At 37.4% G+C, this 115364-nt stretch overlaps 1 protein-coding gene across 3 annotated transcripts; it reads left to right on the top strand.

The window, feature by feature from the left end:
* The first annotated feature begins 4637 nt into the window (after positions 1-4637).
* LOC131428394 (organic cation transporter protein) lies at positions 4638-65200 on the top strand. 3 transcript variants are annotated; one of them, XM_058592320.1, is made up of 4 exons: positions 4638-4968; positions 63284-63662; positions 63732-63875; positions 63934-65200. In XM_058592320.1, the coding sequence occupies exons 1-4, from the start codon at positions 4923-4925 to the stop codon at positions 64919-64921; spliced, it is 1557 nt and encodes a 518-aa protein (XP_058448303.1). In that variant the 5' UTR covers positions 4638-4922; the 3' UTR covers positions 64922-65200. The 3 variants fall into 3 exon arrangements, with proteins under 3 accessions (XP_058448303.1, XP_058448305.1, XP_058448304.1); XM_058592322.1 differs by lacking the exon at positions 4638-4968 and adding an exon at positions 44004-44421; XM_058592321.1 differs by lacking the exon at positions 4638-4968 and adding an exon at positions 52440-52719.
* The last annotated feature ends 50164 nt before the right edge of the window (positions 65201-115364 follow it).

Raw genomic sequence — 115364 nt, 5'->3', positions numbered from 1 at the left:
TCTTCGAATCACACCTTCCAGGGCAATATTGAACAAGATACAAGAAAGTCCATCACCTTGACGTAGCCCTCTCCGAGATTCGAAGGGACTCGAGAGCGTCCCAGATACTCGGACGTAGCACATCACTCTATCCATCGTTGCTTTGACCAATCGCGTCAGTTTATCCGGGAAACCGTATTCGTGCATTATCTGGCAAGGATTTGGGAGAGTACCTTGTAGGCGGCGTTCAGCAATGTGATTGCGCGGTAATTGCAATAGTCTAGCTTATCGCCCTTTTTGTAGACGGGACATACCACTCCATCCATCCATTCCTGCGGTAGAATCCTCCCAAATCCTAGAAATCATCCAGTGCAGCGCTCTAGTCAGTGCCTCTCCTCCATGTTTGAGCAGCTCGCATGGTAACTGGTCATTGCCCGCGGCTTTGTTGTTCCTCAGCTTGCAGATCTCCTCACTTATCTCCGACAGATCAGGGTCTGGGAATCTGTCGTCGGCTGAGCGTGTACCCAGATTTATTTCTGTACCGTTCTCTGTGTCTTGTGCTTCGCCATTCAGATGCTCGTCATAGTACTGCTTCCACCTGTCGATGCCCTCACGTTCGTTCGTGAGAAGGTTATCACTTTTATCTCTGCACATTTCGACCTGTGGCGTGTAGCCTCTACGTGAGCGGTTCACCTTCTCATAGAATCTCCGTGTGTCATTTGCGCGGTACAGCTGTTCATTCGCTTCTCGATCTTGGTCTTCCTGGTGACGCTTTTTCTTCCGGAAAACCGTGTTCTGTCTGTTCCGCGCCTGTCTGTATCGTTCCACGTTCGCTCTAGTGCGGTGTTGTAGCATCCTTGCCCTTGCTTCTTCTCTTCGACCAACTGCTGACATTCGCCGTCAAACCAGTCATTTCCTCGATTCGATAACCTCGTACCTAGAACGGTTGCAGCAGTGCTACTCACGGCGGACCTTATGTTCCTCCAGCCGTCTTCAAGAGTCGCCGCGCCAAGCTGATCTTCCGTTGGTAGCAGAGAACGTGGTCGATTTGATTTTTCGTATGTTGATCAAGTGATCTCCAGGTGACTTTGTGGATATCTTTGCGGGGGAAGATTGGTGTCTAATAGTGCCAAAATGTTTAAGATGCCGTAACGGGCGTAGCCGACGTCCACGAAGTACCGCACGTTGTCTGTTTTCGACGCGGTGGGTTGCCGTTCTTTGAACGCGAACACTTTTGAACGGAGTTGCTTCACTGTTTTTGCCATCATGTATAGAGTTCGACTGATAGTGCTGTCAAATTTTGTCTACTGACTCATGGGTAGCTCTGATTGATGCTGCAAGGGTGGTTTCATCAGGGCGGAAGAGAGATTCCTTGGAAAATCGGTAATTTTTCTCCATATTTTTAAATGCAAACACTAGCACTTCACTAGTTATGAAGATGTGGAAGAATGGCTTTATGATTGTATCGCTGAAATGGTATTCGTGAGTTGGTGGAAACGTGTAATAATGCATAGCTTTCGATGACAACTACTTTAATTGATGTAGGAAAGCTAAGCGAGGACTGGAGCAAAGCGGGATATGCTTCATATCTTTTCTGGATTATCTGGCCATCCACCGAAAAAAAAATTAAATTTCGTTTCGTTGCATGCACTCTCGAACTTTACAATGCGTTTTCGTCAGTTTTTTTGCAGACATATTTTTTTCATGATACTGGTCTTTTGGTTCGGTGGTTTTATTGATTCCATTACAATTCGAAAGTTGCAAAAAATGTTTCATAAATAAAGATCTTGGAATGCATAATCGGGAGCTTTGAACGACAGAATTAGCAACGGTGCTGAAATTTGCTGTTTCAGACAAAAAATGTAGGAAGTCCTCAACACCTTGATTCAGTAAAAAACCTGTTTTAATCCACCTAGTGGTGTAATGATGCCTTTCTCATATCAATCATACTACCATATATAATACTGCGATTCTTGAAAGAATAACCGAAATCGGTTTGTTTGACAGTCTACTGATAAAAACTTGGAAAATATTTGTGGTCGATTTAGAAATTTTTTCAAGGTTTTTCCCCATTTTCAGTGATGGTATACAATTTTTAACCCACTTTACCCTATATTTCCGGATCCGGAAGTCTGGGACCACAGGACCTTTCATTTGAATCTAAGTTTGTGAAAATCGGTCGCGCCATCTACGAGAAAAGTTAGAACACATATTTTCTTTTTTTTTGCACATTTTACCCCATAACTCCCGAACCGGAAGTCGGATCCAAATAATATTCAGGAATTTTTTATGGGAACACAAGTCCTTTCATCTGAATCTAAGTTTGTAACGATTTATTAATTTTAGTTTGACGTAAAGCTGCCATAACTAAGTTCAGTTTTTGCAATGACTGAGCGGAAACATATATTGGAGAAGCCAAGTAAAAGAAAAACTAACAGAAATGATGAATTTTTGGAATCTAAGTTTGTGAAAATCGGTTCAGCCATCTCCGAGAAAAGTTAGTGCAAAAAAAAACGTTACATACACACATACACACACATACGCACAGACATTTTGCGTAGCTTTTAGGGTTCAAACACCTCAAACTGACCCTCCCCCCGGAAATTCGAGAAATTATTAGGGGCGACAGTGGCTAGACCAGACACGCAGTTAACCCGGACAGCTGAAATATCTTATAACCCTGCAATCAATTCGATGCATGGATTGACTTAGTAAATGCGCTTAGAGATGACTTGAGTAGAAACCCAGTTTTAATGGACGTTTTACTCAATTTTTAAAAAGAGTCCGATTTAGCCCCGGGTTGGTGGTTCAATGCATAGTGCGCTGGTCTTACAATCCAGCTGTCGTATGTTCGAACCCCGAGTTGGAAGGATTCTTAGTGTCAGTAGGATTCATAGTACTAGCCATGCAATGATTCTGTACACTAAGAATCGGCTGCGAAGTCTGTTGAAACAGAAAGGCCAAATTCCACAAAAGGAATGTAATGCCAGGACTTTGATTTGCTTGCCGATTTAGTCCCGATCTCCCCTATATTATGAAAACCACTTCCGAAAAATATTCAAAATGAAAATAGTTTTTGGTCGAGTTATAAGTCATTAAAGTCAGCGCAAATTTTTATCACCAATAAATATGTCTTTTTAAATGTAAAAGCAGTCGTTAAGCCAATATCTCCCGCTTAGACGCCATTCCCGTTTCTTGAAACTTTAAGTTAGGGAAAACCCGAGCTAGTCCGGATACGGGGTTAAACTGGACAGTTTAAATGTCTTCTAAACCAGTAATTATTTCTATTTCCATGAATTGACTTTGCTAATACGCTTTCATGTGACAGACATACGTAAGTTATCTGGATGACGATACAGTTTGGCATCAATCGAGTTCGTGTCAAAAGGTGTACAGTTTTACTGAATTTCTTTTGGAAATTTCCATATTTTTTTGGGTATATTTGATTTCTGTACATTGTAATTTAATTATTATTCCGTCTCGCAAAACGAATTGTCTGTGCTGGGCTTAACCGGACAGAAAAAGTGGGGCTCAATCGGACACATAATTCTCGACTTGAAATTCAACATCATTTATATGGTACACAAAAGATTGAAACCAACAGACAATCCATTCGGGCACGATTTTTCTCTAAATTTTCAAGAAATGTCCAGTTGCACCCCGTAGATTGTGCGATTTAGCTCCGCAGTTTCTGACTTTTTACGGAAACTAATGCATATTTTTTCAAACCACATGTTGGGAATTATAGCTGACGGTTGAAGCTATACAACGGTATAGATAACTTAGACAAAAATCTGCTTTTTCAATTTCTCGAAAGTGTCCGGTTTAGCCTCGTTCTCCCCTACAATTAACATGTATTTCTATTTAAGAATCCAGTATTATTAACTGGCGCACCTGATATGTAACCCAGTATTTTGCACAGTAGTAGCTAAAGTACATAAAAGTTAAAAATGAATGATCACTAGGTAGGGTGCGATTGCCTTAGTGATCATTGTGATCATCGATGGAAATGATTTGAATAGGGAGAGTAGAAATGCTATTTCCCAGTTGTCAAGTATTCGTGAAGTTACGTGGATTTTTGCTTACCGTGGCAAACTTTTACTATAATGAATGGCACTACATTTAACTTATGTACTCAATCTTGTCCCCGAAAGAAGATTATAGATCGTCTCGTGCCATCAACATTTGATTCACCATACAGTCTTACATACGTTTATTACACACTACACTATAAAAGAGGACTTATATTTAAACAGAGTAAAATTTTTTAGTTATATTTCTCAACTTCCTACACGGTACAAATATTTCCGTGCAATTTTGAGTACTTTCTAACGTTTGCAAAAAAAACGGGACTGCAAGGTTCATTGCCAACGGCGAACAATTGGCGAAGAATTTCATTTCCTTAAACAGAGTAAGTGAACTGTCAGGCACGACCTCTCAACTCTGGTGCGGGTGGCGTTTTTGTGACAGAATTGAATAAAATTTTTCGCATGACAGCAATCTTTCCGGAGTGATTCCAAAAATAAATCCAAAGAAACAAACTAGTAATATACTTGCGCTTGAAGTGCGATACCGTACCTACCGAGTGTTTGCAACGCCTGTCGAGAGAGACGTTCACTTTTGAAAATTGCTGCCTACATGAAGCGGTCGGTGTTTTACTGGCGTTATTCGTTCACCGTGCGTCGAGTGCAAAAGAAGTATCCCGTTTCTGACTGTTGGCGGGTTTCGGGTAGAGGGCTAACGATCTTCGAAGGATTTCTGAGTCCACCGGCGTGCGGGAGATTCCTGTTAAAGTGCGTGTCCGTGCCGGAGTGCATCGCATGGAGGCTGCCACGAGCTATTAGTGTTTGGGGTGTTCTTTTTAGTTGCCAACGACGTGGTCTGTTCGTTAGTCTATACTATCTTTCATCGGATCGGTGTGTCTCGAAACGGTCAGTGACGAAATGGGGGAATCCAATATCGAAATGCGTACGCAACAGGAACCCAGTGGTAAGTGCAATGTAATTTGATATTCTATCGGGCAGTAATGTAAATATTTGTATGAACAAGAAATGTATTTTTATTGCCATCAAAAACAAAAGGTAGTAAACGTAGTTTACTCTTCAAGACGTTGGCAGGGCGATATGTTTTTATCGATTTCACTATCTGTTTGTTTAGATGTTTCCCTATCGTCAAAATAGTTTTGTCGTTTGAAAAACTGCTAATTTTCTAAATTGCCACATAGTTTCTAATTGCGGCTTTCCGCAGGAGTGATTAACTGAGTGAGTAAATATTATGATCGGCAGATGATAAGGACACTATAAAATTAGACGTGATCTGCGAATATTGTAATGTATCTAATTTTAAGGCATATGCTTTGATATAATAATTATACCGAACATGTCAAAACAATCACCTTAGTGCAAAAGATAATTTCATTACCGATCTTTGCATGACTTTAGAGCATGATCTGATTTTACCAGAGAAATCGATTTTATGCTGTGAAGCTGCTTAGAAGGATTACTAGGGGGCCGTCAGTTACAACGGTTGTCATTTGATATAACTACACTTAGTTTTCTATCAGTAGTCATTACCTCTGCCTAAAATTGTCGGTCGTTCTAGCAACAATGGTTTATATTTTGTACAGAAATAGAAAAAAAGGAACGGGAAATTCTAGTCCAAATATCTGCAGAAGAAAGCTAGAGGACAAGAAAAAATGGAATAAAATAAGTGTATTGCAGACGAATTGTAAAAAATCGTCTTACCATTTCTAACGATCTCGTCCGAAACTGAAATCTGATGTATACGAATACCTTACTAAATAGGTACAGATTCGTATCAATTGGTTGATAGATTCTTTTTATCGTCTAAACGAACTCTCAAAACGTACGTGGTTTTGAGGAAATACTCTGTGAAGTCTAGGAACTTCAAAGACAGGGAAGAGCATGACTAAATTTAAACAGCTATATCTCCGACAGTATCCGAGTTTCGGTTACTTTGAGCTTCCGCCAGATCTGGACGCTTCAGATGACGCTCCGAAGTGAAAGAGATGACAGGATTTGAACCCAAATGACAATAAAAGTCTCAATTCATCTGACAATAAAATTCTCAATGAATCTAAGGTCAGGTTATAAAACCGAGGATTGATACACTTTTTGAACAAACTTATGCGATGCGATTCCCCAAAATAAAATAAATTTTCTATTTAGGAGAAAGTTCGAAAACACGCTGCAATAGGTTCGTTGACTCCAAACGATGTCCGATATAATTTTCGTTGAAGCAAGTTGAGGGAGTTGATGATCTTCGCCAGCAATGGCCGCACTAAAGAACAGTATAACGCCTTCAAACAATGTGGATCCTTGAAATCTCTGCCAGTTGTCATATGTTCGAGTCCCGACCTGGAAGGATTCATAGTGTCAGTAGGATCGTAGTACTAGCCATGCAATGATTCTGTACGCTAAGAATCGGCTGCAAAGTCTGTTGAAACAGAAAGGCCAAATTCCACAAAAGGAATGTGATGCCAAGACTGCTTTGAAATCTCTGCCGATTTTAACTATGAATCCGAGTTGTTTCGTTGCCTTAGGTATTAAAGCAGAACGATTCTGATTAAAGGCAAGTTTTTCATCCAATATAACACCAAGGTCGTTAACATGATCAGCTCTAGTAAGTTTTTGTCCATAAATTTTGTAGTCGAAGATTAATGGATGAAGTGTTCGGTGAAATGTAATTACTTGACATTTGGCAATTGCTGATCCCAAGATGGTTTCATCAACAACATGCGACAAATTTATCTCGCAGTTTTTGAAGATGGAAGCAGTCCTCATAATTACGAATTACTAAGCACAGTTTCAAATCGTCGGCGTAGATTATATTAGCTTGCATCTATAACCAAGCAGCAAAGCGGCTTTCAATATCTTGGCTGCCAGATAGCGTCCGACGGTGGGACTAATAGCGACATAGGCGCGCGGATTAAGAAGGTAAGGTCTGCCTTTGCGAGTCTATGGAATATCTGGAGATCAAATCAGATTCGTCTACGCACTAAGATCCGAATTTTTAACACAAACGTGAAATCTGTACTGTTGTACGCCAGCTGAAAGCATGCAAAAGCTACAGGTGTTTATAAACCGATGTCTGCGGTATATAATTCGTGCCTGGTGGCCTGACAATTCAATTTAGAATGCCGAGCTCCATTGTCGTTGTCATCAGAAGCCGATATTGACTGAAATTCGGGAACGTAAGTTGAGGTGGGTCGGACACTCACTTCGAAAGAACGGAAACGAAATCTGTAAGCAAGCGCTGGACTTAACATCGCAGAAGAGGGGCGGCGGAGCCTGAACAAGGAATTTAAGTGAGTCGATCAGAATTTGACCTGGGCCCAGGTCAAGTCGAAGGCAAACAATGGCTCTTTGCACCACTGCCGGTGCACAAGACACATAAGTAAGTAAGTAAGTAAGTAAGTAAGTAAAAAGCGGCATTATTGAAAAACAGTGCGAACAGAAGGGGACCCATATTATTGCCTTGTGGAACTCCTGATTCATTAGCAAACGGGGATGAAACTGAGGTTCCCAACTGGACACGTAGAACTCTACCACACAAATAGGAAGTCAACCATTCAACGAACTTGTGTGACACACCAAGTCGCATCAGTTTACGTAATAGAATTCTGAGGTCTTTACGATCAAATGCTGCTATTAGATCGATGTACACTGCATCAATTTGTACTCCTTCCTCCATCCGCGAAAAGCAGGTCGAGTTAAAATCGAGCAAATTTGAACTAACGGATCATCCTGGCATAAATTCATGCTGATCGGTTGATATATAACCTTTAGTCCGAGAGAGAACAACAGAACTGATAACTATTTCGAATAGCCTGGAGGCAGTAGATAGGCTCGTAATGCCACGATAATTTCTCACGTCCTTTCGATTACCATTTTGGTAGATTGGAAACACGAACGACTGCTTCTATATCGTTGAAAATATACCATGCTCGAATGATTTGTTGAGAACACAACATAATGGTTCGATCAGAGCAGTTGCACAGCGAGTATAGACGACAGATGGAATTCTATCAGGCCCAGCCGAGTACGAGCTCTTCAGTTTCTTTGCTGCAGCAATGATCATTTCGGGATGTGTGTATTGAGTGTCAAAGGCTGTTTCTTCAATTACAGCACCATCAACGTGCAATGTTCACAGCGCTACCAACGAGAAGAGTAGCTTGGTCCGCAATCAGCAGCACTGTATTCTTCGTACTAGTTTCGATGATATCGAATCGATGAAATTACTGGTTTGACCACAAATGCCAGTAGTTGCTTGAGGAGAAAAATGTAGCAAGGACGAAAGTGCTGTGAGAGCGAACGTGGAGTGATACAGACAAGCGCGGAACAACCAGAACTCGTTTTTTTAAGGAAAAAAGTGTATTTTGAAGTGTCACCAGGAAGTTCGACGAAAAGACGAATCGTCCGCGTTAGGGCACAACGTTACAAGTATAAATGTGCGGAAATGTCAGTTGTATCGAACGAGTGTGAGGTTGACAGGTGGAAGCAGTGCGAATGAAACACAAGATACTGCGAAGGACACAGAAATGAATCTGGGTGCACGTTCAGCTCAGCTTCTCACGGTTACGATTGGCTGGATTACGTAGTGAAAGGGGATCTTGAATCTGATCCGGTTAGTAATTATATTTGAACTAGGGTAACGGTAACCCCATTCATCTCAGCTACATAATTCATTTCCTGTACTAAAACCATAAGTTAGAGTGAGTTTTTTGTTGCTATAACAACAATTTTGCTTAATTGTCGAACTATTTTCCTTCGGTATTGCTTCTTACAGCCGAGAATAATGTATTCGATTTTAGCACAGTTTTATTGAAAGACGAATAATCCGCAAAATGATACGGTCACTATACTAATGAGATGACTATTGGTATGATGGCTCTATCTACGAAAACTATATAATTTGATATAATTAAGGAACATTTTTTGTTCCTCTTTTCTTGATTTTTCCTTTAAACAATACATTAATTGTTTATCAGTGAAATTGTCACCATTGTTTACATTTTTTGAACTCGAATGGTTTCTCCATTTTTCACAAGAGTTGAAGTGTAAAGATAGCAAATCTACAAAAAGCTAATACATTGTTTTTAATCAATGGAGTGGTAATAGGGAAGAGGGGGCGATTTGTGCACACCTAAGCTTTTTGACGTATTACAAATAAAATATTACTTTTTTCATGATCGTAAACACGTCTACGGAAACTTAAAACCCTGCTTTACAGTATGCTCAAAATGGTCGTGTTTTGTTCCTAATAGTGCGCAAGGGTAAGATAATAGTGCACAATGTTTCACAATTATGCGCACAATTAATTTTTCGTAATACTCGGAATGCTCGATTATAACTTTGTTTGGGTTGAAAAACAGTCAATAAACCAAGAAAAACGTGATTCTATTACAAATAAATATAACTCTCATTTTCTTATGGCAGATTTCATATTCACGTCTGTCGTATTTATATAAAATAAACAGGGAAGGTGAAATGTAGCCGAATGAAGTTGATAGGGCCAAATCTCAATATTTATTGCAAGTAAATAGAGGTAAACATTAACAGGAGCTCACAATAAGATGCACACTAATATGTACCGCGCACTATAACTTAGCTTTCCCCTACATGCAGTAGGTTACTCGTGTTTATATTTATCAAGAAAGTAAGCACGTAAATCCGTCAGTTCATTATGACTGATTATTTGAAGTGGTAGGGGAGAAACAGGGTAAATTGTCCATCTTCAGTATTGCAAAATCATAATAATATAGGAACTAAGTAAATATTTTAAACAATTGCATAAGCCTCAATAAGGTTTAAATCCTATGGTCGTTAGTCTCTTGGATCGGAAACACTTCCTGATCCTATGTGCGGTGTTGGGAATAGAAACTACACGCATGTAAAAATAACCAACGTTGGGTTTCACGCAACGAATTTTTTAATTGAAATAGTGACAAAAGAAAGTTTGATCAGTTATAACGAATATGGCTGCTTGAAACTACTAAACAAGATAATACATTTTTTCAATAATCCAGTTTCTTTCTTTTTATCAATGTTTTTATAAAAATAACAAATATTTTACTTGTGCGTTCCTGTCAATTTAAATGAACGAACTTTAGACAAAAGTTAATAATTGTAGAGCTTTGCATTTACAAACTTTTTAGTTGAAATAGATTAATTTATAACGTTTAATATTATGCATTTTTGTTTATTTTAATGAATAAAATGATTTCTTTCAAATTAACTTGCAACGTTATTTTTTATACCACTTTTATTTCGACTTATTTTCGTTTTCAAATTCTTGAAAACTATGCTTTTGTGATGGGAAACTTGTAAGACGTTTAGCATTTTTGTTTCGAGAAGATCGAATTATGCACATATCTCAATCAAGCCAATATTATGATTCGGTGATCCGTCAGTCCGGTCAAGGTGAAGATTTTTAATCGATTTTTTTTTGTAAAAAAAATGTTATACAATTTTCATAAATATTATTAATTATTATTCATACGCTTGATTTTTTAAGTGTCCCTAAGAAATGAAAGATGCAGATAAAATTTTAAATTTAAAACGCGTTTTCAACTTTATCCGGAGGAGAAAAATTGCACTAGTTTATCCATGGTCTTAAAATTGCTATGATTTATAAGAAATAAAAATAATAAATCTGTTTAAACTTAATAAGATCGTAGACGAAATGAACGATTTTTTTTCTTGATATAAATGTATAGCAGGATTGAATCAACATGGACATTGCCGATAACATCAACTCAACTTCTCTTGACATGTAAAAAATAGTTAGTTTATTTCAACAGATATCATTGTAAATGTTGAAGGGAGAAATTAGTTCGAAACAATCATATTCCAGCTAGAAATTCAAAAAAAAAAATGAAGTACGGTGCTCTTACCTATCATGCTATGCTCGTCGTAATATACTATTGCGGGTGGTTAACATCGATTTTAACAAACTTAAGTTAAACATAAAAATTATTCTTCCCCATAGGTCGGTTTTCTTTTTCCACCTGATTCGAAGTTTCGGTTTCCGAGTTACGGGATGGAAGAATAAGCGTTAAACACCAAATATCTTTATTTCAAATATATTTTAGATCTAAATTTTTGGGGATATTCAAGGACCAAATGATTCTAAATATTAAATATGTGTCAAATTTCGAGCAGACTAATAATTACGAATGTTTATAGGAATACAAATGCTTATAGGAAAATTCATAAATCATAAATAATCACAGATAGCCTTAGATTAAGGATCATGTTCGAGGAAAAAAGAAGTGGCAAGAATTTTTTATAATTCTAACGCAATTTTTTTTCTTGCTCAAACGATGCTTGTCACGTTTAACCTTTCTGTCCGATGTACTCGTGAATGTTGTGACACTATAATTCCATGGCTCTTTCTCTACTAAATATATATATTTAGGTAAAATTTAGCATAAGCATAGAATATTGCTTATCTTGTTCTGAATGCTTTACTTCTGAGAACGGCCTGTTTCTCATGGAAGTTCAGTGTGTGGTGCTCACAAATAGAAAATTGAAGGTGTGCTAAAAAACTTATCCATTATTTCAAACGCTTGTCAAGAGGCACGAAATGGCAACTATTTGGTAATTGTTAATTTTTCAATCTTCCGAAGTTGGATAGATTGCATGGATTGGTGTATCTCTAGGCTGTTTTGAGTTATATTGCAATTGTGAAGAAAATGCGTTGTCCTTTCCCAGAGTTTAATATACAAATTATACAACTAATGTGTTCTCCAATGGTGCATCAAATGCTTCGAATGTAGCCTAGTCCTCATACTCATGTAAATCATTAACTCCAACAACATCTAGAGTCCGATGAGTAGTTGTCCTTCTAACAAGTAGGAGAAGCATGAACATGCCTTCTCTTCCTTATATTGTAACCTTTTCTTTAAACATTGAAGATGTGGAAAATCGGCAATGGTGACTATCATACTGTAAAGATGTTCAATCGAAATTGGAACGGTATCAATTCCAATATACTATTTCCTAGCAACTATCATTAGAAAATATAATGATATCAGAATGGTACAATACAACGTTCTTTAATTTCATCGGAATCATGAAAACATGCAAAACATACAAAATTAAAATATGCTTTCGATATTCTCATATATCTATCTGATTCTCACAAACGAAAATTGAAATTTCGAATAGTTTTAAATATAAATATTTTTTTTATTAGCGACTGCGTAAAAGCATTCCATAAAGTTGGTTGGCAAATTATTCTCGTTAGTTGATATTTCCATCATTCTTCTGGTTATACCGAAAGTATCTGAAATGGTGGTCAAAAATTCCAAAGCGGTACTCACTTAGATTTATCAGAGGTGGTTGGATTGATTTTCACAAACATAATTTCAAGTGAAAGATTCCGTAGGTTGCCATTAAATACCAAACTCTCATGTAAAGGGACTATGCAGAGAATATAAAAAAAATTTTTAAACCTTTTAAGTTCGTAGATCTTGTTAGCTGATGGCTTAACAAACTTATTGCCGCTCTACTCGACGGATTTCGGAAGTACTGGATTTAGTGGTAAAAAATTTCAATATGTATCTTGCTCGGAATTCATATAAACTTACTACAAAACAGCTTTTTTTATACCAATGAATGGATTAAAACAATATTTTATGAACTGGACTCGAAAAAATGCAGCAGACAAAAATTATATTCGAAATATTTTTAATTCGGATATTTTTCAAATTCTCAGAGAACATGCATTGCTTAGGTTTTTGTCCTCTCCTAAGGCAAATTTCCGCGCATTGGGCTTAACACTACCAATTACACACTTTCATTCACTATTTCTTCAGATCCTAGTCATCTTTGAAGATACCATCACCGGTTGCACATAACGAGCCGATCAAAAGAATGTGTAACCTTCAAGGGACCGACCGTGGGGAGGGCAACATGCATTTTTGGAGGCATTCTTATTAGTGCTGAATTAACCGCATTCACAAATTACCTGTCACACCAAGAGTTTTTTTTGTAAACTATTCGACCTTCTTCTTCCGAAGCTTCCGGGTTGGTCTGGCTGACGATAAACTCTAGGTCTGCTTGAAATTCGCTTTAATGTATCGTCCATTACGACGTATTTCGGCTGCACCAACCACTCGTGGTACAGTTGTCTGGTATGGGATTGCCCAACGTATTCTGTTAATTGGTGCAGTTAGATCCCTTTGTTACCTTGAACTTTTGAAGCCCGGCCCACGTTATTGCCAGTCGGATGAACTAGACGGACAAATTGATTCAAATCGTGCTCGAATTATTCCCTCGGTTCACTAGCTTGCCGCGAGGTCGTCTGGGTCTCTGTGTACGATATTATCTTAGGGGACGCTGTCTAATTGTTTCACGATCCACCGGCCTGGATTTTCAACTACCACGCACAAGCCATCTCGATAATCACTTGACAGATTGTAACGAAATTACACTCTTAACTAGTTTTGTTCAGACTTTCATCCATTTTTAACTATCCAATATAAGTTAAACTCAAAAGAAAGTGTTGCATTTTTTCGGGTTCAATTCTCAATCAAGTATAAAAACTTATGGATAAGTTCTTGAGCACCGATGAAGTAAAATAACGAACAATGAAAATTAAGATTCTCAGAGACCGTTCTTAACTCGCAATATTCTTCAATCGTTCTGTTTAACTACCTTGGATGTCATGAAAAACAACTCAGAAGGCAACCCGATTTAACTGAATTATTTGGATTCGATTTGTTGCTGCGAAATGGATGGTCTCATAAAACTGTTCTTATTAGTCGATGGCTTTGCCTCAGAGATGCAGTTTTACTTTTATCTTACTCTAAAAAAATGAGAAAAGTATTATTAACACTACTATCAGTTGTTAGTAAGCCACCTTCGTTTTACCGTAATATTGAGGTCATTATATTGAAGCTCCAGTGTTTTATTTTACGTGTAATTTGTCCTAATATTTTAACAAATTTAGTTACCGATTCTTAATGTACAGGACAACTGTATGGTTGGTATGACTTTAAGAACTTCTCTAGGTCTGTGTTCGACTAATGGCAGTACCAAATCTGATTCTTATATCGGGTTTACTCACACCCCTGTTGCTTGATGCGAACTCTGGTGACTTTGGTGAATACTGTTTGTTTGATGACACTATCTCGGGTCTGTTCCAGGTTTATCAAGCGAAAACGACATTAGTTTCACACTAATAACACTCAATTAATATTATTACTCTCACTTCCTTTATCGCCGTCTTTAAACGCCTTAGAAGATAAATGAAGCAATGCAGTATCGAAGCATGTATCATTTTTGCACTTTCAGTTTGGCTTAGTAAATTTGGATAACTTTTGCATCAGCCATTTGAAAATTGAATCTTTTCTGTTCATAGGTGTTGTATTCGATATTTCATTATATACAGCTTACTGTTTATAGGGATTATTTCAATGTTCATTTCGTCAATGGAACAGCGATTTCGCCTTCTCTGTTGATTATGTTATACTGATTAATTGGTTTTTATTACCGCTTCCATTTCTGTTAGTCCTTTATATTCAGTAACTTTTATCTAACTACAAGAATAGCCACATTCAACGTCGCATTTAACTTATTAATCTAGTGAGTGTTACTTTCGCGTGGGAAAGTTTGATAATAATCTCATATAGTTGAATGAACGAGTTTGTATGCGCCTGGAGGCTTCATACTTACAATAAAGTTTGTCACTTGTTCCTGAAATCAGAGAGATGATAATATGATATTGATATCATTGGTGTTAGTTAAAGTTAGTCCCAGAAAAAAAATCGGGAAAAATGTTACTTATAGCACTCTGAGGTATGCGCACAGCAAAAGCTAGTCAACGAAGAGACCATACCCAGAAATAATCTTCCAAACAATGTACCTTTTAGAAAACTCTGAAAGCGAAATGATCGTCGAACTTGTCACGTTGTAATGTCATATAAAACTCAAGGCTAACAGCCAAATTCTGGTACCAGAACAAATTTATCACAAATTTCTTGAAGAGCTTGAGCGACAACCCCTGGTTGCTACTCCGTTACTGATCGGGATTAGCTGAAATTTTACAGAAAATTGCTAGATGATCGTACCCGGGACTGCAAATTTACCTTGAATGTACATCTCCTGGTAATCCCATAATTCTTTGATCAGTACCGGTACCGGCCAGACCCGAACGTACACGGAAAAGCCACCGATCGCAAAACAACTAAAATATTAGTTGTTTTTCTGATTATGATTGGTTAAAATTTGGTACAACTAATCGACTGTTGTTTTAAATAATCTGTCATTTTTGATTTATCGTGCTGTCAGCTTAGCAACAAAGACACGCACCTCAAACAAGTAATGAAACGTTTCAGTTGAGCAATGCCAAACACCCTGAGCGAACAATGAAACGTTTCAATGAGGTGTCACTCGTGCAATTGAGCAAAGACACAATCCCAGCAAAGTTACCTTTATGCATGAAAGCAAAAAAATGTCTCAGTTGTTTCAACCAATTGTTCAATTATTTGAACTTAAGACGCCAATTGCAATAAATATTTTTTACTGTTAGCATCTTCGGGAGGCAGCTAATCGTTCACTGCTTGAACAACGAAATTTTACTCAATTAACTGCTTATATATTTATCACTAAACTCACAAAGGATATAGAAATGAACCAAAAGATTACTATTTCCAAAAGGGGACTCACCAGAAAAATTGTCACAGGGAATTAGGAAATTTTTCCTTCACTTGCAGAATGGCTCGCTGGTAAACCTAATGCTACAGATACACTTTCAAGAAAATACAAATAGTACCACTTCACTTTTGCAGCAAATTTTTAAGCGTTAAGCTGTTTAAATAACATTGACATGAACTGTCCTAGAATACATTACTCTCAGATGAAATTAAAACATTTATACTGTAAGAATATCTATTTAACACATGGAAAACTTGTTTTACAATTAACTGTTATATTCGTCTGCATAGTTTCACTTAAATAAAACGACCACTACGTAACTAACATAAATGGCGTTCATTTACCATTGAAAATTTTCAATATGAAACGCTTCTGGTGAAATGAAGAGGTTTTTTTGTTCTGCGTTTTGCTGTCTTCGTTCTCCGCCAAGTGACAGCATTTGAATACAACAATTTCGGTTACCTGAATGGTTATGACAAAATCAACAGATATGTTAGTTGAATCAACAACATTTTAGTTGAAACAACCATGGAGTGAAACAACAATTGCAATATTGTAATTTTGTGATCTGCGGGTTCTCCGTGATAGATCGACCGAAGAATGGGAAGGGATGTTAGTCCAACACTTGTTGTTACAACAGGCCGTATACATTACTGCTCACTTCATAAGTGTCACGGGAGAAGGATATTTGTTAGTGTAAATTTCAGTAAAGTAATAGTATTCTTGCACGAATTAGTATGTTCCGGTTTCAAGATGTTCGGATGCACCACAAAACTCACAGACTTCCCGAGTGAACGTTTCAAAAATATCCGATACTGAATTCCCGGGAAGTTTTGATTCGCAGTTCTTATTTGTGAAAACTGATGGAAAATTTTGAAATACTATCGCGTAACGAATAAAAGCTTCCCTATTTTTTTCTAAACGAAATGGCCTGCTGCAAAATAAACGAGTGAAAAGGATTTACACAAAATAGTAAATCGATTATAGCGACATATTATATCAAATATTCTTTCAAATGCCACGCTCGTTTTGATTGTTTATTATTTCCACTTTATTATTTACCGCCAAAGTGGTTATTGGTTATATTGATTGATCTTGGCAGCCGGCTGCCGAGAAAAAATATTAATTTATCAAACAAACAATCAGTTTCCTACTATTTATTCAATATACCGATCTATGTTATATCTGTTAACATTGTAATATTAACGTATTTTCGCAATAGTTAATTTGTATTATTCAATTTATTATCTTGAAGGACAAGTAATAACATGAATGAGAGAAATACCGAATATAAATTTTCTCAGAAATTAGCCGGAAAATGATAAGAGATCATATTGTCAAAAAATAATGTGAATAGTTTTGAAAAGAAAACTGTGGGTTGAATGAAGAGAAAATTTAGTAAAATAGAGTAATCAGATGTGAGACGTTGAAAAAATTTGGTAACTGAAGGAAAAAAGAAACACCTGCAATCGTCGCCTTTTACGGCATGGAAGTAGGAACCCAGTGCACAGTGGTTCAAAAGCGCAATTTCACGCTCTTAATTGATAACTCATAGGATCGTGGTTTTTGAGGTACAGTATCTTCAGCAAAGTTACTCAGAATGATAGACGCCATCTTTTGGGAAATTTTATTTATGTGATTAATTCCCCTAAAAGTGAGATAAACATTTTATTTTAGCTCAGGGCCAACATAGGGGCGAAGTTACTTCGACAAAGTTGTGCAGAAAGTTATTTCAAACAAGTTTGCTGAAGGTACTATTCCCGTAACTTGAGTGTAATTCAAGATATAATGTATTTTCTGAAAAGGGTGTCCAAAAACCAGTTTTTGTAAGAAAACATATATATTTTCAATTTATATGAGTTTTTCATGTTATACAAAGTTTTTCATCTTTAAAAACTACACAACACTCTCCAACATACTATGCTGCTATCATTTCAGTTTAATGAAATATAGCAATTTTTCATGTTTTTTTTAAATAAAATTCTAACTTGTCTATTATCAAAGGGCGCAGGAAGGTGCAGATGAGACTACTTACATATTAAACTACTTCAAAAGAGCTTTCATACCGTGGTTGAATTACTCGTCTGCGATCGTCTGCAGGCGAGATATGTTCTTTTCAAATATCCTTGTCCTTGACATTTTCAATGATAAGGTTCATTGTATTTCAGATCAGATTTCAGTATATATTCATTACTATGGTACTTGCCACAAAATATTATTTTTTTGTGCACATTGAAGTCTATAAAATGAATAGTTTAATAAATATTTTGTTACAACTTTTAAAAAAGTCATCATCAAATCGAATTAAGTTATGTCATCTTCTGGTAGAGAAAAGTATGATCAAAACTCATTTTTTAGTTATTTGTATTTATTTTATGATAGCTGGCAATGTTCTTAACCAGCTAAAAGACTCTTAGCATCGTTCGACAGATTCTTCTTGGACTGTTTTGGCCATTCACAAATATTTGTAACCAAAGGATCCAATGAAACTAATTACCAATTCATGGGATCCCGATTCGTAAGTGATATGTATTGCTCGCGTGTATAATCCTCCCGACATCTGTATAAGAGAAACTTCTTAATCATTATGAACAGTACAATATAGCAAGCGTTTATCGATCTCCACTTTAAATTATGAGTAGAAGATATTTATCCACAGAGCTTTTCTATAGAAAAAACTTACCAAAAAATGACATAACGTTTCGACATGATGATTGCCTTTTTTCAAAGTCGTGGCTTCTTATCTCACTTTTGAAAAACGTCGGACAGTTACTTTCAAAAAACCGTCTGTAATTATTACTAAACTTTTCAATTTGAAGACTTCGATGTCCGTAAAAACCTTTTATTGTAAGAGTTTCCATGGTAACGAATATATACTGAAATCTGATCTGAAATACAATGAACCTTATCGTTGAAAATGTCAAGGACAAGGATATTTAAAAAGAACATATCTCGCCTGCAGACGATCGCAGACGAGTAATTCAACCACGGTATGAAAGCCCTTTTGAAGTAGTTTAATATGTAAGTAGTTTCATCTGCACCTTCCTGCGCCTTTTGATAATAGGCAAATTAGAATTTTATTAAAAAAAACATGAAAAATTGCTATATTTCATTGAACTGAAATGATAGCAGCATAGTATGTTGGAGAGTGTTGTGTAGTTTTTAAAGATGAAAAACTGTGTAAAGGGTGATTTTTTAAGAGCTTGAGAACTTTTTTAAACAATAAAACGCATAAAATTTGCAAAATCTCATCGGTTCTTTATTTTAAACGTTAGATTGGTACATGACATTTACTTTTTGAAGATAATTTCATTTAAATGTTGACCGCGGCTGCGTCTTAGGTGGTCCATTCGGAAAGTCCAATTTTGGGCAACTTTTTCGAGCATTTCGGCCGGAATAGCCCGAATTTCTTCGGAAATGTTGTCTTCCAAAGCTGGAATAGTTACTGGCTTATTTCTGTAGACTTTAGACTTGACGTAGCCCCACAAAAAATAGTCTAAAGGCGTCAAATCGCATGATCTTGGTGGCCAACTTACCGGTCCATTTCTTGAGATGAATTGTTCTCCGAAGTTTTCCCTCAAAATGGCCATAGAATCGCGAGCTGTGTGGCATGTAGCGCCATCTTGTTGAAACCACATGTCAACCAAGTTCAGTTCTTCCATTTTTGGCAACAAAAAGTTTGTTAGCATCGAACGATAGCGATCGCCATTCACTGTAACGTTGCGTCCAACAGCATCTTTGAAAAAATACGGTCCAATGATTCCACCAGCGTACAAACCACACCAAACAGTGCATTTTTCGGGATGCATGGGCAGTTCTTGAACGGCTTCTGGTTGCTCTTCACTCCAAATGCGGCAATTTTGCTTATTTACGTAGCCATTCAACCAGAAATGAGCCTCATCGCTGAACAAAATTTGTCGATAAAAAAGCGGATTTCCCGAATGGACCACCTAAGACGCAGCCGCGGTCAACATTTAAATGAAATTATCTTCAAAAAGTAAATGTCATGTACCAATCTAACGTTTAAAATAAAGAACCGATGAGATTTTGCAAATTTTATGCGTTTTATTGTTTAAAAAAGTTCTCAAGCTCTTAAAAAATCACCCTTTATAACATGAAAAACTCATATAAATTGAAAATATATATGTTTTCTTACAAAAACTGGTTTTTGGACACCCTTTTCAGAAAATACATTATATCTTGAATTACACTCAAGTTACGGGAATAGTACCTTCAGCAAACTTGTTTAAAATAACTTTGTGCACAACTTTGTCGAAGTAACTTAGCCCCTATGTTGGCCCTGAGCTAAAATGAAATGTTTATCTCACTTTTAGGGGGATTAATCACATAAATAAAATTTCGCAAAAGATGACGTCTATCATTCTGAGCAAGTTTGCTGAAGATACTGTACCTCAAAAACCACGATCCTATGAGTTATCAATTAAGAGCGTGAAATTGCGCTTTTGAACCACTGTGCAGTGGATCTATTCTTGGTTAAGAATTTCCGCCGGATTCAACACGGCATCTAGGCTGATCCTGTCCGGAGAAAGATAAAAGGTACTATCAATCTCCTAGGGGACCCCAGTCTTTGAATTCATCATAAAATTCTTGAAGAGAAGAAAATCATAAAATGTCTGTCTCTTCAGAAAATTGTGTTTTATTCTCAACGAAATCAGCTGCTGAGCTTTGATCAGAATATTTCTGGAAGAAAAGAAAATGGCAAAGAGATTTCGCCTGTTCTTTTAATTTGGAATTCCTGGCAAAGAGATTTTTCTCATTTGAAAAAGAAAAACGTGCTTAATCCACCAAGCAGTGAGGTGATATCTTTTTTTTATCAATCCGCATGTGTTTTTTGCATGAATATTGTTCGGTGTTTTGGTTCTCATGACATTATTTAAATGACCGTCGTTTCTAAGCGGCAATTTGAGATTTTAATCACTCAATACTTTGTAATGTCTAAACTGCAAATCAGATCGAATTTGAATCTAAACGTGTAATAATCGTTTGAACATTCCATGATATGTCGAAGTAAGTTCCACTTTAGAGTTTACAGTTATTTAACGTACTTCCAGAGCCGGTATTCAGGAACCAGCATAACCCAAACCGATTCATATGGCCATAGGATGAATAAATTGCAATAGTTTTGAGTCCAATTTTAAAGTTTTTCGGGATTGTCATCTTCTATGTCGGTTTGAATTTTAAAAATTCATCATCCAATAATTCGAGAATCGGAAGTCAGAATTGGATGAAATTAATTAATTTTGTCCTTGTCGATTTGGCTTTTTTTATGAAAACGATTAAGCTTTGAGAAACGATTCGATACTGGAATCGGAGTTCGAAAATCGCTCTAGCCGAAGTCAGATAAATTAACCTTAGTATCTGTATAGTTTGCATTTGTTTCAAAATATTTTAAAATCAGTGTAGATCTTCGAGAAATCGTAGTGCGAATTAAATTTATGGGTACCTTCCGAATCGAAAACTGAATACCACTAAAACTTTATTTGGTTATCGACTATCCAAATCTGCAAACCCGATAAATCTGATTAATTTATGTGAAATATACATTTTTATACTAATCACCCTGTATCCCCTAAACCGGAAGTTGGATCTGACTGAAAAGCAAGAAGTTTTATTGAATCTTAAAACTTTTCATTTAAATCTTAGATCGGTTCAGCCATCCACAAGAAAACTGAGTTACACCATTTTTATTTCGTTTCACATATCATCCTATAGATCCGGAACCAGAAGTCGGATCTAAACATAATTCAGGAACCTTGTTTGGGAGTATACTACTTTTCATATGAATCTGAGTTTGTAGAAAACGGTTTAGCCATCTCCGAGAAAATTGAGTGAAATTTTTTGTCACACACGCATTTGCTGATCTCGACGAACTGAGTCGAATGGTATAGGATTTATGCTCTTTCAGCATTTATTACTGCAAGTAGTTTAAATCGAAATAATTATGGAATTACTTTCAACTTGAAAATGCTGCCATCATCTTGTTTACATGTCATACTCGAGCGACTATGTTGCCGAAAACGAACCGTGCTAAAATCGGTCCGAGGCAAAATGCCATGAAAAAAAGATGCTGTACACAGTCTTTTTGGTACTTAGAAACAATTGTATGTAACAGTATAAAAATCATGTTTCATTTGGCTCCGAAACAGCGCTTTATCATCAAACGCGTAAAACTCCTACTATTGGAATAAGGCGAAAAGTCGTTTTCACAAAAATATCGATATCTCCGTTAAAAATGAACGGATTTTAACAATCTATAGCTTGTTGGATAGCTATTACCGTGCGGAATCTAAGTCTGAAAACATATAAAAAGTAATTATCCGATCTCAACACCATTCAATAGCGTTCAGGGTGACGGGAAGACCTTTCATTTGCGACTAGTTTCATCAAAATCGGTCCAGGAATCTCTGAGATCGCTACCTTTTAGTTGACAACACATACGCAGACACACACACATACACACACGGACATTTGCTCAGTTGGTGAGCTGAATCGTATGTATATAACACTCGGTCCTCCGGGCTTCGGAAAATTTTTCTAAAGTTTGAGCGAATTCTATACCTATTTTTTATATATATATAAAAAAGGTAAAAGAAACAAATATTCTTTCCTACATTTTTTCGAAAGAAATTCTGAAAGACAATTCTTTTAGTGATAAGTAGTGTTTCAGCAGAATTATTAGAACAAATTTACGTAGGAGCAATGAAGGAATTATTTGTGCAATCTAATCTGCAAAAAAGTGTGGTAGCACCGCCAAGAGAAAATTGAGCTCCTTGGCCGCCGTCGATTTTTGAGGGATGTTAGCAATTCATTCAGCTTATCCAGTCGTGGGAAACTTCCATACTGGTGTTCATCGGGCAAAACGTGGAAATCAACACCGCGTACTTCTTCAAAGCCAAGGTCCTGGAGAAGATTGTGGCCCCTGCATTTCGAAACTTCTACGGGAATGATCATATGGTCTTTCAACAGGCCACACGGCGAATATCGTTCAAGTGTGGTGTCGGAAGAATTTGACTGAGCTTTTCGATAAGACTTTGTAGGCGCCCAGCTTCCCGGATTTCAATCCACTGGACTTTTTAGTCTTGTCGTACATGCTGGCCAAGCACAACGAACATCAAGTGAGCACTATGGACAGATTTAAGAAGCTGATTCCCATGCTTCTGAGAAATGCCGAATATGTCTTGAAATTGTTAGGATGAGAGTAATTAGAGAGCAAACATTTTAACTCACAGTCAAATATGCAACTACCACTTCAACCACGGGCGGTCAGCTTAGCTAAGATAAGCTGTGTCTTACGATCACAAGATTAGGTCGTGTTATCATCAAACTATATAGTGTGAAAAAAATATGTCCAGAAGCTGCTGAAAAAGTGTTAATCCGAAAGTAATTCAACCAGCAACGTGTTCCACGTTTGTTTACAGCCTTTTAGAATCAATTGACGAAATGGTTCAGAGTAGGTCGTTAATTTGCTTGACTATCCTATTAAAAGACAGTTTATAAATACAATCGGTTAGTTCATGAATGACTTCTATTGGACGGAACCTGAATAACTTATTTTTCGGTTCCAATAAATTGTCAATCAAGTATACCCGAAACAAGACTACAGTGCTTATATTACTGATTGCAGTTATGTGTAAAAGATGCTCTCGGGCAAATTGATAACAAACCCAGTTTTGACTGACTGTTTGCGTAATATTCATGCTTATTGTTTGCTATTTAACTGACATATTGGCACATTTTTCTTAATGAAGCGATAGCGCAGTTTCAGGGTCATGCACATATTTCTAAATTTCAACTGAATATGATAACGCTGGACATCTCATGCACAACATCCCTTTTTTTTCGAATGTGCGTAAATGAAGCAACATTGCTGATAGGGCTGGCATTGGTTGTGTTTAATGAAATTTGTTTGGTAGGCAATTTAACAATATATTAAGCTGACGGAGTAATGAACAACTGTAATAAAGATAAACGCTATCATCCGATTCCTAGAGAGAACTAGCAGAGAGGTACTTCAACAGTCAGGTAATCATCGTTGAATGCATCAATCGTAATTTCGACATGCCTGCCTCTATAATCAGTAGCCGGTACGGTTAGTCGGAAGCTAGATAAACAAAATCCAGTCATAAACAAATTGTTTGCATGAGAGCTGGATGGAGCAATCGTTTTTCAGGTACATATTCATTACACTTGTTGTGCATGGTTAGTGTAAGGGAAAGATAGCATATACGACTGTCGATAGACAGTTGCAGCACTGCTACTACGTAGATGCTGGTCTTGAACTTGACTGTAGAAGATGAACGAGTGAAAGTATTTACCATTGCATGTCATGTCTTGGTTATTTAATCTAATCTTGATTGCGTTGTAAAACAACTTGACCCCTACGATGGGAGCTATGCTGGTGGTTGTCAGTTACGGTAATATTGAATGAAGACAATCGCTGTAATTGATACGGGGAAATAGTGATTGTATTCATCTTAGTTCTGCAGACTAGCCGAAGATGTGCTGTTTCTGCTCAATACCTTGACTTAGACGGTTGGATCCAATTTGAAGTATCGAATTTGTTGCTCTCTCAAAATCATTAGGTGAGTGCTGTTCAAGATGGTACTGCTTCTGGGTAGTCAACCAAACTCAGTTAACCAAACTTAGTCTAGTATCTCATATATGGGAATTCAATCTATGTTGGTGATGATTTAGCACAGTGCAGTATGCGTCAGAAAATAATGAAAATAATTATTATCAACATTAAACATAACCTATATTAACCTAAAATGTTCGTAGAAGATTAAGCTTCCTGGAGCTTTTGCAGACCTTGGCAATATTATCTGATGACATTTCTTTCCAATGTTTTATTATGGAGATCCGAAGAGAGATCAAATTTGAGTGAGGATGTTCACATACACGTGCTTCAATATTCGTCCTTACAACTGAAATCCAGAGGATTTAAGTCAGGTGAGCTAGGTGACCATTGACTTGAGCGGTAAGGTAGTATTAGTGACGCAATTTTACTGTACACTAAGTTTTAGCCGAAAACTTCTAAATGATCAGTTTTGCAATGACTGAGCGGAAACATATATTGGAGAAGCCAAATGAATGAAAAACTAACAGAAAAGATGAATTTTTGGAAAAAGATACGCTCAGAGACAGGACTCGAACCTGCGTTCTTATGCATTCCGTGCAAACGCGTTACCATTTCGCCACTCTGAATCTTGTTTTAGTCACTCTAAAACGCCAGTCATGTCCAGCCAGCGACTGGTACCATTAAAGAAGGTGACAAGCGATTATAAATACACTCTACTACTCAATGCTTGATCGGAGAAATAGGTATAAAGCGAGAAGACTAGTGTTTGATGGACAGAGAAGATGTTTGGATATAAGGTGTCGGTCGGGTGACGGCCAGGATGTAGACCATGTTCGATGTACGCGCTATTGTGTCTGACTGGCGTTTTAGAGTGACTAACACAAGATTCAGAGTGGCGAAATGGTAGCGCGTACAGGTTCGAGTCCTGTCTCTGAGCGTATCTTTTTCCAAAAATTCATCTTTTCTGATAGTTTTTCATTCATTTGGCTTCTCCAATATATGTTTCCGCTCAGTCATTGCAAAACTGAACTTAGTTATGGCGGCTTTACGTCAAACAACTAAAATTAATAAATCGTTCTAAATGATGCTTTAAATTGTTTACATAGGTAATTAGTTAATTGAGTTATTCAAAATAGAAAATGGAGAAACTTGTTGTAATCCACCGAGTGGTGTAATGATGCCTTTTATCATATTATTCATTGGGTCGTATGAATAAAACGTAGCATGCTAGAATTTCGGTAGTAAATGCTACGTGTGGATCACGTTCCTGTCAAAACATACTACAAACTGTAGTATTTACTACAAGTTTTCGGTAGGTAGCTCTAGATGTTGCTACTGGTGTGTTTGCTGATAAAGTGAAGTACAGAAATTAAAAAAGTGGCACTTTTACAGATGGTAAGTACGTTTCTTGCTTTGTGCATGCTTATGCCAGCTTTTCCGGCTCTGTGTCGATACGGTATGCTGTAAATGCTTAAATTCGGAAGTAGCATTAACTACATGTTCGAACTTGTTTTTTATTCATACCAAACCGCGTTATACTCTGTGGACTTTGTTTTTGAGAAGATACTACAAACAACAGACTTTACTACATTTTATTCATACGGCCCATTATTTCATATACCACATTTTTTATGTAGGGGATACAAATTGCATGTGAAAATCGCTTAATTTCGAAAGTTTTACTTTTAAAAGTTGCTTGAAAACCGCATAAAAAATTGAAAAATTCGCATAAAATAAGAGCTCCTAACTTTGAAAATTCTCATATTAAAATTGCATATAAAACCGTACAAAAACTCGCATAAAAAAAACAAGCGCACTGCGTACCGGTTTTGAATCATTTTGTATGACAGTTTGAAAATTTTGACACGCATCGCCAGCTAATTTCGGAACCGGAAGTCGGATGTGGATGAAATTGCACAGTATCTTTTCAGACAACGGAAGCTTTAATTTGATCAAGATTTGTGAAAATCGTTTTAACCGTTGCTGAGAAATCGAAGTAAGTTTCGTTTTGTAGCTTTTCTTCACTTTTACCGAAGCTTTCGGAAACGGGGACTAATAGTTCCAAAGTTGATTTATATATCGACTAACTAAGAAGGAAGGAAGGATTCATAGTGTCAGCAGAATCGTAGTACTAGCCATGCAATGTTTCTGTACGTTAAAAATCGGCTGCGAAGTCTGAAACACAGTTCGGGACAGAAGAAACCAAGTACAGTATTGTGTAGTGAACAATAGAACGACCTCGAAATGAGTGAAAAAACCTATTTTAATCCACCTAGTGGTGTAATGATGCCTTTCTCATATTACTCATTACATCATAAATATAACCGTGAAATTCGCAAAAACAACTGTTTATTGAATAGGAATAGGATAATTTGTTCGGATCTAATCTCACAAACTCTATAAATCCTGTTTAACCTGTAGTTCCGGAACCGAAAGGAGTATCCACAACAAATTAAGGAATTCCGTATGAAACTGTAAGACTTTTCTTTTGAACCTATAAGTTTGTGAAAATCTATTCGGCCATCTCCAAGAAAAGTGAGTGAGATCCTTTTTGCAGTTTCTAATCACTATTTCCAATTCTCTCGAAACCGGATTCAGATGAACGGAATAGCCGAAGTTGGTTCGTTTGCTACCAACAAATATGACCTACAAATTGGAACAGTTTTGAACGTAGTTAAACTTATACTTACTATCTCATGCTCTATTTCGTTTAAACCAATTAAACTAAATCTAACGAAACGAACCTGCGTTTCTGTTACTACTGCGTGCTAAACAGCATGAATCAGCAGCATGAAACATGTAGTAGGATTGTTATTATTATTATTGACATCACTAAACAACGTGTACGAAATAGAACAAGCACGCCTTGTTCGTTTTGTGTTTTCTTCTTCTTTCGGTGTTGTACATATTGTCACTCTATATGGCGATTTGAAAACTTTGACACTCATCGCCCTGTAACTGCGGAACCGGAAGTCGGATCCAGATGAAATTTCACAGTAGGTTTAAAGACAGTATGAACTTTAATTCAAATCAAGATTTGTGAAAATCGGTTCAAGCATCGCAGAGAAATCGAAGTGAATTTAGTTTTAGGAGTTTTTCTTCTCCACTGTCGGTGCTCTCGGAACAGGAAAAGAGGAGACCAGTAGTGCCGAATTAAGTTTTTATGCCCACAAACTAACAAGCTCTGCAAACTAGAAGAATTTATCAGACAGTTTTATGGGATTTGTACCTGTTTTTAACCATCGTTCGTGGAAAAATACTAATAAAATTGGTAATTTTCCACTTATCACGCTTTAGTTCCGGAACCGGAAGTCGGATCCAGATAAAATGTTCCACAATTTTTTAGGATATTATAAGACCTTTCATTTGAATCTAAGTTTGCGAAAATCGGTTGAGTTGTTCCAGAGATAATTGAGTGTAAACTTTTTCTCAAATTTTCACATATTACCATATAACTCCGGAACCGGAAGTCACATTTAAACGAAATTCAATAGCAATCTATGGGACCATAATACCTTTTATTTGAATCTTAGTTTGTGAAAATCGGTTCAGCCATCTCTGACAAAAGTGAGTGCATATTTTTTTCACTTTTTTGGTACATATCATCCTATATCTCCGGAACCGGAAGTCGGATCGGAATGAAATTCAATAGCAGGCTATGGGACTATGAGACCTTTCATTTGAATCTTTGTTTGTGAAAATCGGTTTGGCCATCTCTGAGAAAAGTGAGTGCATATTTTTGTTACACACACACACACACACACCCACACACACACACAGACATTTGCTCAGTTCGTCGAGCTGAGTCGAATGGTATATGACATTCGGCCCTCCGGGCCTCGGTTAAAAAGTCGATTTTCACAGTGATTGCATAGCCTTTCTATATGAGAAAGGCAAAAACGAACAAAAGCTACCGCTGACACGGAAGAATACAATTGTTGTTGACTTCAGGCAGTGCAAAGTTCGACCTTCGATACGAGAACTTGATGGTTTGCTTAAGGATCAAATGCATCTTGACATTAAACGTGTGCATTTACTTCAATGCAATAAGACGAATAATGTTGTTTACATCCAGTTTTATAAAGAGTTGGATGCAATTCAATTCGCAAAAGACAATAACAATGCACTATGTGGAGCACGAAAACATTAAGTACAACATTCCAGTATATATGGATGATAGTGCTATAGAAGTGCGTGTGCATGATCTTCCCTCAAGCGTCATCGATCCTTATATTCGCAAAACTATGTCCCAATACGGAGAGATTCTCTCTATCGAGAAAGAAAAGTGGAAGAACTTTTTCCCCGGTATTCTAAATGGCGTAGGTTTGTTACGCAAGCGCTTGAAGAGGCCTATACCTTCTTATGTGACTTTCGGTCAGGATACAAGAATTCTGTGCAAATCACTTGTTACCTATGACAATCAGATGGCCACATGTCAATATTGCCAAAAATCTGTTCACTACGGTAAGCCATGTGATAAACTGGACAAGGGGACAACCACACCAAAGGACTAACTAAGAAGATCTGCCAACTAGATGAAATTACCAGTTAGTTTTATAAAAACTCGCTTCTCGATACGCCATTACTTGTGAAGAAATACTCATGAAAATGAACATTTGTCGCTTATCACGCTGTAATACCGGAACCGGAAGTCGGAGCTGGATCAACATTTCGAGGATTTTTAAAAAAAATTCAAGACCTTTCATTTGCATTTGCAGTTTGTAAAAATCGCTTAAGAAATTTGCTTGAAAATTGAGTGCGCATTTTCTCATAGATTTTCATATATCACCCTGTAGTTCCGGAACCCGAAGTCGGATCGGGATAAAATTCAATAGCAGTCTATGGAACTATAACACCTTTCATTCGAATCTAAGTTTGTGAAAATCGGTCACGCCATCTCTGAGAAATGAGAAAAGTGATTGGCAATTATTTTCATTTTTGGTGCATATTACTCTGTAATTCCGGAACCGGAATTCGGATCGGGATAAAATTCAATAGCTGTCTATGGAACCAAAAACGTTACATTTGAATCTGAGTTTGTAAAAATCGGTTCAACCATTTCTGAGAATCGAGTGACATTATTTGTCACATAGGTACACAAATACATACATACATACACACACACACCTATAGAAAGTGGTATAAAAATACGACAGTTTTGCGATTACACGATTGTGAGCGGGTGCAACTCGAGCATGTAAATAATATTTCATGGAACAACAATTTTTCAGTAAACCTGCTTCTATATTCGCATTTGATTCGTGCGTGAAAAAGTCGTGATTTGCAAAAAACTGTGAATTCAAGCTAATGCGTAATTTTACCTAGTACGTTGCAGAATTTGTTTACAACTTGTTCGATTTTATCACATTTAATTTAGTGAGAAGTGTGCTAATTTCCCTAATCCCGTAATAGGTTTGGAACTAATTAGCGCTTTTCAGTATTCCGAGTTTCAATTCAACATACATAAAATCAACGCCATAGTCAACTTATGGCGAGTTCTGTCGACTCCCATTATTGAATAATAAATTAAGACGAATGTTGCAGTGCAGAATAATCCGTAAATACATTGAAACTAGCGTTACTTTCCTTTGATGAAACTCCCCCTCTTTTCAAAACCTTAAAAAAATATTAAGTGAGACCGGATCTAGACCGGACACGGGGTTAAACCGGACAGCTCAATCATCTTATAAACCTTCCATTATTTCGATCCATGGATTGACTTCATAAAAGTGTTTTTATGTGACAGACAGACGTCAGTTAGCTGGAGGTTTAGACGTCAGTTTTACGAAAGGTTGAAATTAAGGTATCTCGAAACTCTTTGAAACTCCATCAAATTCGTTCTTAATTTTTGTGTGAAGCTTTCTAGCCTGTTTTGCCCCATAACGAGTCCGATTCAGCTCCACGGATCCAGAAATATTGGATTTTGGGTTGGTCACGTCTGCTAGACTTGGTGCGAAAGCTAATGCATGTTTTTCGAAATCACAAATTGGGAAATGTAGCTGAAGGTTGAATCTACACAATGGTAGAGATAATTTGGGTAAAAACCTAGTTGTAATGGATGATTTTTCAATTTCCAAAAAGTGTCTGGTTAGGGTCCCGGACTCTAAATTATGTATACTCGTTTCTTTAGATATTGAAGTCAATTATAAAATGGACAATTTCCAACAAACAACTTTATAACAAAAATTGTTTGAAATAATTATATACATATACCCTTCCCCTAACAAAATTTCTGGGTTCGCACCTGCCGGTCTGGAACCAAACAAAGTGGTGGGAAACTGAACACGGCATCGGAAAGTACACTCAAATGAAAATTCACGTTCGATTTACTAGAAAAATCACGTAAGATGATTTCAAATGTCAAATTGAATATATTACGTGATGGAAATGAATGTTATTCGAACATTCCCTAAAATAAATAGGATCATCATATAAGGTTTATGTGAATCGACCAAACGTCAAACAATTTGCGTGAATTTTCGGTGCGAAAAAATCGAAAATGGCGAACAGTGAGTCCTTCAAGTGCAATTAGTTTGAAAATTCGCCAGAATGTTTTTTAGGTACAATTTTTCACTACAAAGCAAACAGAATTTTGATTTTGATTTAAATTAACATGTCAACTATGGCGGTTTTGTCAGCCTTACTCGGCTGCTCGTTTTTTTCAGCCATTGAACTTCTTTGAAATTTTTCAAAAATAAGTTTCCATTTTTTCATTCCATTCATGATTTATATGAGAATCTGAGAAAATCTCCATGTACCTTCAACCAATATTTAAAATAACAGCTTTCTGGTATGCAAAGTCCATTAAAAAGAATTACGTGAAAAGTAGTGTGGAAAATATTCACATAACTTTTCATGTAACTATGATGTGATTATTTTTTTTTAGTGTAGAAGAATGAAGAGAATGATGGTTTTTTTCGTTTAGTAGTTTTCCATCATGGAAAACTACTAAACGAAAAAAACCATCATTCTCTTCGTTCTTCTACACTAAAAAAAAATAATCACATCATAGTTACATGAAAAGTTATGTGAATATTTTCCACACTACTTTTCACGTAATTCTTTTTAATGGACTTTGCATACCAGAAAGCTGTTATTTTAAATATTGGTTGAAGGTACATGGAGATTTTCTCAGATTCTCATATAAATCATGAATGGAATGAAAAAATAGAAACTTATTTTTGAAAAATTTCAAAGAAGTTCAATGGCTGAAAAAAACGAGCAGCCGAGTAAGGCTGACAAAACCGCCATAGTTGACATGTTAATTTAAATCAAAATCAAAATTCTGTTTGCTGTCGCTCACCGTGGTTTTATTTATAACTCGTTTTTGAAGAATTAGTCATGGAGTGGTACGTAGGAGACAATTCCGACAAGCTCACTAGAACTTCGCAAATTGAATAATTCAGGGAAGGACAAGCTCCGGAAAACAGGAAAGATGTTCAAAAACGACATAAATTTGAAAAAGTGTGTAAGAAATTTGGCCTAGAAAAATTGGTTATTTATTCCCTTAGACCAGAGGTTCCCAAACTATTTTGGGTCATGGACCCCTTTACTAAAATTAACTTAGGCATCAGACACCCATTAACAAATTCCTTAGAAAATTCAATTTGTTGCTTTTTTAATATTGATGTAAAATACTTACCAATTTCTGCGGATGGTCAAATAAACACAATTTAGCATGAATATTTCAAATAACAACTTATATCAAACAATGGGGGGTCGATTTCTAGACTTCGTCGACCCCAATAGTCAGTTTTCATTTACGTCGACCACCGTAAAAAGGATACCGACCCCAAGGGGTCTATATCGACCACTTTGGGAACCCCTGCCTTAGACTGTCGAAAATATTCGGCATAAAATTAATTTTTGGTGATGAATTTCTGCATTTTTTTTTGGGACAGTCCCTAGTAAAATAACATATGAAGTATTTCAGGTTACTACGATACGTCTAAATCTTTTTAGTCTGGGCCGTATTCTAATTCAAAAGTTTACATAATTATTCGTTCGGTAAACTTCATATACAGAAGTGTTTAGGAACATTCAATAAAAAGTTTGCAAAAATATTTACACCCACATTCGCAACGAACGCTCTCTATTTTAGTCTTCCAGTGTTGAATCATTGAGATCATCGCACTTCCACCAAGCGTTTTAAGTTCCGCACGCGATGCGAAGTGTTCCTAATGTCATGACGATATCAGACAAAACTTACCAGCAATGCGACGGTGTAGGATGCGGTCTGAAAGTGGAGAGTGTTTAAATAATAATTGACCTCATAATGTCGGCGATAAGCAAACTTCCCGTCGCTGTCGTTGGGAACACGCATGGTGGAATTGACTATTTAAGCAGTAATATGGATTAATTGAGTCGTTACGATCAGGGCGGAATTTTTCTTTTCGCCGCACGTTGTGCTTGGTGAATTTCATGGGAAGCAGTTTGATAGTGTCGGATTCGTTGTTTCCATTTACAACAACATGCTCGTAAAATCCCTACTGAAATAAAACTGACACGAAGTGTCGCTGGAGCCGGCTTTCGTATTCAGTGGGTCATTGGAACTACCATCCATGAAGTATTTTAGTGTGCACAACAGCAGTGGTGACAGCTTTTGCAAATTATTTCATTAAAAACCAACCGATCTGGGATTCCCAGTATAGAAAAAAAGTATGTAACTATGGTCGACAGTAGCGATTAATTTACACCGAAAGTGGGGAAATTTGGTGTTTCCAACCACCCTTCTCTCGTCGATGAAGCTTTGTAACCATTTGATTATCAACCGGTTTCAGTGAGCTTCACATTGACTGGTTTCAATTTATTGATACGCATGATTTCCCAATGGGCACTAGGCGCCCTGACGTTGCCGACTTTACAGTACTCAACAGGTTTCATTTGGTTGTAACCACGGATCTAGATTTATTCCAATCTCAGAGAACAGATATCCAAGCCAGCAAAAACTTTTTGAAAAGGCTGTGTAAAGCGTACAAGTAAAAATTCGTTAAAAATCACTGTTGCGTACGATTTTGCACACATGAATTGCCGTTGTATGCAAGTTTGAACTCAAGAGCCCCATTGTTCTCTGTGTTCCAACCTTGCTGGGTTAAATAAGTTGCACATAGTTTAATCATTATTCGGTTATAGATTGTGTTAAAAAAATTCAGTTCTCCCTTACGATCATGGTTATATCAACCGGCCTATTCTAGTTTTACCGATCAAAGCTAATAACTGATTCTATTTAGGATATCTGTCCACCTTTCAATTTCATATCTTTAGCTGCTAGCTTTTTTGTTACTTGTCGAACAACCGATGAAATCAACCGAATCTGTAGAAATCATGCAACAATTGAAAGAATAGTAATATAAGAATCGTTGTATTGTGTTCTACGTTTCAATCAATGCATTCCCATTCTGCTTATGATACTTCGGAAAATGGAACTATGGAAAATGTTGTGTGTGATTATGATTTCTATGCTATGCTTTTACTAATTCCTTCCATCTTTTGTAGAGCAGCTGGTGGAGTAGCACAGGGTAATGATTAGTCGAAAATTAGTTTCTTGAATGGAGAAACATTTTGGGCGGCGAAAAAAAATGTGCCTGGTAGGGAAACAGTATAAATTCTAATCAGCGCATCCGGTAAAAGCGAAGAAGGAGCTTCTCAGTGAAAGAATGTTGTTCATATTTGGCTATTTGATGGCTCCGAAAACGATCGTGTTTGGACTTGATAACAGAAATTGGGGGTCCATTGTAGACAATGATCAGGAACATCGAAGTATGAGTGTCGTGTCTTAAGGGAGGAAAACTGCCTTGTCGTGAAAAATTGCAGTTTTGACCTAATAAAATATCGAATACAAATTATGTTGCATTGATTTTTCGAATTCCGATTATTCTACGCTAAGTGGTCTCCGCAAATTCTAGAACGCGTCCTCGAAAATACCTCTTCTCCGACTTATTTCTCAATATTTTACCACGAAACAAATACAAAATGTTGTTCCAATGATGCTTTGTATTAAGCAAAACATTTGAGTTTTTTTGAACGATAGTTCGAAAAAACGCGCAAAAATGGTGTGTTTTGGACAGATTTTAGTGCAATGTTCAGTCTCATTCCTGTAGGGGAATGTGGTATTTTGTTGTTAATTGTTTTTATTTGACGTGAATACGTCATACTTTACCATGGGGTACCCTTTCAAAATTCATCTTGTGGAAGAAGAGCAATTCCAGAAATGCTTAGCAGATCATCAGACTCGACCTTCTCCGATTTGGATGAAACTTTGCACATGGCTTCAGTATGGCAAACCATAAGTTTTGAACCGACGGAGAGGTCAATCTGACTCGCGACTGATTTTTAAAAAGGGCATATGTATTTTTGCATTTCACCAAAATTGCCTTTTTCAAATCGTTGTAACACGGAAACCGTTAATTGTACAAAAATGGCGTTCAGGAAGAAGTAGTAGGGAATCGATTGGGCACTCTAAAAAAATATACACTGAAAAAAAAATTTGATTTTTGTTCTCAATAATTACAAAAAAAAATCAGGGTTTTAATTTTTTTTGACAATTTTTATTTTAAAGCTGTTATTAAAACCTACAGATTGATGGCTATCCCATCTGTGCCTTATGTGCATCGTAGAACAGATATCAGTTTATCACAAATCTCTTTCGAAACAGTTACAATACTACAATATTGTTTTCCCAAAGTGTTGTAAACCTTTTCCTGGTTTCGTATGTTCCGGAAAAAATTTCCAATTAACAGAAACCATAATTAGAAAATTAGAAGCTCAAAATTGCAAGGTTAAATTGAATACCACGTTAAGCATTTGTGATCGCTGTCGTAGGCGGGCTTATAAGGAAAGTCATACGTTGGAAACAGAAGGGCAGTCAACAACGGAACCACAACCATCCACATCGCAATACGATTTAGAGGAAGTACCTTCAGCAGCTTAAATCAACTCAGCATCTTCTGAAGCATCAGTCGCGGCGGAGTATTCAAGAGCACACAACATTTAACTCTTCAACAAGGGCATCGCAGGAATCAACGTGTCTCCGATATCAACGAAGAAAACCCGGAATGTAAATTATCCTCGAGAAAAAATATTTGTATATTTCAAGAGGTATAAAAAAGCAAATATTCGGGTTCCCGGCGGATGAAGAAGATCCAGAATTACTCAAAACGAAAGCAGCATAGTTGGATGAAGTGATTACTAAAATGATAGAGCAGCTTGCTAAGCCTGATTGCACTAGGAATGAGAATAGTGCGTTTGTTGTCAGTTTTGCCAAACTCGTGGTCAAAGGAGAAAATAGCCACCCAATTCAAGGCGAACAAATACATTGTGTCGGAGGCAAGAGAATCAGCGGACGAAAAAAAAGCCAAGAAACAAACGGGACGCAGCAGGAACGAAACGATAGAAAACGAGGTGCTTCAATATTTCAACAGCGATGACATCAGCAGAGTAATGCCGGGATAGAGAGATCAAATTTTGTTTTCAGTGGATATTTTTTTTAGAGTGCCCTATTGATTCCCTACAACTTCTTCCTGCATGGAACGACCGAAATTCGCTCTGCGCCTAATTCGTATTACTGTTTTTGAATTAGTTGATTTTAACAACAAAATTTCCAAAATAACTATAAAATTAGTTAAAATTGAGAATTTTTTACGAGGAACAGTGAAGTGAGTTTCGAAAATTGCACTCTAATTGAATATGTCAAATGATGTTTTTTGTATCTTCCAACCATCTCGGCTACGCTGTCCGGTGTACTACTTGTATTCGGTTTTTGTTTCCGAGTGCTCAAAGTTTTCAGTGAGATAGGCAAACTAAACTGTTTTAGCTGTAACTTCTTCATTTTTCAAAAGGCACGGATGGGATAGCCATCAATCTGTAGGTTTTAATAAGAGCTTTAAAATAAAAATTATCAAAAAACAATCGAAACCCTGATTTTTCAAATATAATTTTTTTGGTTCATTTTGAAATTATTGAGAAAAAACAATCAAATTTTTTTTCAGTGTATATTTTTTTAGAGTGCCCAATCGATTCCCTACCCTGAACGCCATTTTTGTACAATTAACGGTTTCCGAGTTACAACGATTTGATAAAGGCAATTTTTGTGAAATGCAAAAATACATACGCCCTTTGTAAAAATCAGTCATGAGTCGGATTGCCCTCTCCATCGGTTCAAAACTTGGTTTGACACACCTAAGCCATGTGCAAGGTTTCATCCAAATCGGAGAAGGTTGAGTCTGATTTTGTCACTTTTTCGTCTACTCATTCCTGGAATTGCTCAGAATAGGTAAAGTTTAATTGTGAATAGCTCGATTTGTTTTAAACGCACTAACATAATTCCTTCTCAATACCATCAGCAATATGCTCAGCAATTTATAATTAAATTTTCAACTGCGTGAGATAACCATAAATAACTCAAACATTAAATTGACTTAATATGTTGGAAACATTTAGGAGACTCATCACGTTTTCTAGTCATTTCACCACTCAAGCGACGGTTTTGAGGTAGTTATCCCGATGTTCAATTAAACGAGCATAAAATAAATGTTCCAGAACCAAACATGTGCGTTAGTTGGAACTGGAGTTCTAAAATTAAATTCGGAACCTAGAACCTAAAAATGAGTAGAGTTCTAGAACTCTAGAACTAAATTTATTAACTGAATTCTTGATCTGTATTCCGAACCAGAATTTTGCAACTGAAATCAGAGTCACTCTCAGGCTCCGAATTCAGTTCTTGCATCAAATTTCAATTCCTGAATCCTGTTCCAGAATTTAAGTTCTAATGCAGATCAATAAATGATGGCAAAAATACTAAAAAGTTGTAAACATCGAATAAATTTCACAAAGCGATTCGTTTTAGAACCATTCGAATATTCCCAAAGAACTATGCGAAGATTTCCTTCACTGAGTATGTGAATCTATACAACAAAGTAACCAAAACATTGTTTGGGCTTGTTGTTGATTTGAAATTAAAATAAAACACATACCACATTATAAAACGACTTAATTTTTTTTTATTTGGTAGATAATTTCTTATAAATCATACTTAAATTTCTTAATGTAAAATTTAAATATGATTTCGGGAATATGGCCGCCACGACTATTTTTCACAAAGGTCATTGTGGAGGTCAAATTTTCGATAACTTTCTCAAGCATTTGAGGGCATATTCCAGCAATGACACGTTGAATATTGGTTTCCAAAGCATCAATCGTTGTTAATTTATCTACATAAACCAAATACAAAAAAAAACGTGCTTAATCCACCTATCAGTGAGATGATACCTTTTTTATCAATCCGCATGTGTTTTTTTCTTGAATATTCTTCGGTTTTCATGACATTATTTTAATGACCGTCGTTTTAAGCTACAATTTGACATTTTAATCACTCATTACTCTATCTAAAAAGGTTACAATCGATTAAACTTTTCATGATATGTCGAAGTGAGTTCCACTTTAGAATTTACGGTAATTTAAGGTACTTCCAGAGCCGGTAATCAGGAACCAGCATAAACCAAACCGATTCGTATGGCCATATGACGAATAAATTGCAATAGTTTAGAGTCCAACTTTCAAGCTTTTCGGGATTATCATCTTCTATATCGGTTTGAATTTTAAAAATTCATCCTCCTGTAATTCCAGAATCGGAAGTCAGCATTGAATAAAATTAATTAATTTTGTGTGGGACTATTAGTTTATTTTAATTTGAATTTTTTTCTGAAATTCGATTTGGCTTTATTTGAGAAAACGATTGAGCTTTGTGAAACGATTCGATACTGGAGCCGGAATTCGAAAATCGGTGTAGCCGAAGTCAGACAAATTCACCTGATTAGTTTACATTTGTTTCAATATGTTTAAAAATCAGTATAGACACCTTTGAGAAATCGTAGTACGAGTTAAATTGTTGGGTGCCTTCCGAATCGAAAACTGAATACCACTAAAACTGAAATAAGTTTATTTGGTTGTCGACTATTCAAATCAGCAAATCTTTGATGATTCTTAGATATCATTTGAATCTTAGCTCGGTTCAGCCATCTACGAGGAAAATAAGTTACACAATTTTAATTTCGTTTCACATATCATCCTGTAGTTCCGGAACCAGAAGTCGGATCCAAGCATAATTCAGGAACCTTGTTTAGGAGCATACGAATTTTCATATGAATCTGAGTTTGTAGAAAACGGTTGAGTCTTCTTCGAAAATAAGGTAAAAAATTGAGTGAAATTATTTGTCACATACGCATTTGCTGATCTCGACGAACTGATTCAAATGGTATATGGGTGTTTTGTTCTTCCAGCATTTATTGCTGTAAGCAGTTTAAATCAATATAATTATGAAATTGTTCAGAATTCGGAAGTACTGCCATCTTCCCAATATGTCATATTCGAACGATTATGTTGCCAAAAACGAACCGTGCTAAAATTGGTCCGAGGCAAAATGTCATGAAAAATAATGCTGTTCACAGTCTTTTTGGTACTTAGAAACTATTGTATGTATCAGTATAAAAATCGTGTTTTACGTTGCTCCCAAGCCTTTCTTTGCCATACAGCGCTCAGAACTTCTACTGCTGGAATATGGGGGAAAAGTCGCTTACACAAAAAATTCGATATCTCCGTTAAAAATGGACGGATTTTAACAATCTGTGGCTTGTTGGATAGCTATTACCGTGCGGAATCTAAGTCTGAAAACATATTCTGTTTTCAAGGTCAATTGTGACAGATACTGTCAAAAAAAGAAAATTTTGACATAAAACTTCGTATAACTCAAAAAGTAAACATTCGATCTCAAAACCATTCAATAGCGTTCTGGGTGACGGGAAGACCTTTCATTTGCGACTAGTTTGATCAAAATCGGTCCAGCCATTTCTGAGATCTCGACCTCTTAGTTGACAACACACATACAGACACACACACATACACACACACACACACACACACACACACACAGACATTTGCTCAGTTCGTCGAGCTGAATCGATTGGTATATGACATTCGGCCCTCCGGGCCTCGGAAAATTTTTCGAAAGTTTGAGCGAATTCTATACCTATTTTTTATATATATAAAAAAAGGTAAAAACATTCGAGTGACGTCAAATCACATGATCGCGGAGGTCAGTTCACTGGTCCATTTCTTGAATTAATGTTGTCGTTGAAATGTTCTTTCAATAAGTCGATTGTTTCGGTCGCAGTATGACAAGTGGCTCATCCTGTTGAAACCACATTTTGCCACATCCATATCTTGAAGATTTGGCAACAAAAACTCATTGATCATGGTTCTGTATCGATTTCCAATCATCGTAACAAGTCATCCTTCTTCAGTCCAAAGACCGCACCAAACAGTACATTTATCGGGTAATTCTTGAACGGCGTGTGGTCGATAGGAAATTTGCTCTAAATACGGCTCTTGAGGTCTCAGACGGACAACTATGTGCACCATAAAATTCACGAAATAAAAGTTTCTAAATAATCATAATACAAAAGATATTCCGAAGTGTGAAAAAACTTGCAGTTTTATTCGTATCCACGTCCTCCAGTTATGTCTGTGACATTAGCCATCCGTCTTTTTCCCAATGATTTCAGTGGACTAAATATTACAGGGTCCGGCACTCGAAGTGTAACCAATTAAAAAGGCCATAAATTCACTTTGGAAAATTACTTTTACTTAATTCAAAGTACAAAATGTGTAAAAATAATACAAAATTCTGAATCAATTCACTTTTGCTCGATATGACCACCTTTTGCCTTGACTATGGCCTTGAGACGGTCAAAAAACGAATCGCAAGTTGCCGAATGTGACTTGCAGGTATTTAGGCCCACTCGCGGACAATAACATTTTTCAGCGCCTCGAGACTGGTGTATCTTTTAGTTCGGACTTCGCTCTCCAAAATGGCCCAAAGAGAATAATCCATTGGATTCGCATCTGGTGAATTCGAGAGCCATTGTGTGCACGTGATGAAGTTCGGAACGTTGTTTTTCAGCCATTCTTGGTTCACTCGAGCTTTGTGAGACGGTGCCGAGTCCTGCTGAAACGTCCATGGTCTGCCACCGAAATGTTTGTCTGCCCACGGCTTCAAAGCAACCTCCAGAATACTTTCCCGATAATATGTCGCATTTACCTTGACGCCAGGCTCGATTAAAAACGATTGGAGAGCGCCCAACTGCGGTTACAGCGGCCCAAACCATTATCTGTTGCGGGTGCTGCCTCCTGGTGGCCAATCGATGACTCAAATTCTCGTATGAACGGTCGGTCAAGTAAACCCTATCGTTTTGAGAGTTTACGAATTGCTCAATTGGAAAAATTTTCTCGTCAGAAAATACAATGTTCGGAAATTGACCGCTTTCGGCCAAACGAAGGAACTCCTTCGCTCTCTCAAGTCAAGATTTTTTTTTCGCGTTCACTTTTGGCAAAATGCTTTCTTGCGCTTGTAAACAATACAACTCCGAACTGTCATTTAGCAAATTTCTAGAGAGCTGATGCCCGTGCGTCAGCTGCGCGAGCGGTCTGAAGTTGGTTACACTTCGAGTGCCGGACCCTGTAGTAACATTCAAGTTCGGTGCAGTTCGTGCTCGCATCTCAGCCAACACAGTCCAAAATCGTTTGCGGTCGAAGCAAAAGAAACAAAGACAATACAGTGCAGTGAACAATAGAGTGTACGAAATGGGCAAATACGATTTAACAAAGCCTGAAACTTGGCCAACAAGGCCAAATTCAATTTGTATAGATTTCAAGCGTTGCAAAGTTAGACCAGCAGCAAATGAAATTGAAATCTTACTTAAAGAACGAATGCATCTAGATGCTAATAATGTAACTGAGATTCAATTCAACAAGGCGTCGAACTGTGTGTACATTATGTTTAAACGTGAAAGCGATGCAATTGCATTCGCTTCGGTTAACAACGAGGTGCACAGCGTTGAGTGTGACAATATTAAATACAAAATTCCTGTGCACATGGTGGACAATGCCATACAAGTACGCGTGCATGACCTTCCCCCGCAGTCCAGCGATCAGTGCGTTCGGGAAATTATGTCGCAATACGGTGAAGTTCTTTCCATCGAAAGAGAAGTATGGCGGAATTTTTTCCCCGGCATCCGGAATGGCGTGCGAGTGGTGCGTATGCAACTACGTAAGGCAATTCCATCATACATCATTTGTGGTCAAGGGGGGACACATCCGTGTAAAACGCTGATTACCTATGAAAATCAGCTGGTTACATGTCAGTTTTGTGAACAACCTGCACACTACGGTAAACCTTGCACTGAAACTGCGAAAAGAACATCTTCAACAAAAGACAAGGTCAACCGTTCAACAACGAAAACTAGTGAGCGTAGTACTCCTGTTTCACCATCAAACCAACTAACAACTGCAACCAATGTACAACAAGGCGCTCCTACAGCAACTAGCAACGAGCTCAAGACTGCGAACAACAAGGAAAACGAAAAGAAGACGGAAATCAACAACAAAACCACCGATGCGGCAATGGAGGACGAGACGAGCCACGAACAAAGTGCCCCTCAACCCTCGCAGGAGGGAAATGGAAGCTCTCCTCCTAGAAAAAGAGTGACAACGAGATCCACTTCGAAAAATTGTTTATTTAAAAAATCGGCTAATTCGGCCACGTAAAGCTTGTACGCAAATAGGCCTGAATAAAAACATCTTTTAATTAAAAAAAAAAAAAAAGTTCGGTGCAACCAATTTAGCCATCTTAGAGAAAAATTTAGCAGAGAAAAATATCTTTGAAAGAAGCACACACATTCATGTCGTTTTTCATTGATTCCCCTCGCTCGATGGCAGTGTTTTGCTCTGAAAGTCGTTCAATGAAACGGTTTTATAAAGTTTGGTTTGCACGCTTGCTGCTCGGGGGTGCAAAATTGTTTCCCCTTGAATTGCCCCGAAAGTGCATTTTTTCGTGCGGTGCAAATCAATGAAACGCATTGCACCTGTTTTGATTGCTCGTCTGCACGAAAAGTGCATGAATCGAACAAAACACTTCACGAGTGTTTCTAATAAAAATGACATCACTCACTGAAGCTTTCCGATGTGGTCGAACTGTGTATAAAACTAGGGATCTCCCATTAAAAGTCGGTTTTGAAGCATTTTTGTATTGTTTCTAAAAATAAAGGTAAAAATCGGAAAAAAAATCATACAGTGTTCTCTTAATTCAAATTTCAATTTTTGAAAACTTTTGCGAGCTGACAAATGAAAATTTACGCGTCACAATAAAATACTGGGTATGTATTTCACATATTAAAGTCACCTTTGAAAAATTCAGTCATATACCTATTGTACCAACAGTCAACTCTTTAGTAGAGTCGCTATGTTATTTTACGGATTACTCGACTTTCAATCAACGAATTGTGATAAAATCGGATACAATATCTTTGCTTCGACTTTATGAAGCAACATCTCAATAGAATAGTTCGACAATTGTTCAATACTGCTGGTTCATTGGCTCGAAAATTCGAAGTGAATGCACTTATTTTCATCTTACCCTTAGAGTCAATCTATCGAACAGAGACAGCAGATCTTACTCTAACTAATGGTTTGCTCATATGAGATGACTATTGGAGCCAGTGCAATAAAACTTCATTTAATTCAATTGAAACCGAATGTGAAACACACTGACGATCTCTCTACTGCAGTAAACTTCACACTCTGACACACACAACGTTCGCTGACGTACCGAACGGGCAGCATTCAGTTCTTCAATCGATTCTATTTAAAACAAAGCTCAGTTTAACCACCGTCAGTTGATCTCTTGAAGAAACAAAATATCTCTTTCAATAGTGTGAGATCAGCCTTTAAATGAATTTATGTAAACATTCGAATTGGTTCAAGATAATAGATGAAAGACAAACCATATAGCTTAAATATCAATTAAAGAATACACATAAATTAATAGGTTCCTCCTTCAGTTTTCATTTTTTATACTTCACTCCATTTGTAATTCTATTCATTCGAAATTACTCACTACCAACAGCGAAGACAATGAAGCAGCTAGACTATTTAGCACTTGAAACTGAGCAAGCAAAACTTCAATTGACTAGGTACGATTATTCAACTGACGATGAATTCTGAGTGCTTCACTTGCAAATGGAATCAAAAGTCAAATGAATTTGTATCGATATGCTGACGGTCGGTTGCCAATAAATTTCATTTTCATCTGATATTATTCGATTGAAACTGAAATTTTACCGCACTGACTGGAGCTGAGATGAATGAAGGTACCGTTGACCCTGTGTCGAATTACACTTTATGAAGTGCGTCCTATGTGGAATTCCGTCAGCGTGAAAATTCATATTTATTTTGCTGTATGCATCATATTTTTTTTTACCTGGAGAACGATATACTTAAACTCAAGTATAATTATGACAATTACATTAGCTACTGATTCCACATGGTTTGTATTACAAACAACATAGGTGAACAGTTATATGTTAGTACCGGCTTTTGTTTAGTAAACAAAAAACGCGAATGCTTAGTTTTTAAGGAATTTCCAAATGTACAAGAATTTCTTCGACGAATCTAGCATCTCTCACATGTGTCGGCCCCGCCAAGCTCTGGAGAGCAGTTGACGACGGAGAGCACAAGAACTGCGCGACAGAATGGTTTGTCTATTATCAGGTGTTAACAAGAAGCTCATGATCGCATCTCGGTAAGACCCCACTGAAAACATTCCGCGAGAGTAGTAATACCTGACTTGTTTTTTTTTGGAGAAGCATCCTATAAAAGTATAGATAAACAACCCGATCGAGTGTAGTATTGGACTGAACTCGAACACAACTGGACCGTCAACTAGCTAGCTGCATCGTGCTGTCGCCAATCTGCATCGGTGCAGTCGGCTTGGTGAAGCTAGCAGAAGACCAGTGTACCACCGTCGTAAGCGGTCAACCCGAAATAAAGCTGGAGTGAGTGTCGCGCCACTGGCAGTGAAGTTTTCGATCTATCTTGTTCTTATGCATTTACCCAGTAGTGAAGGTCGGCTCACTCCACTGATCTGGGCGGAGAGAGATTTCTGTGTTATTCATTAGCTTGAAACGAAAGTGAGAGTACATGAACGGCATTATTACCGGGTCAGTGAATAGAGTTGGGTTATAAAACTAAGCAGTTTTCGATCTTTGTGAAGCTATTAGGCTTCTCCCTGGAGTGATTATTCGGAAGTTGATCGAGTGGAAATAGATAAAAGTAAGTATGAAAATGCAGTGGAGTGTGGCAAACCAGTATCAAGTATTTTTGATAAGAAATGAAGATTGTTCAATGGTAATCTTGATGTTATCTTTTTGATATGCGAATCATAAAATGCTCTTGTCTATGAAATTAATGATCGGATAGATGTTAAATACATATATAAGTCTTAAGTTTAACGTGGAAGTTCATGGTACTCAAAACGAACATACCGAGAATAAGCATTTCTCTTGGGAATTTACTTATCTTTTACTTACTTGGCCAGGAACATTGATTTGTAGATTTTGTGTTAGTTTTAAATTCGTTGCACTTTTTAAGAACTACTGCTTTACATAACACCGTTTTTTTTAGACGGGAATTTCTGGATTAAATTGACACGTGCAATCAGTCGAACGTGATCATCACATGCGGCTTAAAACTCCCCATAAACTAACCAAACGATTATTCAATTCATACCTGATGCGTCACGGTTTAGATAATATTGTAGATGATGTTAAAACCTGTTTTAATCCAACTAGTGGTGTAATAATATCTTTCTCACGTTACTCATATTTTCATACATACTACTAAGGGTTTCTTCAAGAAACTTTTCATTGCTCTTGAATAATAACCAAGTTAGAAGATTTTTTCCGTTTTTCGCATAGTCGCTCTAAACGATGGTTTGTTTTGTTTTATTTTTAAAGTGTGTATCAATTTTAAGGAATCAATAATGCATTACGTTGATCCCTTAAAAGCATCACTTTTTTCCACTGGAATTCCACTTGAAGAAAGTAATTAGTAGTAATTGTTCTAAAATTGAATCTACACTAAAAAATGGATTCTACAGGTGACCTAACTCCTCATACAATGCAATTCATAAAGACTTAATTCCTCATACGATGCAATTCATAAAGGGCTGATGCCAGCAGGTCGCGTATAACCACGTGCCCCGCTCTGCGTATTACATTTCTCTCCATGCTCTTTCGCAAATGTGCAAAATGACTCTCGATGGGCCGGGTGGCCAAGAAAATTTTGATATTTTCGGTTACAAGTTTGACTACATCATATAAAATCCGATAAAGCTTGTTTGGCAGCCTTTCTGAGCCGATTTGATTTCTCTCTTATTATTCGTTACGTTACCAGGAAACTGGAGCAGAAAAAATGGTGCGTTCATAGAAATCGACTTACCTTCACAAAAATAACATTCATTTAATTTTTATCGTGACAACACCTATGTTTTTATGCACTAATTGTATCTAAATTAAATTATCCAGACATTATCAGGATAGATTTTTGGTGCATGCCTTTGAAGACGAGATATTCAATGAACAAGTTGAAAGTTGCCGTTTTCTGCTATACAATTCTTCCTTCAGAAAAAAAGACTTTCCTGCCCGCTAAAGTTAATGAATCATTCTGAAATTTTCACAGAATAATCTAAACTAATTTTCTAAGAGATTGTCAGTTGGTTTTTTTGATATTCGTCAGCGTTTCTGAGAAAATCGGATTTGAAGCGAGAAAATAGCCATCTTAATCACCCTGAAATACCCTGGCCTCAGAACTTAATATATTTATTTGAATCTAAATTTATGAAAATCGGCTCAGCCATCTCTGAGAAATCAGAGTTTTCGTTTGGGAATATGGGACCACTATTCACGGTTCTTCCGGAACCAGAAACTAAGGATCGGTATCACTGAGGTAATGATTATATGAACGTTTGACAGCAATAATTATTAACTATAAAAATTTCTGAACAATTTTGAAGGAAATTGCAGTTCGTTACATGGGAATTTTTAAAACAAACCCCCTTAAAATCAAAATTTTGGCCCCAATCATTTCGGAATCAGTAGTCGTATCAAGACAAAATTCAGGAATTTAGTATGGCATTTTTATATCTTTCATTTGAATCGAAGTTTGTGAAAATCAGTTTACATTTTTTGCACCTGTCGTCACCCTGCAATTTCGAAACTGGAAGATTCCAAGAAAAAAATCAGAAATTTTATATGAGACCGCATAATTTTTCATTTTAATCTAAGTTTGTGAAAATCAGTTCAGTCATCTTTGAGAAAAGTTAGTGCACAAATTTTAATTTTTTTACCCATAACACCCTGTAATTCCGGAACTGGAAGTCGGATTGGAATGAATTTCTGGAAACCTTTCATTTGAATTTAAGTCAGTGAAGTGAGCTCGATTTTAAAGATTTTGACAACAATTCCCGATACTTCCGGAAACGAAGACTGGGGATCATTATAATGTGGGTTCATTTAACCATCAACCAATATTAATTTACAAATTGAACCAATTCTGTAATTTTAAAACCGGAGGTCGAATCAAAAAAATTTAGGAGTTTTGTATAAGACTGTGAGACTATTCAATTGAATCTAAGTATTTAAAAACAAAACTTCACAAATAAAAGATTTCAAAGTGAGTTCCGTTTTGAATTTTTAATCATAATTTTTGGAAAGGGAAAACAGGGACCAGAATAACCAAAAACGGTTCGCCACCAACCAGCATGACCTACAAATTGAAACAGTTTTAAATCCAACTTAGAAGTTTTGTTAAACGCTATTCGCACTATTCCGGGACGACCGGGACGGGACCATCCGAGACTATCCGGGACGTTTTTTCTCTCATCGGCGATGACTAAACTGCCGGTGTGTGCATGTATTGGAATCCCGAATCCGGGATGGTTTGCCGTCGATATTCCTCGCCGAGTTTTTCGCACAGTCGGCGCCTATAAAAACTCGGCGAGGAATATCGACGGCAACCAAATGGATTTTATCCCGGATTCGGGATTCCAATACATGCACACACCGGCAGCTTAGTCATCGCCGATGAGGAAAAAAAGGTCCTGGATAGTCCCGTCCCGGTTGTCCCGGAATAGTGGGAATAGGCTTTAAAATGGTTTCTGGTTTTAGGTATCGTTATGTTCTACGACGATTTGAAATTAAAAAACCTGTTTCAATCCACCTAGTGGTGTAATGATGCCTTTCTCATATCAATCAAACTATCATATAAAGGGTGATTTTTTAAGAGCTTGAGAACTTTTTTAAACAATAAAACGCATAAGATTTGCAAAATCTCATCGGTTCTTTATTTTAAACGTTAGATTGGTACATGACATTTACTTTTTGAAGATAATTTCATTTAAATGTTGACCGCGGCTGCGTCTTAGGTGGTCCATTCGGAAAGTCCAATTTTGGGCAACTTTTTCGAGCATTTCGGCCGGAATAGCCCGAATTTCTTCGGAAATGTTGTCTTCCAAAGCTGGAATAGTTACTGGCTTATTTCTGTAGACTTTAGACTTGACGTAGCCCCACAAAAAATAGTCTCAAGGCGTCAAATCGCATGATCTTGGTGGCCAACTTACCGGTCCATTTCTTGAGATGAATTGTTCTCCGAAGTTTTCCCTCAAAATGGCCATAGAATCGCGAGCTGTGTGGCATGTAGCGCCATCTTGTTGAAACCACATGTCAACCAAGTTCAGTTCTTCCATTTTTGGCAACAAAAAGTTTGTTAGCATCGAACGATAGCGATCGCCATTCACTGTAACGTTGCGTCCAACAGCATCTTTGAAAAAATACGGTCCAATGATTCCACCAGCGTACAAACCACACCAAACAGTGCATTTTTCGGGATGCATGGGCAGTTCTTGAACGGCTTCTGGTTGCTCTTCACTCCAAATGCGGCAATTTTGCTTATTTACGTAGCCATTCAACCAGAAATGAGCCTCATCGCTGAACAAAATTTGTCGATAAAAAAGCGGATTTTCCGAATGGACCACCTAAGACGCAGCCGCGGTCAACATTTAAATGAAATTATCTTCAAAAAGTAAATGTCATGTACCAATCTAACGTTTAAAATAAAGAACCGATGAGATTTTGCAAATTTTATGCGTTTTATTGTTTAAAAAAGTTCTCAAGCTCTTAAAAAATCACCCTTTATAATACTGTGGTATTCTTCAAAATTATTTTTCTTCGATTCTTAAAAGAATAATCGAAATAGATTTGTTTGACCGTCTCCTGATAAAAACTATCAATTGGAAAAGATTTGAGGTCGATTTAGAAAACTTTTTACGGTTTTTCGCTCTTTGCAGTGATGGTATAAAATCTTTAACACACTTTACCCTATATTTCCGGATCCGGAAGTCGGATCCGGATGAAATTTAGGAATTACGTATGGGACCACAGGACCTTTCATTTGAACCTAAGTTTGTGAAAATCGGTCGCGCCATCTATGAGAAAAGTTAGAACACATATTTTCATTTTTTTTGCACATTTTACCCCATAACTCTCGAACCGGAAGTCGGATCCAAATAATATTCAGGAATTTTGTATGGGACCTCAAGACCTTTCATTTGAATCTAAGTTTGTGAAAATCGGTTCAGCCATCTCTGAGAAAAGTTAGTGCACTTATTTTCACAATTTTTTGCACATTTTACCCCATAATTCCGGAACCGGAAGTCGGATCCAAATAATATTCAGGAATTTTGTATGGGACCACAAGACCTTTCATTTGAATCTAAGTTTGTGGAAATCGGTTCAGCCATCTCCGAGAAAAGTTAGTGCAAAAAAACGTTACATACACACATACGCACATACACACACACACACATACACACACACATATACACACACAGACATTTTGCGTACTCGACGAACTGAGTCGAATGGTATATGAGACTCGGCCCTCCGGGCCTCGGTTCAAAAGTCGGTTTTTACAGTGATTGCATAACCTTTCTATATGAGAAAGGCAAAAACTCATCACCATGTAAATTCAGAACCGGAACTTAGACTCGGTATAAAATTTAACAATTTTGTAAATCATCTTATAAGGATTTTTAGTTTATTTTGAATTTTAGAGAATGAAGTAATCTCCATTTTGCACCACAATTTTCGGAAACGGGTGTAGCTGAAGTGGGTTGAAATTTAGAAATAACCTAAGATAATGTAAAACATTTCATTTGACTAAAAATTTATAAAAACCGATGTAGCCATTGTTCTGTCTTTCACATACAGAAAGGTTAGGCAAACACTTAAAAAAATGAATAGTAAAAAGCCATTTTTCATTCGATGATTTCGGCTATACCGGTTTCTAGATTCCGGAAATAGAGGTAAATAACTCCAAACGGGAACTCACTAGATTTTCTTAGAGATAATAAAATCGATTTTCTTAAACTTAGACGCAAATGGAAGGTATTTTTGTCTCATATGCTGCTATTGAATTGCATCCGGGATCCGACTTCCGATTACGAAACAAGAGAGTGGAGTGTCGGATTGTGCTTAAAATTTCAAACTGTCACTTAGAGCGACGACAAAGAAAATGAAAAAAATCTCCAAAATCTAGTGCATAACTGTTTACAAATTGGAAAGGTTACTTTGGTTTATTCCAGAACAAGTTTTCTAATTTTAATTCCAGTTTCAAATAATTTATTTTGGAAAAATCCTCTAGTGATATTAGTGAAATGATTAGTATATATTATAAATATTAGTATCAGAAAGGCATTACTAAATCTCTGGGTAGATTAAAACAGGTTTTTGATTACTATTTCTGATACTTTCGAGACTGAAAACTGGGTAATGGTAGAATTGAAATATGTTTGTTTGGTCATCAACTATCAAAATCTGCAAACAAGAGAAACTGATTGGCCAATTTTAAGGAATTTCCATTAACATTTTTACATTAATCACTAATGTATCTCAGTAACCGGCAGGAAATCGGGAATTTTTCATCAAATTCAAACATAGTTTTTTGACTATTTAATAATTTTTAGTTGGTTTGACGTAAAGTCGCCATAACTAAATTCAGTTTTTGCAATGACTGAGTGGAAACATATATAGGAGAGAATGAATGAAAAAATTACAGATAAGATGATTTTTTGGAAAAAGATACGCTCAGAGACTGGCCTCGAACCTGCGTTCTTATGCATTCCGTGCATATGTTTCCACTCATTGCAAAGACTGATCGTTTTTTGAATTTTATATTATTTGTCACACATACACACACACACAGATGTATTTGCTGAAGTCAAAGAACTGATTACAATGGTATATGACACCCAATACATGAGTTGAATTTGCAGTGTTGTTTTTATGGGAAAAGTAAAATAATTCTTGATATCGACATTTTTATATTAATCACTATGCATCTCTGGAACCAGACGTCTAATAAATATCAGGATTTTTTTATGGGATCCTAAGACTTTTCATTTGTATATAAGATGGTGGAAATCGTTTCAACCATTTTGAATACAAGTGAGTGACATTATTTTCATTTTTTATCGCACATCATTCTGTAATTCCAAGACCTAATGTAGGATGAAAGTTAGGAACTTTGTATGAAAACGTAATTTTAATCTAATTTAATGAAAATTGGTTCAGTATTGTTTGGGAAAAGTTTGTGGTAATATATTCGTTTTATTGGTACATTGCATCTTGTAATTTCGGAGCCGGATGTTGGATTCTGAGAAAAATTACGAATTTTGTATGGGACCTTGGGACTCACACACACACACACACACACACACACATACTGATGCATTTGCTGAAGTCAACGAACTGATTACAATAATATATGACACCCAATACAAAAAAAAATTCCTAATATCGACATTTTTATATTAATCACTATGCATCTCTGGAACCAGACGTCTAATAAATATCAGGATTTGTTATGGTATCCTAAGACTTTTGATTTGTATCTAAGATGGTGGAAATCGTTTTAACCATTTTGAATAGAAGTGAGTGACATTATTTTCATTTTTTATCGCACATCATTCTGTAATTCCAGGAGCTAATGTAGGATGAAATTTATGAACTTGTATGAAAACGTAATTTTAATCTAATTTCATGAAAATCGGTTCAGTATTGTTTGGGAAAAGTTTGTGGTAATATATTCGTTTTATTGGTACATTGCATCTTGTAATTTCGGAGCCGGATGTTGGATTCTGAGAAAAATACGAACTTTGTATGGAACCTTTCGTTTTAATCTAAGTTTGTGACAATCGGGTCAGCCATCTCCGAGAAAATTGAGCGGCATTTTTTGTCGCACACACACACACACACACACACACACACCCATACACACATCGACATCCTTCTATCTCGACGAACTGATTCGAATGGTATATAACTCTCGACCAAAGAAACCGGTTCAAAAATCTAGTTCCACAGGGATTGTATAGCCTTTTAATATGAGAAAGGTAAAAATTTAAATTCGAGAATCAGCGCATGGCTTATATAACGGAAAGGTGCTAAAATAATAATCTATTCGACTGAGCCACCGATAATTCTTATAGATATACACCATTGATACCGTTATTTATTCTTTATTTTGCTTTCCAATTATCGAATCAGTATTATCTAGGCGGTTTAGCATAGTTATGTGGTAAAGTGTAATTTTTCTAGTGCGTCATCTACAGAAACCTATACACATGGAACTGTTCCAGGGTCGTTTTTTCAAATTGATCGGAGTTTTTTCTCTCTCGAGAGATGATATCCGGCTTTCCACCTTGGAGAGATAGCGCCGAAATCAAAAATACCACGTGGTGAAAGTTTTCCGCCTCGTTAGTAGTATTGTGGTTTGTTTATATGTTGTTCACGTGGCCCAGCAAACTTGTTCCGATCTGTTTTCAGTGAAAACAAATGCGGACTGAACTGCACAGATGGGAACTGATCAAAACGTGCATAAAACACGTGTAATAAGCGAGCGACATCACCGGCGGCAACCATTGCTTCAAACTAGCGACAGTAGCGGTAGTACACCAGCGCTAATTGATCCACGGTACTGATGGGTAGAGATGGGCAATCCGTTTGCGAACGGTTCAAAATAACTAGTTCTTCTGGAATAATTAGCGAATATATTTGAATTGAATTATATAAGAAATTTAACTATTTACAAACAACTATCGAATTCTGAACGGATTTTTTTAAATAAACTGTTTTGTCCATCTCTAGTACTGACGACGATGCAGTCTGTTATGATTAGTTTGAGAGTGTACACATCGTGTGGATTCAATTCTTTGAATAGTTTGTCAGTAAACATTATCATGCGGTGAACTGTGGATGTTTATGTTTCAATTGTTCCGATGTGTTCGTTTATTAGGAGATATTAAAGAATTGCTGAATTGTGCTGAAACACGTGGTCCAGAAATCAGTTTTGAATTTCACAATAGAATTACTACTGTGTTTTTATTCATATAAATAGTAAAAAATGAATGTTGTAAATTATAAGTACTAATATATTCCAGTTTTGTATTTCGCAATGGATTCGCCGCTGGATTTTGTACGTAGAAGTTGATAACAGCAATGAATATAATAAAATGCAAGTATTCAATTGTTTATCAAATTATTTTATGTAAGAAAAATATAAAATATAAGTTTTGAGCAATTCTGCCATGGTGAATAAATCTTTCTTTATCTTGAGAATCTATATCTACATGCAGTCATTTACACATTTAAACCAAATCATATAAATTAATACTCATTCCGGTGCTGACAAAATAAGCTCAGTGAAATGCTTTTTTAACTACATATTGTAATGATTTGTGCAAAACACGAATTACGTCCTAAGTGGTATTAAATCATTAGTAAAATTCAGAGTTTAGTTTGTGACGTACTTGATTGATATTTGTTGTTTGGCTGAGTCATTTTACTGTCCGATGTTAGACAATGCGTTTGACGTTGGACATTGTACTGTCATGTCTGCCCTAGGAGGGAATCGCGGCGACACCGACTTGATGCTCCATCTGAATTAACGACGATCGTAACGTGAGAGACTTAGCGAGACGCTACTGTTGTTGTTTCCGGTACTGTTTCCCGCAATACCGGCAAACCTAGGAATAACGTCACTACGAAACTTTGATGTAGTTTATTCATTTTCTTGATATTTTCCCCTTTTCTGCAGTACATAGACATTCAAATAGACGGTAACGAGCACAGTAAAAATAAATTGAAGTTTGCAAGTGACACCAATCCTCCTTATTCGATTGTTACAATTCATAGAAAAGAATAAAGCTAAACTCTTTTTTTAAGTCTCATACATAGCCGGAGGACGTAAAATGACATGCTTCTTTCACACTTTCGAATATAGATAATCGTTTGTATTAGTTGTGTGAGTTTCGCAACTTCTACTGTTTCGCTTTTAGAATTGTAACAGTGCGTATATTCTACCACACAATTACCTAAATAACGCGGAAAATTTTTTTCTCATGTTTGCATTTAAAAAATGTATATTTTCGGATGGCGATGAAAAAGCTTACTTCGCCGTATTAAGCACCACATCGATACTTATCTTCTACAACGATCGCTTCGAGTAGTGGATCGACGCCAGATCCTGCCAGAACACCGCGTCTTCGACCTTATGGTATCTAGATGTATGATGAAACTACCGGCAGGCATTTCGTAATATAAATTTCCTGGTTTACGGCCAGTCCGGAGCGAAGGAAGAGTGGCTTTGACATCCCCTTCTCGCTGGTTACCAGCCACAGCAGCTCCCTCTTGGGGAGATTGGTGTGTGAAATTGACGCTGCATGGGTACTATCGTTAGTGCAGGTGAAAAATCGGCAATTTTTGTCAATTTTTTTTAATTGCAATCGTTAAATAAGGCTCAAAGCTGTGTAAAGTGTAGATTATGTTAGTGTCTGACCACTCGAAACGACTTCGACTATGCCGGTTCATAGTTATCGGTTCCGAAAGTATCGGAAATAGTAATCGAAAATTTCCACAAACTTAGACTCAAATGAAAGGTCTTATGGTCAAATAATAGGTTGCTATTGAATTTCAATTCGTATTATTCGTAAAGTTTTTTTTAAATTTTTTATATTTTTAAATATAAATTTATTGGAACGATTGCTTTCAACGAATTCTATAGCGCGTCTCGCCAAAGAACACTTGCCAGCTGGCAAGCTTCTTGGGATAGAGATGATCTGGGTCGGTGGATGCACTCAATTATTCCCAAAATATCGACAAAGGCATGGTTCAGGGGACTAGATGTGAGTAGAGATTTCATTCGTGTGATGTCCAGACTCATGTCCAATTACACATCTCCTTCGAATTGGACTTTTCGAAACTAATCATTGTGCTTGTGGCGAAGGTTACCGCGATATTGACCATGTCGTTTGGACATGCGTGGAGTATCGTGATGTCAGATCTCAGCTAATAAATTCCTTGCGTACCCAAGGTAGACTATCCAATGTCTCAGTTCGCGACATTCTTGCTATTTTATTAAGTCCATTGGAGTTCCAATTTAAATTTCATTTTATGTTAGATTGTTTTCTCTTCCATGAGTTCAACCAATAGCCAGCTATCTTTTATTGAATAAAAGTGATGAACTGATACAAACAAACCTGAAATAGTTAAAAGATCATGTACAAAATATATGTATTTCATTTGATGTAATTTATAATAGCAATTCGCTTGATAAAAACAGTGTTTACATTAACTAATGAATATCAACATACTAATATGATATTTGAAATGTATTAGGTTTAAAGTACTATGTATTGGGGATGCCACGGCGAAGAAAAACTTATGTATATTGCCTATGAAATAAACGTATTTATGAAAAAAAAACTATTTATTGGAATATGAGTTAAAATTAAATTATTAAGATTTAAATTGGGTGTTCAGCCACAAGTGGTGACTTTTCAGCCCTATTATATATATATTTTTATTTATTACCATGAGGACATCATTTGCTTCCGCAATTCAGAGATTTTTGTTAAGGGAAAATTCTTAACCTACTTGTATTGTGTACGTAGTAAAGTTTGTTGAGAATTTCAAACCGCCATTTGGAGTGACGATGCAAAAAGGGGAAAATTCTTCTAACTTTGACTCATAACTGTTCACAAATTAGAAAGGTTATATTAGTTTATTCCCAAATAAACTTTCTAGCTGTTATTCAATTTTTTTATTTGTTTTAAAAAAAACCCCAGGCGACATTTATGTAAATATGAGTAATTTGAAAAAGGCATCATTACACCTCTAAAAAAAATTCTGGTTTCTACATTTACATACTCAGTGAAGGAAACTTTGCATAGTTATTTGGGAATATTTGAATGGTACTGAAAAGAACCGATTTGTGGAGTTTATCCGATGTTTTCAATTGTTGAGTACTCTTTGTAATAATTTCTTAATCTACACCAGAACCTAAATTATAGACTAGAACTAAATTCAGAACCAGGCATTGGTTCAGAATTCAGATCAAGAATACAGTACATGAAAATAGTTTTAGATTTCTGCAACTGAACTAATTTCTAGAGCCCAAGTTCCGAATTCTGACTTCCAGAGCTCAGATCTAAAATTGAGTGTCAGTGAATTCTGACAAATGTATTTCCGGTATTGTAGATGTAGTGAACAGACAAACGGATGTAGACGGCATAAGTGCAACCTACGCTGAAATACTACACACAGTTAAAAACTTCAAACAGTTTTCCGCGGGAACGGAGCAAGTGTCTCTGTGTGTGTGGCTGTTTGTGTGTGTGTACAAAATTTAAAGGTGTGTTTCTCAGAAATGGCTGGACCGATTTTGACTAAACTACACTGAGGTCTCTTTTTACGCTCAAAAAAACTTCGGAAATTCGAGTAAAAAAACTTATAACTAAAGAAAAAAAAATTCGAATGAAAAATATCTTAGAAATGCATGAAACGTCCAGATCTGGTGTAATCTCAAAAGTTTTTTTTGTGAAAATCGACTTTGGGACTTTGGGAGAATTCGAGACCGCGTAACTTCGGAAATTCACGTAGAAAAAACCGCAAAATGCAAAAAAAAATTGTTTGATGTTAAATGTCTTAGAAATGCATGAAACGTGGTAACGTGGTTAGATCTGGTGAAATCTGAACATATTTTTTCAATCGAAAATTTTCTAAGTGTTAAAGAGTTGACTTCAAAAAAAAATTTCGGGAGAACACCAGATCTCTAAATTTCATGCATTTCTAAGACAAAACAAGAAAACCGCGTAACTTGGGAGATCCGCGTGAAAAAAACGCGTAAGATCGGAAATCCGCGTAAAAAAAGCCACGTAAAAGAAAACACATAAAAATCGCGTAAATAAAGACTCCAGAGTAGTTGCAAACTAAAGGTCTTCCAGAAAGTATATACGCTATTGTTTTTGTTTCTGGATCTCTTTTGTTTCAAAATTTGCCGTTTTTGACAATATCTGTTACAATTGAAAACTAAAAATGTTCCAAATTTAGAAGCTTTATCGTAATACCAATCAAACGAGTCGTAGATTATGAGAATCCGTCAACTATTCACGGATTTCAATCCAATCATTTCCGATTGATTGAAAGATTGAACTACTAGTAAATCCGTTTTTTTATAAAGAAACTATTTCTCAGTTGAGTTGTGGTGTCCCAACGGGGATACAAACTGTTTTATGCCAAACGACCTTTACGGCAAAAGGACCGTATGCCAAACGGATAGGTTACATAGGTTGCACACATTTTACGACCTTTTTTTTTAATAACTTTTTATTGGAATATGAGTTAAAATTAAATTATTAAGATTTAAATTGGGTGTTCAGTCACAAGTAATGACTTTTCAGCCTTATTATATAAATGATTTGGTTATTACCATGAAGACATCATTTGCTTCCGCAATTCTGTGATTTTTGTGTAGAGAAAATCCTAAACCTACTTGTATTGTGTAAAGGGGAAAAGGAACTTATATACTAACTTACCAACTAATACAGAGAGTGAATCGATTCAAATGAAGAATCGATTTTTGTCGGATTTTGCTTATAATATTATGTGACATTACATCTAATGGTTCTATATTTTTGAGTCTGTGTAACTCATTTGTACTAAACCAGGGATGACGCTTCAAAATCATTTTCAGAATTTTATTCTGAATCCTTTGAAGCGTTTTCTTCCTGGTGAAACAACAACTTGGCCAAATTGGTACTGCATAAAGCATGGCTGGTCTGAAAATTTGTTTATAAATTAACAATTTGTTTTTTAGACACAGCTTAGAATGTCTGTTTATAACAGGATATAACAGTTCGGCTGAAAAGTTCGTATCGTTTAATAGAAACACACATTTTTTTGCCAAATTCGTTTTTATTATTCAACATAATTGCCATCAGAGGCGATACAGCGATTATAGCGATCTTCCAACTTTTCGATACCATTTTTGTAGTAAGATTCGTCCTTTGCCTCAAAATAGGCCTCAGTTTCAGCGATTACCTCTTCATTGCTTCTAAATTTTTTACCAGCGAGCATTCTCTTGAGGTCTGAGAACAGGAAAAAGTCACTGGGGGCCAAATCTGGAGAATACGGTGGATGAGGGAGCAATTCGAAGCCCAATTCGTTCAATTTCAGCATGGTTTTCATCGACTTGTGACACGTTGCATTGTCTTGATGAAACAAAACTTTTTTCTTCTTCAAATGAGGCCGTTTTTTTGAAATTTCGTCTTTCAAACGCTCTAATAACGCTATATAATAGTCACTGTTGATGGTTTTTCCCTTTTCAAGATAGTCGATGAAAATTATACCATGCGAATCCCAAAATACAGACGCCATAACCTTACCGGCCGATTGTTGAGTCTTTCCACGCTTTGGGTTCGGTTCATCGCGTGCAGTCCACTCAGCTGACTGTCGATTGGACTCCGGAGTGAAGTGATGGAGCCATGTTTCGTCCATTGTTATATATCGACGAAAAAAATCGGTTTTATTTCGATATAACAGCTCCAAACACTGCTCAGAATCATCAATTCGTTGTTGTTTTTGATCGATTGTGAGCTCACGCGGCACCCATTTTGCACAGAGCTTTCTCATTCGTGAATAATATGTCCAACACGTTCCTTTGATATCTTTAGGGTGTCAGCTATCTCGGTCAACTTCACTTTACGGTCATTGAAAATCATTTTGTGGATTTTTTTCACGTTTTCATCGGTAACAGCCTCTTTTGGACGTCCACTGCGTTCATCGTCTTCGGTGCTCATATGACCAGTACGAAATTTTGCAAACCACTTACGAATTGTTGCTTCGCCCGGTGCAGAGTCTGGATAACACTCATCAAGCCATTTTTTGGTATCGGCGGCACTTTTTTTCATCAAAAAGTAGTGTTTCGTCAACACACGAAATTCCTTTTTTCCATTTTTTTTTCACAATAACAAAAGTAGCTTCACTCAAAATGCAATATCTCACAAACTTATAATCAGACAGCTGTCAAATTTATACACGTATCTTTTGAAGGTTGGTACTAACTGAAAATGGTATGGATTTAATTCTAGTGGCGCCCTCTCATAGAAACGATACGAACTTTTCAGCCGATCTGTTAAACATTTAATATATTTATTACACTTCGCCTGGATTCCTTCAATGTGATCCTTGAAAGTGAGTTTTTTATCATACGTTAAAACTAAGTATTTTGCTTGAACAGACCATGTCAATTCCAAGCCATTCAATTTTAGAATGTGATTATTGTTTGGTTTAAGAAAAGAAGCTCTTGGCTTATGAGGAAAGATAAATAATTGCGTTTTTGCTGCATTTGGTTTAATTTTCCATTTTGACAGATAATCACTGAAAATATTTAAGCTTCTTTGTAGGCGACTGCAGATCGTTCTTAGATTTCTACCTGTGGCTAACAGACTTGTGTCGTCACAGAATAGCGATTTCTGACATCTAACGGGTAGATTTGGAAGATCAGAAGTAACAAAAGCAAAGTCTTGGCATTACATTCCTTTCGTGGAATTCGGCCTTTCTGTTTCAACAGACTTCGCAGCCGATTCTTAGCGTACAGAATCATGGAATTGCATGGCTAGTACTATGGATCCTACTGACACTAAGAATCCTTCCAGGTCGGGGCTCGAACATACGATAGCTGGCTTGTAAGACCAGCGTCCTATGCATTGAACCGCCAACCCGGGACAAGAAGTAACACGGGTAACAATTCAGATTTACAATTCTGATAACTAACCTGAAGAGTGCGATCAGTTAAATAATTTCGAATCATTTTGATCAAATAAATAGGAAACTGGAAATCAGATATTTTTGCTATTAAACCTTTGTGCCAAACACTGTCGAATGATTTATTTGCTTTGATCACGTTCGTTGCTCTTAAAAGTTGATGAGTAGTTGAATGTTCATGACGAAATCCAAACTGTTCTGGTAAAAAAATTGAATTCTCATTTATATGAGACATCATTCTCAACAAGATAATTTTTTCAAAAAGTTTACTGATAGAAGAAAGTAAACTAATTGGTCGATAACTTGATGTTTCTGCTGGGTTTTTATCAGGTTTGACATCTTAACATACGACCTTGATGAACTTATTCCAGTAGCATATGACACTCTGTCTTCGACTTAAGATTCGGATTTAGCAGTAATTCTATATAAGAAAGTCAAAAAGTAATGCATACACAACCTCAACAGTATTGTCAAGCACCGGTTGTATACGTTTATTGATTGTTCGATTTCTTTTGTATTGCCACTAGACACTTTATCGAAACGTAAAATAGGATACAAATGGAACAGAACGGAACTGTAATCATAATAAAACTTCGTACGTATTATTGATTGGCTTGTCTTATGATTTCATTCCGAATCGTTTACCAGTGTTAAATATTTGAAGTACATACAATGTTGATACAATTGAAAATTATATCTTCGAACAATGAGCCACTTTCTATCGGAATGATAACTGCAGCAACGATTTAGTCGGTTTTTCTGATTAACCACGATTCTTGGACGATTTAAAATTTCTCAATTGAATTAATGACTAAGGTCAATATAACCAAAAACTTGCATTCGAGTTCGATTAAAAATTTTTTGTCTGCGTTGACGTATGCTCATCTATTTCAGGTTAATAAATAAAGTTTTGGTTTTGCTTATTGTGAAGGCCTATGAATCGGGGACGCATACCGATATTTCGTTTTTTTGCGAGAAAAAGGTGCTAGGCACCTTGAAAATGACTTATTAATTGGACTTGGATACGACGAACAGTTGGTTTGATTCTTTCCATATCTTGACCTATGCCGATGTCGACCTACAGACTCAGGAAGAAATGTAGACATCTCTGTTTTGGTTTACCTTCTCGGTCAAGTACACCCGCTAAATAAATACTCAAGAGGCGCTTCTTCTCGCGCGTCCCGGAATAAACTACGTGATCAGCGAAGGTAGTGGAGACATATAAACATATAAATATATCGAAAAAGTCAAGTTCATCATGTTTTGTGCCGAGAGAAGTTTTTTTTTACAATCACTGCTTTGTACTAGTTTAGCGGTACGTGGTTTGGTTGTATATTCGAATAAATATTTGGACAATCGAGATTTACTACACTGTTAGGTAAGCTCGAATAGTTTAGTTCATTGAGGAGGAAATTAATTTGTATTGCTATCGCATTTACTGACGCTCGTTGCGACAACGGTCGAACAGTTAACAATAAAATATTAATTGGATTCGGAGGTGAATTGAGTGCAACAGCTCGAGCCAGACCCGTAGTGGGCTTTTCTGGCGCCCGAGGCGAACTCAAAAATAGTCACCCCGCCAAATTTTTAACGAACATTAAAAAGATGAACACACATCATCTCATGTTTCTGTAAGGTCTTAGATTTTTTTTTTGTAATTTCGAGGTCTACAACTTCAAAGAAAAAATTTTTTAGATCGACTCTGGAACGAAGAAAAATGTTGAGATCTCCGATATAGGAAAAAATTGTTTATTTCGAATGTAATAGAATTGCACGAAACATCGAGATCTAGTGTTGTACAAAAAAGGTGGGTGGGTAATGTCAAAGACATAACTGGAGGACGCGAATTTGAATAAAATTGACATGATTAATGCACATTTCCGAACAGTACTAATCATACATATTAGATAATTGATTGTATCAATTTTGTAGCTATTACTGCTCCGCTTTCAGGATTGCAACGGTGCATCTATACAAAAGTATGACTATTGGAAACAACCATATAACTCAGAAACCAATAAGTGTAAACCAATACAACAAACAATGATATAGTTGTTATTTTGTTATAGATTTACATCCTCAGTGAAGGAAAACTTCGAATAGTTCCTTGGGAATATTTGACTACTTTTTGCTGTCATTTATTCATCTTCACCAGAACCTGAATTCTGGACATTCCGGAACTGGAATTAAATTTAACTGAATTAGGATTCAATTCCAGAGTCTTAGTTTTGAATTTTTAACTTGTTTTATGAAGGTAGGATGGCAGGTAGATTTCAGTTCCAGAATCAAATCCAAATGAGACATAGTGGCAAGGGCTCAAATAATCCTCCCTAATTTTTGTGTGAAACTTTATTGTTTCCGCGGATCCAGAAATATTGGATTTTGGATTGGTCACTTCTGCGTGAATTGGTACAAAACTAAAGCATAGTTTTCCAAATCCTCCTCCTTCACAATTTTTTTTTCTGATTACGCGCTTGATTCCAACGTTTCTCTAAATGCTCGATGCAGTGCCGGCGAAGGATTTGTCTTTTGCCTCAAAATAGGCTTCATATTCAGTAATTGCTTCTTCATTTGAGTGGAATTTGTGGATCAGGGTCATGTCGCCGAAAGCCGTTTCGCCGAAAGTCATTTCGCCGAAAGGGTCATTTCGCCGAATGGGCCACATCATCAAAGCAATTCCATAGGTATCTACCAAGAAAATGTTTGTGATATTTTCCGTTTACTAAATAAAAAAATATCTAATGCGGCTTCGACACATCGATTTGATTCGTACGCCGTCCGATCTCGCTACCGCTCGTTCGGTCCTAACTAAATCAATGAAACCTAGCTTTGAGTAGACCGGCAAACGAGGCGGTTACAGGTTTGTATGCAAGAGGCCGCCGCTTCCGATGGCGGGTCGGCGGCCAACTCAGCCGGCGTCGCCTCGGCGGCTTTATGCCGCCGAGCCATCAGTTATACAGGAGGCATAATAACACAAAAAAATCATTTCGACGAAATGACCCTTTCGGCGAAATGACCTATTCGGCGAAACGACTTTCGGCGAAATGGCGTTCGGCGAAACGACCTTTGGCGAAAGGCTTTCGGCGCAATGCCCCGCTCCCGGAATTTGTAACCGGCGAGATTTTTTTTAGATCAGTAAATAGCCAGTAGTCACTGGGAGCCAGACTTGGACTATACGGCGGATGATGAAGCAATTCAAAGTGGAATTCGTTCAATTTAACCATCGTTGTCATCGACTTGTGAATCGGTGCACTGCCTTGGTGAAACAGTGATTTTTTCATCGACATATGAGGTCGTTTTTCCTTGATTTTTCGTTGTTCGAATAATAAACTTCTTTAAATCGTCGTTATTGACCCCGGCCTGTCAGGCTCAAGGCGTAACATTTTAAAATCTTTCAAGTGATAATGCCATTCAGTTCATTCGAGTGTTAGTTATTGACACTACTTTTGGAAAATAATAAACTTTGGAGAAAATGAATTTTGTGTGTTGAAGAAACATTGTTTTTTAAATGAAGAAAATACTGGGTAAACAAAGGAATGACTTGATAAACATGATCCGGGTTCTGCTTTAAACAAATCAAACATTATTGACTGGTATGCTGAATATATAAGTGGTCGTGCAAATACCGACGATGCACCACGATCTGGTCATCCAAATGAGACTATTGTTCCGCAAATCATCTCAAAAGTTCATTCCATCGATATTTAAAATCGAGCAGTTCTCACAGTTGATCACAAAATAAAACTTATCGTTACGATGGGTAAATTTCATGAATTTCAATTCGAATTGCTATCGCATCCACCATATTGGTCAGGTTCAGCACACAGCGACTATTTTATGTTCTCAAATTTAAATTTTGTACTCAGTACCTATACAGTGTTTTGATTATTCCAATTTACCATCTGTTATGATTTTCCCAAACACTAATCGTTCTTCAACTGATTTTCATTTTTTCCCTTACAATTCGCAACGAACAGTGACAGCAGTACCGGAAGCGAAAAAGAGCGATTCCAAATGGAACTTGGATCCGGTGCAGAAGGCCATGGGCCAGCTAGGATGGTGGCACATTATGGTCTGTGCGGTGGTTTTTCCGCTGAAATTTCCGGTGGCCTGGCATCAGATGGGAATTATCTTTCTGGGTGCGTCCATGAATTATACCTGCTCCTCCAACGTAACCCTGGAACGATGCTCGGACGAGTGCACCAGTTGGGAGTACGACACAAGCGTGTTCGAGTCGACCATCCAGAGCGAGTGGGATCTGGTGTGCGAGAAGGCTCATCTGACGAACCTATCCCAGACGATATTCATGTTCGGAATTCTGGTTGGCGGTGTGATGTTTGGAACACTAGCTGATAAGTAAGTAGTATAGGAAAATGTGGGGTCTGGTTCGCATGTTTGGTTTAACCGTTACTCTTCCCACAACAGATTCGGACGACGACCTCCTTTGGTTGTTGCAGTTATGATACAGCTTGTTTCAGGCGTTGCCACCGCTTACATTCCATGGTTTTGGGGATTCGTTGTCCTACGATTCATAACCGCTGTGGCCACCGGTGGCACTATGGTTACTAGGTAAGCTTTTCCCATACATTGCTGATTGTTATATTAACATGCTCGCGTTCTCCCTCAGTTTCGTACTCATCATGGAGATCATCGGCCCGAAATGGCGAGAGTTGTTCTCAGTTCTCTACCAGATCCCGTTCAACTTGGGACATCTCACATTGGCATTGTTTGCCTATTTTCTGCGTGATTGGCATCAATTGCAGTTTGGTCTCAGCATCTACTCTATATTGCTTCTCTCGTACTATTGGCTTGTGCCCGAATCACCCCGATATCTTTTCACCTCTGGTGACACAGACGGGGCAGTACGGGTCCTGGAGAAGGCTGCAAAATGTAACAAACTTCCAACGGAGAATATTCAAAGCGATTTGAATCAGTACGCGAAAGTTAAGAACACCGGATCAGTATCCAAAGGAAATGTAATTGACCTGTTCAGGACACCAAACATGCGTGCAAAGTCATTATTCATGTGTTTCAACTGGTTCGTTTGCGGATTGGCCTTCTTTGGGGTTGCACAGTATGTTGGACATGCTGGTGGCAACATCTACGCGAATGTGGCGATAGGAGCGGCATTGGAACTCCCAGGAACCGTCTTCTGCATATACATGATGAAAGCGTATGGTCGTAAGAAGACATTGATAATTTCCAACACTTTGACTGGGCTTACAATGTTGGCGATTGCTTTCGTACCAGAAAGTGTAACTTGGGTAAATGTTGGCCTGGCATCTGTAGGTCTCATTGGTATGAGCATATCATTCCCAACGGTTTACCTGTACGCTGGCGAGCTTTTCCCTACGGTGGTCCGAAACGTCGGCATCGGCACCGCTTCGATGATTGCTAGAATCGGATCGATGCTGGCTCCATTCGTAGCGGGCATGGGTGTTATTGCCCACTGGTTGCCTCCGGTAATATTCGGTCTTACACCACTGGTAGGAGCTTTGTTTGTATTTTTCCTGCCCGAAACGAAGGGTGCACCGTTGCCGGAAACCATCGAGGATGGCGAAAACTTTGGTAAGCGACCGAAGGACCCGGAGACTGTTGAGGAACCAAAGTTCTGAGAAATTTCCGAGTTCGGACACCATTTCGAGTAGCAACACGCGCGCCTTCGAACGACAGCGGCTTCCGTGATCCTGCCTTACGAATCGTTTGTCTTCGTGATGCTTCGTTTCGTTTTTAATACAATTTTCTTGTACTGAAATTTTGACATGTTAAAAGTGTCCTATTTGTATGCGTACAAAACACGATCTGTAGAATGATCTAATGCCAAAAACAAGTTAATATGCGAATGATATTTTTGTGTAAGTTTTTGAAAAATAAATGATAACAATTTTTAGAAACATGGTCTTTTCAGTATTAGTACGAAAAGAATGCTTTTTTTAAATTGATTGAATTAATGTGATTTACTTTTACTGCTGTCCAGAGAAAACAAGAAGTCTAGATTCATCAAGTACAGATTGATTTTGTTTTTAAAAAAAAAGTAGATTTTAGAACGCGTATTTGTTTTATCTTTATTTCTAAAAACTCTCTAGCATCCTTAAGATAAAGATTTTTTGAGGTTAAACTACTGTAAAAACCTGTTTTATTCCCCCTAGTGCACATTGATGCCTCTCCATACAAAAGTTGGCAAAAACCAAAAATACGTCGATAAACGTCAGCTGTATGATTTTTATTAATAATTTGAAGTCTCTGAATAAATTTCCGTCTTGATAATGTATGAAAAAATATTCGATTCACCTAAAAGTGACATGATGTACCGTTCGCTATGGACCGGAAAATGACGACTTTTTTTAATATATTAACTTGTGTATTTTTATTTTTTTCGTGATTGAGTAGGAGCTTTAACTAATGTTTCGAATAATGATTAAACCTGTGTGGAAAAAACTTTTCCTTATATCTTGAAAACATCAATTTTCTCCAGAAATGCTTATCTTAATATGTTTATTTTCTGATATGTTGTAACATACAACTTATGTAGTTTAGTGCATTATGATTGAAGATGGGAGAGTAACAATCAAAAATGTGTTTCTTTTGTTTTTAACAAAAATATTAATGTTTGGAAAATGCTCTGCATTTGACATTTTTTAAGTTTTTCGATTTTATGAAAGAACACAAACACAAGTATCAGGTGTACAACTTTGCTTCCGCCGTTTTCCGATAGGTGGCTGTACCGGCTGAGGCTGGTCAAAATACAAAACGAATTGTCATCGCCGTTTCAGTGACAGTTGTTCTTGTTTTCGTATTATTCACGCTCGAAAATGTCTGTTTATGTGCCCAATTCTCGCCATTTGCGGGAAGTTTTACTTTTTTGTTACAAAAAAAATGCAGCTGAAGCGAATCGAATGCTCTCAGAAATTTACGGTGATGCTGCTCTGAGTAAAAGAACGTGTCGGGAGTGGTTTCAAAGTTTTAAAAATGGTGATTTCGATGTCGAAGACAAACATGGTGGTGGAAGAGAAGAAACCTTCAAAGATTAACAACAACAAGCAGCATGGCTTGATGAAGAGCTCTTAAAACCGGGTGAAACCATCACAGGAGATCGCTACCGAACGCAATCGATGCGCCTTAGTCGCGCGCTAAAAGAAAAGCGGCCACAATATCAAGAGCGATATGACAAAGTCATCCTCCAACACGACAATGCTCGGCCTCACATCTCGGCAATAGTGGTCAAAAAGTACCTTGAAACGCTGAAATGGGAAGTCTTGCCCCACACGCCTTATTCCCCAGATGTCGCCCCTTCTGACTTCCACTTATTTCGTTCGATGGCACACGGCCTGACAGATCAACATTTTCAATCCTTTGAAGAGTTGGAAAAATTGCTTCATGGATAGCGTCAAAAGAGGACTCCTTTTTTCGAGCCGGGATCCGAAAGTTGCCGGCAAGATGGGAAAAAGTTGTCGCTAGCGATAGACAATACTTTGAATAATACATCTGTAAGCACTTTTTCGCAATAAAGCTTTTAATTTTGAAAAAAAAAACGGCGGAATCAAAGTTGTACACCTGATACAAAATAAAATTTGGTTGAATACTACCTAATAATTAGCTTAACTAATAATAGTGGATTTTTATTATGTTAAAGTATCTTATTAAACTATGTAATATGAAAAAATACGCTGAGCAAACATGCATAAAGTGGTTTTTGTGGTTCGAATTTGGGAATTCTTATATGGACTACAAGAAAGTTCCGGAGAACATAAAAAGTGCATGTGGTGGGATCAACTGGGCGCTATTTATTATGAGCTACTGAAATGCGTTTGGACAGAGCATTGCATGAAAAGCGGACGCAATATGAAGATCTTCATGGCATAGTATTTTTGCTTCATGACAATGCAAGACTCCATGCTTCGAAAGTTATAAAAGCTTATTTTTATAATCGCTGCAATGAAATGTTCTGCCCAAGCCGCCATTTTTTACCTGGCATTGTTCCATACGGTTGCTATTTGCTCCAATCCATGGCGCATAACTTGTCAGGTCAGCTTCAAAAACTACGACCCCAACAAATATTGGATCGATTCATTTGTCGAACCTGAGGAATAGGAATTTTTCAAACGTGGTACAGTCTTAGTAATGGTGTATAACGATGGACTATACTTTGAAAAACGGTACTGCAATGATACTCTCACTAAAAACCATGAAACTTTAATAGTTCATTCCAACGCCTGATATATTATAAATTGATTCAGATGTCGACATTTATATAGGTGTTTTATGTTATGTATGTTATAAATATTCTGATTTTATTTATCATTAAACCGTTTATTTAAATTTTACTGACACCGACTTCAGTTACAAAAGTCTGGCCCTTGTTTCTGTGATTTTTATTGTCGACCCCGCAAACTATTGAAAATAACCTTTAAGATGCAGAAATGTGCAGGATCGCATAGTGTTTTCTGGAAAGTAGAGAAAAAATGCTATAAAATCAAATACTATTGAACAGCGGCAGCCCTTTCCTACCTATATAGAACTCTAATCGCAAAACATCGTCATTGCGCCATATATTCTGTATGGAAGGATGAAAAGAAAGTTTACAATACCCTATCTATGAGAGGATATGGAGCGATTATTTCTTATTCAAATATTTTCATACTTTAAACTGTAATCCTTCACTTATCTGAGAATTCAGAAAAATTATTACAGTGCAGGAAAAAAAAAATATTTTTTGGATTTCTGCCACCTTGGCATCACTGTGTAGTGATGCAATGATGCCTCATAACATATATGATTTCAATGTAATTCCCCCGGTTACTTCCGGAACCAGAAACCGAAGACCGACGTAACCAAAGTGAGTTTATTTGGCCTTCAACTAAAAGGATCTACAAGTTATATTAATTTAGAGGCTTGTTTAAAAAATTTCGTACGATTTTTGTATTGTCACTTTTGAGACGTTTTGAAGTATAACCGAAATAATATTGTGCCACCATAACACATAACAGTTTCGTGTTTTTTTTGCTTATTACTTATAAGTCGTTCGAAAAAATTTTCACTTATCTCCTGTTGATAGAACTATTCTTACTCATTTTGATTTCTCCACGTTTGGCCTTCGTCTCATCAGAGCTTGAAGCAGTTCTAATTCCTCATTGTATTTGTTGCTAACGCTATTCCAATTTGTAGGTCTTGGTAATTGACAACAAAACGAACCGAATTCGACTATACCGATTCTCAGTTTTTGTCATGAACATTGTGACGCTTGTACCTGCGTACAAAATTTCAAGCACTTATCAAATCTCAAACTTACTGCGAGTTCATGTTCAAGTTCATCCCGAGCACCGCACACGAACCGCAAGTTTCTGTGCATGTACATCGTGTACGTACACCGGACACATGCTAGGTATGGTTGAACCATCCTCTTAGGAAAAAAATATTCTACGGTGGTCTTTCGTTGGTCCAATACGTTGTATCGTTGGTCTAATCCACGTCTAATTAATCGTTCAACGGGAGGCCAACACGAGACCTTCGTTTGCCGATTTTAAAACCGAACCGAGCGCCGTTTTTTTTCGTTGAACAAATCTGGCAGACAGAGGTCCATTGTTGAGCCATTTTCAATATGAGGAGTTGAGGCCCTGTTGAACTAGTTTTACTGGAGAAGTAGGTTTAATATAATATTGAGGATATCAGTGTTGCCGTTTATTTACATTTATGTAGAAAAAAGAAATACAACAATAGTGTTCCGAATTTGTTTGATATTAGTTCAGAGCCGATACAATTTTAAACGATCCAAAGATAATTGCGGCACACAATCCAAAGATTAGTGCAACTTACTTACTTACTCTTTCAGTCGTAGACCACGCGGATCTCTGCTGTATACAGGAGGCGTATCCATTCAACTCGGTTCATGGCTGTTCGCCGCCAGCCTCGGTAGCTGCGAAGGGTCCGCAGGTCGTCCTCAATTTGATCGATCCATCTTGCCCGCTGCGCGCCTCTTCTTCTTATACCGTTCGGATCATTATCGAGAATCATTTCAACCGGGTTGTTCTCCGATATTCTAACAACATGCCCGGCAGGTGCAGTTCATGGTTCATTCGCCTTCTCCACGTACCGTCTTCCATCCGCACTCCGCCGAAGATGGTTCGCAACACCTTCCGTTCAAAAACACCTAGTGCGCGTTGATCCTCCGCAAGCATTGTTCAGGACTCATGCCCGTACAGGATAACCGGTCTAATCAGCGTTTTGTACATAGTTAACTTCGTACGACGGCGAATTTTGCTCGATCAAAGCGTCCTGCGCAGTCCAAAGTAAGCACGATTTCCTGACAATATGCGTCTCTGAATTTCTCTGCTGGTGTCATTATCGGCAATCACCAGTGAGCCCAAGTACACGAACTCGTCGACCATTTCGATTTCATCACCACCAATCAGAACTCGTAATGGGTGGCTGACGTTATCTTCTCTCGAGCCCCTGCCTTTCCGATTTTAGTCCGATGTACGTATCTTCCATCTTCTCAAAGTTGCGTGCTATAATATCAATATCATCAGCGAAACCAAGTAGCTGGACGGATTTTCTGAAAATCGTGCCACTCGTGTCTATTCTCGCTCTTCTTATCACACCCTCCAAAGCAATGTTGAATAGCAGACACGAAAGGCCATCACCTTGCCGTAGCCCTTTGCGAGTTTCGAAGGGACTCGAATTTATCCCCGATACTCGAACAACGCACATCACTCGATCCATCGTAGCCTTGACCAATCGTATCAGTTTGTCCGGGAATCCGTAGTCGTGCATAATTTTCCATAGCTGATCTCGATCGATTGTGTCGTAGGCTGATTTGAAATCGATGAATAAATGATGTATGGACACATTGTATTCGCAGCACTTTTGCAACACCTGGCGGATGGCGAACACTTGGTCCGTGGTAGCGCGTTCGCCCATAAATCCTGCCTGATACTGTCCTACGAATTCGTTTGCAATCGGTGAAAGTCGACGGCATAAGATTTGGGAGAGTACCTTGTAGGCGGCGTTCAGCAGAGTTATCGCGCGGTAATTGCAGCAATCCAGCTTGTCGCCCTTTTTGTAGATGGGACACACGATTCCTTCCATCCAATTGTCCGGTAAAATCTTGTCCTCCCAGATCTTGGTAACGACCCAGTGCAGTGCTTTCACTAGTGCATTACCACCGTGTTTTAGTAGCTCGCTTGGTAGTTGGTCAACGCCAGCGGCCTTATTATTTTTCAACCGGCTTACCACCTCCTCCACTTCTTGGAGGTCTGGGACCGGCAGTCTATCGTCCTCCGCACGCGTTCCCAAGTTCGTTACCGCGCCGCCACTTTCGTATTCCGCCACATCGCCATTGAGGTGCGCGTCGAAATACTGCCGCCACCTCTCGATCACCTCACAGTCGTTCGTGAGAAGATCCCCGTTGGTGTCCTTGCACATATCGGCCTGTGGCACATGGCCTCTGCGCGTACGGTTCACTTCCTTGTGTCACTAGTACGGAACAGCTGTTCCATCGCTTCGCGATCTCGGTCTTCCTGTTGGCGCTTTTTTTCTACGGGATACCGAGTTTAGTCTGTTCCACGCCTGTCTGTATCGCTCCTCGTTTGCTCTCGTCCGGTGTTGCACTTACTCGCCCAAGCTGCATTCTTCTCGGCCACTAACTGTTCACATTCGTCGTCGAACCAGTCGTTCCTTACGTTCGGTGCCGCCGTACCTAACGTTGCTGATGCAGTGCTACCTATGGCAGAACGGATGTCTCTCCAGCCATCTTCAAGAGTAGCTGCACCAAGCTGCTCTTCCGTTGGCAACTGCTGCGCGTAATCTTGGGCTACTCCAGCATCCCGGAGCCGCGCGATGTTAAACAGCGACGTTCGGTTTCGACGTTGGGTAGCCACCGAAAGTTTTGAGCGCATACATACAGCAACCAAGTAGTGGTCCGAATCTATATTCGCAAGTGCAACACAACATCCAATAAATCGTTTATCATGTAACCATCAGAGAATTCATATTGCGCCATTTAGAAGATACTGAAAGGTGTTACTAGAATCAATTATTTTAGTAATCATTAAAGCCTTCGATCATAAAAAGTGCTTGAGGCTCTTAATTTATTCGATAACTCAACATTCAAAATACATTCAAACGATTGCAAGTAAAATAAGTGTCGATTCTAAAATGACATTTCTCATATTCTCATTAGAAACATCATTTGTAGATATTACTGATATACTTGTTTATCGACGATTTCCGGAATGGACATTGTGATAATCTGGAATCACTGTTTAGTATTAGGCGAATATCGAGTCCATACACGACGTACGTGCATAGCGTTTGATTGTACAACCGAACATGTGCACGTGTTTGGGTTTGAACATGAATTGAGAGTTCGGTATGAGAACAGAATCTCCGCCAGCATGGTGTACGGTTACCCCGGTTTTCGTGCTTCCTTCTTAGTATCGATTTCCGAGCTACTTCTCAGTACCGGAAACAGTGCTTTAAATACTACCTTGATCAAAAAGTTCATGGAATCATCACCGTATGACGCTCTCAGTTCCCCGATCAGATTTTTTATTTTTTTAGACTGCCACATGAATCATTGATATTCTATCAAATTACGTTACGCTATATTGAGTACATTTGCGATTGTTCGTGTCCTTTTTTGTACAATTTTCAAAATGGTATTTCATTTGCAACATCGAGTTTGCATTAAATTTTTGCGTTAAAACGGTTTCAATGGTATGACGACATTGCAAATGTTAGAAGAGTGTTTCGACAACGATACTCTGAAGAAAACAGTCGTTTATCTGTGGCACGAACGTTTCAGAAGTAGTCGTGAGTCTGTGAATGATGATGAGAGAAGCGGTAGGCCATCGACATCGAAAACCGACGAAAACATCAACAAAATCGAATAATGGATCCACAAATTTACTATTAGAGAGATGACAGAGGAGTTATGAGATATTTGCGTGAAGCAATTCGCCTAAAAAGACCAGATTTGTGGGCAAACAACTCGTGGATCTTGCATCACGATAACGCATCGTCACACAATGTCATCGTTATCTGTGAACATTTGGCTAAAAACTAAACGAGTGCCATTCAGTAACCACCGAATTCACCTGATTTGGCTCTCTGCGACTTTTCCCCATTCGGTCGACTCAAGAAGCCTGATTATGAAAAAAATCGCAGATGGCTCTGATGGCCGTAACGAAAACTGAATATAAAAAATGTTTCGAGGATTGGATCAAGCACTCGCATAAGTGTGTTACAGTCAATGGGGAGTACTTCGAAGGGGACAATATCGATTTTGATTAATAATCTTGTATTTTTAATTTTGTGAATCAATTGCGGGGATTTTTTGATCAAGGTAGTATTTCAAAACAGAACTCACCTTGATTTCTAAATAAAAAAAGGCTCAACCGTTTTTCAGAAAAATTATAAAATAAGAAAACAATGGGCAAAGTTTTGAATTAATGATAGTATTAGAAGAAGCGTAGTTTTTTTTTCGAACGTGAAAATGAGATTGTTGGTTGGAGCTTTCAGTCCCGGGTTGGCGGTTCAATGCATAGGGCACTGGTCTTACAAACCAGTTGTCGTAGTTTGACCTCCGACCTGGAAGGATTCGTAGTGTCAGTAGAATCGTAGCACCAGCCATGCCATGATTCTGTACACCCTGAATCGGCTGCAAAGTCTGTTGAAACGGAAGGTCAAATTCCACTACAGGAATGTAATACCAAGGCTTTGCTTTGGTTGGAGCTTTAGTTGTTTCTTCAAAATATTGATTGTTAATAGAACGGAGATTATTCAGTCCACACACCACACACAGTGCAAAAGCGACTATCGAGTGAGCGAATGGATGTAATTTTCAATTTTGTCACCTAATCGCTAGATAAGTTACCTGCTTCGATTGCAGGCAGCCATCGATTGAACAGGAAATTGTGACATAGCGTATATTCATAGATTCCGTTTTGTGCGAAGGTTCATATAGTGTGCAGAACGGAGTTATACTTTTCATTTACGAGGTTAACCCTTCCTACGCCAAATCGGAGCAGAACTGTTACTGAATCAAATGCTAATGAGAGCGAGTTGAGAAGCAACCATCGAAACCGTTGGTCGAGTAAAATAAATCAGGTGGATGACATCAGTATGGTATGTTGTGATTCACAGAAAAAAATTATGAATTTTACAGGTGACAGAATTCTACAAACGATACAATTCACAATTGTGTAATTTGCACTGGGCTACCAAGTGTTGCTGTATGGATTTATATTTATCGATTATTTAATGAACAGATATGAGCTCTGCGTTTCAGTCGAGTAACCGATGTGCTTGTGAGCTAATGTTTTTCAGTTCAAGACACGCTGTTGCTACCGACATTTCGTTTTTTATTTCATTCGAATTCAAGACATTGTAATTTTAAAATCGCACAATTTTACATGTTCTTGAAGATAAATTTGTATGAAATACGACGCTTCATTAATGTGCATCGTATAAGATGTAAAATCACAAGATTTTCCAATTTTCCAATGACATACTTTTAAAATACTGAAACGACGTAGTAATACATGTTTAAAATAAATGTTTTCGAATGGATTGGTTGTTAAATTATATCAATCCATCAACAAATGAGTTATAATCGTTCAAAAATATGACAGAAAATGGTAACGCCGCTAGTTTTACAATTTTTGATACCCAACCCCGTATAGGGAAGAGTTATTGTTTCATATCCATTTCTACTACGTGTTAGCTATGTTTTAACCATTAATCACAGGATTTATGCTTCAATGCTAGTGTTCATTGTTATAAGTTTTGTAACTTTCAGGTATTTTAATTCGTAAAAGAATTTTTTGACTGAACATACTTAGTACTTTGTAACTACAGAACCTGAATGTAGACTCACGAAAGATATTTTATCTCAAACTATCAACGTTGTATCATTGTTTTATATTCAAGTTAGTGCCAATCGGTTATAGTAACTAGCAGAAATTGATTTGGGATTCACTTTGTATCCTTTCATCACTGCCATTTTGGTTTTCAGAAAAACATATCAGACACAAACGTGAACAAACTTTCATATTGTGATAACTTAAGTTCGGCTCACCTGTTACACGTGTTTTATTGAGATAGTGATATTGGAACTGATTACATCGCAATCTGTTGATTTATGGACTTTGAAGTAAAATAACTGTCCTATTTTGGAACTATAGATAACTATTTGAATAGTTCCGCTTGAAAACTTTTCCGAATGTAGACTGTTTTACTCTATTTTGTCTGCATCACGTTACATGATGCGCTCAGGAACGGCCTGAATGTATGCAGCATATATCACAGTGATGCAATACATCATGATGAAATGTGACGAACATTAGCATTCGTCATTTTGTTGCACGACGAGGCAATTAATACAATTCAAAATTGAACTTTGTTGCATCGTAGTTGGTTGATAAAAGGCAAAATCGCGTTTCGAGATATGGGGTATTCAAGAAATTGATGAAATTTGTTTTATGACAGTGAATTATAACAATAGTACTTTCCGTTTTCGAAGAAAGAAGCTGAATCCATTTGGACTATATATGGCAGATAATTTGTACACGCCGCTTCATTACTGATATTATTGTTGACAATTTATTAAACTCGGCCAATCTACCCCAGCCCTGGTGTTCGTTGGTCGATTTTTTCTCCGATCGTTAATATCTTTTCTCTGATATCTTTTTCTGTCTGCGTTTTGGTGACTTCATATTCGTTCGAAGGCTTCGTTTCTCACATAAAATTTATTACTTTTAAAGAGGTGAACACAATTTTTGCTTCTCACTGAGAAAAGCTTAGAGTGCACGTTTATAAAACTCATAGACTAATTGTAAACAAAAGTAGTACAATACTATACCACGATTTCTTTTGGGTCTTACCATTGAGAAGAAGGCCTTGTGAAATTGTATGTTGGCCCTTGGCTACAAAATGCGTATTCATGATTCACATAAATCAAGTGAAGCAAACACCAAATATTTATAAACATTATTTTATTTCAAGTGAACTAACCCAGTCTCGAGTACATGTTATCGTGGAAGCCAGCTATATACACACGTTAAACATAAAGACACTGATCCAGTACTACAGTGATATGTGATCAGTTTAACCCCTACCTAATAAAAAAGCAGAAGTCTTCTTTGGTGCCATTGAAAACTTCTTAAAAAATTTTGCAGTCCGGTAGATCTCGATGTTTTAATTTATTCTGTAAATCAATACTACTTCAAATGTACAAAGAAAAACAACTTATGAATATAATAGCAAAACTGGAAATTGAAAAATGTCATCTATCTCTAGTCCAACATTGTCTAGATTTCTCGCATTTCTACGATAGATTAATGGCAGAGCTGTTCCACTGATTGGAAATGGTATATAAACTCGTGATCTACTTCCGAGCTCAACTTTTTTGTCGATTCCATTCATCTATCTATTTCAATCTCCTTCTTGATGCGTTCTGAGAACAAGATACCTAACAATCTTTTGTTAGGTCGAGATCTTTGTTGAAATGGTCGTATCTGATAGGTCAAACTATACCAGGTGTACTTCTAATCAGTGTTGAGAAAATCAAAAGTTTATTTCATTATCACTCGTGACAAAATCAATTCAAAATATTTTCTAAAAAACTCAGTGACTGAAAAAATCACTTCCGAGATTTTCATTCATGAAACAAGCATCCACAAAACTTTGAACCTCGAAGTTTACAAGTGATTTCTTGTGTCAGCGAAAATTGATGACGAATTTTCACCCACAGAAATATCACTTAAGAGATAATACGAATAGAGAAAAGCCGATGATATTTCGAATTTGAATTTCCACTATGCTCCAGTTCGACAACGAAGTGATTCGTACAGGATCTACTTATTATATTCTCATCAATAAACAAAATCTACTAAATGAAACCGCAACTGAGAAATATTTTCGATACACGTAGGATGGCCAGTTTTAACAATATTTTTTGACTGCTATCGAAATGTGAATGAATAGCAGTTTGAGTTTAATAATTTAAGACTTTCGCGAGGAGCGCAGGGTGATCCAGTATGAAAACCTGTATTTTGTATCTTTAGGGAATCTAACGATGTGTAATAAGAAATATTATAGGACCATTGAATGCATGATGAAAGTATATAAAAATAATCAGTTTGGATCGTAATCACATTCATGATGCACTACGCAACAGCAACTGCAAATTAATGATAAAACATATTTCACACCAAATAATGATTGTAGCGACAGTAATCAATTCAGTTTTTTTTATTTTACCTGGTTGATCCACGCTTGCACACTATTTAGATTAAGTCCAACGAAGCGCTATTTATCAAAAACTTGATTTATTGAAACAACAGGAATGCAGTATTGTGTATACCCCAAACACACAGCAGGCGCAGCGTTTGAATGTGCGTTTGAATTAGGGTAACGATATCCTGCGCTTCTGTTGCTTCTGCGTAGGATATTCAAACTGAATTGGGTAACATTTTAGTATATAGAAAGGCTTATATTCACTGTGAAAACCGACTTTTGAACCGGGACCCGGAGGGCCGAATGATATATACCATTCGACTCAGCTCGAAGAATTGAACAAATGTCTGTGTGTGTATATGTGTGGGACAAATACTGTCACTTACTTTTCTCGGAGATGGCTGAACCGATTTTTACAAACTTAAATTCAAATGAAAAGGATTATGGCCCTATACAAAGTCCCTGAATCTCATTTGGATCCGAATTACAGGGTGATATGCACCAAAAATGTGTAAAAAATATCACTCGCTTATCTCGGAGAGGCCTGAACCGATTTTTACACACCTATATTCAAATAAAAGGTCTGATGGTCCCATACAAAATTCCTGAATTTCATTTGGATCCGATTTCAATTCCGGAATTACATGGTAATGTGCACCAAACATGTACAAATAATGTCACTCACTTTTCTCGAAGAAAACTGAATCGATTTTCACAAACTTAGATTCATCTGAAAGGTATTAAGATGCCATAAGAACATCTTAATTTTTATTCGGATCAAACCTTTGGTTCCGAAGATAGGGTGCTAGTTACAGACCACGAGAGTTTGCAACCAAATAAAACATTTGATCGTCCCATAAAGGATTTGCTGAATTTTATTCAAGTCCGACTTCCGATACTTTGACATTTTTTGAAAATCAAAAAATTTGAGAGAATCAATGAAATCTTTATTGGAATCGATAGAACGATCAATATAATTTAATGTTTGAGTATGATTTCATGCAAATGTTGGCCGCGGCTCCGCTTAAGATGACTCATGCGAAAGGTCCAATTTTGGCACACTCTCTCCAACATATCGGCCGGTTTTCACGCACATTGCCAACGGCCCATAATCCGGTCGTCAAATGGTGAGATAACGAAGTCCTCACAAGTCCCTATCTCATGCCTCCCCGAGCGTCTATGATGACATTTGGTCAATAGAACGGCGTCGACTGGGTGCTATCGCCTTCTGCGTTAGTAGCAGAATGAGAGGGTGCGAAATGGCTTGTAGGTTGAAGCCCATCCTAAAGTGCAATGTTTATCATAGTATATTGTAACATATAATTCTGTCGTTTATTACATCATGTATTATTAGTATTATTTTTATTATGAGAAGAGCGTAACTTACACTGCGACATTACTGTTATATTATATCATAGCATATTGTTTCATATATTATCGTCCTACACTATTTTATGTTATTATGGTATTATACTGCATTGCATCATAGCATATTATATTATATAATTATATTATATTTTATTATATTATATTATATTGTATTCTACTATATTATGTTATATTGTATTGCATTATGTTGTATTATATTATATTATATTATATTATATTATATTATATTATATTATATTATATTATATTATATTATATTATATTATAGGGTTTATTATGAGTAGTATTACGTACCTCTGCGCAAAATATAAATTTGTTTTCCTTATAAGTTATCATTTTTAAAGTAATCTTTTAACTAACTATCAAGGTCGTCACAAGGTGAGCTTGGTCCTCACTGGTTCCTGTTTCATGCCTACACGTGTGTCTGTGGTGACAATTGGTCGATGGAATGCGTTGATGGCAGAATGAGAGGATGAGAAATGACATATAAATTCAAGTAATATAATATCATAGCATATCGCAACATATCATTTTATTTATTCTATTATTTATTATATAATTCATTGTACTATATTAGATTCGTTTTTTATTATTATTTTCATTATTATATTTACTGTTATTATTATTAATTTGTCATCAATAATAATAACATATATTATTTTTATAGATGTGGATATTATTATTGTTATTAGAAGAGAAATATTCTACTTCCTCCAGTATTGCGAAGATAGAAGAGCATAACTGACACTCTACACTAAATGTTATTTTATATATTGTGTTATGATATATTATATTATATTGTATGACAGTGTATTATATTATATTAAATTAAAATATATTATATTATATTATGTTATATTGTATTATTTTGTAATCTATTATATCTTTTCATGTTATATTAATTTCATTACACTATGTTTCATTGTATTTTTCAATATTAAACATTTTGCACGGGGTCGTAAAGGGTAGGGAGCATCAGGGCATCGGACGAATTGACGACTGGACGAGGGATTGTGGATAGCCAGCCCAAGTCACTTGAAGGAAACTTGTTTCCTTCTGAAGGTTTGAAATGAGTCTGACGCGCCCTTCTCAAACAAACCATCAGGCGGGTTCAAGCATGTATAGCGATATGCTTCATCCATGCACTGGATATTATGGTTGGAAGAGCATCTTTTATTCCCGCGGAATACGAGTAAGTAACTCTACTTACATATCCGCCCAACCCTTTTTGTTCGCTTTTCGGTAACAGCTATAGTAAGAAAGTGAATGGATGAGTCATATCGGGGCTACTGTAAGTCTACCCGCATCCACTGGCAAGTCCTTGAACTGATGGTGGCTTCACTTCACATCACATCACACATCACATTGCCAACGGCCCATAATCCACACCAAATAGTGACATTTTTGAGATGCTTTGGTCGCTCTTGCAATGCTTCAGGCTAGTCTTCACTTCAGATGCTGCAATTCGGTTCATGACGTATCTATTCAACCATAAATGGGCTTCGTCACTGGACACACTTTTTCGATAATAAAGTGGATTGCCAGTGCCCATTCATGACTAAATTATACATCAAATGACGATGCATTATTAAATTATATACCAAACTAAACAAGTTAGACAATAACACAATACACGATTCACGCGTGATCTGTCAAAAACAGTGTTGCCAAAAAGATACCAGCAAAAAATCATTCTATATAGTACTCACCATTTACTATTCGAAGATATGCATTTAGTGGTTAATGTATTAGGTTTACAACGTTGCTTCCGCCGTTTTTTCCAAATTTTAAAGCTTTATTGCGAAAAAGTTCTTGCAGATATATTATTCAAAGTATTGTCCGTCGCTAGCGACAACTTTGTCCCATCTTTCCGGAAATTTTCGGATCCCGGCTCGAAAAAAGGAGTCCTTTTTTGACGCTATCATGAAGCAATTCATTTTTCCAACTCTTCGAAGGATTGAAAATGTTGATCTGCCAGGCCGTGTGCCATCGAACGGAATAGGTGGAATTCAGAAGGGGCGACATCTGGGGAATACGGCGTGTGGGGCAAGACTTCCCATTTCAGCGTTTCCAGGTACTTTTTGACCACTTTTGCGACGTGAAGCTATTCGTGTTGGAGGATGACTTTGCCATGTCGCTCTTGATACTGTGGCCGCTTTTCTTTTAGCGCGCGACTAAGGCGCATCAGTTGCGTTCGGTAGCGATCTCCTGTGATGATTTCACCCGGTTTTAAGAGCTCGTAGTAAATTGTTATTCATCTTTGAAGGTTTTTTCTCTTCCACCATCATGTTTGTCTTCGACATCGAAATTATTATTTTTAAAATGTTGAAACCACTCCCGACACGTTCTTTTACTCAGAGCAGCATCACCGTAAGTTTCTGAAAGCATTCGAAGCGCTTCAGTTGCATTTTTTTCGAATTGTAACAGAAAAGTAAAACTTCCCGCAAATGGCGAGAATTGGGCACATAAACAGACATTTTCGAGCGTGAATAATACGAAAACAAGAACAACTGTCACTGAAACGGCGATGACAATTCGTTAGGCACTGTACACACTCACTTTAAAGGCATTATCATCTATGTATTTTAACCAGCTTCAGCCGGTACAGCCACCTATCGGAAAACGGCGGAAGCAAAGTTGTACACCTGATAGACTGTTGCTAAAAAAGATGGTGATATTTTTATGTGAGAAGAAGAGATTAATGCCCCAACGAGCTGGATAATTGAATAATTGTTAAATAAATGAATAAAAAGCAAAAAAAATGCAAAGTATGTAAACAGATAAATAAATAACATATATCAACTAATTCACATCCATACATGAATTCATAAATGGATATATGACTGCTGTCTTGCTAGCTAGTACCTTGTTTTGATATTTTTAATATTAAGAGGCGGGTAGGTTCTAACACTTTTGAAAAAAGAATTATTTCTTTCTTTGTATTTTCTTATAGTAAAACATTTCAAGAATATTCTGTGAAATTTTCATGCCCATCGGAACTAAACTCAGCAAGTTATAGGCCTTTATCTTCGTTTATCTTATACTGCGAAGAAATAAGAACTCGGCGCATAGACCCAAAACTGCTACTTTGACTGACTTAAAAATTTGACAAAACATTCTTGAAATGTTTCATTATAACAAATTATAAAAGAAAAAATATGCTTTTTTGCTATTAGACCCTACGGGTTCCCTTGAGTAGTAAATTGTTTCCATTGATTTTATCGACAAAAAACTTTAAACGCGTTTTTCTCTAAAGCAAGTTTTGAAAGTCCGTGTTCATTGTCATTCAAAAACTACTGCACCAATTTTGTTCAAATTGTGCACACACTTTCTACATATAAAAACCAGACCGCAACGTTTTCTTTTTCGTTGTTTGTTACTTTGGGGAGATTTTAAATTTACAAAATGTCGAATTTTTTCGTGAAAAATCGTATTTTTTTCTTTGAACAACCACCAAAAATTAAAAGAAAAATTAAGAATCAAACAGAAGCGTGGGGTCTAAAAAAACTTCTACTTTAACTATGCTGCTTTGATTTGTTCACTTTTGATTAGTTCTGACACCGCAAATCATGATTTTTAAGAAGTGTTCTCAAAAATACCTCTTCACCTGACTTATTTCTCAATATTTTTCCACGTTGTTCGAATGATGCTTTTTAACATGCAAAACATTTGAATTTATTTTGTTGAACGTCAATTCTGAAGAAAATCGCAAAAATGATGATTTTTTTCATCATTTATACCCTACCTCTTCCTTAAATCAAGTAGAAATGGTTGAAATGACGTATTGCAGAAATAATGAGCAATACAATTTCTTTGCAGCTTGTGTAAATATCAATGCATCGAAAGCAAATGCATCACGAATTGGAAATACACTGCAATGCACGATAATCCGTTTTTCTCCGAATAGCGTTGCAGTGTTTGAACGCTGGGTATTTACGTCACGTTTAATCATATCCAGCTGACCGGAAGAATCATGCATATAACTATATGCGAATCAAATACACGGGACTACAGCACCCTTCCAATGATTATTTTCACAACGGCGAGCAGTTCTCTGATCCGAAGCTGCCTCCCCTGGGATAGAAACAACTAAGTATAAGTTTCGCATTTTTATTTGCACTTTGCACTAATTCCTGCTAGCCTGGCCATTTGGCGTAGTTTGATTCCGAACTTCGCGTTGATATGACTCGTTAATGTTATGGTTCGGAGGATCGTTTTTCACTGAACCGTTGACCGATAGTGGATTATCAAGTATCTGATTGCGCCTCGCTACATTGGGCATGAGCTAATAATCACGCGTTGAATATTCATGAAATGTTATTTGTGCGCAGTCGTTAGCGATTATTGTGAGTTGACTTTCGGACAAAATATAAGTGTTGACAACTGTAAACATAGCGGCCTTTAGCTCACACGATAGTGATGTTGTTGACGGACTCTCATACCACCCTCTTCGGGTTTTATTCCGCAGACCGGGATACAGTAAATAATCAATGAAGAACGGGTTAATGATGAATGGCAGTCAGAAACATAAATGGTGTCAAAGTTCTCGAGCTTGCGAACAGTGAATAATCGTGTGCGGTGTAATCATCAAGTCCGGCGCTACTTGTTCAATGTGCAGCTCGCTCGGTTTAAGTGATAAATTAGTTCAATTACTAGTAATTAATAATTTCACTCCGCTGTTTTGCACTAAGTTAGACACAGACAATGCAGTGCACAAGTTGGTGAAAAGTGACAAGTCAGTAGAGTGCAGAACATTCACTCTTTCTCTGTGCTTCAGATATTCCGCAGCTTCGAATGTGAGTAGAATTTGCTCAATGATTACAGTTTTGTTTCTAACAGAACAGATAGATAGATAGATAGATAGGCATTGCTACGTCGTTCCGGAAACCACCCGTTTCAGCTTATTAGGCCGTCTATTGTCTAGATGAAGTATCAAATCCCGCGCTACTTAGAGCGGTTTCCTTCACACTTGCTCACGGTTTCGTTCAATGGGAATCAAGGAGAAATCTAAGCGGTAATTCAATCACCTTAAATAGGCTGATAAGCTCCCCACTCCGGCGTTGAACCGTAACACGCTGCTTGTTGATAGTCAACGGTTTTGTTTCCAGTGAACCACAGTGTGGCAGTGCTGGACAAAACAGGGTTTGATGGCTACATTTAAAGAGATACGATGTTGATGTGCTGTCCAGAATAATTGTAAAATTCTATTCGGATGTGGGTTCTGAATCAAAAGTCTCTCAAATCATTCCCAGACAGAATCCAAAAACTTATTCATTTGCTTGAGCAAATTTGAGTTGAAATACGTTGCCAGCCATAGTTCCGTCCAGAGATGCATCCCCGCACATAGGGCCAAACATCACAAGGTTGCAACCTCTATAATCGAAACAAACAAAGCATTTTTCGTTGAACACCAACGAGCCGAAGATTAATGAGTGCGGGGGGGATTAAAAAAAATAATTCATTTTTGTCACAATCCAATGAAAGACAGACTGAAAATTTGTTTTAATCCACCTAGTGAGGTAATGATGCTTATATCGCTTGTATGAGAAATAGATGTTATTTCGATGATTTTGGACCAATATATACAAGGCTATCGGAATTGAGAACAGGATATACTGTAACCAAAGTGATTTTTTTGGTCATCTCATGGTCATATACAGTTGGGTTTCGTACATCACTGATTCCTACAACGCGGCATTCGTTGTTCCCGTTTTCTTTATGGGATTTCGACTTGTTGGGGTTGTGAACGATCATATCGCTCTGGTCAAGAGATAGTACTATACAATTTAAAGCAAACTTTTTTTACTTTCTGAGAACCCCAATTTAGATCTGGCAATTTGTTGAGACCTACTTAACCAGGGGCGCTTTGAAAAGTGCATGAAACCAGGGCTGGGAAAATCAAGATAAAAAAAATCGTCAAATCGAGATCACAGGCTAAAAAGATCGCTTGTGATCTTTTCCTAAAAAAGATCACTACTGATCTGATCTTTTTAAGATCAGTTGATTAGTGATATTAGTCATATCAACACGCCAACACGGTATTGCTGAATAAATTCCAAATACATCAAGAAGTATGATGCATTCTGATGCGCCCGACAAAATAAACTCATTGAAATTTTTTCATTCTTTCTACCACACTTCTAGTAAAGTCAGTTATTTTTTTTATTTATTTATTCGTCAAACAAATGTAGACTACAGACAAAAAAAAAGTTACAATGGTTTCTTATATTCTATACATTATTTCTACGTTTCAATTTTTCTTTTATTTGTTTCCTGGACATAAAGTGGCTATGATTTTTCTCAATCGCTGTGCAAGTGCAATCAAAACCAAACACTGATAATAGACTTTCGGCACCGTGATACGAAATCGCGGTGTTGTGGTTTTTCGTAATCCTTACCAACACATGTACGTATCGGTGTTTACCACCTATCATTAGATTACAGAAAGCTAGAAAATCCACAATTTCTAGCAATTGGTGCATCCAAGCTCATATAAATTCAATAAAATTATCAGTGCATAACTTAAGTTCAACCGTTTTAAGGCATCAACTTTCAATACTCATATTAGGCAATGGGTGTAGCCGGGTTAGCATATAAAAACTGCCCTCAAACAGAAAAAAATTGATATACGCTGTTTGAAAGGGAAATGATTTTCCCAAAATTTTAACCCTTCAACTGCCATATTGGTGGAGTTCGGGTTGTTTTTCTGACTTTCATTTTATTTAAATTTTTCAAAAACCTCTTTAGCAAAAAAGGTTGAAAAAAATTAGGCATATTTTAGGAATTATGGAAAACCTTTCTGATTTTTAATGTGGAACACATTTTTGTTTTCTATATAGAGGTGCACATTAGAAACTCAAGAAAAATATACGTAGAAATGTGGTCAGGTTTTGAACAATTACAGCTCAGTCAATTTTGTATCAATTATCAATATTATGACACCATTTGATTGGAAATATTTCTACGTACTGATTTGAGGGGCTATTTTGGGCTATGAACCCCTGTATTTTTAATTGTATATCATTGAAATGTTGATTAATAGCTAGCAGTGTCCTATTTTGTCTGCAAAAAATCTCCGCCATACCGGATTTCCCTGCCATAGTCGACGGTTTTGAAGAAGTAAGCGAAATATCAAAGGGAAAGCATCGCTCTGATTGGTCAATCGATGCAAAAGCGAAACTGTTGGAAGCACGCAAAGCTATAAATATTATCAAAATTATAGTTAACGTTTCAGTCCTACGTATAGCATGTTAGAGGTTGGTTGTTGCTAGACAGCAAGACATAAAGTGCCATAAAACTATTTGAAGCTTTATCTTGTGTCATGCAAGATTGGGTGAAATCCCATGTTATGTCGTTTCGCCTGAGAATTGAAGAAATTGACAACTATTCCTGGGTAAATGTTGAGTGCATAAGACTAATGTCTAATTTATATAAGATGAACTCGATTGATAATGAGAAATAGTTTATCGCTTCAAACGAAAACGCTGATTGGTAGTAATGGTAGAGAAACGCTATAAAAATAACTGCTTGCATACAAAGCTTGAACACAAGCTTGGCGAACAGAAGCTTAAATATCGATATCCGTATCGCAAGCATGTACAAAAATATAATTGCATATAATTGGGCTATTGATCGTCGGCTACAAAACAAATACCAATCACGACAAATAGAGTTTATATTCTGGGTTCGCGTGTTCGGATTTATTTCCTAATAAAGATCAATCTAAGCAGACTCTCGTGCTTTTGCGGATTCAAAAGTGTGACGATTAATTGAAAATGTCGATCATTAGAAATTTTTGTTGCCTTGTTCCACATCGATGGCTCGAACAACCCCATGAGGCTGATCCTTGTAGTTTTTTCAGAACTTTTCAAAATGTTTTTCATGTGGAAAAAAATGTTCAAAGTTTTCGAATTTTTTTTAATCGCACTTACAATTTTGGTAGCACTCTAGATTTTACATCAAAAATAAATCATTTATGAGTACATTACGCTGTAATTTTTTCAGATTTTTTTAAAAATGTGGCCGGGTATTACATCAGATTTTAAAAAAATAAATCATTCGGAAAACCATGCGCCCCCATTAAATTGTCATCTTGCGATGGAGACGCATGGTATTTAGTTCTAAAATCATATATCACATGCCATTAGAACTGAATACCATGCGTTTCCATCTACAACTGGAGTTCAGGGCTTAAGAAAGAATTTTCATAAGGAAGGACCGGTGAGAGAAACATGAATCATAACTAATGAACTGACAAATATTTAGGCTCATAATGACGGATTAATCAAACTGGGATCGGACTGACAGTAAATCCGTCGAAACGAAATGTATGAGACGAAAAGGCTTTAAAATATAACACCAAAAACGTAATACGTCATTATAAGAAATTGTTCAATGGCGTATAAACCAAGGTTTTCAACAGCTGCTTGGAAATCCACCTATCCTCCGTACAGCTGAAATTGGACATCTACGATCGGCAGGGCATTTCACCAGGATAACGGACGGCGAACATTTGAAAATGGCTCTTGAATGTGATTCGGAAGGCTTAAGGAAAAGAGAAGTATAGCTAGCAAGGTGGATCGAGACGACTTCTAGATACATAATAAAAGGGCTTGAGCTGATACGTGAGAAAAGTACTCCACGAAACACCAGAAAAAGACCACTAAGTGCATGTAAATTCGATGAACTATATTTGCGAGAGCGTTAGAAATTTAATTTTTATACATAGCTCTCATAGTTTCTCATTCATTCTTAGTTAATATATATTTCGATTAAAGCAATAAAACAATACGATTTTCCGAAACTGTTTGATAAAGGGGTCCTCTTCAGGAAATAGCAAAAACTGAAGGTATTAAATTTAAAAGAACATGTATAGAAAATCGACGATGCGAAATAATACGTTCGTTTTGGGACTTCAGGACTTGCTGCAGGCTAACCTCGAAACTCCAGACAATCCCGCAAGATTTTGAAGTTAGAAACGAATTACAACCGTCCGCTGGTACACATGTTCACTAATGCATACCCTAAATCATTGCTTGGTAAATCGACCCAGGCGTACGGGCGTGTGTAAATAACATAAGGAATAAAATGCTTTTATCATTATCAATTACGTCAATACTCAAGCCCTGAGCTCAAGTTGTAGATGGAAACGCTTAGTATTCAGTTTTAATGGCATGTGGTATATGATTTTTGAACTAAATACCATGCGTCTCCATCGGATGATGACAATTTGATGGAGACGCATGGTTTTTCGAATGATTTACTTTTTAAAGTCTGATATTATACCCGTCCACATTTTTTAAAAATCTAAAAAAATGCAGCGTAATGTACTCATAAATGATTTATTGTTTATGTTAAATCTAGAGTGGTACCAAAATTGTAAGCGCGATTGAAAAAAATTCGAAAACTGAACATTTTTACATTTTGAAAAATTATGGAAAAAAATCAGAAAAGTTTCCATAATTCCTAAAATATTCCTAATTTTTTGCAATTTTTTTTTTCAAACAGCAAGTTTATTCCGATAATCTTGTGTGACTATGAAACAATAAATTGTACAATTGATACAATTCCGTATTTAATTACTCATGTTATATGTAAAAGTATCAGAGCAAATTGTCTCAAGTGGCACGTTTGCTGATTTCTTGGGAATTTAAACATAAAAATTTCTACTAGTGATAATTTCTATTTAGGTTCTGGGGTAATGCAATATTTTGATAAAGTAGTAGATTTCAAGTGATTTTTGCCGAGAAGATAATAACCAGAGCAGGACAAAAAATTTATTTTTCATTTTCGAAAAAAAAAACAAAATGTTTACGATAAATATTTACGAAAATCCATAAAACGCTTTTTATATTTTTTCAACAATTGGAAACACGTGAAATTAATGCCAACAAAAATATTTTACCGGTCTAATATATATATATATATATATATATATATATATATATATATATATATATATATATATATATATATATATATATATATATATATATATATATATATATATATATATATATATATATATATATATATATATATATATATATATATATATATATATATATAAGGGTGCCAATATTTTGGAATCACCTCTAATTTTTTTCTCATACAAAAACGCAATGCCAGTGCTATGTTATGTCCAGTGCTTGGTTTGAGAAATGATGCCGAGTATGTGACATAAACACAGAACAATGCTTTTTTGAACTACTCGAATCAATCTGAATTAATTAATGTAAAAAAAGAGCCCAAATTAGTGTCAGAAATTATTTAATTACAAGATAAAAAGTATTTTCATGAGAGTCTTTTGAAAAAAGAGGCATTATCACACCACTTGGTGGATTAAGATGGGTTTTCAATGAGTTCATACGGTGCGCTGCTCAGTGTGCACACAATTCTGAACACGCAGTTCATGCGCACATAAATTTGTGCTGAGATTATTTTCTGCACAGTGTTGGGGAGACCGGGGCTGGTTGGCCGAGTTTTCTGGTTAGGCTTTTTGATAAACGGTTTGCTTTTGAGTACATATGTGAAAAGTTAGGGAAATTGTTATTCCAATGCGGAGAAAAAATTCAAATGCAGAGGAAAAAACCTGTTTTAATCCACCTAGTGGTGTAATGATGCCTTTCTCATGTACATATAATATTGTGGTATTCTATTCAAAAATTTTCTCTTCGATTTTCGAAAGAAACCAAGAGATTGTTTATGCATAACATACAGAATAAAACAGTGCTTTGATTGCGTAAGCCATCCTTAAGAAAACGAAATGGGTTTACTATTATATGCACTTCCGGCATCGGAACCCGAGAACCGGCATAATCAAAGTGAACCGACTACGGCCACCAACTAACATGATACACAAACTCTTCTAGTACGCACCCTATAACTCCGAAATCGGACGTCGGATTTCAGGAATTTCGTAGAATTTCATTTGAATTTAAGTTAGTGGAAATCGGTCAAACCATCGCTGAGAAAAGTGAGTGAGATCCATTTCCGGAACCGGATACCGGGAACCAGAATAGCCGGAATCGGTTTGTTTAGTTGCCTACTGATAATGACTATCGATTTGTGTAGTTTTGAGACCAGTTTAGAATTTTTTTTACGTTTTATGTTTCGCCGGTTTATGTGACGGTGTACAATATTGACTTTACCCTATAATTCCGGAACCGGAAGTCGGATCCGGATGAAATTCAGGAATTCCGTATGGGATCAGAAGACCTTTCATTTGAATCTAAGTTTGTGGAAATCGGCCAAACCATCGCGAAGAAAAGTGAGTGAGATCTATTTTGGTATGTATGACCACTATTTCCGGTACTTCCGGAACCGGATACCGGGAACCAGGATAGCCGGAATCGGTTTGTTTAGTTGCCTACTGATAATGACTATCGATTTGTGTAGTTTTGAGACCAGTTTAGAAATTTTTTTACGTTTTTTGTTTTGCCGGTTTAAGTGACGGTGTACAATATTGAACACACTTTACCCTATAATTCCGGAACCGGAAGTCGGATCCGGATGAAATTCAGGAATTCCGTATGAGACCAGAAGACCTTTCATTTGAATCCTAGTTTGTCAAAATCGGTTCAGCCATCTCCGAGAAAAACTAGTGAGATTATTTGACACATACACACACACATACATACACACACACATACACACACAGACATTGCTCAGCTCGATGAACTGAGTCGAATGGTATATGACACTTGGCCCTCCGGGCCAGTTTTCATTGGTCGGTTTTTCAAGCGATTGCATAACCTTTCTATATGAGAAAGGCAAAACGTTTATAAGTGAAAAAAAGTTAACATGCATCATCTTGCATTATGCAGGTACAAAAAAAATCTCCTTCTTATTCTTAATCTTTTGTCTTAATTATTTTACATTTAGTTTCGGTAGCATTAGCGAACTTTTTTTAGCCTCGCTCCTACCTTTTCCTGCCCCAGCGTATGCGCTACGTTTGGCTTTATTTATCTCCTTTTCCAATGCTGCATTTATGGGGGAATTGGTCAGGATTTGAATCAATTTACGAACTTAGCGTTCATCCGAATCAGTTTGAACACTCACTAATCGGAGAGAGGTCTGACGTCTTCAAGATGGCCTACATTTGAATCAGATTCTATTCTGATGGACGAGTTTTGTTCGTTATTGGTCCAACTGCGACAAATTCTAAATGATAAAACTTTTGATGGTCATAAAATATTGAAATCATCTTTTTATCGTCAATTGACTTTTAAAGATTCTAATCTCTTATTTCTATTTGTTAATAAATTTAATTTATTTCAATTACCTATCTCTCGTGTATGCTTTTCCTAATAATCATCTATACTAGCATAATATCCAATTCCATTAAAAAAAGAATAACATTTCACGAATATTATAGTGCACATTGCAATAAGCTAACATTACAACTTGGTCAACCAACCCCGCACTATACTCGGCCAACCTATCCCAATGAATGTTTTGAGAGCAATCACAATTTACAAAAATAAAAGTATTATTATTATTATTATTATATCGTTTATTTAACCAGAATAAAAATAAGGTTATTCTCGAAACCGACTTGCCACTTTGTAGAGTTTTGAATACCCTTTCTAACGGTACCACGTTTTCTTGGAAATCCGATATAAACTGATCTGCGCTATTGTCCCGTTTACACTTCTGCTGGCTTCCAGCATGCTGGTGTCAGTGTACTGACCACTTAGGAAAAAACGTTCAACGGTGGTCCTTCGTTGGTCTAATACTTTGGATCATTGGACCACAGTTGAACGTTTTTTCCTAAGAGGGCAGTACACTGACACCAGCATGCTGGCAGCCAGCAGAAGTGTAAACGGGGCATATACGTGATTTACATCTACATAAACAGAAATTTACTCACCAGCACCGAAAAAACAAAAGTGATCCTTTACAAAAGCGACATAGAAACATCTGAAATTACATCGATACATGAGTGACATAATACTCTACCGAAATCACAACAGATGTCGCCACCAACCTCCCTCTTCGGCCAACCAGCCCCGATCTCCCCCATATATTTTTCTTCCATTTGCTGTCTGAGAAGAGCTACGTGGCGTGCTTTGTTATACGCACAAAATCATGTGGATGAATTTATGAGACACCAATGAACGATACGGAATACCATATATTTTTAGTTTATTGACATTTAAATTGTTCTTGAATTTTCTTACAAATTGTAGCAGAAAGCGTAAAATATTTACGAAAATACCATAACTTAGAAACATTTATTTATTTTCTACGAAAATAAACATTTACGTATTATTCAAATAAATATATTTCCTGTTCTGATAATAACAGACATAAACAGATTTAACATTGTTCGCTGTAGTACCAGTTTTAAAAAGCATATTTATCTTCAACATATTTTTTCCAAGAGAATATTTTTTCTAAATGGAAACTTTTTTTGGACAATTCGTTGGATAAAGCAATCGGCGCTTAAATGTTAGTACAGCTTCTATAGATATTAATAAAATTGGTAGATGCACTGAAATCCAATCATTTACAATTTGAAGCCTCAAAAATTAGTTATTCTTCATTTCATTCTTTAAGACGGTTTAGTAATTCTTGTTTTATCATTTGAGACTTCCTGGAAACACGATTATTCGATTAGACTAAGTTCTCGAGATATGATGCTAAGGATTCTATCGAAAAGTAGTTAGCAACATTGATTATTGAAAAAAAAGCGAAAAAAAAACATATGTTGACATCAGTTTTCGATATATTGTAGAAAAATTACATTTTTATGCATTTCACTGATTATATTGAAGAAAATCCTAGTTTCTGTGAAACGCTCGCACTTTGGACTTGACATTCTTCATTAAATTCTGCCTAGTTACTTTTGTGACTTTCCTGGTGGCAGCTGTCCAGTTTTTTTTTAACTCCTGCATGTTTTGGGACACTGTACCTTCCTTCCGAAAGTGCCGCTTGACAATTGCCTAATACCTTTCAATTGGCCGAAGATCCGGGCAGTTCGGTGGGTTGATGTCCTTTTCCACGAATTGTACATTATTTTTTTGACAACCACTGTAGAACGGAGTTGGCGTAGTGGGCTGAAGCCAAATCCGACCAGAAGAGAGGAGGAGCCTTATGCTTTCTGTACAGTGGCAGCATTCTTTTCTTCAAACATTCTTCCTCGTACACCTTGGCGTTAATTGTGCCCTTCGTGAAGAAAATCGAAAACAGCAAACCACAGGTACAAATTGCTTGCCAGACCAACACCTTCTGCCCAAACTTTTCAAACGCCACCGTGGTGTCAGCGTCGTCCAGATCCTGGTACACTGATTTCGTATAATATTACGGTCCGGGCAGCGCTCGAGAGTCTTCCTTGGCGTAGGTTTCGTCGTCGATCAGGATGCATCCGTCTTTATTCAGAAGAATCCGGTTATACAGTTTTCGCGCACTTGTTTTGGCCTGAACTTGCTGTACCAGGGACTTTTTCGGCACCTTCTGTTTCTTGTACGTTTTCAGGGAGTTCCGAACTTCGTTGAATCATCCCGATGCTGGTGTTGAACTGATGATGATGATGATGATGATGATGATGATGATGATGATGGTCCCACCTCATACCCCTACAAAGGTGTGAGCAGAACGAGTTATCTAAATGATAATTAATATTTTTGCACATATCTTAACCAGTAAACAAAAGAAAACGATCTGATTAATCTAGCAGGTATAGATTCTTCTTCAAAAGAACGACTGACCACAAAATAACATTCAAATATCTCGGATTTACTATCCAGGGTTAATCAAGAAAATTTCCAACCCGGGAAGATCCTTGATCACATCAGGAATCGAACCCGATATCTTTACCAGTATCAGACAGTAATTCACCTGGCCCTTCCCGCCGGACCAGTTCATCGCTACACACATCAGCTACGATGGAGTAACGAGACTGCGGATGAGCAGAGCCAAGCCCAATTCCATCAACAACTGTCGATCCCAATTAGTTTCCCGAATCTATTCCTTAAATAATTATCCAACCTTGCGATCAAGGTCAAGAGCAAACTTAACACACTGAATGCTAAGGCTCTTCGGCCAGTCCTGTTCGCTTTCCAAATAGTCACTACCTGCTTCGCGCGCGAGGCTCAAACGTTTGTAGACTGCTCATTATTTTTAACTCTCAAACAAACTAAAAATCCATCATCATCATACCGAACATAGTAACTTAATACGTCTCACAATAATATATATAAACAAAAAAAAATACAATCTTCGTAATACGTAAAAAAATAAAAAATCTAAAAAAATTGAACTAACTAACTAAATATTTGCTTACAAAGCGGACTTTATGTGTGAAATACATAACTTTTTGAACTCCACCAATGAGGCCGCGCGTTTGATCTCTCTTGGCATCGAATTGAAAAAACTTATTCCCTTGTACAACAATGAGTTTTGCGATCTGGCTAACAAAAAGCTTGGTGTTCTAGCATCAGACGCGTTTCTAGTATTGTACCTATGCAAATCAGTTCCTCTTTCAACTCGATCACACAAATATCGAGGCAGCATGCCATTTAATATCTTGAAAATAAATACCATGGTTAAGTAGTAAATTCTCTGTTTCACTGAAAGCCATTGTAATGCGTTCAGTAGAAAATCTGAGGAGGTATATCTACTACATTTTAGAATTAATCGCATGATCTTATTTTGCAGTCGCTGTAATCTCAAGATTTGTGTGTTATTAGCAAGAAACAGAATGGATGGGCAAAAGTCAATGTGTGGTGAAATGACTGTTTTATACAAAAGAATCTTACTATGGGTCGTTAAGTCATTTTTCAAACGACATAATACACCATATTTTTTGGCAATCTTCTTGATGACGTTATTGATATGAGATTTGAATGTTAACTTTTCATCAATTATGACTCCAAGATACTTCATTTCTCTAACGCGATCAATAATTTCACCATCAATTTCCACATTGGCGTCATGACCGGTGCTGACAGAAGAAATAACCATATATTTAGTTTTCGCGACGTTTAGTTTCAGTTGCTTAAATTTTAACCATCGAACCAGTGAACTTATGTCGTTTTCGTTTTTAAATTGCACTACACCGGTGTAGCGAAAGCTGTACTGAAACCGTTCGTTTTTGCCAATTGCACTACACCAGTGCTACACTTTTTCTGCACCGATACCACTGGTGTAGCACTCATCAAAAGTTTGGTGTAGCTCTGTGCAATGGAATCGGTTATTGTAGTCAATGGTTACTGTTTATGTTTTCGTAATTTTTGTTCGTTTATTCATGCCTCAGTGTAGCACTGCACCGGTGTAGTGCAAATTAAAAACGAAAACGCCATTAGATCCTCGTTTAAATGTGCAACAGCTTCATTGAAATCTCTAGCCGTAATGAACAGAACAGTATCATCAGCAAACAAATTTATATCACAGAAACGTAAGACTCGCTTCATATCATTAATATACATGATAAATAGAATAGGACCTAACACACTTCCCTGAGGCACACCAAGTGAATTGCCGAGGGAACTAGACATTACATCGTTAAAAACAGTCTTTTGAGATCTACCACATAAATAGTTTTCAAACCATTCATGTGCCATTCCCCCGATGCCAAAACGCCGCAATGTCTGCAACAATAAAGGTCTTGAAATTGTTTCAAAGGCTCTCTTCAGATCCAAGAACACAGCAAAAATACTCTCTTTGGCTTCGATTTTCTCCTTCCATTTTGCCAATACTAGGTTCAAAGCGGTTTCACAAGAGTGACCCTTACGATATCCCGATTGTTCCGGTATTAGCAAACTGTTAGAGTTCAAATAGTTAATCAGCTGATCTTTAACAACAAGTTCCAAAATTTTTTCCAGCGTGTGCAGCATGTTAATGGGACGGTACTCCTCGGCTTTATCCGTTCCAGTAACCTTGGGGATAGGAACAACCAGAGATTCTTTCCACACTTTTGGCACGTGCCCCGTGTACAACGATTCATTTACCAGATCCAGTAGATCGTGTCCGATAACATGAAAGCAATCCTGTATCACTTTTGAGTTTACATTGTCAATACCCGTCGATTTTCCCAAATTAAAACAAATATTTTTCAGTTGTTCAAAAGCGATTGGTTGAAATTCATCAAGTCTACAATAGTTATTCATCGGCTGTGTTATTTCAACAGGTTCACCTACCAATTCAATACTTTGATTGATCTGCTGAACACTATTTATGAAATAACTGTTGAACTTTTCAGATATAATTTGTTCTGTGTGTTCTTCTATACCGTCAAAAGTTATACTTTTCGATGCACTATGTGTAGGCTTGATAAGCTGTTTGAGAATTTTCCATAACTCTCTACTGTTTTGTTGATTTTGATCGATTCTCCTCTGTATGTATTCATATCTAGTCTTCTTCAGTGCCCGTGAATAAATATTTCGTGCTTGTGTATATCTACTCCAGTGACTATCATTGTTAGTTCTACAGAATCTCTTGTACTGTTTATCCCTCTCCCGTTTTAACCGTAAGAGGTCTATTGAGTACCAACTACTCGAGCTGTTCAAACTAACATACTTTTCAATTACTAATTCATTAGTACACTTTTTCAGTATGTCAGTAAGAATAGATGCCCTGTGATCCAAATTTCCAGTCAACTGTGTACAACCCAAGCTTCTTGATACAAGTCGAGATATGGTTTGCTTTGAATAGTTTTTCCAACTCTTGATTTTCACCGTATCTTCCTCATTTCTAGAGCTACTCGTTACGGAAATTGCAATTGTTTCATGATCTGAAATCTTGCAATCGGATTCCGCATTTGAATAAACACCGTCGAAATTGGAATACACGTGATCTATCAATGTTTTACTGTATCTCGAAATTCTTGTAAATTCATTCACAGTTTGCCTCAAATTGAAGAATTCTGCTAACTGTTTCAATTGATTCGAACCTTGATCACTGAGCCAATCAATATTAAAATCTCCAGTAATAATATTTAGTTTACCAAAATCGACGAAATTCTCCCACCAGTTTTATAGAATTTCCAGAAACTGGCGGTCGCTTGAACTTGGAGAGTGGTAAACGACTCCATAATTTCCCATCTGCATGCCTCTTTCAACTGATATACCCAAGAACCAATTATTTCCAACTGCTTCGTTTGATTGAATGCTGAATTTAATTGATTCTCTGGCGTAAATTGCAACTCCACCCGTGTGCCTGGAATGGGACAAACAAAAAGCAACAGTGTAACCCGGAACACTGAACTGATCGAAAGCGTCAGAATCAACAATATGTGTCTCTGAGAGCAAAACTAATGAAGGATGTCTATCCTCTATAAGATGACGCATTGCGACATAATTAGAAGACAAACCGGCTATGTTCAAATACAAAATATCTGAATGCCTCCCATCGATTAGTTGCTATTCCATTGACATAATGTTGTTCTTTTTCGTTTCAAGCAACCTCAGATATACAGGACACTGCTTACTAAATGCTGGATGGTGAATGTCTAAATTCAATTTCCTTTCTTTGTTCATTTTCAGACAATTAACGCATTTGAATTCAGTTGAAGAACACTCAGATGTTCTATGTGCGGAATTACATTTGGAACAATTTTCACTGTTTAAACATTCGGTGCTCTTGTGACCAAACTCACCACACTTGAAACAGCGCAATACGTTGAACGACTCGAAAACCGAACACCTATCCCAGCCGACGCAAACCTTACCGGCGGCCATCAAACTAGAATAAGTATTTTTATCAACCTCAATTATAACACTGAATTTGTTATATTTGAAGCGTGGATTCTCAAAGTCAGCAACAACTTTTACATCTTCAATCGAAATTTCCTGATTTTGACTTTTCAATAGGTCAATAAATACATCAGAGGAATATCGATCACTCATCCCAACTATTTTCAGTTTAGGTTTCCCGGGCTTGGGTATAACAGCATTGTATTCAGTACCTAAATTGCTTTCAATGTTTTCTTTCACTGACTGAATATCCTCTCCTGCTGCACACTCAACAATAATCGAGCCATCTTTACCATTTTTGAAATTACTAATTTTATGTGTTCTTGGATCCAACCTACCCTTCAGAAATTGTCTCGTGTCATCACTTGTTTGCGAAGACTCAATAGGTTTAATCATAATAACCGAGCGAGTCTCACGTTTTCTGTTACTTTTCGTTCTATTTCTAGCTAATTTACCAGAAAGAACATCCGCGTATGATTTTTTATTATTTTTATCAAAAACTTCGTCATTACTATCATTATCAACATTTTTATCATGTGGTTCATCATCAGTATTAGACATAATTTTTCTTTTGCGTCTGGGATTTCCATCTGACTCCGAATGAGTCTTTCTATCTGCAACAATTTTCTTTCTCTTCATTACGACCAATTCATTATCATTGCGCTGATTATTCTTAATCACGAAACTTTTCAAATCTTCCAACTTTTTGGCCACACTGTTTTCTAAACAGGCCATTTTGCTCTCCAGAGCATCATTGGAAGATCTGATCAGTCTCTCGATTCCACTCTCTATCGCGATATTAATATGTGCCTCGATACTCTCCCGCACAGCAGCAAACGAATCAGTGATGGATTTGAATTTCTCCATCTCCTTCTTCATATTACTAATGAGCGAAAGAACATCATCCTTTGGCATCATATTAGACACCGCGGCACCTTCCAAACAATCAGCACATTTAAACAAAAGCGCCGGTGTATCTGAAACCCAACCGGCCATGGCTCTCGTAAGCCCAGTACAGCGCTGGTGATAGCCATTCTCACAAACTGAACATGTTATTCTAATATCTGATATGGTTATTTTTTCCTTACACTTCACACATTCACCCATCATTCATGCACAAACCAAACCGGCCCGACACACAGCTGGGGGAGAAATTAAAGCAAAGTGAACCATGCAAAAACAATAGACAATGCATTCAATATACCACGGTACGACGCCGCTTTGTTTGAGCGACCGCCGCACGGCGATTACTGACACAATTTACAGCACAAAATAGAAGTATTTACAAAACACTTTCTACTTATCTGGTTAAAGCACAATTAGTCACTTGCTTAGTCGAAAAAATTTTCGCAAAAAGCCACCTATTTCACACAAAATTTATCACAATTTGACTCAGCACTAAAGACGCACAAGTTACCATGTTCGCCATTCAATACAAACTGCTTGGCCAAATCCCGCGTCGACGCCGATGGGTTTTTCCTGATGTACTCAACCACTTTTAAGTCCCGGCCGGGCTGGCTGGGACCCGTTTTCCTACCGGATCGGGGCAAATCCTTCATGGAAAGGGTCTTACCGAACTTCTCGATAATATTTTTGACACTGGTGTAGTGCACTTTCACCCGTTTTGCAATTTTGTTGTACGTGACACCACTTTCTGAGCACCAAGTGTGCAGAATTTTCTTTCGCGTTTCCGGATCAATTCGACTTATCATTGAAACGATAAACCGTACCAAAATCAATCGATTGCGCAGCTGTTATTGACATGTAAACAAACATGTCACCGCAAAACACGCTGCAAAAAATTAAGCCATTTCAGAGTAATAACTGTTTGAATGTTGCTAACTACTTATCGATACACTCCTTAAGAAATAATACCTGTGACAAATCTTCGGTAAGATCATTGCAAAATAACCCAAGCTACGCTATACTAATTCCCTATGGAATAATAGATCATATTGCTACACAGTGCCACAACTTGCGCTTTGCTGTCATCCATATAAAATGAAAAAAAGTTCAGACACCAAACGAAACCGTTTTTCAAACAACCAGCCCCGAATCAATTGTGGACATCCTGGGAACCGAGCAGCGAATTACCAACTGCTGGTGTGGAATATGAAGCTGTCACTGTCAACAACAGTGATAGTAAAATGCGGTGCTGATGATTGCTGATGATAATGATAGTGATAATAATACTAGGTGCCTTCAAGTGAAGTGGGTACACGCAATGTTGATGATTTGGTTTGATCACAGTAACGATGGGGTGCGGATTCTAGGAATACACGAAGCTACTGTTACTCAGCAATGAGTGTTGATGATCAGCGCGGGTTACAAACAAACAAACAAACAAATAAAATTCATACCATTAAACGACGACATACCGTTGGGCGACAGGCAAATGAGGATGCGTCTCCGTCGATAAATTTGAAATGGAGACGCTAGGTGTGCAGTACGTTGTAAAATATTTTCGTTCATTCATATCCGAAGGATGTGACAGAACTAGAGCATTGTTTAGATTTTACCAAATACCGTAAAACAGTTCCAATTTTAAGACTACTATCACATACTATTCCAGAAGGTTCTAGGAGTAGAAATACAGTAGATCTTAGAAATGCATTTTAAATTTGATTGAATCTGATTGAATTGAATAATTATTTTCTGTGGAATCAACTAGAAACGTGCATCATTGGATCTGTTGCAGTTCGTGTCTTGCGTTCCGGATTTTGTTGTTCGTTTGACTTGTTGTTTTGTATTATGCAAATTTTTGCTGTCGGTTCTCATCAAATGAACCACTAAATTCACATTCCAGGAATTATCTCTCGATCGCGGTTCACTTAGCAGAAACTTCCTTTGGCATTTATTTGCTCACTTCATCGTTCCGTTGCAACAAAAGAAGACGATGTGCGGTGGCGTCTGAATGATGTGTATGTGTATATGTGCCCACTCTGAGGTACTCCGAGCTAGTTGCACGATTTCTGTCGACCGGTTGGTTGGCGAATCGCCGGTAAACGATTCGGATGTCGTGATTAGCATGTGACGTCTATGATTGAATAATGATCACCGTTTGTGCTCGATCTTTTTCTCACTTCAGTGACCTCGGTGTCCACTAGATAGATCATTATGCACCTCCGATCAACCTCATCATAGCTCCACCAGTATAGAAGGGGTAGCGGTTAGCCCGCTAGTGTTGGATATAATTAAATTTCGTCATGTGGTTTCCAAAAACAAATTAACGTGAAATCACGAGACATCGTCAAAGAGTAATCTATTTTGTTTTTCGAGCCGGAGATTGATCGTTGATACCGTACTCTACAGTTAGACGAAGGAAAGCGTTCGTGACCTAGCCCAACTGTGTCTTTATAGATAAACAGCTGAATTGAAATCGCTTTCGGTACATTTAATTAGACTAGTATGCCTAATGTGGGTTTCGTAGCGATGCAGTACGGAGGAAGTTTGTCATTCGAGGCGAAGAAGTATTTCTATATATTGGAATGTTTTTTGTTACAAGAGCTTTGTTTTCAGATTTTTTAATTTGATGGACTTTTTTCTCTTTCATGTTTTGGTGTCTCGTGAATAGGTATTCGAGTTAGAATTATTCAAGGCACGGTTAAATTTCAATTAATGAATATCGTTACTTTTTATTTGAAAAATAACACAAAGAACGGAAATTGGTACCTACATTTAGAATTAAAATGGGAATCGTTGAATTGGTTTAAATCCACCGTGTACAGGGAGGTAGGTTATATACAAATAAAAAACTGTTTTAATCCACCTAGTTGTGTAATGGTTCCTTTCTCATGAGCATTCCACGAAAAATCGATGCAACACATTTTGGACATTTTGGATAACTGCCTCCGTAACCGGGATCACCAGACTGTCACAGTTGCACTAAATTTTTAGAGCCATTAAATAGACAGGCCTACAAGTTCGAATAGTTTTTCAATCTGCTTAAAAAATCGTACTTTTTTGTGTCGTACACTATATGAAGGTTAAACATTTTTATCTTCCATTATCCTGGAAGTCGGATCCGGATACAATTCAACCTCTTTCAAAAGTATAAGGCAATTAATTGCATTATAGTTGGACCGGTTCAGTGACGGTTAGTTTGTTTGGTCATAACCTTTCTTTACCGTACGAAATCGCACACAGTGTGTTTCGTTCGTAGAAGCGTTGTTGTGTTTACTTCTTCCGTGCCACCATATGTACGCACCGGTGCGCTTCATAATACGGTTTGAAATTTTCGATAATCATCACCTTGTTATTTCGGAACCGGAATTCAGTTGCGAATAAAACTCAGGAGCTATGTATGAAATTGTAAGACAGTTCATTTGAATCTAAGTTTGTAAAAATCGGGCAAGCCAAAGTGAGTTCGTTTCATTTTAGAGTTTGTGACCCCAGTAACCCCACTTTTCCGAGTCTTGCAACACTGCTCTGTATAACTGCTCGAAATGTTAAACACTCTTTGTACTGTCATCCCGGAACCTCTAGTCAGATCCAGATGAAATCCAAAAATTTTGCATGGGACCATAATTTATAAAAAGTTTTGCATGGGACCATTCATTTAAATCTAAGTTTGTAAAAATCGCTCACGCCATGTCTGAGAAAAATTAGTAAGTTATTTGAAAATAGAGTTTTTACTATAAATACCCATTAGTTCCGGAACCGCAAGTCGGATCAAGATGAAATTCAGGGATTTTCTATGGGATCATATGATCTTTGGTTGGAATTAGATTTTTGAAAGTAGGGTCAGCCATCTCCGAGAAAAGTTTGTACACATATTTTCATTTTTTGAGCATTTCACCTCATAATTCCGGAGCCAGAAGTCAAATCCAAACAATATTCAGGAATTTTGTATGGGATCACAAGGTTTTTAATTTGAATCTAAGTTTGTGAAAATCGGTTCAGCCATCTCCGAGGAAAGTTAGTGCGAAAAACGTGATACCATCAACTTTCCTCACCATGGGAACTGCATCTGGCCTGTTTGCCTTGCACTGCATCTCACTGACAACAACTCTGGCATCTTTGACCTTGAGCAAGACGTTGTTTATCGAATACTATTCTATAATACCGAGATATCATATCTGGCCGAAATAGAACAAAGCATTTGTACTGCTTGAGAAAATAGGAAGCTAACGGTGATTACGGTTGTGAGTTTACGATTTTACTTAATACTTTTATCACAATAGTAACAGATTTTTGGCTATATACATTCATTCGTTTACGCCTGAGACGTCAGAAATAATATAACACCTGTGTTATATTATTTAAGGGTTGCATAAATAGTGCAAACTTTGCGTCTGCTTAGCGTTTTAGGTTGAACTGCTAGGCACGAGATGGTTACGTGTGAGTAGCTGGTATTTTTGAGATGCAGGAGCAAAATTTTGACGAAATACTACTCTTGCTTCGATGCGAACAACCGCAAAGCAAATATCAAAATCAAACAGTAGGATATGATGCTTGTTGAGATCAAAGAGGACATAGTGTACTCTAAGTAAGTGAGTCAACTTGTAATTGCAACTCAATCAATTTAATTAAGACAGAAACTTTTGGGTCTCACATATAAACGTTTGAAGTTTAAACGTAATATAGAATGTCTGATGTTTACACAATCTCCGTATATCGCTCAATGACATACTAAAAATGAAGATCAGAAGGAATACTGCGCACATTTAGAAATTTCCCAAACTTTATTTCGAGATTTAACAATATCTTAATTCCTGTTTTTCAATATGCGGAAATAATTATTAATTAAAATCTTCATCTATAAATGCGTACAATTACGAACCCAAAGTTACACGGCGTTTGTATCCAAGAATTTGCAAGTTAGGTAATTTACAAATCTAATTTATTGACGGTCAGTTGTATTTTCGGATGATGTAGAATTAGTTGCGAATCTAATAGGTTGTTTGGAAATGATAGCTAGGTCTGTATTAGTCCTATATAAAATTTTCAGAAAAACTTTTACGCATCTAGAAAACATACACAGAGAAAATTTTTCTACATTTCTTCGCTCCACTTCATACTCTGAGTATTTCATGGCCCTTAAACAAAATTTCAGTCTGATAATGATCGCCGCTGTGTGGAATTTACCAAGAGAGAATCGCAAGTTGACAATTATCGCAGAAAATCGAATCGATGATTCGACTTGATGATTTTCATACTAGGTTGCAATATTTAAAAACCCTTGATTTTCATAGACACAAATTGTACAAAGGTTATATGCACGTAGTTAGAATAAGCGGCAATAGTAAAATGATTCTATCGCAATTATCCACTGCCCATACAGAATCGGATCGCGAAACGAAAATAAGCGACCGTTTGTTGCTTCAGAGAGAATCCCCACAGCAGCGTGCTAGCCGTTGATTCTCAGACGGTTCACCGAGAGAAATTCGCTCTCGCACTGGTGTCTATTCTATGTTAAATGTACCATGCCGGTTTTTTTGTTGTTACGATGTTTTCCGTTTCTCTTTGATGGCACTGATTCAATTGGGGAGGAGTTGCGAGTGAACGTTCTTTGATACGATAAAAGCCATCCTTAATAATAACACAACCAATGTTCAGCCTTAATGCATCACCCAACGGAGAAACAGACTGGAAACATGACAGTTAAAAAACATTCTTCCTGCCAATCAAATCTCTCTTCGATTTTCTGGCTGCGCAACGATACGTGAAATTTAGCTGTGTTTAGCTTCGACAAAGTTATTGGGTTGAAATATATCAAAAACATTGCCGAAGACGTCAACTCAACATTTCCGTATTGATGATATCTTCCTTTTAAGACAAAAAACTTTTGTGAATGAATCGCAGAACAAGATTAACCGTTATAGCTAAGTAAAAGAAAAACAAATCATACTACAATCACTAGCAACAGTGGTGCTAGATATGCTGAAGATTGAGCTTTTTCGACGAACACACATTCTTTTCTTTACACACACATACATACACACAAACACATACATACACAAACACACACGCACGCAGACAGTTGTCGTGCTTTACGAACTGATTTGAATGGTATATGACACTCGGCCCTCTGGAAAGTCGATTTTCACAGTGATTGCATAGCCTTTCTATATGAGAAAGGCAAACGACCAAAACATGAAACCATAGAAAAGTTCGTTAATTTTCATCACGCCAAAACTCGGTCACATGCTTCGATCAAAATCTGTCATTTGCTTTTTAATTGCAAAAGTGTCAAATTCACAAGAGATTTTCAGGTAAAAAAATCATCGATCAGAAATGCACTGCAGTTCTCACAAGTTCATTACTGATTTTTTGCAAACGAGATTATAACTGAAACTGATTTCACATGGCAAAAAATCAATTGTGAAAAGTTCACTAGCGAACATTCTCCTCGATGACATTTAGGAAAAAAAGTTCGCACATTGGAAATATCTGATATAATTTTCAAATAAATGATTTTTGGGCAAGTAATTTTCATACCCTTTTTGCAAAATACATGATGAATGAACTCGTCCATGAACAAAAAATGAATCTTTCTGAAAATGTTCAGTGCGCGTAGGGTGCTTGATAAGTGGATCAAAAGTGGTGATGTATTTGGAATTGATTCGGAAATACCGTGGCGGTGGAGTAATATTTTTAATAAAAGCAGTAAGTGCTGTGATTAATAATAGTTATAATGATAATACTAACATTATTAAAAAACAATCACAAAGCATGTTATGTAGCTGATGCAGCAGCGATTATTTCGCAGTGGCGCTTCACTTGTGAATTTATTCAGTAGAGAGTTATTGATTTTTTTTTTTTTTTTTCAAATAAAATTTTTATTAGGCTCATTTGCTTTAGCTTAACGTGGCCGATTGTCTTGTTGTTAGGGGGAGAGAAAGGGATGCCGTATTACGGGGCGGCATACTCCCCAGTTAGTAAGGGGACATAGGGAGGGTGGGACCTACACAGTATTGAATTGAAATTTGAATACATCATTGGTTTGTGGCATACATCTTTTAGACACATTTTGCGTTCGATGAATCTTCATGTTTTTCAGCTTGTAGCAATGAAGAGATTATTCTGGATTGGGATGCTTCGTTGGTGTGTTCTGACGTTGATGTGACGTTTTTGGGTAGCTTCCAGCAACTCAGTCAGTTCAAGGCAGGTGCATGCTCCGAAGCATCGTTTACACAGGCCATACTTCCAGCAACGTAAAGAAGAGTGCGGTAGAGCTGTAGACGAGAAAGAGATAGGGAGAGCACTAAATTTGAGCATTGATAGTTTTCAAGAAGTTATAGATGAGAGTCATATAAGGAAGATTTCGAGTTGCCAAGACGTCGCGGACTGGTACGAAGGGTGGTATACCTCGGGCCCGAAGGGAACCTATGAGTTGGGACCTGGCATCACAATACTCGACACATGTCCAAACAACATGTTCGATGTCATGATAACCCTCACCGCAAACGCAGACACCACTCTCAGCGAGCCCCACACGACGAAGATGCGCGCTGAACATATAATGATTAGACATGAGCCTTGACATTACACGAATAAAGTCTCGGCTCACGTCTAACCCCCGGAACCAAGCTTTCGTCGATACCTGTGGGACTATTGAGTGTAACCATCGTCCCAGAGTTCCACTATTCCATGTATTCTGCCAGCTGGCTAGAGTTTTCTGACGACAGCAACTGAAAAATTCATTGAAGCAGATTGGTCTTTCATAGATATCACCTTCTAGTGCGCCCACCTTGGCTAACGAGTCCGCCCTCTCATTGCCCCGTATGGAACAATGTGAGGGGACCCAAACCAAGGTAATCTGGTATGATTTTGCAGATAAAGCACTCAATTGTTCCCGTATTTTCCCCAGGAAATACGGTGAGTGCTTTCCAGGCTTCACTGAACGGAGAGCCTCAATGGAACTGAGACTGTCCGATACAATGAAGTAGTGATCTGTGGGCAGAGTGTCAATGATCTCAAGGGTATACTGAATTGCAGCTAGTTCTGCGACGTAAACTGAAGCTGGATCACTGAGTTTATAGGAAGCGGTGAAATTTACATTGAATATACCGAAGCCAGTGGACCCGTCTAGATATGATCCGTCAGTGTAAAACATTTTATTACAGTCGACTTCTTTAAATTTATTATTAAAAATTTTTGGGATCTCTTGAGGGCGTACAGGATCCGGGATTCCACGAATTTCCTCTTTCATGGATGTGTCGAAAAACACAGTAGAATTAGAAGTATCCACAAAATGAACACGATTGGGAACAAACGAAGAAGGATTTATATTCTGAGCCATGTAGTCAAAATACAAGGACATAAAACGGGTTTGTGAATTAAGCTCGACGAGCTTTTCAAAGTTTTCTATCACCATCGGATTCAAAATGTCGCATCGGATTAGCAGTCGATATGAGAGATCCCAGAACCTGTTTTTCAACGGTAAGACGCCCGCCAGCACTTCAAGACTCATCGTATGGGTTGATTGCATGCAACCCAAGGCAATACGTAAACAACGATACTGAATTCTTTCCAGTTTAATGAAATGAATATTCGTAGCGGAGCGGAAACAGAAACATCCATATTCCATTACTGACAATATCGTCGTTTTGTACAACCTGATCAGGTCTCCTGGGTGAGAGCCCCACCAAGTTCCGGTTATTGTACGAAGGAAATTGATTCTCTGTAGGCATTTTCGTTTCAAATACCTAATGTGACATCCCCAGGTACCTTTGGAATCGAACCAGACCCCGAGATATTTAAATGTGAAAACCTGAGCTATGGTTTCACCCCCTAGTTGAAGCTGTAATTGCGCAGGTTCTCGCTTCCTTGAAAATACAACCAGCTCAGTTTTCTCCGTAGAGAACTCGATACCCATTTGAAAAGCCCATGTCGACAAGTTGTCGAGGGTATCTTGCAATGGTCCTTGGAGATCGGCAGCTTTGGGTCCTATAATAGACACAACACTGTCGTCGGCAAGTTGTCTTAGCGTGCAAGATGTGTTGATACATTCATCAATGTTATTTACGTAAAAGTTGTATAAAAGGGGGCTTAAGCATGAGCCCTGAGGAAGACCCATGTAACTGAATCGCTTTGTCGTCAAATCACCATGCTCAAAATGCATGTGTTTCTCGGACAATAGATTATATAAAAAGTTGTTCAAAACTGGTGAAAGACCATGCTGATGCAACTTCTCAGATAGAACGTTAATGGAAACTGAATCGAATGCCCCCTTGATGTCGAGGAAAACTGATGCCATTTGTTCTTTACGAGCAAATGCCATTTGAATTTCTGTTGAGAGCAACGCTAGACAATCGTTCGTTCCTTTGCCCCTGCGGAACCCAAATTGTGTACCTGAAAGCAATCCATTTGTTTCGACCCAATTGTCTAGACGGAAGAGAATCATTTTCTCCAACAATTTCCGGATACAGGAAAGCATAGCAATCGGCCGATACGAATTGTGATCGGAGGCTGGTTTTCCAGGTTTTTGAATAGTAATAACTCTCACTTCTCTCCATTCGTGTGGGACAATATTACCCTCGAGGAACTTGTTGAATAAATTCAGCAAGCGCCTTTTGGCAGAGTCGGGCAGATTTTTCAACAAGTTGAATTTAATTCTGTCTAACCCCGGGGCTCTATTGTTACACGACAAGAGCGCAAGTGAGAACTCTACCATCGAAAACGGTGTTTCGTTTGTATTCAATGTCGCGACGCGGGATATCTTCTGTTCCGGAACAGAATCAGGACATACTTTCTTAGCGAAATCAAATATCCAGCGGTTAGAATATTCCTCGCTTTCGTTCGCGTGATTTCGATTGCGCATGCGACGGGCCGTATTCCAAAGAGTGCTCATTGCTGTTTCTCTCGTTAATCCGTCAACAAACCTTCGCCAGTAACCGCGTTTCTTAGCTTTAATCAGACTTTTCATTTGAAATTCTAACGCCGCGTATTTCCGATAATTATCTGGAGTTCCGTTCCTTCTAAACGAGATGAAGGCTGAAGCTTTTTTCGTTTTCAGCTCTGAGCACTCTTTGTCCCACCATGGGTTGGGAGAACGCATACTAGTTTGCGCGCTAGGTACTCGTTTCGTCTGAGCTTGAATTGCGGTGTCAAGAATCAAGCCAGCCAAAAATGTATACTCTTCCTCCGGAGGAAGCTCCTGTGATGTTTCTAGTTTCTCAGATATCGAGCTCGCGTAACGTTTCCAATCAATGTTTCGTGTGAAATCGTACGAAACATTGATTGTTTCCGATGGTCTTCCACGGTTGGTGATAGAAACTATGATCGGCAAGTGATCGCTACCGTGAGGATCACAGATTACCTTCCACTTGCAATCTAACTGTAGCGAAGTCGAGCAAAGGGATAAATCCAGCGCACTTGGTTGTGCTGGCGGTCTAGGGTTCCGTGTCATTTCTCCCGTGTTTAGAATTGTCAAATTGAAGTTGTCACACAGATCTTGGATTAACGAAGAACGATTATCATCATATAAGCAGCCCCATCCTGTACCATGCGAGTTAAAGTCCCCTAAAACCAGCCGCGGTGAAGGAAGAAGTTCTATGATGTCTGCAAGCCGACGATGCCCTATCGAGACTCTGGGAGGAATGTAGATAGAAGCTATACATAGATCTTTGCCTTTAATATTAATTTGGCAAGCAACAACTTCAATTCCCGGTGTCGAGGGGAGGTTAATACGATAAAATGAATAGCACTTTCTAATCCCTAAAAGTACCCCTCCATAAGAGTCTTCTCGGTCCAGGCGGATTATGTTAAAATTATGGAAGTCGAGGTTGATGTTAGAAGTAAGCCAAGTTTCACTCAAGGAGAATACATCGCAATTATGAGTATGTATTAAGTGTTTGAAAGAATCAAGTTTTGGGATGATACTTCTGCAATTCCACTGAAGCACAATGATCATATCTTCGATTCTCAGTGGTAAATTATCCATCAAAAGATACGATCGCTGCAAGGAGGGGCCATTGTTCAGTCAACTGTTTTAAAAATGTCCTTACTGTTGGCAGTAGAGCAGTTAGGAAGCTTTTCAGAGGATCAGTAATATTGAAGGCTGTTAATATCCAGTCCACGATATCAGAAAATTTCAATAATCCAGCGTTTGTTGGATTTTCTGGTTGTGCTTTGGGGTCATTCGGGTTTTTTGATGCCCCAGGAAGTGCTGGGTACTCCTTATCATCCCTAAGTTTTTTGAACCCAGGAGGTGTTTGCTTCGGTTTTGAGTCAGCACTTTTTGTTTCCGTTTGGTTCTTTTGTGACGAAGAGGACAGTCTGAGGCCTTTACGAGGAAGCTTGGGAGAAGCCAGATTTTGTCTTTTCCTGCTTCCTTCAACCTGTGTGTAGGAAGGTCCTTCGCCTGGGTCGTCAGAGGTATCCTCTTCAACTGGCAAGATTGCAAACGGGTTCTCAGGGGTCGATGGAGTGGTTCTTTTTAAGATTTCCGCATAAGAACGTTTGGAACGTTCTTTCACGGATCGCTTCAATTTCTCCGCACGCTGTATGTACGTAGGGCACACCGAAAGATCATGAGGATTCTCCCCGCAGTAGCAACACTTTTCCACTGCTCTTCTGCAGAGATCGTCCTCATGGGCCTCTCCGCATTTGCCGCATCGCAGTTTGTTGCAACAATAGGTTGCCGTATGACCTAACTGTTTGCAGCTTGTACAATGCATTACCCGCGGTACATACAGCCGAACAGGTAGACGAACTCCACTCACTACCAAGTAATTTGGAAGTGCAGATCCGGCAAAAGTCACGCGAAATGAGTCCGATTGGTAAAATTTACCATCTATCGATTTGGAGTGCAATTGCTTGCACTCCAAAATTTTCACTGGATGAAGGTCGGGGTTTTTGAAACGGCCTACCCCGTCCTTCATCAGATCTTCGATTGTCAGACTTTCGTCACGGACCACACCGTCGATCTCCACCACATGAGACGGGACGTACACGCGGTACTCCTTCGTGAACAACTCGCTGGTAGCAATCGCGTTTGCTTGCTTCAGGTCGGACACAACAACGCGTAACTTGTTTGGCGAAACCTTATCTATTGTTTTTATTGCCGAGTAATGTTTTTCCAGGTCCCGAGCAATATTTAAAACTCTGAGAGACTTTAATTTGGGCCGGAAGTATACCACCCACGGACCCCCCGAGCCATCGTCTTGGTAAACTTTTTGGCGGGCAGGCAAAATCTTAGAGGGAGATGGAGGCATCGGAGAGGGAGATGGCATCGGAGAGGGAGATGGTATCGGAGGGGGAGATGGTATAGGAGGGGTAGATGGCATCTCGGAAGCAAACTCAGCCTCTAAATGTTCTTCGTTCATTCGTTCAGCTTCGCCCTCCTCCGAGACACCCCCACTGTCATCAATATTCATATTTAAAGTGCGGGAGTAAAGAAGTCTCCCGCACTTGAAATGAGAAAGAAAGAAATAAAATGAAAAGAAAATATATGAATAGTAAAAGTTGAAAGAAAAAGTTTGAGAAAATACTTAACAGTATGTCACGGTAAGCTGTTAGGTGAGTTGCTCCTTCACTCCTTCGTTGTGCTTCAGCGTGACCTTGACTCAGGATTTGGCTGCTGCGATGCGGGTAGCAAACAATAGAAATAACTGCTGCCCGAGGATAGCACAATAGCGTCTACTGTTGATACCGATACAAAACCGGTGCACAGACAGAACTCACTTGCGGGGATGCTACTTTTTATCACTTTTATTTAATGCCTATACTACAGCCTCTGCTGTGATAGGCACCTTCGTCTTACCGATGTCGATTGTTAAAAAAACGCGTGTGCTCACTTCGAACATTCGGTTACGAATGAGAGTTATTGATGAAAAAATAATAAATAAATCTTGCACGAATCGCTTTGGTGTCGTACTGAAGTGTAGTAGAAATTGAGCATCAAAATTTCATCGGAGATTCTTCTCCTTGTTTCAATTATTTCTTTAGTGATATTTCTGTGGTTGAAAAATCGTCATCAAGTTTCGTTGGCACAAAAAATCACTTCGAGGCTCAAAGTTTTGTTAATGCTTGTTTGGTGAATTAAAATCTCGAAAGTGATTTTTTCAGTGACTGAGTTTTTTTTAGAGAATCTATTGAACTGATTTTTTCACGAGTGATAATGAAACGTATTTTTTTTAATCATTTTTCTCCTAACACTGATCACCAGTGACGTGATTAATGTTAACTTCCAAAGCGGCGATCACCTTGTCCTTATAGATGAGAGACTTAACATTAATTTAGGAATTACACCTATTTTGTGCTAGGACACATAACCAATTTCACAATCTTTACGTTTCGTCTTAGACTCGTCAGTGCAGAGCAGTTCAAATTGAGCTGCTTACTGCAAACTTAAACAGTTCAATTGGGACCGTTAAGCAGACGAAAAGTTATTGCACACTTGTAATAATCACAGAAGTGCTAAGTCTTTCCTGACGTGCCGAACGAAAACAAGTTTCGACTAATACTGGCCGATTCAGTTGGTCAATTAGGGATTAACCTTATTTTGTGCTAGGGCACATAACCAATTTCTTTACTTTCCGTCAAACGCGGTTCAAATTGAACTGTTTAAGTTTGCAGTAAGCAGTTCAATTTAAACTGCTCTGCACTGACGAGTCTAAGACGAAACGTAAAGATAGTTAACATTAATATTTTACCAAGGTCAAGGTATGTGCCAAACACAAATTGTCCTCGAGTCCAAGTTTTCCAATTTTGACATTTTATTTTTTTCATAAATACTTTTATTTCTTAAGGCAATATACATAAGTTTTTTTTCGACGTAGCATTCACCATGTATAGTACTTTAAACCTAATATATTTATAAAATAATCACAACAGTCAGTATTTAGTGAAACATATTATTACGAGTTTCCTCAAATATCATATTAGTATTTCGCTATTCATTAGTTTACCTATTCTAAACCCCTTTTTTTAAATTTGTTATTATCAGTGGATTATTTGGCCCGGGTAGCCGGTTCAACGTATAGGGCGATGGTCTTACAAGCCAGTTGTAGTATGTTCAAGCCCCGACCTGAAAGGAGTGTCAATATAATCGTAATATACTAACCATACAATGATTATTTAAGTTAAGAACCGACTGCGAAGTTTGTTAAAACAGTATTGTTGAAATTCCACAAATAGAATGTAATGCCAAGACTTTGCATTTATCAGTGTACGGTATCTTTTTCCATTGACCATAACGTTGCGACCTTCGATGTTTGCGAATAAGTAAGACCAAATGAAGTCGTAAACCCAAAAAATCCGGACCAATCAGAGCATTTTTCGGAATGTATTACGTTCTATAGGGCCTCTGAAGATTTGGATTTGGATGAATTGATCAACCGACGACCGGGAAGCCAAAGCCAAATTCTAAGAATTAACTCCTTGGCATTTGTATTTGCAACTTCTTGTTATTTATTTCAGGTTACTTAAATGGCGCTATACGTCTATTGGATGAGCAATATTCAGGAAGCATGACATGCTATTTCTAAAAGCACAAGCAGAAACCTACCTGTGTCTAACTTGTGAATAAGAGTTCGGGAAGTAATTGAAAAAAATGGAAACTATTGAAGATCGATTGATTAAATCAGATACATCGAGTTTTCAAGTGCAAACCTGTTGAAAGTGTTTTGAAACTTCGTAGTAAAACTATCTGATCCAATAGGTTAAAAAGTACGGGAATGTAATGTCCGAGACAAAACTGGATGTCGTGAATACGGATAAAACTGACACGATTTCTTTATACTCTCAAATTCGAATTGATAGCTGATCGATTGTGTGAATTGTGAAACTTTTGACGTCGATTATATCATTTCGGATTTGCATATTTCATTGAAAGAATCTATCAAGATGCTGTACAGGATTCATTTCTCTGCAGCTGGTCTGCAGCTAAATTTTAGTTATAAAATTCCGATCCAAAATTCAAATTTGGATCCAGAATTCAGTTCAGAAATTCAGCCCTAGAAGCGATCCGGAATTTCGATTTAAAATTTTTAGAATCTAGTTCTTGATTCCAGTTACAGTTCTCTTATTTTGAAATTGAGTTTTGGAACCAACTTTTAGGGCTGCAACTGAATTCCGAACCTGGATTTTTCAATGCATTTTTGAACTGAATTCAGGAAATACAATTAAAATTTGGATCTGAATTCTCATCCTGGATTTAGGTCCAAAGTTCCGTAATTCCATGTTAAGAACTCAGTTTTTGAAATTGAATTCAGAATTCCGGACAGGAATTTTTGAACTGAGTTCTGGTCTGGACGTCAATTTCAGTTCCAGTATTCAGTACAAAATTAATATCCGAAATTGTGTTCCCAGTCAAGATCTAGGCTTAGAATCAAATTCTGAAATTCGGTTTCAGGTCTAGAGTTCTGGAACTCGATTCTGACCTTGCACTCTGGACAATGAACTAATCATTAGATCTGGATTCTAGAAATTAAAAAAAAACTGGTATTGGATCCTAAAACTGAATTTCAGAACTGATTTCTAGAATTCCAGTCTGGACCTAGATGCTGGTCTGAACTGAACAAGTCAACTACGCAGGCTGTGAACCTTCACTAAACTGATTATATTCACTTCCGATTTGCATATTTTAACATTTAGGGGTTAGACGGAACGTAAAAATAATATTTTAACAGATAATGAATTCTACTAGTTCTTCAGATAACATTTGGAGCCATTAGAAGGGCTGATTTTGCATAATGTTGGCCAAGGTTGTCTAGTTTTCGTTGTACAGGGTTGTAGATTTGAGATGGCTCTTGGCGGGTAAACTTAGTAAACTCGTCCGAAATTTGGCTCGGAATTCATTATGATTTTCAAATAGATTCTAAATAAGATGAAACAATCCTTTTCGGGCGGAATCAGTAGGTAAATTTGGAACTCACAGTGAATTCCGACTCAAATTCCGGAGACATAAGTAAGCAACGCTGCCAGCTTCTGGAGTGTGCCCGGCTGCGACTAGTCTTCGACACAATGCTGCTGTTCGGCGCTCGCTTCATAACAAAAGGGTGAGGTCATCATGTCTTGCTTCGATAACCGTTGCGCAGAAAATGATGGTAAAAAGTGGAATGTTCATATTTTATACCGAAGCAGTTGTACAGCAGCCGATATTTTGTTCTCTTCCTCAGAACGCGTTCTGATTGGCTGATGTTGACATGGGTTAAATCAGACAGGTTTTTCAATAGTATAATATTGAAACACTTCAATGTTGTTGCAATACACGTTCAAGTTGAAAAATTTCGAATCTATTGGTAGTTAGATTATATAAATTTTTCTAAAGATCACTGATAGCTCAGCTTTCAAAATAAGAAAAAGGCAAACACACGTCATTATTTTTTCTCCTTAATTCTTGTTGCTACCAAACATTTCAGAAAAGATTTATTTCGAATTATTTGAGATTATGTCATACAACTGAAAATTTTATCTTAAAATTGCTGATTATATTTCCGAAGGCATGTAGCAAAAATTATATTGATACGTTAGATACAACAAGAGATATTCACGATCAAAAACTTATCACTCCCTCAAAGGGTAAATTTTGAAAAGGCGCCCCATAGTAAAGTAAGTCGTACACAGTAAGAAAAATTCTTGTGATTTTACATCTTATCAGATGCACATAAATGGAGCGTCATATTTCACACAAATTTAAATTCAAGAACATGTAAAATTGTGTGATTTGAAAATGACATGGTTTTAAAACGAATGGAAAAAAATCAAAAGATCGACAGCAACAACGCGACTTGAACAGAAAAACATTAGATCACAAAGCACACCTGTTAGTCGACTGAGCCACAGAAGCACATATCTGCTTGGCTGGTAAATGTGCATATAAATTCATACAGTCTCACTTGCTAGCCGAGTGCAAATTACACTCGGAGCCAGTAAATTTCTGTACGAATGGAATATTGCGTCATTTGAGAAGTTAAGTAGTTTCGAATTGTATCGTTTGTAGAATTATGTCACCTGTAAAACTCATAATTTCTTTCTGTGTATTCACGACAAAAATATACAACCAAATATATGAAAAATATGACTATTTAAGAAAGAAATTTGCAACAACTGTTGCTCTTTCACCAGGAAGATTTATCAAAATTAAACGTTAACTTACGAACAATGCTTGTGATCCATTCAGAGCCCTTAAATTCTATTAACACCTTATAAGTATACCATAAATGGAGGTGTAAACACTTCCAACACCAGTCGAGAAATAAAATAGTAAACAATGATTTATTTAGCTGATCAAGGCAGGTAGAGTGTCGAACGACTGAATGAAGGGGTAGAGTGTCGGCAAGCAGCACAGGGTAAAATAAAGTAAACAAATCATCTGTCATCGTTAATTTTCGATCTTGTTTGTGTAAATGATGATTGCTTCGCACCAGCCCTCTCGTGGAGAATATGTCGATCAGTGATGCACCATCCATCGATCTCAGTCGATGAGCAGAGGTCGCTTATTATTGGAAGTAGGAAAGGTGTTTTGATTTGCGATTGTGTTGTTTAACAAATTGAATGAAAAATAGACTCGAGCTGACGTGAGTTAGTACAGTAAACCGAACCATTTATCAATGCCCTGTTTGATCAAAGCGCGGTGCATGGCGAGACTGGGTTTTCGAGTAACGAATTAGGTAAATATTGGTCGCGAAAGTGTTGAGCGGCAGCCCCGCTTTGTGCTACTGACGAGTGCTGGGCGAGCGATTTATACGGCGGGTACAAAGTGTAGTATTTGTGCATACATGGAGTGTGCACTTACCGTGGAATCGAAGAGGAACAAGACAGCTGTTATGGAACACGATGTTTTTACCCC

Source organism: Malaya genurostris, chromosome 2, assembly GCF_030247185.1.
Source record: "Malaya genurostris strain Urasoe2022 chromosome 2, Malgen_1.1, whole genome shotgun sequence".
In the NCBI taxonomy this organism is placed as follows: domain Eukaryota; kingdom Metazoa; phylum Arthropoda; class Insecta; order Diptera; family Culicidae; genus Malaya; species Malaya genurostris.
The sequence above is the reverse complement of the archived record's forward strand: the minus strand, read 5'-3'. Positions and strand labels throughout refer to the sequence as shown.

What these genes read in the sequence shown, in the direction of transcription:
- LOC131428394 (XM_058592320.1), top strand. Translation starts at nt 4,923, where the DNA reads ATGGGGGAATCCAATATCGAAATGCGTACGCAACAGGAACCCAGTG. An exon ending in TACGCAACAGGAACCCAGTG is followed by an intron (nt 4,969 to 63,283) that starts GTAAGTGCAATG and finishes CGCAACGAACAG; the next exon opens with TGACAGCAGTACCGGAAGCG. An exon ending in TTTGGAACACTAGCTGATAA is followed by an intron (nt 63,663 to 63,731) that starts GTAAGTAGTATA and finishes TTCCCACAACAG; the next exon opens with ATTCGGACGACGACCTCCTT.